We start from the raw sequence: 144179 nt of genomic DNA on the forward strand, positions 1-144179 counted from the left end.
GATAAAAGTACCCAACAAGAAGCTAAATGACTCTGAATCATAAAAATGAAATTAACATAAGGGACATAAATTAATGAGTCAATCAGAGCATGGGAGATGTAACCTACTCTTATTAGTTCTTATTCTTGTTCTGATAGTTGGAAGAGATATTTCTCAAGTGAGCAGCAATTCACCAATGTCCAGAAGGGACACTGCAAGACAAGCCATTTATATTGAACTCAGTAAATTCAGACATTCAAAAGCCACTTTTGCTAAGGATCTGGAATATTATTTTGGAGTTCACATATTGTTAGTTTAAACATGTTGAAATGTTTTAGCAAGGAAACCCACTCTATGTTGAATCAAGTGAAACTTTTCAATGGTCTGAAACTGAAATTAAGCACAAATGTCAACTGTTATACTGACAATAAAACAATGTTTATCTTGTTTAAAAAAAAAGAATGACTCTGAAACTCATGAAGGTAAAGGAGTTAAGAATATCAAAATAAATGTCTATATATAAAATGATGCTTAAACTCAAGGACATGAGTTGGGATTTTGAAAACAACCTTCAGTACAAAAATGGGATACTGAGTCTCTTTATGTACCATGGTCAGTCTGGAACTTTGGAAGATTTGTCAGTATTCTGTATTAACTGATGCAAGATTTATGATAGGAAGTTTCTGTAGCATTTCCTGCTCCACTGCCAACCAGCTGTGAAATGTAAGATCTCTATATAGTAAAAGTATTGATTACTGTTAAATATAACTCAGAGAATTTTCATTAGAATAAAACGAAGATTATGTGCATGGTAGTGCTTTGCAGCTTGAACAGAACTGTAGAAATGGGAGCTTTGGGGTTTTTTGGTTTGGTTTGGTGGTTTGGGTTTTTTCTTTATTTATAACTTACTCTTTGGCTTAGTCTACAACGCTTTGATGGCGGGAACTTAAAACAGGTACAATGGACATATGGAGCTCCTGGGGGGCTTGTGTGGAACTCAGGGAAATGTCCAGATTAAACTGCAGGGAACCATTATATTGCCATTTCAACCCATCTGCTGTGGAAATGGAGAGGCCAACAAAGAAGGAAGACAAAAATAGGCACCCAATAAAGAGATCTCTGAAAAATAGAGGGAGGAGTATAGCATTGGATGAACCCAAAGTCAGTAAGTTGGAAAGTACACTGGAAATGGCCAAAAGGTTGTTGAGGGAAGCTACTGTGACATGAGAAAGGGAGTTGCTTGACTAGAGCCTGTTGGCAGACAGAACTTAGCTGTGGTATCAGTGGAACAGTACTAGATGTGCTGATTCATCTCAGCTGTATCCTGAATCATTCACTTCAACCTGTACCAATCTGATCTCCACCCCAATTCCTAGTGTTCAACATTGATGGTTATTTAAGAACTATTCTGTTCCTCTCCAAACTACTAGCAATGTTCTGCTATGAGTTCCAGATGACTTTATTAAGTACAGTTTGAGTACTGTTTGCTTTCATTCTTATTTAGATAACTTACTAGGAATCAATCTTAGACTCTCCTCCTCACTTATACTTTGTGTCGGTGGTAGCAGGGATGAAGGCTAGTTCCACTTGTTGCAATCAGCAGCCTGGGAAATTCCTTTAGTCTTTTAGAGACCCCTACTCAGATACAGTTAGATCCTTGGCTTCCACACAGAGAATTTCAGAATGAGCTAGTACAAAGCAGAGCTGGTCTTTCTTAAAATAGAAAGATACCAAGGAAAGAACAAAGTCTACTAGAAAACATGGCTGTAAGGCTCTCTCCAAAGAGTCACAATTTATTCAAAAAAACATTTTAAATGTAGACTTTAAGCATGTTGGTTAATAGGAAGAGATTTGGTGGGAAAGAATAATACATACAAAGGTGTGGGTGTGGGCGTGGGCTTCTTTGGGGAGATTTGAAATTGTCTTAGCAGTAGACATATATACCACTTTGTTGGCTCTCAATTTATAGCTCAAAGGGCAGCTAAGAAACTATTTTGTTCCTTTTATCTCTCTTTTTAATGAATGAGATTATAGGGGATCTCGAGAGGTGCCTTTAAAGGATTATAATCTAGTAAAATAAAACCAGAAGCCACTAGGTTTATACAGGAGATTTAGGACATGTCTTTTACAATACATTAGGCTCTGGTGATAGGTCTAGAAAACTGTAGATCTGTATCGAGGAAAGGAGACTGCCTTAAACAAATGCTGTTAATTGTGCTGGAGTTCTTGATTCTAGACTGAAAAAAGGTTTCAATTCAAGCAGACTCTGAGAAGGGGGCTCCTTTCCAATGTTCCCATTATTTCCTCCTTTCCAGCCTGCCTCATTTTGGACTCTTCTCCTTTGAATAGGTTCCTTCTATTTTTACTTGACATAAACAACCCTTCTCTTGTAAATGCCCTAACCAAATTTGTTATTTATCCAACCAAATCAGTGGGTCATAGACTCGTGCCCTCTAATATCATTAATGAAAAAATATATACACAAATATATTGATGTAGAGAGATCAGTTGTTGTGGGAGGAAGTGAGTTTAATAGAACTGGAAGAGTATGCACCAATATACAGTGATTATGAACTTGGATCCTAGAGTTCAAATTCCAGTTGTGCACTTATTAGCCATGTCCTTGGTCAGGTTATTTACTCTATCTAAATCTCAACTGTCTCCTTTATTTTAACTCAGCTTCAATATATTCCAATACCAAGCATAATGATAAGTATTAGATTTTGACTAATTGAGAGACTAATATAAATGAACAAGCCTAGGCCTAGAGCAAATAAATGATGCATATCTAGCTGCTATCTAATGAAGAATAAACTTCCACGTTAAAGCAAAGTATCATGTAATTTTTAGAGACATTAGGTCCCCTTGAAATGATAGGTTTCTAATATTTAATCAGTAAGTCACAAAATGAGACATGATTTTCTATGTCTCATCATTCCTTTGAGACTAGTGTAGCTATGAGATAGCTGAGGTACAGAGAGGATACAGACATAACAGGATTCTTGAAAGACTTATGAAAGGTGATGATGACATTTTTCCAACTAATCTGTTTTAACTGGCTACCATTTCCCTTTCCCGCCATCCTTCATTGTCACAAAACTCTTCTCTGTCTAGCCACAAGCATCCTCAGCACCGGAGATGCTTTAGAATGCATTCATGTATAAAAAAGAATCTGTCACTTTTGGAAATATAAATACTATAAGTTTTTTCTCATTTATAGAACATTAATTTAAAGGTGTGTGTGTGAGAGAGAGTGGGGGGGGATATAGAAATGGGATCATGAGAGGAGAAGATATCTTGAGGGAGATGCAGACAGGTAATGGAGAAAGTAATGGGACACATGTAATAGGAAAACAGAAAGAGAAACTAACTAGGGAAAGGAAATGAAACATCTGGGGTAAGGGGAAAGGATCATAGGGAACACAGGGGAAAGGAGGAATGGATGAATACAAAGTATAATTGCACATGTAGATGATTGTGATAACCCATTACTTTGTATACTAACTAAAAACATTTAAGTCTATAATTTTGGTGTACTAAGGAACAGTAGTGTGGAAGCATCCAGCCCCCAGTTGTGGGCAATCTTCTTCCATTACACAATGCTTAATCAGAAACAAAGGATTACTGAAAATTATAATCTTACTTTTTCTTGGCATAGTAAATCAGAAAGAACTAATATTCCTGGATCTCTCACAAGGTATGTCCCTATTCAGATGCCTTGTAGAACAAAGGTAGCTTTTGAACTTAGACTTAGAACATTTCCTTTTTCTGAGAGCAACTGTGTATGGAGACTGGGTTGAAGGTAGGGGGCAACAGGAATCTTCAAAGAGAATGGGGTAAGCAAGTCATGTGGAAAGAAAACCAAGGAAGTAAAACAGCTCATCTATTAAATATGTGCTCTTTTGCCCAAGGCTTGTGTCCTTCCAAGGCCTTTATGAATTACTAGAAGGTGCCAGGTATATCCCAACGGAGGACATTGGTGAAAGCATTTCCAAGCTGGGTACTTATAAAATATTTCAGAATTGACTTTGGAAAATTCATGCAATATTTTATAAAACTGACAGAGTATCAAGCTCCCTTCTACATATGTTAAGACAAAAATCACTGAAAGCCTTGATCAGGAAAATCTCTCTTTCTAGTAAATAACGAGGATGCTGAAACTCATTACTACTATGAGAACAAGTGACAGATGAGTGCTCTTATGATGAGTGCTCAGATGAATGCTAAACAAGACATTTGTTCAACCCCCTCTAGGGCTCAGGGAACATTGGGGAAGTAAGGATGGAAGGACTAGAAAAGCCAGAAGAGAGGGGGAAGGGTCAAAAAATACCATCTACTGGGCAAGAAACAGCCATCAGAATCATGAATTTACAGAAGTTGATGCCTGCACTAGGTCTGTGGAAGAAAAAGCCTGCCAACTGTCAGGTATGAATGGAGGAGGGACTCTGGTGCCCTATCACTCACTTATGAACTGTTTGCTACTGCCAGCTTCAAAGAATGGAGAGATCATTGCCTTCAGTTGTATGCCCACTGATGACCTTGCCAAGCTCCATTGAACACTTCCAATTCAATGGTCACACAGATAGCCCCTAGTGAAACTAAATGGGCCACAAAACAAAAGCCATAGTTGTAAATCCTAGGGAAGAGTAGTAGGCATATGGGAGAAGGGGGAATTGTAAAGATGATGGGAAAAACATGAAAGAGAATGTGAAAGAGAGGATAATCAGAATACAATATATGCATGCATGAAATTGTCAAACAACAAAAATAACTCATAGAAACTTTTTTTTTTAAAGAAATGTAGTTGTCAAGCCAGCTATGGATCTTTGGAGGATTTAGTTTGTCTGTTTTCTATATTTATTTATTTATTTGTTTGTTTGTTTGTTTGTTTACATTTTGGAGTTTTGGAGCAAGGTCTCACTATAAAGCCCAAACTAGCTTCAAACTTAATGTATAGCCCAGGCTGGTCTTGAGCACACAATGAAGGGCCTGCCTCAGTCTCCCACTTGGGTATGAATGTTGAACTTTACTTAATATTCCAAGTGTAACAATTGCAAATTAGAATGCTCTGGGGCATGGTATCCCAGAGAGCTTTCAGAAATTGCCTTAGCATAGCATAAGTATCAACCTAACACAAAAGTGAGTTCCTCGGGGTTAGTTACTATACGTACTGGTTTTTTGTAGAGAGGACTCAAAAACAGCTGAATCATTTTAGAGCAAAATGTTCTTCATCTTACTTCTCTGTAAGGGTCAGATCTTTGTAAACCCTGAATAACTGTCAAGCATCATCATGGAAGTTTTTCTTTGTATTACTTTATTTTAATAAAACAATGGAAACAGCCTTGGGGGAAAACCCCTTATGATATTCAAAGCATATTAAGGACTATCTTGTCATACATAGCAAATTTTTATTTATCCAGTGTCTTTCAGATTAGACCTTTGTGCTCCCCAAACATACAGATATGAGCAATGCTGTCACATCATTCTGCAGGGCCGATGCTGTTTCCTGTGATGCCCTGAGTCAGTCTGACTCTTTCCTACTCTGTACTTTTTGAAGATGTCAGTGTGAGGAATCTTCAGTTGAAAACTCAGAACACCAAGCAGTTCTCTCCGGTGACTGCCACATCACTTTTGCCTACAGAATGAGGCTCCATCAATGACGTAGTTACTTTTTTTTTTTTTTTAATTTGGAAAATCCCCCGCCTCCATTCTAACACAAACTTTCTGCCTGAATGATTTCTAGTCAGAGAGCCATACAAGTATTTTCTTTCCTCTCATTGCAAAGTGGTTTGTTTTTCTCTGCCAACCCTGAATGCTGCTTTTTTTCAAGTCATATCCTAACTGAAAACGATTGCATACTTAAACCTATTCCTGCTAGCTTTATAATGAAAGTAAGAGCTGGAATGATAACTGAGTGAACACCACGCATATTTTCTTGTTTATCTTATAGAAATTTCAAATGTTGAATGAATAATTAAGTAAGCAAACTGCAGCAGCAATATTTCAGGAATCTGGACTTACTAAAAATCCAAACACCATAATCATCGCAAACATTAATATTTCAAAATATCCTTTGGATCGGGGTATCTTTAAGAAAAGGCGAGTTATGCTCCTCTCTGGCGCAATCCCTTTACAAGTCTTCCGCCTCCTCCCTCTGCTCTCCCTCTTCTCAACCTGCAATAGCTTACAATTAAGCGCTTTATTACTTAAAGCTTTAAAGCCAGCGAGCTATGCTGTGTGTGTGTGTGTGTGTGTGTGTGTGTGTGTGTGTGTGTGTGTGTGTGTGTGTGGTGGTGGTGGTGGTGGTGGTGGTGGTGGTGTCGAGAGGTGGGCGTTTGTGCATTGTTTTTCAGACCCAGTTTTAAATGCCTCCCCGCGCTGGGTCTATTCCCCCCACCCCCACCCACCCCCGCCCAGCCGAGAAACAAGGCTTTTCCATGGCCCAAGAGGCCATCGAGTTTTAAGATTGCAAGGCACGACTTCTAATCTCATCCTCCTCCGCGGAAAAGTACAAACAGTTCCTCAGACGAGGTCCCCCACCTCCCACGCGCTCCCCAGCTCTCCCTCCCTGCCTAGAACCCCGACAGCCTCCCCAACACCTGTGAATCATCCAGAGGCTGAACCACCGAACTATTTGCATACCGCCGCCCGCCCTCCCCAGCTCCTGACGCACACACAGCAAGAGAAGACAGGATTATGTTGTTTGGTTATTACTTCTAATCTCTCATCTAACCAGCAGAAGTAGACATTCTTGCTCATACCCGGCCCTCAGCTTCAGAGGGTCAGCCACTGTGAGTGCCTGGGTTTGCGTAATGAGTGACCCTCCAGAATTCTGTCCAGTCTTAGCCACTTTCCCTCCGGGTGTCTGGACATACATGCACCATCCCCTGGAGATGTTCTAAGAAATCCGAACATCACCCAGGCCCTGACTGCACATTCAACCGGAAACAGCGTCATCTATTAGCCCTAGGCAAACAACTCTCAACTCAAAGCCCTGCGCCCTGCAAACCCAAGCTGTAGGGTTAACTAACTCCCCTCTTCCTCTTCCCAGCTCAAGTGCTATCTCGGTGATAATTGCTCTGACGTACTTTAAAAGAAAGTGTGAGCCTTTCCCCAAATGGCCACGATTAAATGAGAACTCCAAACCTGCAATGCTGCTTTGATTCAATAATCACTCATAAAAATAGCAACCCAAGTAACCTGGTCTCCTAAGAAGCTGGTGACGGCGGAGGGGGATACCTCTTCGGACCGACCCTCCTCTTTGGAGAAAATAAATCACAACCAAAATCTACCCCAGCCACTCACATCACCACCCCTCCACTCCTCTGCCTTCCTCTCCGGTCTGACTCAACCAAAACAAGTCAGCAGGGGAACGTTTTACATATAAATTATGTTTTTGCATTATAATTGTATATACACATTACATACATTCGTATATACATACATATATTCACATATGCATGCACACACAGGCAAAAGCATAGGCCATCAGGAAAACAGTCGAAAGAGGTACGTGTTTTCCCAAGACCGTGCTAAAATGGAGTCAAAAGAATCGCTCCATTTGAATGTTTATAAAAGATTGAAATAAAAAGGGTTGCTGCAAAACGCTCGGGGAGCTGAGTCAAGCACTCCGCACCTCCCGGCTCCTCCCCTACCGCCCCCAGCCACCTTCCTCCCTGCGCCCTCCCCCAACACACTTCCTCCCCGCCCCTCGAGGAGCGGGCTATTAAAAGCTGCTGACGTCAAAGGGACGGCCATCTTTGATGAGGGCAGAGCTCACGTTGCATTGAAGACGAGACCTCGGGGAGGTCAGGAGCTGTCTTTCCTTCCCTCCCTGCCCGGTAGCTCCTTCACTCTTGTGACCCGCAGGGATCGGCGGACAGCATCCTCTGGAGAAGCTAAGGTAAAGAGCCCCCTCCCCAGACCTTGGTCCTGGCCCTGGATAGCCGCATACACAGAAGGGACCGCAGCTGACAGCCCAAGTGAGCCTGGATAAATACAAGTGTGTTGGTGCGCTTAGGGTGCGGTATTCCCTGTGTGCACTCTGCCTAGACTCTTCCTTGGGGCTACATAAAAGTATTTTCGAGGTGAGCTGTTTGGAGAAGGAATGAATGGGGACGCTGCAGATGGAGCGGCGGAAAGAAACAGCGAGGATGTGTGCAGAATAATAACTTATTCTTTTGAAACAGCCGTGGGACCCTCTTCCATCTTGGGATGCAGTTTTGGGATATGTTTAGGTTATTGGGGTTGTGGGTTTCCTTCCCTTTTCTCTGTAGAAGAAAAAGCAAAAGCAAAACACGATCTTGTCGTTCGTTCTAACTGTTGTCTTTGGGACACCGCTACCCAAGGGAGATAAGAAAAGCAGGGTGTGGGCGCTGGGGAGGCGAGAGGAGGAAGGGGGAGTTCCCGCCCTGGGCAAGCTGAGCTGCGGCGGCGACAGCAGCCTCCATGCCCCGCAGACTTGATTTATGCCGCCTGCCCCATATCAGCCGCAAGCGGGCGGGTGGTGCTGGGTGGGAGAGCTCCGCGGAGGATTGGCGCGGTGGGTTCCCCTGGAGGACTGCGGTGGCCGGAGCTCAGCACCCTGGACAGGAGTGCCCAAAGCCCGCGTCGGCGCCCTGACCTTTCAGCACCGCGGACAGCGATCAGGCTGCAGCGCCGCATTACCTGCTGCAGAGATGCCTGCCTGGCCAGGGCTGAAGGCCAAATTTTCTCTTTGAGATCCAGGTCTTACAGAAACTCTTAATAGAGCGGGCATACTAGATTAAAAGGAAGATAGAAAAATAAATCCTGTTAACAGGGATTTATTTACAGACAATTGCCTGCTCTCCTCCTCACCTCCCACGTAGCTTCAAGAAATAATAGACTACTTGTAGAAACCTTCTGTATTTTTCCCTGTGCCTTGTTCTAGACAGAAAATAAACACACTTTTTAAAACGGTCACTTATCGTCCATTATGACATGCAAATTGTTAGTTTTTTGCTTTTAAAACAGGGTAGATATGTCTGTTGATATTAGGTAGGCTGGTGTGGGCATATATGGAGATGCTAATATTATCTGTTTATAGGACAGTCCCCTCCCTATATTTTTTATTTAAAAAAATATGGATTGTCTGAACCTAGAATAAATTTTAGGAATGAATCCCTCTTCTTCCTCTATTTATCTTTAAAACTAGGTATAAGCATGCATGCACAGCCAAAAGAAATCTCAATCTCTTTGGCCATGGTTTTGGAGTTAGTATAGTTCCTATCAACACTGCTTAATGTCAGATTGATTGCTTTAGATTTTGACATTAAGAGTGGTCATCCTTGGGAGAACCCAACCATGTCCTTCAGGGTTATGCAGGTGAAAGAATCATGGTGCTAGCCTGAAACAGGAGCTGACCCCAAGATTCACTGCAATTTCCATTATGGCACTGCGGGATTTTGCTGAGGTCATGATAACTATTTTCTTCTCTGAGGCTTAGAGATTCCGCATAAGCAAAAAACATTACAAGGATAAATATCTGATTTAGATTTTCATAATTGTCATGAAAGTAGGAAGACTAAAATTATAAGCTTTCTGCAGTTGGTAAACAAGAGTAATAGTGTAAGGATCTATACATATACATATATATATTATAACATTATATAATATATGTAATGCTTTAAAGAGATCCGAGCATGAACCTTTTTAATGACCCCCTCCCAGAGGTTTTGAACTGTGCTTATTTAGTCATAACTCCAATCATCTGTGTTAAAGATACTAAAATTCCTTGTCTATGTAAAGGGTTTATTTTATCTCCAGTTGTTTGTTTCTGGGTTACTTTTCCTTTTCATGAAAAGCCATGTGTTTCCATGTATGTATATGCTGATATATTATTGTGTATAGATGTAAATTGCTTCAGTGGAAAATTATTCGAGATTATGTAGCTGCTTGGGGGTTTATAACTCGGAAATCTTCAGATATCATAAACAAGTACATTTCATTGATGGAAGGTGGAGGAAAAAACATGGACAGGAGTCTATTTAAATGCTCTAACATTATAGTGCACTCCAGACAGCTCTGCGTAGTTGCGTCAAATGAAAAGCCTAACGCTGCCTGAATTATGTGCTTGAACATTAATAATTACTGCTTGATTTATTTGGTAGTGCAAGATGAAGGAAAGGGGTACAGGACTACAGTAAAGCTATCAAAGGGTGCAGAGCTGGAAGAAAGAGGTAGTATGGACAATTATACAAATAAATATAGACCATTTAGCTGAGAAAATAAAGGAAAATGTAACTGGGACATGGATTTAATATTTATATCCCTGACAGTCTTCAGCAGGAAAATAATAAGATTTTTTTTCTTCATGTTAAGCTTGAATTTTGAAAATCCAGGACAATGTGGTGAAAGAGACAGGAGCAGAGGGGTATGAGGACAAACCAGGAGACAGTCACAAGACTCTGTGATGGTACCTGCTTGTTTGTTTATTGTTTTTTACATTGTGGCATTCCCAACACAAAATAATTCACAATTTCTATAAGCCCTTCATGGTAAAACCTCCAAGGAATTGACAATTTTACTTTTATCCTCTCAAATATGCACAGCTCCAAGGCACACTGCCCCTTAATTAGTTAGAAGCTGTTCCTAAACTCTGAATGTTAACCCCAGAGTAAAGGTTATCAGTTAACAATTGATTGCCCCTCTGGTGACACCCAGCAACTGCGTAGCAGATGGCCTTCAGGAGACCGTTTTGGCTTTGACCATTAGTAGAAACAAAAACAATTTAATCAAGAAATTGAAAGAGGAAACAAAAAATATTGTGATTTTTAAATGCTGCACTAACTATAAACAATGCTTCTTAGATTGTGAGATTGCTTTACAGTTCTAGAAAGGTAGGGAAATTCATGGTTTTGGCCTCAGCACTGGATCCATTTCTGCAATGTCATTCCTTGCCAGCAAGCACCAACCTAGTAGGAAGATATTGATCAGTCAGGAAGCACCAGATACATAAATGAACCCCAAGTGGGGTATAAAATTTCATGGTTATATGGTTTTTGACCTCAGTAAGTTTAGCATCTAGCTATCTTCATAGAAATAGTAAATAATAAAACTTATCACGTAGTACCAGAGTGAAAAAGCAGTAAAACATCAGGAAAATTTCTCAGTAAATATGACCAATAGTAAGGAATACAGTTTCGGGGTAAGGCAAAATTAAAATAGACATAGGACTTGAGCTGGCTTTGGAAGGTTAAAAAGAAATTAGAACGGTCTGCTAAGTAAACAACTTCAAGTTATGTAAGCGAAGCTATCTTTGTTCAGAGAACCCTAAAAATGTCTGTCCATTTGGACGTAGCTGAAAGCTTGTGTAGAAGAATTTTCTAGAATAGAATTAGAGGCCCTTATGGAAGGCTTTGAATGCCAAGTTTAGGATTAAATATTATACTCTAAAGTTGATTTCTGAGCAGAAACTGATATAAATAACAAAGCAACCAGGTCCTGGCTAACATCCAGGAATTGCTGCTGACAGAGTGGTTTAATCCACATAAGTAGAGGGAAATGTTAATTCATCAAGGGTGATTCATTTAAAAAAAAAATCCAGCATTTGAACATCACTTACCATCACTCTTTAGGATATATATACCTACATGGACATGTAGTCCCTGCCCATAAGCAAATTGTAGTTTCCATTTTCCATATTTAACTGGAACGAATTATTTGAGATGAGCTCATGCTAAGGAAATTAAAAAGCAGGTCAGGAACCAGGTGATCCTTGGTCCTAGAATGTACATTTGAATAATAAACGTGGTGTAGAACTCTCTCTCCCACCCTCTGAGTATTCTAAATTGGCAAATGCCCTGAGTGAGGGACAGGGAGGGGTCAATTCTGCACATGTTTCATGCTGCGTGACAAACAGAACCAGTGTCTACAAATGGGGGCCGGGGAGCTGGGATGAACTGAGGTGGAGGACAGAACACATTTCTTTTCCAGCTAAACTGGCTGATTCTTGCTGGTTTCCTATATCCCAGAGCTAGGTTGAAGTCTGAACTACATGCATTCCCCTTTTAACCTTGTAGTTACTACTCTCACGGTAGGACCTCAAAATTCCAAATACTGACAGAAAAACTAAACCAAAATAGCCAACAGTGCCATCTTTGCAGAGGAAGAAATAACAGTTACAAGTATAGATTTTGTTACTTTCCTTCTGACTATGAAATGTGAGGAGATTTCCCTCTTTTGCTATTTACCAAAACATTGGCAAGACAAGTGTGATAGGGTAATGGTTTGACCTCCAGGCTCACTGCCCAGGGGAAATTGAGGAGGTGGTGTCATCTAAGCTTTAGGAGGAGGTTGTCAAGCTGGGTCCAGAGGACCTTTCTCAGGTAAGAGGAGAGGAAGAAATGAATCACAATGTCAAGAAAGCAGGTGAGTGGAGAAACTGGTTCAAATAAATTAGTCTTATGAAAGGCAAGATACTTCCGAATTGCTATTGTTGGTATATTGTCGGTATCACTGTGTTTTCTACATAATTATCTTCATTGAGATTGCTGCATTTCTCCCCATAAAAAAGTTCAAGTGGATTCTGATTTTAAATGAAGTATGCAAACTACAGTCGGATGTGTCAGATGTAATACTAAATAGCATTTAGTAAGTCATGAATTTGATTTAAAAGGACAGAGGTACATGAGGCAGTGGCTAATCTGAAGTACTTTGGGGGGTGGGGTGCCCTGGGCCACTTCTGCTGCTAGTTCACCAAGTGTTGGTAACAACTATGTAGCCAGGTTACTCTTATCATTTTGGTTTTATAGGTGAGGTAGCTGAGGTAGAGCCAAGACAAGCTAAATGATGTATCAGAGAGCAGAACCAGGAATAAATATAGTCAGCTCAACTACAGAGCCCAGGCTATAAGCTAAATGGAATGTGTTACTTCTTGTATAATCACTTTCCCTACTGGCCAAATGAATCACAGTGAATATATATTGATTGATTGGTAGATAGAAGACAGACAGACAGATGATAGATAGATAGATAGATAGATAGATAGATAGATAGATAGATAGATTGACTGATTGATTGTGTGCTAGGGATTGAACCCAGATAACTGAGTATGCTAGACAAGCACCCAATCCCTAAACTACACTACAGGCCTCTGCACATGATTTTTTTTCCCATCTTTTCCTCCTCATTCGGGTAGCAAGGCATTCCTGTGAGGATGCTGTTTGGGAGCCAGGAGCCCCACTGCTATCCTGAAGCAAGTGTTTATAATTTCCTGTTTCTGAATCAGTCTTTTAAAAACCCTCTCGAGCACTATAAAACTTGATCTCCTCTTCCACGAGCTGTGGCGGTCAGTATTGCTGCCATGCTGATGCAGTTGAAATCCCCCAGTGACGTGTGTGGGTCTCAGAAGAAAGGCTTTCAACTCCCATTGTCCCAGCAATGCTGTGGTTACCAACCTGCCTTCACAGATCGTATGATTCATGCATCCCTGGTATCATATCCCTTTCCTAGTCCCTTTTTATCCCCCCACAGAAACATTATTTGATATCATCTTTCTAGCCAGACAAGAAATCCTGGCTTTTGCCTCAAAGCTCTGTTCTACATTGTTACTGCTTTCATTACCAGCCCTCCTTAGATTTATAGTCACCTGGTATATACTATATTCTACAGCCTTCCCAAGCATTTTTTTAATTCCTTTTTAAAATAAATCATTTTTAAAGTTTCATTTCACGATTCTGCTTTGATCAACTCCCGTGTTTTACTTAAGGCAGTTTATTGGCTGTTAATTTCTAACTTTTGCTTTTCATCCGCCACTCAGAATAGAGAAGGAATGCCTATGTAGAATTTCTGAACTGCTACGTATTTAAAAAGTAATATTTCTGTATGACCTGAATCTCATAATACTGATAATCAGTACAAAAATTGATCACAAGGGCTGAGGTTATAGTTCAGTGGTTGAGCACTTGCTTACCATTTGTGAGGCCCCGGGTTCTAGCCCCAACACACAGAATTCACATACCTCAGAAAAGACTGCTTTTCATCTTTATAATCGACTGCAGATTGCAGTGTCGTTTCATCCAGGTGAAGTGTTACAAGGCAAGAAGAGATCAGATTGTTTGCTTATTTGTTTATTGCTAACTCACAAACATTAACCTTATCATCAATTAACCTGCTGTTATAATCAAACTTGTATCCCCAACAGAGATGGGGGAGGGGAATGCTGCTTAAATATTAGTGTCTTCTTTTCAATCAATCTAGAGAATGTGAATTTTCAATGTTTGCTTGGGGTTAATGCTAAATGACTGCTCTGCTAAATTTACCAATTGTTGTTTGATCAAAGAAAAACATATCTGACCCTTTTGCTGTTGTTGTTTTGTTCTGATAATCCCAAAATGGACGGATCTGTACTGTCTGCTGACCCACTTCTTGTCTTCCAAGGTGGTCGGTCCAGTTTTGTACTTCAAGGGTAAGGTGACTTTCTTCCAAAGTGACAAGTTCTACAAACTGACCAGCTGGGCTCAGCTTCCCTTTTCACTTCTGTTATTCATATGACACTAGTTCTAGATTTTTGAACTTAAAAGATGAGATCCCGTGCCTGCAGGCTTGAATCAGTAGTTTCTGCCTTATACTGGGCAGCATGGGAAGAAATGAAAGCCTCTCCGATGCCCCCCTGAGGCCAGAGTTCAGCCCTGCACTGCTGCCTCATTGCTGTTTTAGAGAATGCTCTCATGAGCTCTGAGAGCCTGGCAAACTGGACTGGATTCCCTTTCTATGGAGAGTGTGGGGTAAGCTGTTGATTGCTTTTATTTGTATATCTCTGTTGTGCAACTTCAGAAAACATTGATTGTAAAATGCAAAAGAGTGAATTCCTTAAATTCCCCTGCAGTTAGTAGAGGTTGGTCTGGTGGCTAGCCATAGACAAATCATACTGTGACTTCTTTATTGGTAAATGGAAAGTGCAGGGAGATAAATGACAGAAAGCCTGCTGGGAAAAACATCAGTAAACTGTTTTTATATGAGGTAGTCCTGTCAAATGTTCTTTATTTTAATAAGAAAGTTCATTATTAACTTCTTGATGAGAAGAGCTTTACTAGAAATCAAAATCATATTCCTGATTTATGTTTGAAAAATTACTGAACATAACAGGCATTTCTAACATGACTGCCCATGAATTCCTCAAACATCATCAGCGGTTACTGTGACACTTTCATTCATTCATTCAGCAAATGTTTTCTGAACAAGCTGCCATTTACCCAGAAATCTCTGTTCTGATTCTGTAGATACAGCAGTAAATAAGTATGTTTCTGCTCTCAGTATGACAGGCTGAGGATACCCTATCCAGACAGTAGTATTTTAGGAGACATGTTTCAAATAGGATCTTTTTTTAACACAACTTAGAAAAGAACTTGGGAGGCTATAAAGATGGCTCAGTTAATAAAGTGCTTGCCTTGCAAACACAGAGACCTAAATTCAGTCTCCAAAACCCACATGAAAAACACGGAATGGTGACACATGCTTGCAGTCTCAGTGCTGGGAAGACAGAGACAGGAGAAATGGGGCTCACTGGCCTGCTAGTCTATCCTAATTGATGAGCTCCAGGCCAATGAGAGACCCTGTCTCAAGGAAGGCAGATGGCATTCCTGAATTTCTGGCATTCCTGAAGTTGTCCTCTGGCCTCCACACATATAAGCACCCAAATGCACGAAAAATCATGCATGCCCAGGCTCGTGGGCACACACACACACACACACACACACACACACACACACACACACACACACCACGTTAAAAAAAATTCAGCATAGCAGTTGATCTGATCAAAAGGTTTCTTGTACTAGTCAGTACCCATCTTTCAGCAAGATTACTATATCATGAATGAAGATATCGATAGGTTTTTCTGTACCCCTATAATAGGTTTCCCCACTGACGTGGTAAGTCAGATCAAGCTGAATTAAAAAGTAAAAGACCAAGTTTATTTGGGTAAAGCACTCCCAGGTGACTCTCCAGCCCCCAGAGATTGAGGGGGCGGGGAGAGGGGAGTAGGAGAAAAATCACACTGCTGATCTAAAGGAGATGGCTTAAATACCCTGTAGGCCCAGGGATGATGATGTATCCTCCACAGTGCCCAATCATAACACTTTAGGCATGGTCTTGAGCAGCTAGCAGCTTCAGGGGTTGGGAGAGCCACTGTTTCCATGGAACTGAACTTTTAGTGACTTTTTGTTATTGTTGTTGGAAATTCTCTGAGGGCGGAGTTTGGAGAGAGAAAAAAATGGGGGGCTTTTGCAGAAAGCCAGCTGGAAGTCCCAGCCAAACATATATAAAGAAACATGCTTGGTCACCTAGACTAAACAAATAAGTAAGATACGACTGCATAAATTTGTATTCATTTACAAGGGAATCACTAGATGCCTTATTTATATCCCTTAAATACAGTTTTGTATTTCAGCATCCATCTTCATAAGGATATCTCCCTGACTAAATCACTTCTTACCAAGGAAAAAGAAGGAAGAGTTAAAAAACATGACATCTCCTAGGCCAGAAAACTTACTCTCCATTCTGAAATTCATGGAACAAAGCAAAAACAAGATGGCCAAGAGAGAAGATGCAGTATTTTTGTACCTTTGTCCCTGGGAAGCTCCCCATTATGGGCCATCACTCAGAGATTCAGAATAAAGTAGTATATAGGTTAGCTCCCCAGCCCCTATTTTTAGAATTTGACTTCTGTTTATCATTTAACAGTGTTTCCACCTCCCGTGAAAGTTTATGGCATAGCTTTATAATTACCTACCTATGCATTTCTCTTCCTTAGTAGAAAATGGAAGCTCTAGAGATCAGAGACAAAAGCTCTTGATTCCTTAGTTTGCTCCATGTACCAGGTATGTAGGAATGAGTGAGTGACTGGGGATATTCCCACTTCTTTATAGAGAGATGAATTCCACCCATTTAAGTAGTTCTGCCTTTTATTGACCAAACATTTCAATCAGGAAAAGTGCAGTAATTTTTCTGTAGCCCTGCAAGTAGATTCATCCTAAATGTTGGAATAAAATTGTGTATGAAAGCAGTGCTTTGGCTCACCTCCAACTACCAAACTATAACAAATAGTTCAATATTCTACTATGCTCTTTTATCATCTATGAGCCAGGGGTTAAAAATGCTAATGAAGAACAGAGAATTCTCAAGAAAAGTAATTCTAAAGGCAGAATTATATTCAGAGATTAAAAGCCATTAACTAAAAGTGATTTAAGTCATTTTCTTATAACAAAACAAAGCTGTTTAGCATACAAAATGCATACATTTAAAGCTCTCTATCATTCTTTAGTATCAAATGATATTTTTAATCATTGCCCATATATATACTAAGGCATTGATTTATGTTTTTGGCCAGCCCTTGTCTTCAGAACCACACACTGCTTTATTAAGATCAGCATGGTATATACATGCTATCCATGTTGATTTGGCTCTCTGTAAAATGTCCTCTAACTTCCAGCAGCCAGCATCTTCTTTGTTAAAAGGGAAAAACATAGATTTCAGCATGATGTAGTATATCAGCCTCATTTATCATAGGAAACCCAATGTATATCACCAACTGAACAATGAATTGTGTACATCTTTTCCTCTATACTGTATCATGAAATAAGTTTAAAAAACTAGTAGACAGTAATTCTGTACTCTATTTTCTGCAGAATATACAGACATTGTTACTGAATGACCACAAAGACAATAACAAAAAATTGACTAAATGCCTGCTACATACTGTACTCAACTCTTGGCTTAGGTTATTTCACATAATCTCTCTGGAAACATCTAAACTGTTTGGAGCTCAGTCCATGTTTTACATTTTTCCTCTCTACCCATGAGTTTTCCACATTTACACATAATCCATTGAGACCCTCTAACACAGTAGTTCTCAACCTTCCTAACACTGTGACTTTTTAATACAGTTTTTCATGTTGTGGTGACCCCCAATCATAAAATTATTTTCATTGCTACTTCATGACTAACTTTGCTACTGTTATAAATCATATTGTAAACATCTGGTACACAGGATATCTGATATGTGTCCTCCATGAAAGTGTTGTTTGACTCCTCAAAGGGGTTGTAATTCACAGGTTGAGAACCACTGTTCTAACAGAAAGCATGCTGCCCTTGAGTCAGCAAAACACTAACAGTATGGTCTTCTGGGCTAAGTTGGGTGCATATGACAGTGTGAGTGACCAGAGAAAACTAGAAGTTCCGATGAGTTCACTGAGCTCTGGATAGAGCAGCAGAGGCTGCAGAACAGCCCAACCACTGAGCTGTATGACCTTGAACAACTCACCTGAACAGAACTGAGCTTTGGCGTTCACACATGTTAAAAGAAAGTGAGGGCTACTATGGACATCAAGTGGCCCTATGGAGCTTCTGCTGTGAGTACAGTTACCTCTAGCACTCTGAAAGGGGAAAGAAGATTTCTTGTGTTCCATTAGCCAATGTTTGCCATGGCATATTTCTCATATTCTTTATTGCAGGTCATCTGAAGAGGATATGCTTCCTTTCTTCTTTATTGTGTTGTCTTTTTAGAGAACCAACAAACAGGTCACGATATTACATTACTTTTTAGCTTTAACAGCATGCATGATAAATTGGGAAGATGTATCAGGAGTACTTGATTTTTCAATTTAGGGGAGGATTTTAAAATGCCTTTGATAGCATCTCTGCTTTGGGAACGGCCTCATGATTCTTAGAATGATGTTTAGATACCCAAAGAAGCTCAGTTTTTATTTAACAAAACACTAATCCCCCTCTTGCCTTATGCATTGGATTTTAAGGACCCTTGAGGAGGAAAAAAGAAAATACAAAAAAAAAAATTGGTTTCCTGTATAAAAGAAATGTACTGCAAGCTATTCAGTGAACAGTTACCAAAACTACATCTGTTGGTACTATTTTGTACTCACTCACCTTTCTGCTGAGGGGTGCGGGGTGGGGTTAGGTTTTTTTTATCAGATATCACATGCATGTGTATGTTTTTTTGTTATGTGCATACAATATACAAGCAAAGACATGTAAATAATTTGGTACCTGATTCTTGCATATATTCAAAACATTTAGCTTCATAAATAAATGTTAATAAGCTAATAAACATAAAATGCACATAGGCAAGGGTTTTTTTGGGGGTTTTTGCTTGTTTTTTGGTGTTTTGGTTTGTTTGTTTGAGAACACAGGCAAATCTTATGTACAGCAAAATGCCCTAAGGTTGCCTACACAGTAAGATTTCCTGCCAAACATGGAGAAGATTTCCCAAGATATTGTATGCAACAATGACTTCCAGTCTGCTTTGGGAAGAAACTCTGCAGATCTAATCCTATAAGGCAAATAATCCTGTAGGGAAAAGTTCTTAAGGCCCCTATTATGTTCACATTAGTATCTGCTGTGTGATAGTTATCATAGTCCTATCTATTGTAGTTAGCTTTAGATTTAATCTCTATAGCAACATACTGAGTGGTACATTCTATTTTCCACACTTACATAGGATAGTTTTTGGTCAAGATATTTCTAAGGGTCTTACGGTGTTAATTGCCACCCTCCTCCACATGAAGGAGCTTATACATAGATAAGGAGGAGTGACTAAAACAGCTGACATTTTGTTTGAGCTAGATTTGGAGAGAGATAGTGGTAACAGCCAAACTCAAGTTACCAGACTTCCTCCCTCTTTCTAGTATTGGAACCTGTAAGAACAGAGGGTTGCAGAAATATGTGAAGTCAGATAGAGAAGCTAGAAAACCTTGGGTCTTACTCTTTGGAGGAGCAGAACCAACCTGCCTCAGTGAGCTTACAGTTTTGAGATGCAGAAAATTTAACTTGACTGTGGACATGCAGATCTTAAAGAAAAAATCAAGTGAAAGCCTGTGTTATGATGCTCACTGCCTGTTTTTTTTTTTATCTCACAGAGCACTATAATGATGGCGCAAGGGCCAAATAAAGGGTGGAGGAGCTGTTGAAAGCTATCTCCTCAATACTAGTCATGCCAAAGAGTGGAGATCCCAATCTTGTGAGACAGGATGAGAATTGATGAGCTCTTGTTAGTGAGAAAACTATTTCCTCCAACTTCTACTTCTGACTTAGTACTAAAGATGCTGTTGTTGGGCAGAATGGATTAAAGGATAAGGAAGGTATCTGTCTACAGGATAAGGACAAGGGCCAGAGGTGTGTGTATGCGATGGGGGCAAGGAGGCAGACTCCTTCTCAAAATTGGTTTCTTGTAACACTGGCTATATTCCAGAAGCCTTCCCTTAAAGCTAGTTAAAATTTAGAATCTCAGAAGTCCTGTTCCTCCACCTATAGTCTTGCTTGCAGCTTCTGTAGGATTCAAGAAAGCAAAGATGCTCCAGATATGACAGCTAAAGCAATGCCTGCCTGTCACTGCCCCTCTTGCCTCCACAATAAATGGCCTGCCTCCGAGTAGGATCTATGAGTTTTAGTTTTCTACCTTGGTCAAAATACCAATGGCCCTTGGAAAAGGGATCCTCATAACTCATATTTCTCTCTCTTTTTGCCTTCTCTTGTCTGGAATCATAGACTTAAAGATCTGGCATAAACCTGTAAATTTGTATTTTTAGAAAGGAAGAAATCCCATAGTCCAGACATAACTGCTCACCTTGGTGGCTAGTGAGTCCTAAAGCCAGTACTCCTACTGAATCACACATCAGTGCTTCTTTACTCCTGGCAACTCTGCCTCATCTCTTCTAGATTTCCAGTCTTAGGCACGTTCATTCTTCTGAAGGGAATCTCTCTACCTATTTTTACCCCAGAAGTTTTTGGTCTCAGATAGTGAACAACCTCAAAACAAGATATAAAAATTTGCTATGGTTTAAACTGTCAAAAAAAGTTTCATGAATAGTAGTTTTCTAATTAAATGGCGATTTGAGTGTTGCATATGGTTTTAAAAAGCAAATGTAAATTGGCTTTGATAAAAGAGTTATTTATTGGTTTAAACGTTTTTAAGTAAACGTCGAACAGTCAAATCACAGGAAATAATGAGAAGGCAATTCAAACAACCAAAATGAGCATTCAAACACTCCCCAAATAAATGATCTCTCCTCCCACTCCTTCTACCTCTTTCCTGCTTTTTCTCTAATTCTCCCCTATCTGTCTCTACTACTTTATGTACATTGAATTCCCTTTCTTTTGTTGAAACCACTTCCTGCTTCCACATAGTGCAAGCATGGCATGATTAAATACTCCCTGTGGACCTACTACAGACAAGGAATTGCCTCTGTCACTTGGACTCTATGTTCCAGATTCTCTCAGAATTCCTGTAATGGGTCCAGCTTGGACCAGGTGTCCAATCAAGTGAGACAGTATGAAGCACCATGGGAATGTATTACAAGTTAGAGCTACACAGTTTAATCAAGGGATGGAGCCAGTTTCAAGTCAGACTCTATGGAGCTGGTGGGTGTGGTTGCTCAAACCTGTAACTCCAGTACCCAGAAGAATCCTGAGTTTCAGTGATAAATAATAAAATCCTATATTTTTTTAAAGCACAGACATATAAATGCCACCCCCCCAAAAAAAAATAGGTTGAATATAACATCTTCTGCTTTAGTGGAAAGAAATTGTGTTAGAAAACTTAACAGTTTCAAAGACAAACACCTTTTACATCCTCTTGAATTCATACTTTGTGGTTCAATAGGATAATCCTTCCTTATAAAAATTCATCAAATACTTGTTGTTCCCCCAGTACATTTCAGGCACTGTTCCAAGCAATGAGAATAAACAGAGGACACAGCATCGTGATAAAACCTACCTTCTAGTAGGTTGACAATAATTGACAACGTTGTGAACAAAATAATACAGGACAGGGGATAGTCTAGTAGCACCACAGGGTAGAATGACAGTCTAGAAAGGGTAAAGACAGGATTCTCTCAAAGGTGATGCTGGGCACTTAAGCAAAAACCAAATCATCTCTGGGCTCAGTGATGAAGTAGTCCCTTCGGTATCTGATTCCATCACTGACCACCAACAAGGCCAAACTAGACTGTGATCTGAACAATATAGATTCATTTTCCCATTGTTGTCTCTTTTTTCTCCCAGATTCCAAGACCAAAGATACCTATTGCTACAGGTACAGAAAGAAAATAACTATAAAATCTCTATGGCCCACAGTGGCAGGGGAAGAGATAACCTGGCCCCTGGTCCCAGTCTTTCTTCCTCAGGCTCATTTTTTTTTCTTATCATGATCATATTATGGGCCCAGATATATTGACAGATGAGTTGGGACAAGTATAGCCTCTGTAGGCTGAAGGACTCCGATTAACACCAAACCTAAAAGCTTTGCACTGAAGATTAAATTAAGTAGCAAATTTTTTGTTAAGCCTAAGCTTCACACTTACACTTCTTCCTATAGCCATTAATATATGGGCATCAGGAAGGCATATATAGCCTAGTGGGAAAAGATGCTAATATGTGCCCCAACCAGCCATAATATTCAGCTATGTCAAAATTTCCTTAGATACAAAGGGGGAAGGTAAAGAGATAACTTCCTGTGTATGCATCTACTAATTAGAACTTGTTTCTCAGTCACCAAAGGGGACCTAGGTAAAGTTGAGTCATCTCTGGCCCAGTGGGAAGGTAACCATTAAGAATTAGCATCTAATTGGGTGATGGAATGCAGGAATATACATAGACCATAAAAAGAAAAAACTGGTTCTAAATGTGCACGTAGACTACTACATGGTACCACTGCACCCACAAGCTGAACTTCTAGCTCATGTCCTAATTTCACTTGCTCTAGTCTCTTTTTGCTCTGATGTTCTAGGAGTCTAGTCTGCATTTCCTCCTTTCTTCCTTCCTTCCTTCCTTCCTTCCTTCCTTCCTCCTTCCCTCCCTCCCTCCCTCTCTCCTTCCCTTCCTTCTTTCCTTTCTCTCTCTCTCTCTCCTCTCTCTCTCTCTCTCTCTCTCTCTCTCTCTCTCTCTCTCTCTCTCTCACTTAACATTAGTCTCATTCCTATTTTTAAATTAACATTAGTTTCAACTTTGATTCTTAAAATGAGAGTTAGTTCTTCACCTCAAAGCTTGAGATTCCACATTAATAGACCTTTCATGTGCTATATCTTCCCAGTCTAAACTCTGACCCAGTAAATCAGAGCTGGCCTCTTGGTGAAGTGGATAAGGCCCCTTTTTATCACTGCTGACATACTTCTTTTGTATTTGACAGGTTAGTGATGCAAATGAACTATACCTTCTATAAGCAGACTTGCAATTTATCAGTTCACTTACCAAACAATTGTACTGGTTCAGCATGCATCCATTTAATGATAGTTGCTTCTTTTTACTAGCATGTTTTCCTACTGTGATCTAATTTTGCAACTTCTCGTAAGCTCTGTAAAGAAAGATGATACTAATAAGTACCTTGCAAGTATAAAAATTGGTGCATAAGAAAGTTGACTGGCCTGAAAAAGATTACCTATGTAATCAACACCAGAGCCTATTTGAGGATGCAGGTTGACCAGATGTCCAATTCTTGTGTCTTATTCCTATTCCATAAATAGAAAAAACTGATTCATCAGCTTGATAAATATAGACACTTGTTTTATTTGGCCAATAATAGATTTGCAAACTCTTTGATCTGAGTATCTGAGAGTAGTATATTTCCTTTCTTATTAACACTAATTCATCTAATATACTAGTATCTTAGTATCTTCTTAGTCTTAGTATCTTCTCAGTCCTGTAGATGTGAACTTGCTTCCATTGCTTACCAAAATTATTAAATTTTTTGTGCTTCCATAATGTTCTAAAATCAGGAATGACTAGGGTTTTTGCATTTCCTCTTTCTTGTGAATGTTTTCATAAGTTATATCACTATTTTGAGAAACAAGGTTGAGCAAGCAACCTGCACTAAATAAACCACCATGTTTTTATCTGAAAAGAATTGCAAAGGACTTAGCTTTTTGTTCTTTTCCACTGGCGGTGTGGTGAGGTCTATGGGTACCTTTTCAGAGATGCATGTTTTAATATATATAAAGCAAAACACATGAGGTTATTGTCTTAGTTACGGTTTTTATTGCTGTAAAGAGACACCATGATCATGGCAACTAGTAAATGAAAACATTTAATTGAGGTGGCTCGCTTACAATTTCCATTTTCATCATCATGGTGAAAAGTGTGGCAGCATTCAGGCAGACAGTGCTGGAGAAGCTGAGAATCCTACATCTTGCAGACAACAGGAATATACTGAGACACTGGGAAGTATTCTGATCATAGGAAGCCTCAAAGTCCTCTCACACAGTGACACACTTCCTCCAACAAGGACATACCCACTCCAACAAAGTCATACCTCCTAATAGTGCCACTCCCTATGAGATTCTGGGGATCAATAACATTCAAACTATCACAGTTACATACAAAATTAATTATATTGAAATATAATTATCAGAATACTCTTCAAGGCAGATTTGTGATAGTGATATGTGATCTCTTCAAAATTATAGCACCAAATAGTTATAGTAAGTTTAATTACTACAATAAGTTTAAAGTACTAGTGAGAGTGTAAGACAGTTAAAGATTCTGCACCAACTATAAAGTGATATAAAGCCATCTGAGGTGACTGGTGACAAATCATACCAAGCCCTCTGTGTGGCAGGGTAGGAGGAAGCCAGCTGTGCAGAAGGAGAAGACCCACATATTATCCAGGCATTAGTAATAACTTGGAGACCCTGAACAAATATTGTGTTGTGAAACAAACCATCCTATTATATAATGACTTGAAACCTCAACCATCTCTTATTAAGTATGTTCATTAAGTACATAGTTCTTCAGGCAGATGCTTGAGTAGCTGAAGCATGTGTTCACTTCCATGTGGGTGGTTATTGCTGGCTTTTAGCTAGGGCATCATTGGTGCCAGAATCATTTGCCTCCCATGCAAAAGGCTAGCCCTAATGTTCCATATGGACATAGTGGGTGTTGCAGAGTTCCTCAAAACAATGAGAGAAGGTAGGCAGGGAGTAGGGAGGCACCACCATGTATTAAAAAAAATTCACTGTCTGTTTAGGCTACATGGGCTATTCTATTGAACCAAAGAAGTCACATAGCTAAGCACAGAGCATATGTGAAAGAGGAATTATGGATATTGGGAAGGGAATGATCATAGTCAATTTTTACACAACACACATATGTGTATATAACGCTGTGCACCAGTCTTGAAAGCATGAGTAAGAAGAAGTTTTGTATTGGCCCCAGGCTAGGCATGGAGCTTTGCCTGTCCATCCTGAGACTAGACATCTTCTACTCAGTTACATAAACCAGGAAATTTAGCCAGGGATCATTCTTATGTTACCAACACAGGTTTTCCAATGTCTCTCCAGTCACTGTTGGAACCCTAAGTGAAAGAATTGGATGCCTTTTACCCAAAAGGACATCTGGAACATGAACCTTGTCTTTCCAAGGAAGCTGAGCCATCACAGACCCAAATACCATGTAAATTCAGGAGGCAAAAAAAAGGAGAAAGATTTTTTTCTCCCTCAGAACATTGAACATTAAAGATGAGTATGCCTCTCTGGTTTTGAACTAGAAAAATAAATGCAAACACTTTACTGCTTTGTGATATTTCTCTATCTGATGAAATTTTACTTACACCTGTCTTGGTAAAGGCAATTGTAGTTGAAGTTTTTTCTCTGTCTCTCCAGACGTGTCTCACATTCAAGCAAGAAAACCATGGTTTCTCCTCTAATTATAGGAACCACCTATAATGTTAGAAACAACTCTCAGCCAGCCCTCTTCCCAGCGAGCACCAGCAAAGGGAACCCCAAGGGAGGAGGCACCAGAAAATAACCCTGAAGGCTTTGCAACTGTGCCACTGCATCATGGAAAACAAGCCAGGCAACTGACTGGAAGCCCTCAGAGCGCTCACCTATATCAGTCCATAGGGTAGCAATGAGCAGCCAGCTCACAGGGTCACCCTGCCAGGCATATTCCAAGAGTGCTCAATCGAAGGCTGCATGCTCTTTAGACTCAGTTCTGACACCAGATGGTAGATCCCTGAAGATCAACCCCTGGGCAGATGGTCTGACTACTTTTTTCAGGTCCTGTACCAATCCAAAGTCAAAACATAAAGTCTTCTCAATTATTTAGTTAGAGTGCTGTGTTACTCTGCCTCCATCCGGAAGCAGAGCCTGCTTGAAGACTGTGGATACCTGCAATTAACCTGGGCAGTGGTTTTAGGTTTTAGTGCTGGCAGGTGAGGAAGGAATTTAGATGAGTCTTCAAAGGGAGCTGTGCAGAGGTCATTGATGAGCAGGGTGACAATTGCTGAGGCCGTTCTAGCTGGAGGCCCCTTCTGGGAGAGAGTATACAATATGTGCAAATACCTTATGTGAACGGCAGGGAAGTGAGAGTCCTGTGCAGGACTATTACAATTACTAACGGCTGCTCCCTGGGGTTAACCCTGCCCCCAGCCTTGTGAGAAGGTAGGCAACTCCTAAAACTAAGAAAACCCTAAGGCTGTTTGTGCCATTTGCAAGAGGCAAAGAGCAGCAGAAGCTCTCAGCATGTACAAGAATGGTGGATGGTGAGGGACATAGGTGACTATCAACAAGCTGCTACAATTTTGCAAATGGTTATGGCAAGATACCCCAAATATCCCAGGAGCCATCTCCAACTTTGGGATGTTGGCATCTTAGCCATTCATTGATTCAGCACACCGTCACTTGGGCTCCGAGCGTGTGTCACTTACTCAGCATCCATGCACTGAAATGCAGGGAGGTACAGTATGTTGCCATTTGTCCCTCACCTTTAGAACGGCAGAGCCGAGACTCCTTATAGGAGCTTTCTTCAGGACCTAGTTCCAGCCGCTGTAAGCCTGGTCCCAGTCCCAGTTAGGCAGGGATTCTAGTCTCCTGCTGATGTCAACCACAGCTCAACCTTGCTTATCCCTGTCACCACCACTATTTCTCCAGACTCTTTCCCCTTTCCCTTCTTTATCTCTCTTGTTATTGAGTTGGCACCAAGGAATTCACTCATGTCTCTTGGGTATGCCAAGCTCTCTCCAGCACCTTCTCCTTCTCCAGAAGCTCTTCCCCTGGGCACTGTGTCCGCTCTCTCCAAGTTGATAACATCACTGAATTTCTGAGTTCTTAAACACTCTCAAACACCCCTATTCTCCCCTCCCTCACATCTGTGTTCCCTCTGCTGGCATGTTTCAAACACAGAGGCAGGAGCTACTGTGTCTGACATTTGAATAAAGAGGCATCAGAAAACCATTTCTCTGTGGCAACTTTCACTTAGAAGGCTGATTTTCCCTGTGACTCCAAAGCTTTTTCTTTTTTTTAAAGTAGCAGGCCAATATGTAAGTCCAAGATCAATGTTGTTGATATTGTAAAATGGTGTGGGGTACAGAGAGAGGTTAATTAATTCTAGCCTGACAACAAAGAAGAGAAGCATTGTCCTCAGGGTCTTGAAGAGGATACTGCAGCTACCAGCCAAGACTGTACTGCCCAGGTGCCAAAACCCATAAAGGGGATGGGCAGGCATGGGGGATGCTGGAAGGCTCTGTGGTACATTCCATGTAGGCATGGGAGATACTGGAAGGCCCTGTTGTACATCCCATGTAGGCATGGGGGATGCTGGAAGGCCCTGTTATACATCCCATGTAGGCATGGGGGATGCTGGAAGGTTCTGTGGTCCATCCCATGTAAGCATGGGAGATGCTGGAAGGCTCTGTAGCCAGCACCAACATCAGGGAGTTGCTAATGTACTCTACCCCTCACAGGCCCCACACTGAAAATAAAGTTAGGACTCAAAGAACTGGGACATGGCTCAGTGGTAGAGCACGTTCACAGCATACACAAGACCCTGGTGTGATCCCTGGCACAACAAAATGAAGAAAAGAAAAACCTAAACAAGTGGGACAGAAGTTGCTGATGGAAAATACCCTGGTATAGGTCAAAGAGTGACAAATCTACCATTTAAATGACAAAAAAAAAGAAAAAGAAAAAAAGGAAGTCTAGAGTGTTTTAACAGAATGCAAATATTGGGGATGCCTTTAGACCTGCTTTAAAACCCCAGCTTACATCCCTCTCCAGGGAATTTTTGAACCTCTCAGAATGTCGTGACTCTTCTGTGGCCTCAGGGAATAATTGAGCGTATGTGGCTTAATGATGGGAACAAGTTCTGAAAAATACCGGGTGTTCTCTACTGTGTGAATGTCATAGACTGTGCTTGCTCAGATAGATGGAGGTTAGTCACTCTAAGTAGGTTCTTTATGAACCAAGAGACTCGATATACATGGAATGGACAAGACAACATCGGGGTTAACAGGGATTATTGTTATTACACAAGTGGTTGGTTTTGTATGGTGTTAGGGATTGACCCTCAAGGCCTCATGAATGCTCGAGAGGTACTGTACCACTGGGCCATCCCCATGCTCCAGAATATTGTTTTAGTCAATACTTTTCATAAATGGTAGCATACTCTAAGGTAATGATAGGAAGGATAACACAGTGAATAATATGAACAAATGGCATGTTTATTTATTATCATTATCAAGTAGTATTACTATACAGAAATATGTGCTTTGGCCTTTCTATTGCTGGTAGGCCACTTAGCTTTGTTTACATCATTGCTCTCACAAATATCACCAGGTGAGTACCCACATTAGTATAGATACCATCATTCCATGAATTCTTCAACTCCATTATAATGGATGTGAACCCAGGGATACATGTGGTCTGTTATTGGCCACAACATCACTACTCTGCATGACCATATGTAAAATTCACAAACCCATCAATGACATTTCAACTAATGGCAGTGTTCTGAAGAAAATCCAAACAAGAACAGAATGAATGAGGGGACACTCTAGATAAGAGCAGGATTTCACACAGGTATTCTGGCTTTGGAGCTTAACTGAATTCTTCCTAGGCCCAGATATACACACCTTTTAATTTTTTCTCACTGTTTATATTTTTATTTTTGGAAATCAAGTCTTGCTATACTACCCAGGCAGTTCTCAAACTAGTGGGCTCAGGCAGTCCTTCTGAGCCTCCTTGCCACCTGGAAGTCCAAGCAGATGCCTCCATGCCTGGCACTGTCCACTTTTGAAAATACAAAGTGGACTTAATTTGGTGGCTGCAGGCACTGGTACAAGCATTGGAGAATTACTTTAAAAGGAAATGGCAATTTTCAAATATTCCCAGACCCTAAACCAAGTGCACTAAGTATACAGTCATTCCCACACTCATCCAGATTAAGTGCAATGGAAACTCAAATTTTCATTTAGAGATAGGGAAACTGAGATTCCATGAGGAATGTATCAGAGATCTGATTTCCTTCCCTTGGTGGTCCTCTAGAGCAGGTTCCTAGACAGTGCATGCTGCTACCTTAGAGCAGCCTCGGTGCACATGGCACAGTGAGAGGCCTCCCAAAGCCTTTTCAGCTGCCAGCCTCCTCAACTGCGTGATTTGGATGTTTGCAGGCCAGCTCCACCTGACTGCCTGAGTTGGGGCCTGCGGCTATTTTTCTGACTTTGATTGCTCAATCTGCAATCATGATCCAAGGACAAGTGAAGCCTACCGAGCCCTAGAAGAGCAGGCAGGGGGGCTCTGGAGCGGTCCTCTTTCAGGGTTTGCTGTTAGCAACCTGGGGAGTGATGTAAGTGGCCTCAGTGCTCAGTGGAGCCAGCAATCTCAGCGGGGTGGTCTGGGGGCCCTGGCAGTGAGCTAGAGAAACATCTCAGTGAAACTGTTGCTGGAAAAACAGGACTGCCCAGCCACCATGCTGAGCCTTCCGGAGGGCCAAGCCTGGGGTCTAGGGATGTGGCCCTGCTCAACAGAGACCCAACCAGGTTTCTCAGTGTGGGCTTTCTGGCCAAGGCTCTTGCTGTTCTTCTCTCCTCCAGGTAGCCCAGCTTTGGGCTTGGATCGGGACAGACCTCAGTGGGGTAGGCTAGCAAGGCAGATGCAGTTGGGGGGGGGGGGAGGGCTTCAGCAGCATCTTAATTCTATGATTCATGGGTAGTCTGGCAGAGTTCCCTGAGCCTCGTTGGGTTCAGCACTCTACGTCTCCATCCTCACAGCTCAGGAATCTCCTACGGCCTCTCATTAGCCACACATTTCTCCAGCCGCCATTGCGTGCCAGCTGCTTCCCCAGGCAATGGGCAAACAGATGACCATAACAGGGAGGGCTCCTCGTGCAGTAGTATTTTAAAGATACAGGCATCCAACAGACAAAGGGACAAGGAAAATACTGGCTAGAGACAGGAACTCCGCTGGAAATTAAAGTAAGGTGAGGTGATAAGGCTGGTGATGGGGAAAATCTTTCTGCAGAGAAGTTTAAGCTGATACCAGATGCTGAGATAGGATCGGACGTGAGAAGATGGAGAGAGCGTTTCAGTTGATGTACAGCCACAGGCTAGGCCAAGCCTGGTATTGGAAGAGTATCGTTCGGCCGATACTGTTGGAGGGGAATGGAAAGAACTGTTAAGAAAGGATCAGATGAGCCAGGTGTGTGAGCCTGGTGAGGAGTCTGGTTTTGGGTGAAGACCCCAAAAGGCCTAAGAATTTTAACAATTCTTAGATTCTGATGTATCTCTGGAGCATAGTGGAGCAAGAATGAGAACAAGCCTACTGCAGTTCCAATTGTGCCTATGGGTAAGGAAACAGGCACAGAGAGGAAGGCAGCAAGACTTACTGAGAGCTTCCTGCTAGACAGAATCAGCCAGCAGAACAAGCACCAACAGTCCAGGCCACTAGAGAACCCTACCTATCCTCCCTCTGTCACACCCAGTGAAGAATGGAGGCCGAGGCCGCCTTCTAAAAATGGCAGTGTTTGTGCACAAGTGGGTTCATGTGAAACTCACAAGAACGTGAGGGACACGGGATGGACCTGAGAATCTGGGATGGATATGGTATCAGCTGGAGAATACTGTGCACCTGATCCCCGGGAAGTTCTGGAAAAGAATTGCACCTAGTCCTGCTTTGAAACAGGGGCAGTAGCTTTTGTAAGTTTATATTAGTCAATCTTTGAAGACTGTACAACCTCCCAGGCATCTTCAGGGGAGGGTGTTCCTGTCAGTCACAGGCAGGGCTCAGGAGAGACACAGGTGTAAACGCCGAGCTACAGCAAGTGCAGCATCTGGAAAACAGATGCACCTGCCGGTAAAGATTAGCAGGAACACGGTTACAACACCTGCATCATAATGGGTATAACTTTACCAAGAGCAGACAGAGGGGCTGTGTGGGCTAAGAAAATGCAAGGTAACATAAGGCCCAAGTTTTAAATAAGTGAGTTAGCACAGGTGGCCTGTGACAGGAGAAACCTCTCACTGCACACAGATTCTCTTCAAACTACCCTTAAATAGTCAACCTCCACTATACACTTGGTTTATAGGTGTCCCATTCACCCAATTGTCGTCCCCAAAGGTTTTATCTGAATATCCATTTATACAATATAAGAAATAATGAGGATTCTTTATCTGTTCCTGCAAACAAATAAATATGAGAAATAAATGTAGCTACTAGCAAGGAGTGATAAGCTGGGGACATAGCTCAGTATTAGAGAGTACATGCCTGGCATTCACAAGGCCTGGTGATGTTGGGTATGTCCCACAACTGTGTAGCTCCAATGTAGATGGCTTTTAAAATAATAATAGCAACAATAAGGTCTTACTTAATCTGACCTTGTCTATTAGCTACCTAGTCCTACAAAATGTAAGCTGTAACTTACATGGGGGTGGGGAAGGGAGATAATGTAAATATCTGTGTTTTCCAATGGTTTTAGGTGACCCCTGTTAAAGGGTCATTCAAACCTCAAAGGGGTTGTGACCCACAGGTTGAACTACTACCCTAAACCAATCAAATTATAATTTCTGGAGTGGTTTTAAACTATTTTGTTTTAACATAATTTTAGATTTACCCAAAAGTTGTAAAGATGGTGTTATCTGGTCAGGACAGCCGAACCTAATCAAAGAAAACACCTGAATCTTATGTAACTATATACAATGCAAGGGAAAGAGGCCATTGCAGCAGGAGAGGATAGGAACACCAGGAAAGATTGATAAGAAAACTCAAGGTCTAGACAGAATCCTCCTGAAAGCCAAATGATACTGATCTTTCACAGGTAAGTCTCTTGCTATCTCAATTCCTAACTGCACCCAAGAACTCAGTAGGTTTCTGATTTTAGGGAAACCAGAGGGGGTAAAACTTCCCACTTAAGAACAGAAGTGCTACATAGTGAATTCCAGATCAGCCAGGGCTATGTAGAGAGACCCTGTCTCAACAAAACAAAGACAGAAGTGGCCACCTCATGAAAAGGTCTAGGCCGCTCAAAACCTATTCTCAGGCTGGTGAAATGGTTCAGCTGGTAAAGGTGCTTGCTGCCAAGCCTGATGACCTGAGTTCAATCCCTGGAACCCACATGGTAGAAGAAAGAAAGCAGCTCCCACAAGTTGTCCTCTGACCTCTACATGTGCTCCTTACCATTAGCGCAGGTTACACGTGCATGCACTCGCATATGCGTGCACGCGCGCGCGCACACACACACACACACACACACACACACACACACACAATATAATTAAAACAAAATTTAAAACCACATTCTTGGCCTAGTATGTACAGGACTCTGGGTTCAAGCTCTACCACCACAAAAAACCTTAATAATAATAAATAATTAAATAACCACCCCCATCGCATGTTTATGCTTTGTCTTGTACCTTTAGCAAGACCAATCTATCCTTGTTCATTTTTAGTTCAGGACAGTGATGGTTACTGGAAATGCAGAAAAATTCCCGATTCTGAAAACTTAGATGAGCTGACAATTGTGTCTTGATAAATAAATGTTCACTTGAGTCTCAGGGTTTACAAAGATACTGTTTCCAGGTTTCACAGTGCTGGGTTTCTGTCCTCACCCTGGCTACAACTCCAGATCCAGAGTTTTGCATCAAATTCATCAGGTGTCGTGGTGTCAAACTATCAGTCAGCTTTCACACACTCTGGCAGTTCCCACAGAAGTATTTGCTGCTTGATGCATGTTAAAAACAAATTAGTAACTAAATAGACTTATGACTGAGTATTATGGCTTGGTTATTTACCACTGCATCCATATTTGGTACCCAGAGAGAGCACATAAATCATGCTTTTTTTCCTCATTCTTCCACCTTGTTCCCATATAAACTCATCTTTCTGCTACGTGTGTGGCACATGCCTATAATCTCAGCTTCAAGAGCGAAGGCAGAAAGATCACTCACCTGAAACTAACTTAGGCTACATAGTAAGACTGGTTTCAAAGGAAGAAATCATCTTCCTGCTTGTAGCATTGGAATGGAATAAAAATCTGTTATTTTCCTTTCTAATTAAAATTGTAAGCATGCCTTTACCAAGCCTGACACTTCATAGCTCTGTGTCCTTCAGCCCAGGTAGCTGAGTATCTGATAGCACCGGTATAAGCTCATTGGAATTCGTTCTATACCCTAATAAGATGACTCCACTCAGTCTGGAGGCTGGTGGGTAAACTTGGAATTCTAATGATGCCACCAATGACAGATGACTTTAAGCTATTTCTGAGCTGTCACATTTCAAAGGCAGAATCTCACATTGAGTTTTCCTGGTTTACAGCAATAAAGAATAGTGGGTATGTATTTTCTGTGTACATCTGTGGTGGTTTGAATAAGAATGGCTCTCACAGGCTCATATGTTTGAATACTTGGTCCCTAGTTGGTGGAACTGTTTGGGAAGGATTAGGAGGCATGGCCTTGTTGGGGAAGGTGTGTCACTTGTGGCAGGCCTTGAGGTTTCAAAAGACTCATGCCATGCCTGCACTTCTCTCTGCCTCCTGCTTATGGATCAAGATGTGAACTCTCAGCTATTCCTGCTGCCATGTCTTTGCTCTGCCATCATGGACTCTAACCATATTCCTAATTAAATGTTTTCTTTTAGAAGTTGCCTTGGTCATGGTGTTTTGTCACAGCTGTAAAAAAGTAACTGAGCCAACACCTTTCTAGGTATGTGGAGGAGGAGAGTATAAGACAAGAATCAAGGGGTAAAAGAAATGGAGAGAAAGCTGCACTTTTAAGTTTTTCCTTGTGCTTGAATGTAGGCTGAGTATCTAAGCCCAGAAAACTGTGACAGAAAAGAGAGGTGAGTATCCTGACAGTGGCAGGTGAGGGAAACTTTTGCTATATTCCATGCATGGGGACTTCATCGGTGCCCCTACCTTCATGTATAATGCACTCACAACCCAAGTAACTCAGCATGCTTACTGAGGAATCTCACCTTCCAGATGAGTCTCCTACACTACCCACCAAATTGCCACATTTTCATTCTGTGGACCCTTGAAATCCAAAAAGACTACATGAGTGTTGCACGAATTGCTAAAAGGTCTTTTAATAAAAACCCAGAGCCAGAATATTGGGGTAAATCCTGAAAGATCAGAGAGACAAAGGAACAAGCCATTGCCACATCTCACTTCACCAATTCCACGAATTCTCTGCAATCCTCTGAGTCCTCACCCTAAAGGCTCCAGCCAAAAAAGCCTCTAGCTGAAAGGGACACTTCTGCTGAAAAGCCTTTAGTTCAGGTCTCACATCTTATATACTTTTCTCTGCCCAGCCATCACTTCCTGGGATTAAAGGTGTGTGTGCTTCCCAGTACTGGGATTAAAGGTGTGTGTCACCACAGCTGGGCTCTGTTTTCTCCCCTAGACTGAGTCAATCTCATGTAGTTCAGGGTGGCTTTGAACTCACAGAAATCCAGACAGATCTCTGCCTCCCGAGTGCTAAGATTAAAGGTGTGTGTCCCACTGCCTGGCCTCTATGTTTAATCTAGTGGCTTATTCTGTTCTCTGATCTTCAAGCCAATTTTATTAGGGTACACGGTATATCATCACACATGAGCTTACCATGGGCTTCTAAATGGTAAGAAGGGGAAAAAAGGGAGACTAAATCAAGGCCTCATCACTAATATTGATTCTGTAGTCATAATTACCAGACCCTGGGGATTGCACTTTGGCTAGGGCTCATGATATTCAGTCTTAATATCTGTGAAACATCTACTATGTCCCCAACCCTATTCTGGCATCTGGTCCCATGTTAACATAAGGGTTGAGGGCGTGTGTTCTGGGCCATGACCTAGGGAGAAGTTACTTAACCTCTTGCTCCTCATCTCCTTTGCATGGTGTAAATGAGTGTGATAATAAGGACCTTCTTAGTTGCTTGACATGAAGCAAATGATGCACAGTTAACTCCACTGCTTCTGGGCTCAGAAGATGGCCTCGTGCCTCTAATTTAGACCCAGATGACCCCAACTTTAGAAACAAATAGGCAATTGCTCATGAAGCAGCAAGAATCCTATGTCCCCCCTCAAATGTTGGGGGAACTGCATGGATGTTCTTTCTACCCAGCACCCCAGATCTCTCACTAACTGGTGGCCATCAGCAGAGTAGTAAAGAGAAGCCACCAACAATCCCCAATTCCCATTGGTGGTAACATCTGGTCTAGCTCAATAGCATTTGTATGCTGGGGGTCGGGGGTAATCTGAAATGAAATGTGATGAAAAAAATTCAATTTTACCAACTCCCTTCTTTCTGCCCTAGCCCCCAACTTCAATTTTTCCCTCACAGACCATGATAGGTATTAACTGGAAATAAATTTCACCTTCGGTAGAAGGACAGGCTAAGAATAGAATCACTGGTTGTTTTTTCAGATACCATATGAAAAATTTAGATTAAGGCAAGCTTCCTTTGTTCTCCTTGTCCTATTTTCTTTTATTAAAGATCCAAAGGCAGCACCATCCATTTATGACGTGCCTTCTGAGCATGCTTTGTTTCTGCTCCACTTACTGCCTGCTGCTTACTCATAGCGATAGTCACACTATCTGTAAAACTCCTAATGTAAGAGGATGAAAAGAAATTAGACTGCTGAGTCTCAAGGGCAGAGTAACGAGAGAAGACAATGGCACCATAGCACACGGAGTTCTTCTCCATATGTCAGTTAGCTTTGGCGTGTAACAAATGACCCCAATACTTAGTGAGGTCAAGAGAGTTCCATTTATTTGGCTCATAGTTGTACAAGTCAGCAGTTTGAACTGAGTTCGTCTCAACTCATTATAAAGTTAGTTAGCAAGATCATTTGGCAGCTAGTTGGTCTAGATGATTTTTCTGTCTTCCTTGGAGTCTACCTCATGATCCACCAGACTAGCTAAGGGTGTTCACCTTCTGACTACATGGATATAGAGAGGGATGGAGAACCCCTCATTCCAGTCAAGAGTCTTTTCCACAGGTTGTTTTTCCTAATTTTCCTAGTCTACTTTCTACTGCTGTGATAAACGTTGTGACCCAAAGCAACTTGGGGAGGAGGAAAGGGTTGACTTCATCTTGCAGTTTACAGTCCATCATGAAGGAAAGTCAGAGCAGAACTGAAAGCAGGAACCTGGAGACAGGAACTGAAGCAGAGGTCAGGGAGCAGTCTCTGAACTGGCTTGCTCCTCATGGCTTGCTCAACCTGCTTTTTTATATAGCCCAGAACTACCTGCCTTAGGATGGTACTGCCCCTAGTGGGCTGGGCCCTCCAACATCAATCATTTATCAAAAAAAAAAAAAAATGTCAGTATGATGGAAGCATTTTCCCAAATGAATTTTACTCTTTCCAGGCATCTAAGCTGCTGTAAATTTGGGGAGAAAAAAAAAACTAACAAGGGTATGGCAAATCCCCTGTATGGCTCTTTAATGTACAGTTTGCTGAGGGCCAGCCCCAAACACTGTTTGGTTGGTAGGGCTGAGTCCTAAGAATTTGCATTTCTAGCCTACTCCCAGGAAATGCTGATATTGCAGGATCACGCACCTCACAATGAGGTGCTCTGCTCACAGCAGCATGGAGGAGCGCGTTAGCAATTCTGCTTCACAGAGGAGAAAATGCAAGCTCATGTTCAGTGAAGAGGTCATGGACACACAGCTGGTCAACTCTGTGTTACATCCCCTTTCTAGTGCAGTTTACTGGAGAACCATTAACACAGGCAATTTCCACCTCACACCAGAGTCCCTGTCTGCCTTATGGTGAGGCCACAGTGCTCAGAGAGGGGTACAGTACTTCAGTACAGCCTCTCAAAGAGCTAGGCATGTCTATACTGTAAATGTGAAGATTGCAGTCATTTATTTCCCCATTCATTCATTTCCTTGATGATGGGCCCTGGCTATGAAGCCCTAGGAAGAACGTGCTATGAGCCCTGCCAGCAGCCTCCACAGACTGATATTCAAGTTGTGTTTCTCACTAGAGGAATAACAGGCAGAAAGAAAGGCACAAATACATCACATTTTGCAACTACAGAAAAGAACCCTCTCCAAGGGCCTCCGTGATCTTTTTAAACAACAAAGAGCCTCATAATGCTTTTGCTGAGTGTCTTAGGAAGAATAAAGGAACCTTCCTCTAATGTCAATGCCTTCCTGGCTCTCACAAAGTGGAATATAGCTTTCCTGGTCATGCAGCTTAGCCTGGAGCTTTCCAGTTGTCTGCACTTGTTCAGAGTGTGTGGTCTGTGGACCAGCAGCATTGTGAAAAACTTAATGAGAATGCTAACCACAGACCAACTGGCCTGAGCCACTGTGGACAGAAAACAGGAATCTGTATGTTAAAAGTGCCAGCCAGCAGTGGTGGCTCACTTCCTTTAATCCCAGGACTGGGGAGGCAGAGACAGAAGGATCTCTGAGTCTGAGGTCAGCCTGGTCTACAGAGCGAGTCCCAGGACAGTCAGAGCTACACATACATAGAGAAACCCTGTCTTATAAAACCAAAAAAAGAAAAAAGAAAGAAAAGAAAAAGAGGGGGCCAAAAGAAGTATAAAGACAAAAGTGCAACCAAGTTATCCTAAAACCTTCATGGGCTTTTACTTGACAGTCTACAGCTGGGTAACATCTTGTTCTCTAAAACAGGGTGAGTGTGCTAATGATCTTAGAAGGGGAAATTGGCTGTTAGGGCAGCAAGGGGCTCAGGAAATATGGACTAGAGAGTGGAAAGCAGGTTTGGGCATTACTCTCCTTTAAACAGAACCAGCCACCTCATCATGCCAGTTAAAGCTGGCTTCTTTGAGGACATTGACATCTCTTGCCTCCCCCCTCCTCCTTTTTCTTTCAAAGTCAGATAAACAACTTAGTTTTGGCTGGAGATATGGGATTTTACCAAAAATGACTTTGTTTCAGTTTGACCCATGGGCCTATCGCAAGGCAGCTCTAACCAATAGCCTCTCACACATTTTGTCACAGAAATGTGAGGTCTCATCTCTTCTTCACAGCTGGGCTCCATACTTTTCTTGTGCCAGACACCTGGACTAACGTGCTTCCTTCTCAAGGCCAGTCACAGTGCACAGGGGGGCGCAGAGAACTCAAAGGCAAATGTAGCAAAAACATGCACACTGAATGCCTGCAAGCCACAGAACATCTCAGAAGAGACCTGGTCCCAGGCCAGCCAGCCTCCTCCAGGAGATAACTGCTTGCAGGGAAGGAGAGAGGGTAATATAATGGCAAGTGTACAGATGTTTGGAGGATTTCAGTAAAGGCAAGAAGTCAGCCATTCACATTGGGTTTGTTCCTAAAAGAACAGGATTAATAAGCAAGAGTTCTGATCCCCTGGAAATGTCAAACAAACCTGATGCTGCTTCCAAAAAGGAACACAAATCCACTTGAAGGAAGATGTGTTGCCCTTCGGATTAAAGCACCTAACCTTCCTTGCATGGGTTTTGTCTTTCTGTTGTGTTATTCATGAACTCTCATTTTCACCACATCTCCCGAGGTTTTGGCCAAATGCACTGCAGGACCAGAAAAGCCTGTTTGCCTAAAATATGTTCCTCTACAAAAGTGAACTCATGGAAATTTTAGATATTTGTGTAGCTACAAAAGAGGAAATCTTAAATATAGGGAGCTAAAAAGACCAAGAACCTTGGAGATTTGAGGTACATATTCTGTGTACACTGATGCTTGCTGGGTGCACCTACCAGAAATGACAAAGAAGGATCAATGAGATTCCTAAGTTTGCTTTCTTATAAGTCCAGCATAACCTTCTACAATTGTCCAGAACTCCACCATCTTTTAGTGAGCATCGAAAAACCTGTTGATTAAGTGTTCTCCAGAAGATTTTGAGGATATTTTCTATGTTTGGGGCACATCGAGGACAGGCACAACAATTTGGTAGTGGCAAAGAATAATTTTCTTTTTTTTAATTGTATAAAAAGAACTATACAATTCCGAGATCCTTCCCACCTCCATACCTGCCTGACTTTATGGTCTTTCTCTCAATTTCAAAAACCAAAAAAAAAAAAAAAATCATGAAAACAAGAAACAAAACAAAACAGACCCCCTCCCCCCCCCAAAACCCACAAAGATGAAAATCAAAACAAACAAAAGACCAATGACATACACAATACCAGGAAAAAAGCAAATGAAGCAAAGAGGTCACAAAAATACAACTGAGTTCCTTTTATGTTCGCAAACAACTCCTGGCCTGCCATGGAGCCTGTCCTGAAATGTGGTTGATAGACCCAGTGACACTCCACTGGAGGAAACTGATTTTCCCTTTACCAGCAAGTATCAATTACAAATAGCTTCATTATGGATGGGATCCCATGTCCACTCCCTGTCTTATTGATGGGATCCCATCTGGTTTGAGTTTGTACATGTCTCAAGTGTGATGCCTCAATCTCTGCCACAGTGAGTTCTTATGTGCATCACACTTCTTGTGTATGGAAAGTACATGTATGTTTCCTTAGAGTCAACCATCAACTCTGCTCTTAAAGTCTTTACATAGATCCCTGAGGCCTCCATTTAGGACTGTATACTCCAAGGTCTCTCACTCTCTGCATATTGTCCAGTGATAAGTTTCTGTGTTAATTCCCATCTACTGCAAGAGGAAGCTTCCCTGATATAGTTTAAGTGAGGTGCTGACCAATGGGTATAGCAACATGTCATTTTACTATTATGTTCCTTCAGCAGAATGATACTGTTAGGGTTTCCCATGGGCCCATGACTTCTCTAGTCTCAGGTTCTTGACTACTTGAGCAGTATCAGGTATGAGTACCATCTGATGAAGTGGACCTCAAATCCAAGCAGCAGGTTGTTGGTTATGCACATAAAGCATTTGCACCATCAGTATATCTTGCTGCAGGTCATTGTTATTGATTACAGCATTTGTAGAGGGGTAATATTGATGACTACATTTTTCTTCTGGTAGTGTATAGTTCCAGAACACTAGCCATAGAGTGAATGTTTAATTTAGGCACCAGCTTGACTTCTCCGTGTTTAATGACATAATTGTTGTCTCCAGCCATAGGATTTTACCATCTGGTTGTGGAATGCAACCAATAGCCTTGGCAATAGCCTGTGATGTTTGGAGGTTTCTATAGGGCCTCTTTGGCCAATGACTCAATAAGATGTAATCCATTCTTGTAAAAAAAAAAATCTGGAGATTTTACTTGGTGGCATAAAATGTCTAATGGGGGCATTGTTACTTCATTTAGATTATCTTCATATCTGTATGTATTGTATAAAGCTTCTCTGTAGGAGGTTCCCATGTGGTTTTTCAAATGGTCTTCAGTGCTAGTTGTCCCTCCCCATGTTCCCTCCCTTACCCTTTGCTCCCATTCTCTCCCTGTTTAATCCTAGTCTAGTTCCCCCTTTATCTCTCTATAACTCTATTTAATCCCCTTCCTTGAGAGATGCTCTCCCTACCCCCAATCCATAACTAGGTACTTAACCTCTGGGGGCTATTCAAATTGTGGCACACATATTGAAAGCTTAAAAACTATCATCCACATAAAAGAAAACATGCAATATTTGTCTTTTGGGGTCTGGGTTACCTCACTCTGGATAACTTTTTTTTTTTTTTTGGTCGCTCCATACATTCACCTGCAAACTTCATAATTTCATTTTTATTAACAGCTGAAAAATGAACCATTGTGTAAATAGCCCATGTTCTCATTATCTGTTCATCTATTGATGGACATCTAGGCTGTTTCCAGCCTCTCTGTAGTAAGATATAGAGCCCTTTGAGTATATGCCCAAAAGTTATCCAGCTGGATTTTGAGGTAGATCAATTCTCAGCCTCCTGAGAAAACTCTGCACTGATTTCCATAGTGGCTGTACCAGTTTGCACTCCTATGAGCAATGAGTAAGTGCTCCCCTTTCCTCACCAGCATGTGCTATCATTTGTTTTATTGATCTTGGGCATTCTTACATGTGTAAGATGAAATCTCAAAGAAGTTTTGATTTGCATTTCCCTAGTGGTTAGGGATGTTGAACATTTCTTTAAGTGTTTCTCAGTCTGTTGTGTTTCATCTTTTGAGAACTCTCTGCTTAGTTCTGTACCCATTTTTAATTGGATTATTTGTTTACAAAGAATGATTTTTAAAGAATTAGCACATGACTTACCTGAATATGTAGTGAGTGTATACCAAAGATTTTTTTTTTTTACATTCACAGAATATCTGAGGACTAATGATTTATAATCAGTTGGGAGAGGAAAACTGAAATAAGTTTGTTAAGAGGACTTTCAGACAGATTAATGTGTTATGACCTTTGAGAATATATTTTCTACTGGAAAGAAATCATCTGTATCTTTAATGGGTCAAAATCATTTGTTCAGTCCTCTGTAAACTAATATCTACCTTTATAATCCAGTCTCTAATTAAGAGTAAGGAAGAGTTCAAACTTTCTGAGAGTGATAGATACATTCATTTTCCTGTGTCAAGAGTTTCATGGCAATTTATAAGATTTTACATTAAATATGTACATTTATTGTATACCAGTTATACTACAATAAAGCTGTTAAAAGAAAGAAAATAGTAAGTCTAGGGATGAAGTCACATACCTGTAATCCCAGCACTTGGAAAGCTGAGACAGGACCTTGAATTCCAGGGCAGCCTAGGCTACATGGTGAGCCTTGACTCACAATTAAATAGAAAGTCAAAGAAAAGCATAAACCCTTAGAAAATGAGGTAATCTTTGCATAAGTCTTAAGGTATAAATGCTCCAGTGCAATGAAAAAAAATGTTCTTCTGTTTTGTATATCTAAATCTTAGATAACGTTTTTAACATTAGTCTAAGTAAGCAAACAGGATCTTTGGAGTCAGAGCCCAACTCTGCCACTTACTACCTCTGTGATCCAGAACTATGGATTTAACCGCCCTTAGCCTTGATTCCCTACATATAAAATGTGGATAAGAAAGGCATTGGGCTGATTCTCATTTAAACTAAAAAGACTAATGAGAAATAATGGCCTGCTGTTCTCCAGCATTTTCTACTTACAGTCTTTAAGTGACATAGAAGGCTCCCTCTCCCCAAAGCAGGCAGATAACCCAGAGATTAGCTTTAGTTTGGAAAAGAGAAAGACCTGGAAGTTTGCTCAGTGGCATTTGCTAAATCAGAAGTCCAAGGGGCCCTTTTGACCAGCCTGATAACCCTGACCCCCAACCTTCCAGCTTTTCAAAAGCCTGGTTGTTTTCACAGACACAGGAGAGAAGGAAAACTCTTTAAAGTCAGGTTGCTAAACGGTCTGTAACCTGCTGCCCTTGCCACACCCTTAGTTCCTGCCACACCTCATCTAACTTATTCTTCACAAGAGCAAAGACTGTGATCAAAACAAAGACTGCATGGGGAAAGTGAGTGTGTCAGAGTAAGGCCTTCCTGGCTTTTGGAATCACAGTGTAGGGACATACTCACATCTTCTCCTGGACCCTCCACCTGCTCAGAGCTATAGTATATGACTTCTCTGAGGCACATGGAGTTGTTGGGAGCATTACAATGTGTTATCACATACAAGGATCCAAACAGTGTTTTCTAAGCCCCCTGGTGCTCATTCCTCTTCTTAACAGGGCCTTCGAAAGCTGACCAGGAGATCTGTATGTGATGGAGACCCCCCTGAGTGCCAGCAACCATTCCAGAATTGTGTGAGAACACTAGTTCAAGTTACCTAACAGCTATATATGCAATCTAATGGCATAAAAAACAGTCTGATCTACATATTATGTGTACTCTGGGCCTGGAGAAAAGGTCTTGGTGCCTGTGGAGAGGTTAGTCAGGCAGTTTTCAGGGTGACCTGGCCAGGCCTTGCATCCTGAGGCCTGGCGGAGATCCCTACACAGGATGTGCCATCTTGTTCCCACAGAGCCCGCAGATGGCTTGAACCTGTTTTTAAGATGGCTCCTCCCTGCAGCCTGAGCTGTCAGTGTCCCTGGAAAGTTCCCATTCCAAGCATTGTAGGTCCCTCATGAGTTACCCTTGGATCCCCTGTCGGCCTCCCTCATGGCCTCTGTATGTTTTGCTGCTGGAGATAAGCCGAGACTTTCTCCACACAGGAAGCTGCTTCATCCAGCGGGCAGAAATGCCTGGGTGCTTGTGTGCCCTCCCCCCAAATGACTTTAGCTAGTGACTGACATGGAAATAGGGAAGCGCAGCTCCCCCATCTACTGAAGGACATGCTCTAATTGTGTGTAAGACCTCACAGGTCCTGGCAAGTTAAGACAGGTGCAGGGAATCTCCCTTGCTTGACCTCTTCCTTTCTCTGAACTTACTTCTTCCCTTGCTTTCCTGGTGTGCCCTGAGAGAATCCTTTCAGGAAGCTGTTTGCACAGAGACTCTTGGCTAAAGGTTGGCTGCTGGGAGAGGCCTACCACCTCTCAAACTCCCAGAAGAGAAGTGCCTCTCTGTAGATAGCTTGCTGAGAACTGAAGGAGGGGCTCATACTTTAAAGTTCTAGACAGGTGGGCCATGGCTTAATCAATTTGCCCATTCCAAGTCATTTGTTCATGAACACTCTGGGGACTGAGAGACAGAACAGCGCTGGGTCATAGAGTACATTAAAAAGGCGATTGTTCGGAATTCTCCAAGAAAACATCTGGTACCACAAGACAAAATGCTACAGTCAGACCTGGCTCACCTCAGGTCTAAGAGGAGCTTTGTAATGTGGCTGGGAAGTGTCACAGCTTCGGGCACTGCTTCAACATGGGTGCAGCTTTTTCCGTGCCTCAGAGACCTCAGGGAGAGCTGCCTAGCTTCCACCTCTAGTTCAGCAGGCACAAGAAGCCTAAAGCTTCAGATGGCTCCTTCATTTGAAGTAAAAGGACCAATCAGACTTAATGGCCTCCAAAGCATAAGCATCTGTGACCCAATGACCTTGAAACATAAGAGATCCCTCCCTGAAGGTACGAAGGCAGCTCAGGGACTAGCTTTAGGAAAAAGAGGGCAACCTAAAAGCTTGCCTGTTGTTGTTGTTGTTGTTGTTGTTGTTGTTGTTGTTGTTGTTGTTTGCTAAATCACAAGTGCAAGGGGGCCCTCAGTGAGTTAATGGTCATAATCCACCAGTTTTGGGAAACCAGTCAGGTTTCCCAAAGCCTCCTTGGTTTCACAGACACAGGTAGAGGAAAGCACTTGGAAGTTAGATTGACCTATCAAGTGATGCTTGTTTACCTGGCCACACCTTCAACTCTTCCATTCTCCATTATGCCTGTATCCTTCAAAAGAACAGGGATGTGGGGTGGGACTTGACCAGAGCCAACCGTTTGTAAGGCTTGTCTCTGGCCATAGGAGAAGCACAGTGAAGGGTTCTCAGACGCAAAGCAAAACCAACAGTGATGATGCTAAGGAAGAATAACTTATTATTATTTGTACTATTATTATTATTATTTGTTTTTCATGACAGCATTTCTCTGTGTAGTTCTGGCTGTCCTGGAACTCATCTGTAGGCCAGGTGGCCTTGAGCTCCCCTGTCTCTGCCTCCCAGGTGCTGTGATTAAAGGCACAAGCCACCATACCCAGCTCACTTATTTTAAGCAATGATTTAGTAAACCTTTCCTGAATTGTATCACATGACTCATGTGGGTTAGAAGGGAAAGGCTTAAGTCCTGCACTCACTGAAATTTTTTTTTTCTGTTTTCTGGAATGAAATTAAAAAGGCTCACCTCCTTTTCCATGTACTATGGTCTTGACAATTTGGGATGTGTGTGTGTGTGTGTGCGTGTGTGTGTGTGTGTGTGTGTGTGTGTGTGTGTGTGTGTGTGTGTGTGTTTGTGTGTTCAAAGCTCAGAACAGGACATGTGAAGTGGCTCAGTGAGTGAAGATTCTTGTTGTCAAGCCTGTCGGGAACCCACAAGGTAAACAAAGAAAACTGACCCCTGCAAATTGTCCTTTGACCTACACACATGCTCCCACACACAGACACACCAAATACATTTTTAAAAAAATATTTCAAGCACAGAATAATGAGATTATATATTTTTTTAATTTTATAAAAATTAAATAGATATTTAGCAACAATATATTAAAAACAGGTCCAACCAAATCCAGAATAAGTAACAATTGTTTTGGAGTTTCCTTTCCATGCAGCAAATGCTGGGATGTAAACAATGTTATGGAGGCGATACAAAGTGGAGCAGATGGATTGAGGCAGGCTGTAAAGCCACAAGCTGCTTGTGGGCAGATTAAAGGTTTCTCAGGGAGGATGAGCTTTGGGTTGTTTTCAACACCCAAGTGCTCTATAAATGAGTCTGAGTTAAAGCTAGAAGGGGGTGTTTCTAAGAAGCAGTCATTGTTACCATCTAGACAGGAATGTAACCTGATATTTTTAGTTGAATCTTTGCTGAGCAAATCTTGGTCTATTCAAGTGCAAAGTCCAGTTTCTTAACTAACGTGCTCTGTTTTATTTGTACTTATAAGAAGGGGAGGTCTTATTGACAAGGCACTGTCAGAAAAATAGCAAATCAGACTTTGGACTTTTTCCATTTATACAGAAAGATACATTTTTCAGGATTAGAAAAGTTGAACTAAAAGCACACTGGAACAGGGGACCACAGAAAACAATAAGTTTTTAATTATTCTTGTAATATGAAATGTTTTAAAAATCAAATGTAAAGAAATCACAAGTTTAAAAGAGTGCACAGATAAGGCTCCATGAAAATCAATGTTGGTGATAGTTTTTAAACACTCATTTTCCTTGTCCTGTGAGTCCACTCTAATGGTAAGGGAACAGTAGAAGATGTGCTGAAGTTTCTGTGTATATACACTTGTGGCAGTCTAGTTTATCATTACAAGAAAGAAAAGGAAGAAGGGAGACAGACAGACAGGCAGGTGGACAAAATACTAAATACCTAGTAATTGAAGATTAATCAAATATATCATTTATGTGATGGGACACAGTCAGGCTTTAAAGTGGCAGTTGATCAATATTTAGTGCCAAATTTCATAATAGGATTGGTAATTTAAGAAAAACTTGGTAATACGTGTTAGCTTGGTCCTAATTTTAAAATAAATTTATGCCCCCACCCTGACCCTGCCACCTTCCCCCCCCCCCGCCACACACACACACACACACACACACACACACACACACACACAGAGCTGTATATTGTGGCTTCCTGGTGAACAAACAAGTCACTTGGCAGCTAAGGTCCAATTTAACCATACATTGCTCAAGATAAAACTGGCTTGCTTTATCTTTAAGAAAAATTATTTAAAACCTTAGAACTAAAGCCAAATAACAGAATCATGTCTATATATCCTTCCATTTGTCATACTGATGCAGTATTGAATGGACTCACTGATTACTTAATTCCACTTCTTTAGTTTACTATACAGATAAGGAATAAATTTTAATCATTGCCATGATCTATGAAATTCATGTTTATTGATGTGGAATTAGTGTGTGATGAAAGTGTTTGTGGTGTCTTTCTAGTGAACCAAAGAACTACAGAGCTGTCACCTCGCTGCCCTACAAGATACTGCCCGAGTCCGTGTCTGTGTTGGGAATCTTATCCCAGCATTATATACAAGTCATCTTTAAACTGGCTCTGCCATCTTGTTGATTTTCCTCACTAGATAGCTAGATTAATCCTTGACATGATCCTTCTGTACTTCCTGAGAGTTCTGTATTAAACTTCTGAACCTAATGCCTTTGAAACTATCCAAGGTTAAATGTGGATTTGGAGATAGAACATAAACAGTTCACCCTGACTGGAGATTCTGGCAAAATCATCTCGCACAGAAAGCTTCCTGTCTTTGAAGGAAATATTCTCTGTGTGGCTTACAGAAATGTTCTAGCCTTTGCCCACAAGGTCTAATCTGAAGTGCTTTTCAAACCCTCTCCATGTGAAGAACAGCGAATGACAAACTGCATTAACTGTAGAAGTCAAATTTGCACACTGAAGCAGTTGCAATCACACCAGTGGCTTAGGCGATGGAGATTGGGGTAAATTTAATTTGATAAATCGGTCTTCTGTCCCCCATTGACTCACACAATCACTTCAGGGGCACTTTATCGTCATTTGGAACCCTTCTGCCATTAGCAGAGGCTCCAGACTCTATGGCTGGGACTCCTTTTATGTTCCTACTCTTTGTGTCAAACACTTAATGGTCTGAAGAAGAAAAAAAAAAAAAAACTAGAATGTGAGCTAGGAATGCTGCTTTTGAAACAAGGTGGCGAATTCACTTCCAGAGCCAATAACTTTCCAGTGAGTCTATTACCTTAACTGTAACAGTAGGGTGGTATGCAGGGGCTGTGTATGGAAGGAGCTTGTGTGCAGATGTCTTCATTTCAAGAAGAGACATTATTGCAAAGTCAAAAAAAGTGAGGGGCCTTTTCACCAAAGGTAAAAGGTATAAATTGCCATTATTGACTGAAATGATTTGTTTGAAAACTATCAATTAGGGTGCCAGTCACCAGCCTCGGATTTGCCAGCCCTGAAAAGAAAGTAAGTAGAAAGAATTCAGTGCCTCAAGCTCTAGTCTCCGTGTAGTTTTGTGAGAGAACTTGATACCAAAGAACCGAATGGAAGCATTTGTGCCAGTTATTAGGTGGCACAAAGAGCCCTGCACTTATGAAAAGATGTGGGTTTGAGGCATCAGCATCATGTGTGACATCTTGGCTTTCTTCATAGAGCCGAAATTTCCAGGTTGGAAGGGAATGTAGATACAGTATCACATACCACCCCACAAATAAATTGTGTCCACTAAAATTGGCCAGTCTTTCCTTGTATACTTCCAGGAATAAGGGACTCACTTCTTCCAAGTTCTCCAACCCACAGTTACAGGTCACTTAGGAAGGTCTTCATCTGGCCAAACGATATTGCTTCTTCCCAGTGCTGATGATTTTGTCCTTGGACCGTATGGCAAATTGTCTTTTGCCTGTTGGGTAATATTCTGTAATTATTATAGTAGATATAGCTAAAGTAGGCAAGGTTATGGTCTCCTCCTTCATGACTTTGAAACCAGATATGATTTGATCAAGAAAAGAAACCTCTGTGTGGACTCTCCTTTTTATTTAAATATTTATCAGATAGCAGATACAATCATAGTGTAAAACCCAAGGAAATCGCACCATGTTAGCCAGATTTCTGTTACTGTAGCAAACACCAGAGACAATCAACTTATAAAAAGAGAAGGTTGATTTTGGCTTACTGTTTTGAAAGTTCCATTGCAAGAGGTCTCAGCCCCTTCATTCAGGACCAGTAGCAGAAAGCCCTTCATGACAAGATCAGTGTAGCAGTAGTAAAGACACTGAGCACATCACCCTCAGTCATCCTTTTCCGTCACATCAGTCGGAGCAGACAAGTCCCTTCCTTCTGAGTTTCCTTCCATGCGCTGTCAACAATGCCTTGAAGTTGGACCCTAAACTGCGCACAGAAAGATTTATGCTTTGGATGGCCTGTAACTTCAACCAAATTATTCCACCTCTCTGAGCTTCCTTTCTTCCTGTGGGGAAGGACTGGCGTATAATCTTCATGTGTTGGCCATTCTGTGATATTCTGCATGTGGAATTTTCAAATCCAAGTAAGTCCAGCCCATATTTACCATATTTCTTAGCATGGCTAGAATGAAAATTTTCTTCTTTCCCAGTATTTCCTGATACAATGATTTATTGATATCTTTAAGTGCCTGAAATATGTAATAAAATACAGCTCATAAATAAATGCAAGTTGTCCCTAGATGGAGTTCAGGGGAAGCACTCTGCTAGACAAAGATTGATGTGCAAGTGATCTATTAAGGAAGTATTCTGGGAATACAGTGGGAGAAAGGAACAGGTGATGGACAGAAGCCAAACAAAGGAGTCATTGATGCAGCTGGGGTTCCAGCCTTAGTGCAGGCTTCAGGAATCTCTGGAATGCATGTTGCACCTTGCAGTGTTAAAGCTGGGCTTTTGTGTTATGTATTCCTCCCCAGTTGCAGGCCTGGAGGATTAAAAGGCACCAGCACTTGCAGTTCTCAGTGAATGGGATGAAACAGCCCTGGGTAGTCTTTATAAAAAGGGTCACAGGTGTAGGCAGGGTCGGGAGGGGGAAGGAAGAAGGCAGCCACAAAGACCCAGTAGGGGAGCTGAACACTTCCATAGCTGAAGCCAAAAGCTATTCCTGAGCCTGAGAACATGGAACTTCTTGCTAACTGTTGCCTAGGTCATATGGCCACAGAAACGATTTTCATTTGAAAGGTCGTGGGGGTCCTTTCTGTTCCATCTTGGATGTGCTTTGTACATGGCTCTTGAATGGAATCCTTTTATTTAAGGCTTAGCAAGACTTGTGTTTTTAAATTTTAATTATTTATTATTTATTTATTTTGTAGCAACATTCTAGCCCTTGTCCCAAGAACCAACCTAATATTTAAAAAAGGAGTTTTTTAATTGGCCCTTCACAGGCAAGGCAGAGGATAGATATTTGGACCACAATACTTCATGCTAGAGCCATCAGAGCTATCACTAAGAGGCAGTGATTTGTCTCTAGCTGCATGCTGGATGTGGCTGTCCTCATGTACTACTCGATGAGCAAACAGTAGCTCAGTGAATGAACTGTGGTGTGCTTAAGCTATGATCAGGATAAGTGAGACAGGGTTCAGTTCTGTCTGCCCCTTTCTCCTAGTCAAATTAGTCTGCCATGCTTTGACTCGCAAGTAAACAATTGGGAACCACTGCAGAATACAAATTATAGCACTAAATACTCACTTAGCCAGATTTGCAAAATAGACAAAGAAACATTGGCATTTTTGAAAAGGAGACATTTAGTCATAATCAGTACTAGTTGTGGCTGACTGCCCTGTTGCAATTAAGGAATCCCAATGCTGGTTGCATTTAAATGTAGGGCCACCCATACTCAGCACCCTTACAGAACAAACCCAAACCAAAGCTACCTATCAGATATACCCATGACAGGGCTCATTTGAGAGGCAAACTTCCCTTCTCAGAAGAAAGGAGATCAGAATTGTGTTTAGATCAGGTATATGGATAGAATCCAAATCAGGAATGGCATGTAGTAGGATAGTCTGGGAAATAACCAAGCCAGACCTGAATAGGAAGTAGGTTTCTGAGGATGCTCAGGATGAGGGAAAGGGAGCATTTTGTGAGCTGGTTGAAGTATCTGTCACATGTGTTCATGGTACCAAATTGAAAAAAAAAGTTGAAAAATAAGGAGGCCACCACCTCAGGTCACATGTAACAACATGCTGGAGAACCACAGGCTTCCTAGATAATTTTATCTCAGGGCTACCAGAATGTCCCATTGGATGCTTACAGTTACTTTCAGCTACACACAGATGCTGTCATTCGCAGGTGATGGTGATGGCAGAGGTGAATAAGAAGAACTTATTGTTGTTGAAAATGCAGATTCTAGCCCCATCTCCACATATTGATTTCACTATTTAGTCTAACTGGAAATGTACAATTCAACAAGCTACTGCAAAAGGTTTTGAGGCCAGGAGCCCTCAGACCATGCTACTAAAGGTCCTGTTGTGAGCAGTTGTGACCTATCCTTTAACCAGATCATGCACATAAAATAGATGCATAATGGTTAATAACTTATTCATGAGCCATGTATTCATCATATCTGAGATACAGTCCTTTGATTTAACTAAGAAATGGATTGATACCAGCAGGACCCACTAGGAAAAAGAAAATTGAATTTCATTCACAAGAATGTTCAAAATCTATTCACAGAAACACAAATCAAGCCACACATTAAAATTTTTAAATCTTAGTTTCAGCAGATTTAAGAAATGTCCATTTTCTTTTATATGTATTTATTTATTTTTATTTTTGAGACAAGGTCTCACTATGTGGCCTTGATGGCCTACAACTCATTATGTAGACCAGGCTGGCCTAGAACTCAGAAAGATTCACCTGCCTCTGCCTCCTGAGTTTGGGGATTAAAGGTGTGTACCACCATACTCAAGAGAAATGGCCATTAAACATGCAATTGGCTTGCCTTAGTGCTGCAAGGATACTGGCTGAGGGTGACCTTACATTTAAATGTAACCAGCACTGGCATGTAAACGGAGAGTTGCCATTTGCTATTTGTCAAAAGTACTCTTTGCTCTGATTTTTGCTTTAGAATTAAAACATAAACCTCATTTAGCCATTTTCACATGACTAAAAGGACAATCACCAGACCATCCTTTGTCTCCGACATTAGAACACACAGTACTTTTGCCTTCTATTTTTTGTGGAAATGGACAGTACCAGGTGTGCTTCTTATTATCCATCTTGCCCTAGCTCTCCCAATGAAAGTTTTTCTTGTGGAAATTGGGCAGTTTGGCCCCTCTCAAAGGGCAGTGTGCAACTGGGGACCCTAAGAATTCTTTTCTGTAGACTTTTCAGTCCACTTGAAGCAAATGATGCTGGAAGTCTAGAGGCTATGAAAGTCGGGCAGCTCAAAAGAAGAGTGGTCTGATTTAGTCATTACACATTCCCCAATATGTCAGTGAAAGTAAAAACAAAATAGTATTCAGGCTTAAGTCAAAAGGAAAAATATCCATACAACTTGCTCTGAGAATAAACATTCTTTGAGAGAATTCATATTAAAAATGATCCATACTCTTGACTACATCTCAGCTGAGGGCCAGTCTTTCCTTTGAAGCCACAATGTGCTGGTCATACATGCATCATCATAAGGTTTGGGTGAGGTTTAAATAGACACAAATGAAAGAGTAGGCCTCTGTGAGTGTTGTCATGATTAAGGTTCCTTTGTTCTTCCTTCTGCTTTCTATTCATAAACTTACTGATTTTAAAAACGTAGCACCCTTGCAAACAAGAGGTCCTTCATTCAAGTGGCTAGCAGTGGGAGACATCAAATATGTGTTTTAGCTCTCTGTGGTGTTCAGATAGTAGGCATTGATTTATATAAATTTGTTGACTTGTCTTATTAATTAAAGGAGGAGACATAGGAAGAAACCACTTGCTAGCTCCTTACCTTGTCTGCAAGATGCTCTTGCCCCATGGCACAATGTTCATAGCATGATAGCCACACACCTGTTCACTTATAAATCAAGCCACAGACTCCAATATTCACACTCCCCTCTTCCTCCCTGACCCAGGATCTCCGAGAATAGACTCAGAGGTGGAAAGCAGTTTTATGCTACTCCACTTAACCAAGTCCTTTAACAGATGGGGAAGCTCTCCACAGGAAGCTCTAACACAGGACCTCTTGTGTTAGTGTACTACCACTGTGATAAAGTTCCTGAAACAATCAATTTAGAGAGATTTGTTTTGATTTTCAGTTTTGTAGATTTCTGCCCACAATTGGTTGGTCCTGTTGTTTGGGGATATAGTGAAGCAATACCTTATGTTGGGAGCACATAGCAGAAGAAGCTGTTTACCTCATGGAAGCTAGGAATCAAAAGGAGGGAGGGAAGGAGGAGATGGAGAGAGGGGAGGGGAGGGAGGGAGGAACCAGGGTCCCAGTATTCTCTTTATGTGCACATTCCCAGTGACCTAATTTCCTTCCTCTAGGCTCTACCTATTAAATGTCCCACCACATTCCAATTGTGCCAAGCTGAAGGCCAAACCTCTAACACACAGGCCTTTGAGGAGCATTCCAGATGCAAACTGTAGCACCCTCCCTCTCTCCTGATGAGTTCCACACATGCTTGTCTGTGGTAACAAATGGAGAACTTGGCAAATTACCCCTCACACCAAAGAATAACTACAGCAGCTTGCTAGCTTTGCCCCATGTACCAAAACAGTGGTAGGCCCTCAGAAGTGTCTGTTTCTGATATAAACAGCCCAGTAGTGCTGCTGAGGCTAGGAGCCTTTGTCTGCAGCTGACCATGGAAATTAGAATCTCTATGAGGTTGTGAAAGCACCCCATCACCTCACAATTAATTGCAAGTGTTAAATCAGATTTGCAATCCTAAAACTCTGTAGGCATAGTCAATCAAAGGCAAATTTGTTTTCATATTTTGTAGTATTGCTCCATGCATCATTCTTATTTTAGAATATGTTCCAAGAAACACCATGGGAAGCTTCATTGAATGGATGATGCATGCAAAATTGAACAGAAAAATAAATACCCTACACAGTGTTCAATTGTAGTAAATACACAATGCTCTGGAGATATTAGAGCCTGATAATGAACTTTTAAGGATTTCTGGTTTTGTTTGTTTGTATGTTTATTTGCTTGGATCCACAAATTTATTTGTTTATTTGTTTTTGCAGAGCCAGCTAGCAAATATGTTCAGCTTGGTGGGCCCCTGTGGCATAGAAGAAGCCACTGACAGTGAATCTAGGAAAACACAAACATGTGCTCAAATAAAATTTTATTTACAGACCCTGAAATTTAAATATTATAATTTTCATTTCACAATTTTTTCATCTCAAAACAGTTCAACCATTTAAAAATGGAGGCAGGACTTAACCTAAGTCCCATGCAAAAACAAACAGCAAGATGGTTTTGGTCCAGATGACTGTGAAGGAATGAGAATTCCTGGAAAGAAACTGTCTACACAGGCTGATTAACTGATTAAACTGTAAGGACTGTGGAGAGGCTGGAATGTTGTAGGTCCAGAGCCTAATTAAATTTCTCTCAACTCTCTTTATCCCCCTAAATAGCTATTTCTTGTTCACCTTCCTGTCAGATGTAACATCCTGATAAACAACAGATAGAAACCTTTGGAATGTATTAACTTAAGGAAACCCTATTCTCCACCGATCAGAGTTAAGGATGCTATCAGATATCATCTGAGGCCTATGGTTGAGATTCCTCCACCGGAATGTAACCACATCTCTGCTGTTTCCACCAAGAGATCTTAGAAATGCCTTGATATATAATGTTCTTTGTTCCAGTACCGTTAAAAACTTCCTGAAACTACATCCTCATTGGAACTGTGGATCCCACAGAAACGTAAGCCTATGTTCCTGGGCCACGGTCACTCAAATTTAGATCCAGAATCAGCTGTCTCTTATTCCCTTTGAGGTGAGAGCTGTGTTGCTGCAGAATCTTTGATTGGTTTATTCAGACAGTGTCCCATTTGTGTAACTACAAAGCCATTTCTTGACCCTATCTAGTGACACTTACTGATGCTGTAGCAGTAAGTAGGCCAGATGTGGTCTGCAGATCAGCAGTGTCCACACCTCCTGGGTGTTTGTAGAGACATAAAATCTAGGACTGCTTCTCAAACCTAGCAAACTGGAATCTCTGCAGTTTTCATGACTCAACTATCGTTTAAAAAACTTCCTGTGACACTGACCCCTGCAGGAGTTACAGAAGCATCGTCTCAAACTTTAAGCTGAAAAGTGCTGATTTGGGAAAGTTAAAGGGACTACCATGATAATACATTCATTCATCCCAAAATCAATTAACAAGAAGTGAATACCTAGTAAGGGCCAGACTCTGCATTGGTAATTTGAGATCATCAGCAAGGGTCTTTAATGACTAGGGGGTGTCTTACATCAGAGCTCAGGGGAAGCCTTTTGAGAGGCAATGTCCCTGTGTCCTCCCTTACTAGGTGAGATTTGTTCCTTTGGGCTACAGTTTAGGCAGTGAATGTGCAGGAATAACGCTTGTTCCATGCTACCTGGGTAATTTCATTTCATTATTAACATCCTCTCAGCCACTGAAATGACTTCTAGTTACCATGATGCCTGTGTCCTAGAATGCAATCACGCATGGGCTTGGGGATTGGAGGGACAATTTATCAAATAGTATCAGCAAACATCCCAGCAGGTGGCCTGTTGTCTGGCTGTTCTCAGGGTTCTCATCAGGAGGGCTGTCATTGCTCTCTCTGCTTTAAAACGCTGTGTATTTAAGAATCTGTCACTCACCATCCATGCATCCATCCATCCATCCAAGACACAGATAAGCATGCCTTTGAGAGTGAGACAAAGGTATGGGAACTCCTCATGGGGGGTGGAGGGTGGGGAGAGCATGAAAGCAAGGAATACAAGTGCATCTACCACATGGCTTCTCTGCCAGCCTGCCACCTGCCCATCAGCCTGCCCCTGGCAGGTTGCTGGCAGGCTGGAGCCAGGAGCATACAGCTGTTCTTCTCCTGCTGAGAATAGCAACTTTGAGAGATCACCAAGGTAACACTATAGACGGTGTGTGTGTGTGTGTGTGCATGCCAGAGAGGAGAGAGAGAGAGAGAGAGAGAGAGAGAGAGAGAGAGAGAGAGAGAGAGAGAAGGAGAGAGAGAGAGTAAAAACTTATTCACAACTGAGCCCAGAAGAGTGGGAAATGGCAGTTTACTGTAGATTTGAAAGCACATAGACCCTGCTTTCTAATACACTGCCCAACTAAGAGCAAAAGCCAGTAGCTTGTTGAAGGAGGAGATGACCCAAGAAAGAGCGAGCAGCACATCACAAAGACAGACAGCCCAGGTCCGGTGCTCCTCTGCTTGTTCTCTGGTGGCGATCCTGAGAGAGTTGCTGCTTGGAGACCAACACCTCCAACCTCGGCTGGTTTCCTTGGTTTCTGCTTCCACCCGCGCTCAGCTCCTCCGCAGCATGCCTGATACCAGCCATTACTAAAGAAAGGAGGGGTAACAGAACCTAGATTTGTTGTACTCTTAAGAAAGGGTATGAGGATATTTTGCACAAACAGGCTGTCTGAATATTAAGGCCCAGCAACGGTCAGAATTTTCTGTAACTGACACACCTATGACATAAAAGCTCAGAAATGAGCTTTATGAAATAAAGCTCAGGAAGGGTGATGGTCTTGCCCACAGCTACCCAATTTCTAGTTCTTCCTGTTTAAGGTTCCTCAATTAGACGACTTTCTTTACAAAGCTGGCTAATTCAGGGTGCTAATAATATGAACCACTTCTTAAGGCCCCAGAGGAATTCCATCTTAGCAGCTGAGAAAGTGGTATGACAGTGTCGTACGGATACAGTCACGTAGCTCATGAGATGTGCGTTGTTAACTATGGAATCACAGATGTTTCTGGTCAGGAGCCAGCTTTCTTCTCTTAGAGGATTCAGAGGACCCCGGTTCCTGCTATCCTGTGGCTCAGCCATCCTCTGTTGTCTTGCTTTTGCTGGCAGGAGAATGATGGGAGTTCAATATCAACTTCTGAAGACCTTCTGTCTGACAGGAACACATACCATCACCATTTAGGAACCATCTCTAGCTACATGGCCATCTCCTTGCAAATACTTGAATTGTAATTCCTAGCTAAGCACCCATTCTTCAGAGACCATGTTCTACTCTGCAAGAAAAAAGACAAATTCCACTGCATGCTTGACCATCTCAAATACAAGACACAATCCAAGGCCTTCATCAGGTGTGCTGCCCAAAAATGTTGGCATAACATCAAAGACTTCCTTCAAACTCTTCCTTAGGTCCCTTCTGGGGACCTTACTCCCTTAGAGGGACCAACTGTGTCCTCACAGGCACAATGCCTGACTCCTGTGTTCAGAATTCCTTCACTTGCTGTTCCTAATTAGACTGTAGTTCTGTGGAGGTGGTGAGTTCATCTTTCTTGTTTATCCCTGACACAATGATATCAGTAAGTCTTTGAGAATGGAGAAGGATAGGAAGTAAAGAATGGAAGAATCAGGATCCTCCTGCCCATATTTGTTTCATACTAGTAGTCACAAAGTGGGCTGGTCACATTTCAAGGCTCTGGATTCATACCACTTTGGAATAAGAGTTGTTTACCTGCTTACAATCTTGACAACCTCTAATAACAATGCTGGATGATTCTAAATACAATGGAATGCTACATACAAACAAATAGAAATGGTCTAGTAATTGTGCTATCATGTGGGTAAATTTCAAAATAATTATACCAAGTGAAAAACCCAGGCATTTCATTTATACATAAACCTAAGAAATACCAACTAAAGTGACAAAAAGGAGGTCAATAGCTTCCTGAACACAGAAGGGTGTGGAGAAGAGCAAGTAACAAAGGGTATACAGAAATTTGGGGGATTAATGGGCCTGCTCATTTTCTTTTTCAGAGCAATAGGTTACTGAGTGTGTTATATGTGACAAAAATTCTCAACCTATATAATTTAAAATGTGGAGTTGACAGTATATCAACTCATATCAACTGTGTCTCAATAAAAAAAACTGTCAAAATATAACTAAATAAATGTGAAATTAAAAAATATGCCAACAATGGCCTGTATCATCCTTCCCATCATTCCCAAGCCTTGTATGGTTTGCGTCTTTAAAAATACTTTAGATCAAACTGTATATGTTCTTGTAAACCTGTAATATTGGAACACTGGGAGGCTGAAACAGAGAGATGGTACAATGCAAGACTATCACAAAACATACGCAAATGTGTCTTTTCAGTGATGGGGTTGATAAAAGACTCATCCTTGGTACTTTTTGGAGAAACAACATGATTCTATTGATTCTTATCTGAATTTGCCTTGCATTTCAAGAAGTTTTCTGAACCCTCGGGACAGTGTGGCACTTAGATTTTCTGGTATGCACACATTCCTATTAGCTCTCATATTTTCCAATCTGCTTCTTCTCAGGTTCTGTAGCCAAAGCCATCGCTGAGTTGCTGGCCCAAGTGCCCAGCCACCCCCCACCAGTACCATGGCCGAAGACGCAGATATGCGTAATGAACTGGAGGAGATGCAGAGGAGGGCTGACCAGCTGGCTGATGAGGTAAGGGACAGAGACCCAGGAGGTAGCAAAAGACTGCAAGGTGGGTGATTTGAATTCACATTCTGAGAAAACACTTCTTCTACTGTCTCAATTTAAAACAAACAAAAAAAGTGAAAAGAGAACTTCCTTCTTCTTTAAGATGTCTGCAGGCTAGAAAAGGTTGATTACAACGCCCAAATAAAATTAATGTCTTAGCCCTGACTCTTGACTCCTAGACACTTGAGAGGGCAGAGTCCTCTAGGAAAAACTTTATCTTTGGATATCTTGCAGCGTGATATAGTTAACTCAGTAAGGAGAGTTAACACTTCAGGGAACTTTCCAAGTGGATTGCTAAGCATGGCTATTATTAAAATTGAAGTACATAATTTGAAAATTAGGTGGATTGTATCTATTTTTTTTTTTTTTTTTTTTTTTTTTTTTTGGTTTTTCGAGACAGGGTTTCTCTGTGTAGCTTTGCGCCTTTTCCTGGAACTCACTTGGTAGCCCAGGCTGGCCTCGAACTCACAGAGATCCGCCTGGCTCTGCCTCCCGAGTGCTGGGATTAAAGGCGTGCGCCACCACCGCCCGGCTTGATTGTATCTATTTTTAAAAAGCAATGGTACTATGTGTTCAAAGCTCATTGCTTCTAGTTAGTTTAGCACATTTTTTCTGCTATATGCACATACTCACTGTATGTAAGAAATGGAAAGCCCATAGAGCAGTGCTGATTTGTAGATCTCAATGGCAAGTTCAGTATACCACACTGCACTCAGAAATCAAATAGAAAGCAATTATTTAGAACCAATCATTCACAAACACTATCAGTCGTGGGTTGCTTTATTATTTTGTTGATTACCTATAGTTAAGACAGAAGGGAAAATATTAATAATCTAGATAAAAATTTTAAAGTATGCATGTCTGTAGTTACTACATTAAGAAAATAGTATATGAAGTTGGGGCGTAGGGAGATAGGGTTGATTCTTGGAGGACCTGGGGTAAGAGTGAAGAAGGTGAATATGATCGAAATATATTGTATGAAATTCTCAATAATAAAAATTTTTTTAAAATATAAAAAATTTGAGTGAGTCCTCCATTATTCAGAAAATTTTTTTTCAACAAAATCATCACCTTTTTTACTATGAGTCTAATTCTAACATAAGGTCTTCATTCCTTTATTTTCTTCTTATTTATGAACATAAGTGAAGCTATCCAGTTCCAGTGACCATGTTAGAATTACACGAATTCGTCATATGATGAGCCACAGTCTACATAAGAACTGACTGGAGTTTCTGTGAGATCAACCTGCTACACTGAATTTATAACCACACATGCCGTGTTGTATTATGTGTCAACTCTGTCCTCTTTGTGTTTCATATCAGGACAATAGACATGAATATACATAAATGTACTCACATTTTTCCAGTTAGTTGTTAAACATTTGGTAGCACCTCATTGCTAATGGCCATTTTATTACAAAAAGGAGTCCACTTAAGTACTTTGCAGCAAAAATTCACATCTTTGAAGTTCCTGCAGAAATATGTCCAACATAAGTTTGCTACTTAAAGGCATGGTTTTGAGAAATCACACTGGTTGCTGGGTTGGAACTATGTTAAAGGAACTGAGAACAAAGTGGCAATGCTGTGCCTGAGGGACCAGCCGCCAAGCTCCGAGTTTTCTTCATGCTTTTTCTTATCTAAGAATGAAGGTAATTATAATTGTCTCCTACGGGCTAGTTATTTCAAAGTTGCTTGATTTTTTTTTTCACCCTAAGGCGACAGCTAAATTTGGATTGATAACAACTTCCAGTTGTGTTTCTAGGAGCTTTAAAGGAAACTTGTTACACTCATCTCTACTCATGAAAAATCATGTTTGTGTTTAAAATTCAATATCCCTAGTCCAGAGAGGCCAAAGTAGTCCTTAGAGTATGTGAGATAGTTTTCCATCCATCCAGAGAATACAAAATGATTTTTCCAGATTACTTTGTCTTTGATATCAAGATCAGCCTCATATGGTTTTGGTTTTATGACGATAAGCTTTCACCTGATTGCTGCAGGAAATCTGATCGTGTAGAAAAGCCCAATAGGGAAGAGATTGAAACTGGAAAGACATCTTGTGTTTCGGTTGCAAAGCTGAAGTCATATATGACAGGGACCTTTGCATTTCTCAAGTGAAGAAAGTGTTTCTGACTTTCCTAGTGCCCTATTACTTACTGCCCTTAACAATGTTTATGTTTTTCCGTCTTAGTCCCTGGAAAGCACCCGTCGCATGCTGCAGCTGGTTGAAGAGGTAAGGAGTGGATTCTATTAACATAAACTAGGTCCCTATGTTGACATGTTCATTCTGAGCTCCTATTGCTTTTGCCCAAGTCAAAATTCTCTTGCTTCCATTGCTAACATAACCTATCAGAAAGCCAGAAAATACTGGAAATGTTGGCATAAGTTGTTAGTTATCAAGGTGACCTCACCACCCTCCAGCCCAGGCTACCTCTACAGTCCTTACTATAGAGAAATGTACTATTTCTGAGCTCCTATTCCCAACAGTCACAAAAGGAGGTCCCAGTAAGGAGAGTAATGCTTAATCTATGCAGGATTTACCTACATAAAATCTTCATTTGTAATGATTTTGTTGCAACAAATTACAGCTAATTTAAAATTCTTTTCTGACTCCAACTATATTTATAACATTGAAAAATATGTTTTTATGCAGGCATATCATCTTTTGAAATTTTTGTATTTAGTGTTGGACACTGAAAATTATGAAAAAAATAGGAAAAATCTTGAACAAAGAGAAAAATCTAGTCCAATTAAGTAAATACAAAAGTTCTTTTATATTACTCACTCTGGATTGCACATCCATTTGTAAAGCATTTGTAATTCATGGTTTAATGAATCCCAAAGTATTTTTAAATGGGTAAAATAGGGCAGATAGCAATAATGGAATCAAAAGAGCATTTGCAATAAAACCTACTCATTCCAATTTGGTAGAACAGCAGTCAACCAGGAAGAATAAATGGATTAATTGAACTTGCCCATTGGGAGAGATGGAGTAGAAAAAGAATGGGCTGGACTATATTTATCTTAACCTAATAAAACAAGCCTAATGGTTTTTATTCAGCAAGATGCTACTTCAGCCACGGTTTGAATGTGGCTGCTTATCAATGTATAAATTCATGTGTGATTATCTTTTCTAGAGATCTTGGGCTTTCTCTGGCAGAATGATTAAATGAGCCTATTCAGCCACCCTGTGCTACTATAAATTGCTTATGCAATGACATGAAAGGGAAGGAAAAAAAGAGATAAATTTTACAAAGGCTTAGAGGAAAAGCAGCTGCCTCTTACGCTATGGGTGCAAATGCTGTCTTCCTTTATTCCTGAAGCTGCAGCTCCTCAGCTAGGAGTAAAATGTGGCTAAAGGTGAATGACCACAGCAAGAGTGGGGAGAAGTAATGATGCGTTATTTGGGGGTAAAAATCTGTTATTTCCAAAATGACACACTGAGCTTGCAATGCAGCACAAATTGGACCCCACAGAGAGGCAGCCCTCCAGGTCCTCAACAGCATAGGAGAGCAGACTTCTACTCTAAATGAAGGGAAATGTCTGTTTTGCTCTGTTCTAGGGGCACTGCTCATGCAGAGATGCCTAAATGCCAAGAAGAAGGCAGATAGCCTCAATTCTGGAGTGTTGGCCATTTGGCATTAATGTATTATTTTCCAATTTGTTGCAAGCAAAACACAAAAAGAGCAAGAGCTTGGAACATTCTTACATGAGCTGAGGTTAATAGGAAGGGGACTCAATATTTAACTGCTATAATTACTTTATTGTATACTACAGTATTATTATCACAATACACTTCATGACCTACAACCAGAGCCACTTTTCACTTGCTTGTGTAAATACATGGACATACTATGTGCATTTCTCAAGCTGTCTCCAATTTGCTCAGTTGTGCAATGTTGAAACATTGCCCAGACTGTGGAAAGTAGTAGAATAAATGCATTGGAATGCACCCCTTTAAACTGGCCCTTTGTCCTTCAGTCTTGCGAACATGAACCCTTCTCTCTTGTGTCTTCTCAAAATGAAAGTAGTATCAGCTTGTCTTGCAAAAGTCTGCCTGCTCTAATTTATTCTAAGAATAAAAGCTCCATTGATTGAAGTAGGATTCTCAAATTATATGTTTTTGTTTCTCCTAAATTGTTTCTCAATCAAGCATGAAGTTGAATCTTAGATCAAGGAATGAAAGAGATGGGTGCAATCTTTTACATCTAATAAATGAGAGGAGGCTGTTAGATATTCCATCCTTAGGAAATTGTGAGCAGGGCATTATTAAAGTAGACTGCCTTGCTCTTACTTCCTCCTGGGTCATTGTATATTTATAGTGAAACATTCCTCATGTCTAGGGCATTGGCTATTCAGATGATGTTCTGATTTTCAATCAAAAAGGAAATTCTCTTTAAAGAGAATCAATATTAAATATTCATCAAGGGCAGAAATTATTTGGAAAATATGAGCTTTGAAATACCAGGATTTTACTCACAACCCCAAAGCCCATCAGTGCTACATAATTTGAATTGAACTGAATTTTTATTGAATTCAGTTTCAAAGACAGGAAAGGTTACTAGAATTGAGAAGTCTCCCTAAGGCAAATAATCCACTTCCCATGAAAGTACAGCTTTATGCTATCCCTAATAAACTCCAGAGTATAACAACAGAGGAGGCTGGGGACCTGACTTTTAAAAGAAGTCACCATCAGCATTTCAAGGATGATCTAAAGTTACTCAGAGGTCAGTGGGGGAAGTTTCAGAAAAGTTAATTATTATAGACAGGTACAAAGGTTATAGGCTTGGTGGCACTTGATTCACAACATGGAGCTGGGGACTTAATTCAGGTGGATACATTTCAACAAATATATATGTCTAATGTTGGAAATAGGAGAGAAGATACAAATTGTTTTACTGCAGGGAAACCAAGTAAATAGCTGTCCAAATTCAAGATCATACCTGCCTTAGGAGCATAAAAGAGAGAAGAATTAAATCTAGACAGAGAATCATTAGGATGTTCTCCAGGAGAAAATATTTGAAAGGAAAAAGGTTAATTCTGCTGATGCTAAATGCAGAAATGAAGTCTGCCTATCAGTGTCTTGGGCTATGAAACTTGAGCCAGAATAGGCCAGACTGCTTTAGGCAGGCAGGTTTGACAGCACCACAGAGCCCTGCATGAAATAGTTACTGAAAGCCTAATATTTCATGAATGTCTCAGTGTCATATCTCTTTCTAGACCAGCTTATCTTTCAAAATGTTTTGGCAATAAAAAGGAAAAAATTCTGAAAAAGCCACAGTTGTAAATGTGAGACTTTCAGTTCCAAATTTTATCAAATCAAGTTGGCAGTTCTTTTTATTAAGCAGATGTGACATCCTTCAGAGTTCAAGACAGTGCCCAGTTGTTCAGGCTTTAGGGGAGATGCCTTGGAGTTCAGGGAAAGCACCCCAAAAGGACAGCAACAAAGTATTCTGTAAACACTTGCTTAGTCTATTGGCTAAATAAATTAATCAATACCTTTTAAAAATAAAAATAGAAAAATAAATTTCACAAAAGAAATAAATGAAAAGAAACATTTCCAACTCCTTTTAGATGGGCTATTTCCTCCAGCAAATTCAAACACAAATGAAGAATTGAACTCAGGTAAAACTAGAGCCATTTCCTCTCACCCTCAATCTAAGTATTAAAGCACACAACTCTTTCACAAATTGGAGAGAGTAATAATTTGCTTCCTTTGCAGTATTTTTTTCCATCCCAGCCCCTCTGTCTTCTAGATCTCATAAGAACAATCCAGTCATTTTGATAAATCCACCATCAAAATAATAGAACCAAATTTAAGGTCAAGCCTCTATTGAGAACCTACCATGTGCCAGCTATTGAGCCTAGTGACATCATTATCACCATCGTAATCAAATATATGTTAGCTAGTTTAACACTTCAAGCCACATTTTACTACTGCCTTGATTTCCCTCTGTTTTGTTTTGTTTTGTTTTGTTTTGTTTTGTTTTGTTTTTCGAGACAGGGTTTCTCTGTGTAGCTTTGCACCTTTCCTGGATCTCGCTCTGTAGACCAGGCTGGCCTCGAACTCACAAAGATCTGCCTGCCTCTGCCTCCCAAGTGCTGGGATTAAAGGTGTGGGCCACCACCGCCCGGCTTTGATTTCCCTCTTTAACTCAGAGGACTTTGAGACATTTGGTGCTTAAGTGACTTGCTTGAGACACATAGCAGGAAATGGTAAACAATGATACTCATGAGCATGAAGCCCTATTTCAGAGTATGGATTCCCATATACAGCACTTCAGTTTCACTCTGCCATAATTTTCTTTTTCTTTGAGAATTCCACATAAAGCAAAATGTTCTAAGGGTAGTAGCTTGTCCTAAAAATTCTGAGATTCCCTTCACATCAAATCCAGAATTGGAATATATTCTCACTCAGTATCCATGAACTGAATTAACTTTGAGATGGCTATGTTATGCAGAGCTCATTTTATCCTTATTATTACAATGAGAAGTGGGAGAGCTCTTAGTGCCCCCATTTGGGCATAGGGTGAGCTGATACATAGAGCACTTGAGATTGGAACAGTAAGACTTCAAGAGAGATCTAGAATTTAGAATCATCTACTGAATCCAATTCCATTGACCAAGTTGTTTCTCACACTGAGAAATACAATTGAGAGAGCTATACATTTTTCTGTCCCTTATCCTTAATGTCTGGGACAGAGTAGCTATCCTGTACACATTTACTGAAGAAGTGAGTAAAAAAACACATAAATTAAATAATAGTGGATAGAAGGAAAGAGGATAGAAAGACGTGAATGAACCAATCTGTAAACCACACCCTCTTACATTGTGTCTCTTGCTCTACCTTCAATATGGGAAATAGTGAGACTGTGGAAGTCACTCAACCTTCTAGAACAACCCAACTTTTCTGACTCCCAGGCCAATACTTTCTGCTTATGTTCTCCCCAATTGGGACAATGTCAAACACTCTTGCTCTTTCCACCTACATCAGCTCTAGTTTTGAAACATGCAGCACCTAATTGGAAAAATGTAAAATTATACTTTTAGGGCATTTTAAAAATAAGTGATACTCACTATACATCACAGAATGTTATGATGTATTAATAGACAAGAACTGGGCTGATAAAAGTCACCAACTTTTCTCCAACTTCTGTCCCCAGCAGCATGGAATAGGATCTTTGAGCAGAAAATGTTCTCCAACATGTTTCTGCACTGTCAGATCCATATGCCTGAATAAGCCACCTGCAGAATTGGGCAAAGGAATAATTAAAATGTAGACTAGGGTAGATGGAAGTCCACTCACAATATACTTAAGAAAGACTTCAAGATGCCTTTTGTGGCCTCTAATCTCTCTGGTCAATGTATGTCCCCCTGTAGTATGCAATAGAGCAGGTTAGATTCCTAGACATGGACACTCCCAAATCAAATAAGACAGTATCTTCACCTCTTCCCCCACCCACTCCTAATCCTCTCCTTCCAGTAACTTAGGTAAGTCTTGGTTTGTGTGGATAAAAAACAGCAAGATGATGTGTGTTTCTGGAGATTGCTGCACAAAAGAACTGCAGTGACCCTGGACAGGAGTGACTTTCTTACATTGCATCATTGTACAGAACTGTCAATTTCAGAGAAAAATATTTTCTGATCTCACTCCGTCTTCCAGATTTTGAAGAACTACTCACCACAGAGAAAAATCAGAGTTAATTTCCTTTCGAGTTGTGCTTCTCAGCCTCTGTAAAGCCACACTCTCCTGTGATAAACCTAAGTACCAGGACTATAAGATCCTTATGTATCTTCCATGGGGCATCCCTCCCCTGGCCATTAAGGGGCATTTTTTTGGTCAAACTTTCCAGAGAAGAAAATGCAACCTAGAAGACTGTGAAAATGTTGTTTTCTGTGTTAGGAAAACTATAGGTATTTTTACTTTCCAGGCATAAAATGATTGTATGGTATTAAGTACATGCATTCCAGTGCACACTTACTGTATTGAAGGATGCAAGTCCACCCTGTGGAGGGTGTGCACATGTCTCTGCATGGCTCTGAGAGTCACTGATAAAGTCCACCTTTTACCCAGTTCCTTTTGGTCCCTACCCAGCCCCTTAATGCTCTTGTCATGCATCTTCCCTTTGTCTCCCTTTGGTCCTTCTTCATTTTCCATACTAAGGGATAGTTGTCTCCTTACTGATTTCTCTTTCTCTTTTCTCTCTCTAACTCCTTTTCAACCTTGCTACCATAATTGGAATATAGAGTAAAGATGCTGGTATCAGGACTTTGGTTATGTTGGATGAACAAGGAGGTAAGTTCAGATTTCTTCAGTAAGAACAATCCTTCATCTGAATAAAGTTGCAGTTTTGATTTTTTTTTGTGCACCCTCAGGTGGCCATTCTGTATGTGTTGCATGTGTATGCAAGTGTAAGAGTTTTATTAAGTTCAGCTTCCTCTGTTGAAAATATTGAATGTGGGGATGTCAAGACCTTCTTCATGACTGAAATAATGATACTCTTGTCTCTACTATGTACATTGAGATAACAGATTTTAAAAGCAAAATCTATGTATGTTTCCTAAAAGACAATATTTTAGACAGTGTTGAGAATTTTCTTACTCTTCTTACCACCAAATTTTCCCAATAAATTTGGTTTTCTTCCAATAATATCCAGGTTATGGGATATAGTATATGAGGTTATGCATTTCTCCCAACCAACCAAATTTAATGTCTGAAAGTTTTAGTTTTCAAGTCACTAAGAGATTCCTCTATAAACTAAAAATTATTTTTTCATGGTATGTCTCCAAAGTAGAAATTTTAACTAATTATGATATTAAAGATATTTTAAAAGCATTTTTGTAAAGGCTAGAAGTAACAAAATTCAGAGAGTCTGGATGTTAGTATATCATCTCTACACACTAAAGTAAAAACTATAAGGGCGAGTGTATATTTTCTTTTGACTCAAAATATCTAGCAATATGGTGATAATGTACATAATTCTAGCTACAAGCTCTTTACCTGTTTCCATTTTGAGTTCTTATTATAATGAGATATTTGAATATTTTCATACTTTGTAAAGGCATTAGAAAAAAATTATGATTGTGATTTTTTTCCAGTAGCAAATATAAGAATGTAAAACTCATTCCAGCAAGGCTGTGATAAACTCCAAGCACAAATTTCAAACTGAGAGGAAAATTGCCATGATGATAGCCTGGCATAAAACACTTTTCCTAAAATATAGAGAACATATGCATATCATCAAAGGGCAATAACTAAAAGAAAAATGGGAGTAAGATATAAATCTTCACTTTGCAAGTTGACATGTAAAATATTGTCTCAACTATCAGTGATAATAGCATGCCAGTTTTTAGCAAGTTGATACAAAATTTAAAAATTGATAATAATCAATGCCATAGTATGTTGGAAAAATAGAAACCCCTAATTTGCATAGGGGAGCTGTGAGCTGATACACATGTTATAAGGAACAATTCGATAATAATATCTTCAGTTTTGAAGTGCACCTATCTTTGATCAAAACATTCCATGCCTAGGACTTTGCATTGCAGTTAAACATTTACAATTATGTGTAGACAAATGAATATGCCTTACTTGTAGTTTTATTAGACTAGGAATGATCTAAATATTTGTCAGTGGAGAGATTAACTAAGTCAGCTATGATATGGCCATGAAGAGATGTTCTGCTGTCAATACAGTGCATAAATGTTTAATGACTTCTGGAGAGTTAGAGTTGGAGTAAGAAAAGAAGAGAGAAAGCCATAGCATTTGAAGTGTTCTGAGAAGCAATTAGAAGCATTTAAGATTTATTAGGGAATGCTATGATGGATGGACATAGATAGTAAGAGCCTATGTATGGTAGCTGGGTATAGTAGTAAGAGCCTACAGACTGTAATATGACTCTAACACCTGGAAAAGGAGCTGAAAAGAAAAGGACAGAGTGAGAGGACCACCAGACTGAAGAACTGTTCTGAGAAGGTCTCAGCTAGGTTAGTGGGAAGCCTGGGAGCTAAGATCACCACATACAAGTAGAGAAGAGAAGACCATATTGGGCAGAAATGCTACAAACCTGGCAGCCCACCATGCCTAGATATTAACTTGTAGCATCTTGAGAAAGCATGACCTTAGTATGAATGCCGTGCAACTCACAGATGCAAAGCTACACCCTACTTCTCTAACAGGTTCCTCCCTTTGCTGTCATAAAGGGGCTTTTGTTTTTATAATATTTATTGGTGTTAAACTTTTAAGAAAATATACATTAAATAATTGTAAAAATAGGAGGGAAAAAAACAATTGTATACCAACTCCATCACTTTTCTCCCACCGTTCAAATTAGTTTGTTGAAATCTCTAAAATTCAGAGTCTAGTTGAGTTCTGTTCTAAAGGTATTCCAACAGGGTCCGTCTTGATATTTGTTGCAATTACTTGCTGGTTTGATCTATGTGGCAACGTCTCAACTCTGAAATGTGGGGTGCAGCAAGTCATTGCTTGGAAGGTCGTGAAACAGAAGGTGCCCCCGCAGAAGAGTGACAAAGCACTCTTTCAGTTCGTAGTCCAGTGTGGGAAGTTTTACAGCAGCGGGAAGACTTGGGATACTGGCTTCTCCCTTCTCTGTAAGGTACTGACATAAAGACATGACACGGAAAACAGTAGACAGAGACAAGGTGCCCTGAGAGAGAAAGGCTGGGGGTGTAGTTCCATTGTAGAGCTACAGTGAGGTCCTTATGTCAGGCCCCAGCATTGCAAATGAAAAGAGAAGAAGAGAGGTAGAAAATGAACAGCCTGCTTACCTGAAGTGTAAATATCTTCGTACTTTGATGAAGAAAATCTAGAGTTACAATTGCTAAAACCCCCATACATATGCAGAAATTCATAATTCTTAAATAGGATAATTCCCACAAGCATCTAGATACTATTATCTCAAAAACAGAGAACAGATTTTTTTCCCCCCACAGGATAGTGAATGTTTTCAGATGAAACATTTTGGAGTCCTCTGGTAAGCATACTTCCCATGAGAGCTTGTGTTATAGCAGATGTGTAATGAACAGCTCACACTGACAAAAAAAATAAAAACTGCAATTGTAACTCTCCAAAAGTGGGTGATCTGGGGCTTGTTTTAAGGGACACATATTCCATTTTTACTAGTAATTTAGGGCCTTTGCAAGTGATGGATGAGTGTACCCCCCACTATCCGCCTTGCCTCTTAATAAACATATTTAATTGTTTGTGCAATGTTTACTTGTTTAGATCAGTAACTGCTTTTTGATTTCTCTTCAGTTTATGCTGTACTAATTTTGTCTATGCCTGACATCCAGAGTATTAACTATTTCTACCTCGCAGCTGCTCAAGAGATCACAAGCAACAACCACCCTCTTAGAGAACCTTTGTACCTACTGTGGAGGCAGGCCAGACTTCTGCAGGTTGTCCAACTGAACAATTGAACTGCGAAGTTCCTTATAGGATTCTTGTTTTAGACCCAGGTATCAGGGGACACCAAGGAGCACCAGGAATGACAGACAGCTCTGGAGACATACAGAGCCCTGGGACTTTTGTTCCCCTAAAAGTGATGTCTCCCAGGAAAATCCTCTGAATGGTTCTGTATTAACATGGATAATCTAACCTTTCATTTCCATTTCTCTTGTTTCTTTTTTTAGTCTTTTCTGGGTTGTTTGTTTTGATGACTCAGTCCAGGCTCTCTGAAAACATACCTGTGATGAGCTCTAAATTAAATAGTAAAATCTCTAACCACTGCTGGTAGAAAGAAAAAAAACACAAAATCAAGTCCAATCTAGAGTACCATCCAAGCATCTTAAAGTTAATGGCACTACAAAGCAGTGTTTGACAAAATACCCCACCCCCTTGCTAATGTTTAGTCACCAACCTCAGTTCAGAATGGTTCAGGCTGTTCAGTGTGGTAGCCATTGTGGATATGTGGTTATTTCACTTTGTTTCAATGAATTTCATAGTGTTCACCAATGCTTAGGAAAGTGGGAATCATACAGGCAGTGTCTTTTGACTGGGTATTAGTATGAAGGCTTGCATACCAGGTAAAACATTTAATATGTTTTACTTTAGGACCAGGCCAAGTATTCTAAGGGTCTATATTCCTCTACTTAGATGATGCTGGTAGAAAAGATGTCTAAACAAATCCCTAAGAATGTGTCTTCTACTAGTGAATCTATCAGCGACAATTAGTCACTCAAATACGGCAAACAAAAAGTGTTTCAATCTCTGCTAAAAACATGCAGTGCTGTCTACTAGAAGACCGAAAGATCCCTGTGATTAAAAAAAAAAATGTTCACATCTCAATCTCCAAGAAGAAACATAAAAGCTTAAGGAGAGAAGACATAGTCAACCCTGTGCTATTATGCTGTGAGAACCTCACAGATGGAGCTCTATATGGGAATGAAATGAAGACATGGATGTCCTCATGAACTTCTTGAGAAGTGCCTCACAGAAATTATTCTAAGGCAACCAAGTGTTAATGTGTCAAACATGTCCACAAACACAACTCAGCACAGTGAAGTTGATATTGTAGCTAGAATACCCAGATGAAATAGTTCTAGGCTTTTTTTTTTAAATCAAATTCGGCATCAAATTTTTCTCTTTCAGTCAAACCTTCACCAACAAAGCTGGAAATCCATGGCAGAATGAAGCTTTCAGAAGTGTGACTATAGATGTGCTCATTTTTATCTTTCAATTACCTAACTCATAGGTCCAACACTTAGGGGTCAGTTCACATATATACATTACCCACTATTCTCTAGGGGCACCAGGAATAAGGCTTCTGAAATCTTTCAGAGAGTCATGATTTTTGCAAAAACAAAAAAGTAGTAATTGTTTTCCAACTTAAGAGAAATGCATCCGGAAGTCCAAGCACCTGCAAATGCACCCCTTCTGGATGTGCGTTGTTGCCACTGTTTGTGCCCTGCAGTGAGTTTGCCCTTTGAGCCCAGGAACCTCCTTAAATCTATCTTACTACAGCACTCATCAAGCTATCAACAATTCTCTGATTTGAACCACCATCCTTATTTCTATTTGCATGCATGATGGTTCTTTGTTTAATGACATTCTGATAAAGGCATGAACCATGTCAACCAAGACCTGTAGGAGGCCAAGAAAAAATTTTAAAGTTTTAGGGAAACACTGTGTCCTTTCCCTTACATTTGATTAAATTTGATTCACAAACTGATTTATTATGTTCTTAAAAGGAAACTGGAGTTAAGTCATTAGTTTAAAAAAAAATCGAGTTTGGCATGGGTGTGCTTACAATCACGTCCTTAGGATGCTGGGCCACATAGGAGGATCCTGTGTCAAAAAGTCCAACCAACCAGGAAGGGAAGAAGGCAAGAGAAAGGAACGTTCCCTCAAATATGAGGAAGAAGGAAGGGAAAAAATTCTCCTTGCTCATAGAGATTTCCAGGACATCCCTGTCTCTGTGCACCCGACGGAAGAACGGCACCGCTGTCTCTCCATCACAGAAGAACGGCACTGCTGTCTCTCCATCACAGAAGAACGGCACTGCTGTCTCTCCATCACAGAAGAACGGCACTGCTGTCTCTCCATCACAGAAGAACGGCACCGCTGTCTCTCCATCACAGAAGAACGGCACCGCTGTCTCCCATCCTGAATAAGCACTGCTGTGTTTTCATCAGCTTCTGAAAAACATAGCAGAGGCAGCAGAGACCTCAGCAGTGACAACTTCTTCTCTAGCCTTACTGAAGAGAGCAAGAGTGATCTTTTACTATCCAGAATCCTGCTGTCCTTTCTTGGGTCACTAGTGAGCCTCGTTTAGGTCCTACAGTGACAATTTCCACATCATATGTGTATGTGAAGTGGTTTTCAGGTGATTGTTTAGGCCTTCAGGCGCTTATCGGTTTTACCCTAGGCATGCCTTTACTTCTAGAGGCGCACTCATCAATGCATGTATGGAAATACAGACAGAAAGAGGAGTAGGGTTGTAACTGGGTGTTATAGTTAGACAGCCAAAGCATCATATTGCACTTCTCCTCCAAGACATCATATTGCACTTCTCCTTTAATGGTCTTAAAAGCTACTTGACAAATCCCCTTCATTAAACTTGCAGTCACCCTAATGCGGTGACACTTTTGAGAAATTAATCCATTTGGTTTATGTAACCCTGGCAACCTAGAACTGATTCATTTTTATGAGTATTGAGCTGTGTTTCAGATGCACTGAGGTCAGCTTTCCTTGTAGCAATGGCCCAGTGCCATTTTTGTGTGGCAATCCATTGCTCCTCCTCCAACGAGACATACATGCTTCTTGTTCTCTGACCAGGTCAGTAGCTAGCAGGTCCACATGGTAGACCCTAGGGAACCAGGGCAGGAGAACAAGATGTCTTCTCCCCCAGTTCTTGTAGTAAGTCACTCTCATATGGTAAGAAATGAATTGACCTGTTTTGGTACTTACAGTATTGCTGTGCTGATGTTGCCTTCTTTTCCAGCTTCTGGGAATTAAACAAGGAAAACCAAGAACAGACCGCTGGCCACCTTTGGCTGTGCAGCCACTGCTGGGGGAAGAACAGAAACTCATAGCCATGTCTGTTCCTGCTTACTGTTCTGTTGTTTGCCATAAAGAAGAAAATACATTCTGTTTTCTCCTTTTATCTGGTCAGGGATACTTAAAAACCAAAAGACATAGATATTTTGAAATTGGAGCAGATAATCTTTCTGGAAGCATTGAATAGGAGCCCCTTAAACATAAATTAACAACCTGTTTTTCTTTCTCTTGGGTTTCACTGGTGTCTGAGTCAATACACTGCTGTTTCCCTGGATACACAAAATCAAACAGACCTTCTGATCCCATCCCATCATGTCTGAACTGCAAACTATTTTGAGCATCGTTCTTGTTCATTTCCTTCCACCATGTCTACTTAGGGCAGCAGCAGCCGTCTACAGCAATGCATCCTCTTGGATAATGCATTGTAATCTCAATTCTCTCTCTCTCTCTCTCTCTCTCTCTCTCTCTCTGCTGTCTCTCTCCCTCTCTTTCTCTCTAATTCTGTTTCACATAGTCATTTCTCATGTTCTGTTGGAAACCCAAAAAAAATTCATTCCACACTATCATCCCTTTGTCCTAACCAGAACAACTCGATCGTGTCGAAGAAGGCATGAACCATATCAACCAAGACATGAAGGAGGCCGAGAAAAATTTAAAAGATTTAGGGAAATGCTGTGGCCTTTTCATATGTCCTTGTAACAAGTAGGTACTGGGTACCAGCTCTAATCTGTGGCGTCCAGTTTTCTTTCTTTCTTTTCTTTTCTTTTTTTGTTTTTCTTTTTTAATGTCAAAGTGAATGTCTGAAGTTTTGTCTTTTTTTTCTTTGTCCTTTTCCATCTGCTTCATTCTGTGGGGATAAAATACTTGTGTTTAATCAGAACAACTGGAACGCATTGAGGAAGGGATGGACCAAATCAATAAGGACATGAAAGAAGCAGAAAAGAATTTGACGGACCTAGGAAAATTCTGCGGGCTTTGTGTGTGTCCCTGTAACAAGTAGGTGCTGCCTGCCTGCCTGAAGCTTTGGTTTTCCCAAGGCTCATCTCCAAGCCTTGACTAGCTCATTCCTGCAGGCTCATAGGCAGGATGAGCATGTGGCATGCAGAACAGATCAATACCGTCTCCAATGCATTCATCTCATAGCATAGATAATACTAGTGGGAGTTACTGTTGATGCATTAAAAATCAGGCATACTACAGTGGAAGCCTCACTGTCAGCAATTTTTATTGATGAACATTTCAACATTTTCCAGAAAGTGTACTTTTGAGACAGAGACATTCAGGACACATTGTTTTCCTCAGTCCCAAGAAAGAAAATGGTAGATTTAGAAAAGACTTTGGATAAATGTGGAAGATTAGAAATGCATGTATCAAGGTTTGATTTTTTTTCTTTCTCAGAAGTAAAAGAGACAGGCTAATTTGGCCCAGATAAGCCTCTGCAAGTTGGAGCATGTGGCAGATTCCCTCTCGACTGCCCACAAACTCCTGCAGTTGGTCATGAGGTACTATAGCCTCACCCAGTGCAAAGGTATCCTCTTCAGTAAGAAGTAGTACCCATCCCAAATTGGACTCAACTCCTCCAACTCTTCCTCTTGGAAGATCTGCCCGTACACTGGCTGAAATGTTGAAATGTGTAGATTTTGCATGCACGACATCACAAAACATTTAACTGTTCTCAAGGTTCCGCAACGCTTTTTTTGGAATGTAGCAGAAATGTGACATGTGGTTATAAAGGTTTGCAACAGAAAGAACCCAAAAACTCGAGGGTTCTAGAAGATAGTCTCATTTGGCTAGCAGTGGGGGGAAATGCATGAGTGGATTGCCCAACATGCATTTGGAAAATTAAACGCGGTACCTGATCTCCCTCCCCCCTCCCCCTTTCCCTCTTAAAAGAAGACGTTTACCCAAAAGCTCTCCTGATCCTAGCTTTTAGAATAGAAATTGATGTCATTTTGAGTAGATTATATGACCATTCACATCCTTTAAACTTTGAGGCTGATTTGAAATATCCCACTTCCTGTTTAGGAGGGGGAGGGGCTCATTTTACCAATAAATAAAAAGCATGGTTTTTTTTTTAGAAAAAAAAAAAAAGGATGCTCTACGGTAAAGCCTGGCTAACTGGAATTCAGCTAACTGTAACCTTCAGCTGCACAATACTTTTGCCCCCTTTCTGTTTTTAGCCAAAAGAAAAGTGGGGCAGGGGTATTGGAAGGAGGCAGTCATCCAATATTTGAAATGTATTGTTTTTCAGGACATCTAGATAATTTGCCATGTCTCACATAGTCTCTATTCTACAGCCTCTGCCTATGAAGAAATAAATAAGTGATAAGTTAGAGCAGATTTTAAAAGGTCATCAGACACATAAATATAAGCCATAGCTGTGGAAGACTTGATTGTGCTCATACCCAAAGACTCGTGAACAGAAAATTAGCTCAAAAATTTGAGAAAGATATTTACTAATTACCCTTAAAACACAATTTTCCTGCAGTATCTACTGTTCATTAGTAAAACCATAGAGTTCTCCCAAATGACTCACAGACAAGCATTCCAGTTAGTCAAGATTTGACTGTAAGCCCCTTTCAGAGCTAAGCTGCCTCACATTTGGAGTGAATTCCAGCAGATACCCACCCCCACCCCCTTCATCAATTGCGTGTGAAGAAAGGGTGGAAGTAGGGCTCTTTGAGGTGGATCCTCAGGTTTCTGAAGAAACATGACCCTGACTAAATCCATAGATAAGTGGTCCCTGACTCCTTGATTCTAAAGAGACCCTAATTGAGCTTCAAAGCTTGAGTGAAGTGTTCCCCAATGTGTGTAAATAACGCTTTAAAAACCATGTGTCACAACGCAGTGGCTGGTGGTGCCCTGGACTCTCTGGGGGCTTTGCCCTGTCTCGGCATGTTTCGAAGGACTATGGTAGATGTACGGCCGTGATGTGAGTCTGTGCAGCGTTGTGGGTGCAGTGGTTTGCCTTCTCTTTGGAAACGCATATTTCCCTTTCCTTTGACTTTGCCAAAGATGGTATACCAGACATTTTACATAGCAGAAAACATCACAAAGTCCAAACAGCTTCTTACAGCCAAAAAGAGAGAGAATGGGAGGTGGGGTGGAGACACAAACTCTCTCAGCTATGAAAATTTGTTTGGTGACCTTGTACCATTCATGGAGTGAACCAATGCCCTTGGGTGCAGTAGGTTGTGAAAGTCAATTGGAGGAGCTGCTGAAATCTCACTGGTGCATTTCCCAGTTTGTCACCATGGTTTCCTGGTCCTCAATCTGCAAGGATTAAAGCCAGTTTAAGAGATGGCTTTAGCCCTCTAGTGAGAGAAAAAAGGGGGAAAGGGAATTAAATCTTGATGCCTTAGAATAAAAACTGTGAAATGGGACCAAAGGATACATGTTGTTCTTGGACTCAAAAGCATGTGGTTTCTACTATGCAAAGAACCTAGAAACATCTTTGATTGCCTTAAATTACAACATACCCACCAAAATATGCTCTATATGTTTCTATTGGGCACAACAGGTATGCCTGGATTTTAAGTTTTGTTCCAAGGCAGGTCAGTGAAATGTAGCCCATGGAGACCACACTAGTTCCAGACCACTCTCCCCTGTCATAACACAGGCTAGTTTAAAGTAGGAATCTGAATGCACACTACCCTGCCCTTTGGCCCACCCAAGAAGCTAATGAACTGCGTTTCAAATCGTCACGAAGGCTATTACTGTCCTGCTAGTGCCTTTTTCGAGAATGGTCAACTTCTGGAGTAGTTTGGCTTAAATGAGAATGCTTCACTTTCTACTCATGCCTGTAGCTGGTGCATGAAGAAGACACAGGGTGGGGTGGGGGTGGGGTTCCTCTTTGGTGCTAGATGGCTTGTTCTCTCTTCTATTTTCCTGCATTCATTTCACTATGCTTCTTTTACTTTTTGTCTCTGTGGACAAAGGTTTGTACATCAACACTGGATGTATGGTTTGTTTGGAAGTACCGATATATTATCAATTTCAAACCACTATAGAGGCAACCCAAAGACCATCACCCTTGGCCAACCACCAATCCTTTGTGTCTTTCATGAGGCAATGGAAATATAGTTTCTACATTCATTGGGGGAAATATATTAAGTGGACATCGTTGCATGATAATGTGTTAAAAACTTGGTCAAGTATGTTTTTCTTCATAATTCTGTGTTACTGTGGTGTGATGTACACCCTCTACTTGGCAGTCTTGTTTTGTGTTTGTCTGCCAGTATGTTTTTTCTGTGTTTTGTGTCTCAAAATATAACCATGTCACTGAAATAGAACTGAATCTTCTCCAGCTATCTTAAGCCTTATCTTAAATCCAATTAAACCATGAAACAAACCAAAGATTATTCTTGACCATTGCAATTGGATCAATTAAAAATAAAATGCTGAATAGCTGAGGCATGGTGGTGGCCAACTGTTTGGGTCCAGATTATGATATATCGGTATTCTCTAATGCCTCAATTTAAAACTCATTCGCTTGGTTCGGTTCTTTGCTTAAAGAATTGGTATTTCTGAGAGCTTTCTGCTCCACCCTGTGCTCTGTCACTCACCCAATTTTTTGCATAGGCTTAAATCCAGTGATGCTTACAAAAAAGCCTGGGGCAATAATCAGGATGGAGTAGTGGCCAGCCAGCCTGCTCGTGTGGTGGATGAACGGGAGCAGATGGCCATCAGTGGTGGCTTCATCCGCAGGTGAGTTCCCTGTAGTTCTTTGCTGATGGATAACCAGCACTGAACTATTTTATCTTCTTCCATTAAAAAAAATTTTTTTAGCTCCCTCAAGGGGCTAGGACTAGATTCATGATAGCCTCACTCACTTATCTGGTTTTTGGCTGGGATTTCACTAGATGCACTTCTGTCCACCTCTGTGAGGTCTTCCATCCACCTCCATGAGGTCTTCCAACAAAGAGCTTAGGTTTCTTCATGGTTATGGTAGTGTGTCAAATGGACAAGACCCAAGGCAAAATGTCTTTCCAAATTATGCTTTGGGTGCTATTTGCCAGAGCATCTCTAGGCAAATCAAATCCCATGACCACATCCAGAATCAGAGTGGTTGTGGAAAGGCATTACACGGCATGGGTTTATTTTAGCCAAGCTTATTAAAGAGAGTTACTGTAACACAAATCTTAAAAGGTCTTATTAATAATAATAAAAAAAAAATCTGGAGCCAGACATTGAGGTGAAAGCTGTAAGATTAGAGAAACCGAACAAGCCACAGCCAACCTCACCTAGCCAACACCTCGGTCAATCCTGTTTCCACGAATCCTCAGACTGAAAGCCTCTGAGTCCTCATCCAGAGAGGATCTCAGCTGAACTGCTGCTAAAAAGCCTAAAAGCTAAAAAGTCTCTAGTTCCTGGTCCTCGTGCCTTATATACTTTTCTACTTCCTACCATCATTTCCTGGGATTAAAGGCATGTGTCCTTCCCAAGCAATTGCATGAGATTTCAAGTCCTGGAATTAAAGGTCTGTGCCACTATGCCTGGATCTGTTCCCAGTGCGGCCTTGAACTTCCAGAGATTCAGACAAATCTCTGCCTCCTGAGTGATGGGATTAAAGGTGTGTGCCACCACTGTCTGGCCACTATGTCTAATCTAGTGGCTGGCTCTGTCCTCTGAGCCCCAGATGAGTTTTATTTGTTAGAACACAAATGAAATATCATCACAGGTTGCAGAGGCATGTTCAACAGCATGAGTGATGTAGCATTTATAGTCTAGTAGTAGCAGAAGGCTGTTACCACTCAGTCTTCAGGAGATAGGAGCAATAACTGTTACCAGAACCTAACAATTATGACTACAAAGGGGCATTATGGTAGTGAAATGTGGTCATAGGCAGAGTTGGCTAGCATAGAAAGGGAAGGAAATGCCCTAAACCCTGCTTCCCTTGTCCTCCAGTCTCCATCAGGCCAAAGCCCATTGGAAGTCAGAGCAAGCACTCAAGTTACGTAAGTCAGCCGATACCTTGGCTCTGAGGAAACCACCAAGCAGAAAAACAGCCAGATATTTTCAATGAAAAGGGAAAGATTATAGTCCTTATATTTTTGGACCCCTATTCCCAGCTCATTTCACATTATCATCCCTTTGTCTTAACCAAAACAGCTTAATTTTGTCAAAGCATAAACTTATATATATAAAGTCTAAATACATATACATATATTTAGACTGGATATATATAGATCAGTAGTTCTCAACCTGTGGGTAGCAACTCCTTTGGCAAACCTCTCTCTCCAAAAAATTTACATTTTGATTTATAACAGTAGCAAAATTGTGGTTATGAGGTAGCAATGAAAATGATTTTACGGTTGGGGATCACCACAACATGAGGAACTGTATTAAAGGGTCACAGCATTAGGAAGGTTGAGAACCACTGGTTTAGACTGTTATACCAGGACTCAGCATAGGAGAGAGTATACATCCTCAATATTGTCTACCTTCAAGTCACTGTAGTTGTTGGCCAACCAATACTGCTGTGATTCAACTGTGCTTCATAAGGCATAGAGTCTAGATTTGCACCTGTAGCCTTACAGATGACAATTCTAATTCTGCCTCTAAATGATTTTCAAGTCAGTGCCTGTATTAGTATCAACTAGGGGATACAGAAGAAAGAAAGGGAAGGAGGAAAGATGGAGGAACTAGTGCCTATATTCAGTACACAGCAATTGAATCCAAACCTCTTGACATTGACACAAGCATCTATGATTTGTAAAGCTCGGGTGATTCCCCTGTGTATTAGGACTGGAAATGATTACATTACAGGAATTTGTTCAGTGTTGATGATAATTTAAATGAAATGTAAATGGTAGGAGGTTTTCTCTTAATTTTTAAATTTTCTCCAGCTCAGGCTAATATGTATTTTAGCGGAGTCAGGCATAATGGTATAAGACTGCAATCCCAGCATTCAGGAGGCCTGAATGCTCAAAGCCAGCTTAGGCTATATATGGATCAAGGTTTTAAGCAAAACAAAGTGAACAAAAGAAGAAAGTCATAATGGGCCAGTGTACTTTGGGAGCTGCCATGGGAAAAGGAGTTTAACCCTCCAGTGTTTGGCTTATTACTATAACTAGTAGGAAGATTCTGTAATTAGCGCCTTCTACTTACAGTAAGATGCCTGCTGTTTGCAATAGAGTGTCTTCTTAACCTTCAAGTTGGCCTTTGGAAATGTGTCAAAGTGCTTTGTGAGCCAGCTCCTGCCCTCCCTTTCCTACCCATTCAATGGAAAGCACCAGATACACATTTTTCTGCTCTGAAAGCACCTGTTTCAATGCCCCTACCAAACCTATGACATCAACATACGCGTGTATTAAGAATCACCCTGAAAAAAGCAGTTCCCTTTGAATCTCTTTGGAGTTCTCAGGATTAAGGGGCAGACAGGTTATCACTGATGTCCATACTGATGCACAGCCCAAGTCAGCAAAGTGATAAGCACTGAGATTCTCTGCGTCATTTTTTTCTTTCATCTACAAGTTGAATCTTAGAGATTTATGTTTCAGAGAAAACAAAACACAGTCTCTGTATAATTCTGCCTCTATCCTCTGACCTGGAGTCTCTCAGAATAAATGATTTTATCTTCATAAGAATAAAATTAGAGTATAGAGTGGCTCAGAAGTGGCTCTTGCCACTCAAGTGAGTTCAGATGCCCAGGTGCTTTGTGAAAATCAGATGTAGCAGTGCACATCTATCATTCTAGTGTACCTGTTGTGACATGGGAAGTGGGCAGGAGAAATCCCAAAAACTCATACATAACATACATGGTGATGAGCAGGATGCTCTAGTAAACGTGTTAGAAAGTGAGGACCTACACCTGAGGCTATCCTCTGATGTTTACATGGATAAGACGGGACACACCAGGACTCACACATGAACACACACATACAGATCACACACATACACATATACCACAAACATACATACACACATTAAAAATAAGTAAAATAGGCTGAGTGATGGTGGTTCATGCCTTTAATCCCAGTACTCAGGAGGCAGAGTCAGGCAGATCTCTGAGTTTGAGGCCAGCCTGGTCTACAGAGTGAGCTCTGGGACAGCCAGGCATACATAGAGAGACCCTGTCTTGAAAAACAAAAAGTAAATAAATAAATAAATAAAATAATAACTAAAATACACATGTAAGAATGAGTAAATGATGTATGTAGTTTGAGAAATCATGGAAGTAAATTAAATTGATATATGCCTTCTTTAGAACTACAAAGTCAAAGCAGATGTAGTGGTATATACCTGCAAGATTAACACTGGACAGGATGAGGAGAGTGAATCGAGATCTCCACCAGCCTTGGCTTCATAGCCAAACCTTATCAGAGAAAGATACATAGAGAGAATTCAAGGCTCCCAAATACAGTTTTTGCATAAACACACAAGTACTTTACTATTAAGCTACACCTTGAGCTCAAAACACTGATTTTAAAACTACATTTGAAACAGACAGATGTTAAGGCATGTTGGTATATTGACTAAGAATAAGGTAGATCCCTAGGTGTCTGTAAACTTCCTACAAACTCTACTTCTTGATACCAACTTTCTTCTCACACTCTGTCATCCAAAATTGCTCTTTGGCTCCCAGGGTAACAAATGATGCCCGGGAAAATGAAATGGATGAGAACCTGGAGCAGGTGAGCGGCATCATTGGCAACCTCCGTCATATGGCCCTAGACATGGGCAATGAGATCGATACCCAGAATCGCCAGATCGACAGGATCATGGAGAAGGTGAGCCCACAGCTATCAGGTGGTGACCACTGGTTGCCACTAGGAAGGGGACATGGCATCCAGGCACAGTAGTTGCTGGATATTTTACTCTTAATACTTGAAGACAAAAACGTGGGATTCAGCAACAGAGCTGGAAAGAAGATTAGAATGTAGTTTGGATTTTGATTTATTGTGGGTGCTGGTGATTGAGCACAGGGCCTTGGGTGTGCTAGAAAAGTGTTCCACCAATGAACTATACCTTGAACCCCAGAGTATACAATTAAATGTAGTCAGTATTTTTTCTCAATTTCTCCCATGCCAAGCATGTGCTAGGCACTTAGAACACATGAAAATGAGACAAATTATATTTCCGCTGCCAAGAAAGTTGTATCAGGACACTAAAACCATGAAACCACTCACCATACAAATCAGACATTAGTTCTCCTTCCCTTCATTTTCCTCAGTCCTAATAGTAGCATGTTGAATATTAATTATAATATTTTAACTGTCCAAATACCAACAGAGGGAGAAAGGTGCATTAAGTGTTTAATAGTGATTTTATATATGTAATTTCTGTCTAGTTCCTCTTATGCTGTGTGTTTATTATCTATGAGACACTGAACTTCTTAATCTGAGATCTTGAACCTCTTTATAATATCTTTTTCATTGCAAGGAGCAAAGTGGGTTAATTTTTAAATCACAAAGCTAAGTAGTGGTTTCTTGGTCCCCAAGCATCCTTCAAAGCCTTGAAGGGATGAAAAGATAATATTGTGTCAAAAGTCCTCCAGATAAACAATATCTGGTCACATAATATTCTGCCTGACCAGTATACTAAGGTCTACACAAATGTCAGAGCTGGCTGACAAAATGCTTGGGCTTTGCTTTTATCTGCAAGTTACAACATGCTTGTCATAGCTAAGCAGCTTTTGAAACTATGATAAAGCTTTTAACGCTGTGAGAGCCAATGGATTTTTAGAATCGTATTGAAAGGTTTAAAAAGTGCTGGAGCCAATGCAGCCTGGCCTAAGCCATTATAGCCCTAAAGGAAAAATTGAGCAAAGAAATAATTGCTGAATTGTTTTCCAGAAGGAAAAACAATCTGAGAAAACAGGAAGTGCTTGTTTTCTATCAGTGGACCAAGCAGTTAACCTCAACAAAGCCAGGCAGGGTTCCGGAGAAGAGAGTTTTGCTCACATAACCGGGTCAACCTTTGAGTTACTGGAACTTGAAAAAAAAGAAAATATTTATTGCTCCTGAAAAGGCAGCAGAGACCACATTCTGCTACCTCTGCAAGTGTAGTTCTCTGGTATGGCAAGAACCTTCTGTACTAAGCTGCACACATAAAGGCATACACAGGGTTAAAGGTTTAAGGAAAAGCCAGGCAACTTGATGGGAAATAGCTGCCATCAACCCTAGACTGCTGAGTCACCAAGGTAAGGGGAAGGGGTATAATTGCCTTTTAATAATTAGTTTAGCCTGGTTAACATTTGAAATAGAAATTGCTCCTTTTCCCCCTCAAAATCACAATCTGGACACAGTTTAAACAGAGCCCCTTTGAATCCAGCCAATCATGTTGCCAAGCTGCACCCTTATTAGCAGACTCTCCCTTTCTCAAGGAAGCTCTGGTCTCTGTGAACTGTATTCAAAAGTCTCTGCGTGTATAGGATTGAGTTAAAACCACACAGTAGGCAAAGCAAAGCAAATTTCTTCTCTCCTGACCTCATCAGTGATCTTCATCCCACGTCCACACCATCATGATCTTTTCTTATCAGCATTTAGGTTGATAGTGAAGTCTGGGAAATTCAAAACAATGAGAGTTTTCATATATTCGTGTGGATTTTTAAGAAATTACTTCATGTTTTTGCTTATGGGTGTTTTTATGTACAGTCTTCCAAAGCTACAATCACCCAGTTCTTCCAGAAAACTGGAAATTGGAAGTAAGTTTCCATCCCAAGCTTTATACAAACTGGCAGTAAGGAAACAATGGAGATGTTTAAACTTCAAGGTGAAGCCAGTGGAAGTAGATGTGTGATATGCAAGCTGGGCAGTCCTTGAGGTCTTCTGTCAGTGGGAAACACACAGCCCGAGAACTAAGGCGATTACTGCTAAAAGGGATTTGCTGTTCAGCAGCTCTGCAACCTGAAAGATTGGAGAACAGTTTAAGCCTGGAATCTGAAAAGGCTGGTGTACGGCATAGTAAGCACACCGTTCTAGATGTCTGATCTGGGCCAGTACACCATCTGCCATGAAGTTGAGGGCTCAGACACATGGGTTCAGTAGCTCCTTCTAACAATGTCTGGGCTCCCTGATGGATACTGTAGCCTATCATAAAAGGAAGTCATGTAGCACATATTGGAAACGTCAGCAAGCTTAGGATCCTCTAAAATCAAACATGAAAAATGGAGTGGGGTAGCTGCCTTTATTAAAACAAAACAAAAAAATTCTCAACACATAAATATGATGAGCATAGAAGCATTTTCCAAGGGACATACCTGAAGGGAGATTCTGTTTTGTTGTTGTTGTTGTTGTTTGTTTGGTTTGGTTTGGTTTGGGTTTCTAAAAGGTGCTATTTATTTTGTATAACATAGAAAGTACTTTTATGTCATGTATTATGGGTCCGGAATTTGAGTGTGCTTCTGAGAGAACTTGAGGCAAAATGACAGGCACCCATTGAACGAAGGTGTTCCAGGTCCACCCTGTCCTTTGAGACTATCCCAAGAATAGCTTCTGTTCTACTTAGAAATCCCTGGAACCGCCTTGGGAAGGCCAGCAGTGCATTCATCAACAAGATGGTCTCTATTTGCCTTTAGAAATGACATTTATTTTAAAGTGGATTATTTTCTCACTCAGCTTTTCTGCGCTCAGTCTAGAAACAGTATGATTCAATCCATAGGAACATTTCAAATTGGTCTGAGCTAGAAATTTTCCTTTGTACCAAAGTATGATTATGCCTGATACAGTTTGTAGGTACAGAAGAATTTGGGAACTAAACAAAATTAGGGGGTGGGGATTATCCATTTTACAAATGAGAATCCTGGGAGTCTAATATATGTGTCTATAGTTCAGGACAATCAGGACAAATCAATGTTCTCTCTTATGATGTAAATATTCATTTTGAAGCCAATTTCTGATTAACCAAACAGATGGTAGAGAACCATGGCCAGATAATTCAGTTGTGAATAATCTAGAAATATGTTCAACTTTGCAACTCTGAATATGGATGACTCCAGTGTCCTAGGAATTCACAAATTCAAACTGAATATAGAACACCCTACCCAGTGGAGATTGGAAATGGGGAAGTAGGTGCAGCACCTGTGATCAGTGAGTGATAATGGCTCAGCAGAGAACTAACTGGGCTCTTCTGGACCACCTAGTGGCTCTCTCCTCTGCGAGGCTATGGAGTTGTAAACACCATTATGACATGTGACAGGAAAGAGCAACTGCCTCTACTTGCTGACTTACCTTTCTCCATGGTCATGGGAACAGTTAATTCCCTGGTGGATAAAGGTCTAACCTTGTGGCATTCCTGGGTTTCATGCTGTGTATACAGCAAGATGTGACTCAAAGAGTGAATAAGTCAACATGAGGCTGAGGGAAACGAGGCACAAAATTATAGCAATTGTGCTTTTGTTAAAGATAAGCTGGTTACCAGACTCATGGAAGTGAGTCTTCAAAATGGGCACTTAAACATTGCTGTCTTTAATGACAGCATGCTCCTATGTAGGGATGCCCCAACAAGAACACCAAGGAAATATTGAATCCATTTGCTTGAATTAGAAAAAAAAAAAAAAAAAAAGGAAAATAGGGTTTAAAGGCCAGTAAATAACCTGAAGCATACCAAACTTCAACTCAGTAACAATAACTATAAGATAAGACACAATAAGCACTTACTCAGGACAGACATTTTTAATGTCCATTATATATGTATGCTCAATTAATGCATCACAGGAAACCTCTATAGCAGAGTGAGTAATAGTGTGTTTTCTGAATCCAGGCTGCTTGCAAATTGACTTTCCCTCAATTACTAAGACTCTAGAGAATTGCCTGTATTCCTATCTGCTTTGTTTCTCTCCTTGGAAAAAGTAGCAAATAACTATGTACACCCAATGATTAATGTCATCCAGGTTTAATGAGTAGAACACTGTTGATGTCATACACATTAGCACTATTCTTTACCTGCCCTTCTTATAAACAAGAAAGTTGAGATCTAAGATGTAATTGGTCCAAACAGACACTGCTGAATAAGTGAGCCAAGAAGGATCTAACAAGTGGTGACAGTTCAGTTCAGCTGAACAGATAGCCTTGCTTCCACAGAAGTCATTGAGTACTGAGTACTTTTCCAGCATAGAAAGATAAATGATATAACCCTGTCCTCAAAAAACAGATGCTATCCAGTGAGGGAAGTAGTTAAAAATCCAAGTCAAGTTTCTGTGACCTTGTCCGCTTAAGGCCATAGCAATGGTCCTAGGGAGAAAAAGAAAAAGTGGTGGTTCTGAATGGGGAAGTTTCAAGGTTGAGTGGACCCAGAGGGTGAATGGGACTTTAAGGAGTAATCTAAGACCTCTCTTGTGGTCTCTTTTCTAGGCTGATTCCAACAAAACCAGAATCGATGAAGCCAACCAACGCGCGACAAAGATGCTCGGAAGTGGTTAAATTTGCCCTTCTGCTTTGCTCTCCTCCAAATATTGTTGGACAAGAGAGCTCCTTCATGCTTTTCTCATGGTATTACCTAGTAGGTCTTGCACACACACACACACACACACACACACACACACACACACACACACACAGTCGCCCCCCATTGTAAGTGTCCTGTGTGGTCTGTCAGATTCCCAGTGATACTATGTGTCTTTTGTTCTCTCTGGCTCTCTTTCTTTCCAAAGGTTGTACATAGTAGTCATCTGGTGGCTCCAATTCCTAACCTAAGATGTCTTGGGTCTCATTTTTTTCTTTTCTCAGTGGCGTTTGCTGAATGACAACAATTTAGGAATGCTCAATGTGCTGTTGATTCTCTCAATACACAGTATTGTTCTCGTAAAACTGTGACATTCCACAGAGCTACTGCCACAGTCCTTTCTTCGGGTGTCAGGCTCTGACTCTCTCCAAATGTGCTGTCTTTGGTTCCTCATGGCTATTATCTGTCTTTATGATTTCATGATTAGACAATGTGAAATTACATAACAGGCATTGCACTAAAAAGTGATGTGATTGATGCATTTATGCATGAGAACTAAATAGATTTTTAGATTATTCCTACTTAAACAAAAACCTTCCATGACAGTAGCATCCTGACAAGAAAACACACACAACAGCAACAATAACAAAACAACAACGCATGCTCAGTATTGGGACACTGTCGAGATTAAGTCATACCAGCAAAACCTGCAGCTGTGTCTCTTGTTTTCTGTCAACATACAGACTTACTGGTCATAGCCATCCCTTCTTTTTTTTTTCTTTTTATTTTTAAACAACAACAACAAAAAATGGAGTTGACACACCATTTAATCATTTCTAGCAAAATATGTTTGGCTGAAACTATGTGAGATGGATGTAATATAGGGTCTGTTTGCTGCTTTTGAAAGCTATGTTTTGGAGACAACTCTTGCTGTGGAAGATGCGAAGATGTAGATCTTTGAAGTCTGACTCTTGTTGATCACTATTTCCCTGTGGTTTGTCATCAGTACAATTCCTTGTTGCTTAATCTAGAGCTATGCACACCAAATTGCTGAGATGTTTAGTAGCTGATAAAGAAACCTTTAAAAAATTATATAAATGAATGAAATATAGATAAATTGTGAGATAAATATCATTACAGCATGTATATTAAATCCCTCCTGTCTCCTCTGTTGGTTTGTGAAGTGATTGACATTTTGTAGCTAGTTTAAAATTATTAAAAATTATAGACCCCGGCTACCGGCTCTTGTCTGATGTTATACTTATACCGGAAGACAAAGCCTACATACGTTACTCAGTTGGTTCTAAGAAGCTGGTTGTATTTAACAAGGACCCTGGGTATGAAATCAAAGATGTTCCATTTCAACACAATCCCAATGAGAAGAGACAACTTGTCTTCGTTCTGATAACCTGTTCTAGATATATTTACATGTTCTTCAGTTAGAGAACACCTAGGTTATATCTCCTTTGGTCTATTATGGCCAATCGTGCTTTGAACATTTGTAGACAAGTTCTTATAAGAAGCTGTCCTTAATTCTCACATAACCACTCACTTGTGACTATTGTGGCTTCTGACACCACCACCTCCCCTAACACTACTTGTCCTACTGCCTGTATCACTTCATTATCTGAACTGGCATTTCTATCCTCTCCATCTTCATCATCACTTTATTACACACACACACACACACACACACACACACACACACACACACACATACACACACACTATAATCACCTCCACTGCCAACACCTCTGTCACCATAAAGCAGCCACCACCTGCATCACTGTACCATCTCTCCACCATCTCCTATCATTTCCTCTACATCACTTCTTCTCTCCATAACCCATAGTAGTAATGCAAGTGCATTTATCTTGGTTGGTGGTGGTGGGTGGATCATTTTACTCAGGAATCTCTCCAGGGGTTTGACAAGGGCAGTGGAGAAGCAGGAAGACCACTGATAAGTCCTTGTCAGAAAGCAATTGCAGGATTTTTTACCCTCTTACAAAGGAGCAACAGCAAGAACACATCTATTTCATAAAATCATGGTAATATAGAGGGTGCTAAAAAACAGAAGAGGTGATTATGTACTGCATATGTCAGAACTGATGGGGGGGGGGTCAATATTCAGGCTGTGCAGAATGTACCAAACTCCATCTGTTCTCAGCCAAAGTGAGTGGGTTTTCACAGGAAAGATGAGTGCAGGCAGTTTGCTTTCAGATGCTCTGGGCAGCATATTTGCTTTGACAATTACATTTGTCCAGGCTTAGCTTTCATGCATTCATCTACTTCTGGCTAATTGAAGGTGGATGTCCCAGAAATGACGCTTTGCAGATAATATAGCAACCCAAGAAATGCATTAGTAATGTAACAACAGAACACTGGAAAGGCTAAATCTCCTTTCTCCATTCAGGCACTGGCAAAAGACCCTCCTACACAAAATCAAAGGTTGCCCCATGTCTTCTTGGAAGGAGGCTTTCTTCTTGATCTCCTGTGCATTTCTATCTTTCATCCCTCTTTTAAAATTATTTTAGTGTATGTGTGTTTTGCCTCCACAAATGTCTATACATTATGTGTATGACTGTTGTCCACAGAAAAGGGTGTTGCATCCCCTAAGACTAGAGTTATAGATGGTTGTGAGTTACAATGTGGGAGTGAGGGATAGAACACACATTCTCTGGGAGAACAGACAGTGCTCTTAACTGTAACACAAATTGCTAAACGGTCTTATTACTAATAAAAAAAAAACCAGGAGCCAGATATTGGGGTGAAAGCTGAAAGATCAGAGAAACAGAACAACCTATAGCCACGTTCTTACCTCTACAAAATCCTCAGCCTCAAGAGAAAGACCTCCTGTATACTCACACCTTATATACCTTTCTTGGCCCTGTCATCTTCCTTCCTTCTTAGTGCTGGGATTAAAGGCATGTGTGCTTCACAAGCAAACACATGAGATCTCAAGTGTTGGCATGTGCCACAACACCTGCCTCTGTTCCCAGTGTGGCCTTGAACTCATGGACATCCAGAACCATCTGTCTCTCCCAAGTGATAGGATTAAGGGTGTGTGCCAACACTATCTAGCCTCTATGTCTAATCTAGTGGCTGGATCACTCTGCTGATCCACAGATAAGTATTATTGGGATGCACAATATATCGCCACAGTGTCCCATGATTAATCAAATGTGATTTATTTCTCATTCTATTGATGATGAGCACAGAAGTTTTACTTTGGCTATTGTGATGAACACTTTATTTGTATGTATGATAGAAATGTGCATGGGCATATTGTGTTTGGGTGAGACCAGAGAGGGATGTCAGATGTCCTGCTCTATTACACACTAGGTTATTCCCTTGATAAAGGATCTATCACTGAACCTGAAACTCCATTTTAGCTAGGTGCCTAACCAGCATGATCCCAGCATACGCTTGTATCCAACCTTCAATGCTGGGGTAAAAGGCATGAGAGGCCTTGCCTGGCTTTTATATGTGTGCTGAGGATTGGAACTCAGATCTTTGTGTTTGCTCAGCAAAAGCTATTACTCACTGAACCATCTCGCCAGGCTCTGCTATGAAGATTGTTTCCTACAACTATGCTAATACATGTCTCTTGGTGAATAAAAAGTATAGATTTCTAGCATGCAGATACCTACAAATGATATTACTGAGTCATTGGGTATGGACATGTTTAGCTTTATTAGATCTTCCTAGTTTACTAAAGTGATTGTGCCAATTTGTACTGCTTCTGCTGAACATCAGAGTTTTAATGTGTTTCATTCTTATGAGAAAGGTATAACCCATGCTGCCCTTGAATTTCCCACTTTCTTTCCCAGTCTCTTGAATACTAGAATGACAGCTGTGTACTACCACACTCAGTAGTCCATATATTTTTAATGTCAATAGTCCACGATTTTCCTGGTGTCCTCCAGAACATGTAACACAAATTGTAAATGGTCTTACTAATAAAAAAAAAAGAAAAAAAAAAAAAAAAAACAAGAGCCAGATATTGGGGTGAAAGCTGAAAGATCAGAGAAACAGAACAAGCCATAGCCAACTCCTGAGCCAATCCTGTTTCTGTGAATCCTCACACTGAAAGCCTCTGAGTCCTCACCCCTGAGGGTCTCAGTTGAACTGCTCTTTAGTTCCTGTCTCCTCATGCCTCAGGTACTGTTTCTATCCCCTGCCATCTTCCTTCCTTTCTCTGCCCAGCTCTATCACTTCCTGTCTGTCTGTATAGACCTGTAGACCTCTATGGTTAACTAGTGCTGGGATGAAAGGTGTGTGACACCACACCTGGCTCTGTTCCCAGTGTGGCCTTGAACTCACAGAGATCTGGATGAATCTCTGCCTCCCCAATGGTAGGATTAAAGGCATGTGCTACCACTGCCTGATTTCTATGTTTCATATAGTGGATGGCTTTTTTTCCTTTGAACCTCAGGCAAGCTTTATTTATCAGAGCACAAATAAAACACCGCCATACGAACCTGGGCACAAAAGGGACCAGACAGAGAACTACTGATCTAGAGTTCAGGTTTTTCACTTCAGGGCTGAAGACAGAAAATTGAAGATACTCTTTATTTTTCATTTAATAATATTTTAATATTTAATAACAATAAATGAGGTAACATTACATTAAGAAATACTTAAAAACACTGAAGTACTTGGATTACATCTTCCAAGGATCACATGGGGCCAGTGGAGAAAAAAGGCCTGACAGAGGGATTGAAGGTGCCAGGAGGATACTTGTATATAAGGGAACTCTTGGCAACATTCAGGAAACTTAAACATACCTCTCCACAATCGAGGAACACATCAGTCTGGCCCAGTGGCTTCTCTATATAGTTCAGGAATATTGGGCAAGTGGTGAGGAGACTGTAATGATCACCCTCCTTCACACACACAAGAAGAAATGCACCCTCAGATTCATTGAGCTGGTTTCTGTTGCTTAACCAGGAATCCTTACAGACCTCCACAGCCCAGTCCAAAGAATTGTTCAAATCCAGCTCCTAGTAATATTTCCCTGAGATGAAGCTCCATGATCCCCAGGAAGCCAAATAGGATCTACCAGAATCCACAGATCTATCCTCACCATGAGGTCTGAAGCTGCATCTCCTCATGACGTTAAAGAGCTTCACGTTGTCATGGCATATGCTTGTAAATTCAAAGACAATGTTCACTTGGAAGTGGCTGTACCTTTCAGTTAGTCCACTGATGGGTAGAGAACTAAGCTCTAGATCCAGAGTCTGGGGCATGCTCAGCTCCTGCATTGACTCACTCCTCCTGAACATGTCATCCAAACCCTGGAGCAGTAGCTCATGTGGCTCCTGGGACATTGCCATCAGCTCCTGATACATTCCTCTTAGCTGTTGGCTCTTTTGGACCATCATGGCTTCCCTTCTCCTGAGCTTCTCTAAAACACGTTGGCCTTCGTTTTGCATACACTCAATATGTTGCTCTTCCTCTTGACCCCGCACCGGACACAGTCTCCTATACTCTGCTCTGACCATTTGCTTCCACAGTGTCAAGTAGTCCGTCCACAGAGTTGTCGTTCTGTTCTCTGCCTCTATATTCCATTTATTTTCTTGGATCTTCTCCCTCAAAGATGACATTTGCTGTAAAAGTCTTTCCATTTGCCCCTCAGCAGCTACTTCGATGGGACTGTGTTGGTGACCTCTGTGCTCATAGAAGTCAGAGCAGAGCTGACAGAGGTAGATCCTGTTCTCAACACAGAAGATCCTCTTTGTCTCCTTGTGGGTCACACATTTATGCTCCTCAGAGCTCAGGTACTTCATGAGGCTGGCTTGTCTGGCAATGGACACCAGCTTCTTCAGAACAGTGTTGGTTCTGAAGTCCTTCTCCTCGGATGGTTCCCTACACATAGGGCAATGGACAGGAAGCTGGATGTCTTCCCAAGAAAGGTGGAGGCAGGCTCGACAGAAGCTGTGGCCACAGCTTATGGTGACTGTGTCTGTAAGGTAGTTCAGGCAGATGAAGCAGGTGAGTACTTCCTGGAAGGCTTGTGAGATGTCTGACTCCATTTCTCCACAGACTTGTGTCTGGCCTCAGCAATATTGAGTCAGGACAGAATAATATCAGTTCAGCTCTAGGGTCCAATCCTCAAAGTGTGGATAGATCTAGCAGACTCTGGAGCCAGAATGTTTGGAAACACACTCTGTCTGGTCTGGTGAGGAATGAACCTGGCTGGCTCTTGGAGTGTCCTGTTATAGTCTCCAAAGACCACGCCCACTTCTTCCCAAGTTGCTTTCCGTTGGTGACTTCCTGTAGATATATTCTAAATGGATGGAAGACTGAATTAACTCTCAGGCCAAGTTCCACAAGCAAATCTCCACAAGATTTCTGGAGTCACTGCTTAGCTGGATGTGGTAGCTCACACCTTTAATCCAAGAATCCTAGGGAATGGCCTGCTGAATTGGGAGGAGTTTTAGTTCGAGGCCTGCCTAGCCTAGACAGTGAGAACTTGTCTAAACAAAAATAATGAGTAATTTTGCTACAATATTTTACTGTTTCTAAATATTTTATGATGTGATTAGCCTCTATGTGTAAACTAGTGGCTGGCTCTGTCCTCTGATCTCCAAATAAGCTTTAATGAGGTGCAAAATATATCACCTCACCTTTCTTTATTGACTGCTGTTTTTTTGTCTCTTTCCCACAACCCTGCTCATATGAACTGCCTGCCATAATCCTCTGTCTGGGCATCCCTGTCTAAGAAGGTTCCAACTAAGACAACCCCTTCCTGAAATTTGTACCATTCCCCAAGCTTCTTCCCTAAACCCTGCCCTGGAGAAATGTGCTACCTGTAACCTACTTCATGTTCTTTCAGTCCATCCTTCTTCTGTGACATGTACCCTTAGCACTAAAACCCTGGCTTTCCTCAAGGAAGAGCAAGATAACACATGTCAAGTTGTAAGACTGCTGAAGTGTATTGCTTTCCTGAGGGAACTCCAGTCTTACCTACCTTCACCCTCATCCACAACTATATTTTCCCACAAACAAAATTTTTTTTTTTGCAGAAGACATTATATTTCCTACTACCCAGTAGTAAGTTGTGAATGAACAATTAAGCAACATAAGACTTCTCTGAACTCTAGTTTCATGTGTTAAAGCAATATAGCTACAATAAATAATACTCTTGCTTCCTATTTCATAAGGTAGGTAGGAAAATATAAAGGGATAAGAACCATTAAAATGCCTTGTAAAGCTATGTGCCACCAGGTAGACACAGATACAGGAAACACAATTAGTAACACTGGGCATAGAACAGGTCTTTCTGCTCACTTTTAATCAGAGAACGTACTCATCATTTATATGGGCACATGATATTTGCACAAGATTTCATTTAGCTGTAGTAAGTTAGTTTTGTATCTAAGATATTCTATGCCCTTATCAGCTCTACCAGAACAGCCCACTGATTTCCTAATTGGTAGTCAATGTGCTACATTTTCACCAGGAAAGTTTAGTCAGTCTCACCAGGCGGTGGTGGCACACGCCTTTAATCCCAGCAATCGGGAGGCAGAGGCAGACAGATCTCTGTGAGTTCAAAGCCAGCCTGGTCTACAAAGCGAGTTCCAGGAAAGGCACAAAGCTACACAGAGAAACCCTGTCTCGAAAAACAAACAAACAAACAAACAAAAAGTTTAGTCAGTCTCTTATAGTCACCCAAATGTCATTAAAGTCAAGTACTGCTTTTTCCATCATTTGTGTTCCCAAACCAGGAGCAACATGTTATGTGCTACTGTGAGAAACAAATGGTGCTATCCTATAATTGTTTCCAAACACAGACTAGAATCCTTACTTTTGCCAATACTATTAATGATACAAGAAACCTGATCTGAGGCAATGTGATCTGAGGAATATAGTGAAGGCTAAGAATTCTTAGCAATTGCTATATAACATATTGTACCTTAAAATAGGAAATAATTTACTTAACTCACAATTCTTTGGTGTGGCATTTGAGTTAAGCCTGGCAGAGTTCTAATCTTGGCTGGTCTATGATTGTGTCAACTGTGGACCCACTGGGTAGCAACTGACCATCTATTGCTGAGGCTTCCTCTGGTTCCATATGGCCTTCCCTTCTACAGCAAGCTGTTTAGAGTTTGTTGACATCCTCTTGAGACCCAGACTTCTCACTTCCACCACATGATATTGGCCAACATAACTCTCATATCAGTCCAGTCCATAGCCAAGAGATAAGGAAATAGATTCAATCTCTTGGGAAAGCTTCCAGGTCCTTTAAAAAAGATTGTACATGCTGTGTGCTGAATGGGAAGGCTAACTTCACAATCATTCTGACATTCTTAGAGTGATATAGAGTTCTTTCTCTCTTCTATGTCGTTAGAGTCTAGTAGAAAGAAAGGCTAAGGGTGAGTCGTCTTTGTCTTAGAGCAGATCTCTGAGGATATTCCACAGAAGCCCAAAGAGGTTTTGAAGATCAGAAGTAGGGTGCTAGTAGATCGGGGAGTGGTGTAGACAGAATGTGGCAGCCTGTTGATAAAACTGACCTTAATCTTGAAATATCAAAATTAATCCCACTTCTCCCAAGCAGGAGGATTGCAGCCACTACCCTTAACCCTTAACTGCCCAGAACTTGGAAGAAAGCATCTTCAAATACCCAATGGGATTGGATCCTCAGCCAGCACTTGATAAATACCCCTTGTCTGAAACTCCTGGGCTTTCCTTCCCCATCTTCTATTTGTTGCTATTTGTACAGATTTACACTAGATTTTACTTTTTTGTGGGAGTCTTTATTTTGCTTTTCTTACCAATCTTTTATGTTCAAAAATACACTGTTCTCTTTGCTAAAGGGGCAAACAAGACTGATTAGTCAAGAATGAAAAAGTAATTATGTATGTCAGAGACAGCTTAAGTACACACAAGATGTTTCCTGGGCGTGTGGAGGCGTAGGGCGTAGGAGGTGACTGCTGTCTTCCATGGTATCGGCTTGCTTCTTAAAGGAACCACGACAATTACCAGTTTAGAAAGGATGAGGCAAGTACCCATGGTGTGTGTTCTTAAACTGCCTGAGGCTGTGGAGATAGAAAGCCCTAGCCACCTAAATCTGATCATTCATTTGTTGTTAAAGGCAAAACTCCAAACTAGGACAAATACATTCTCTAAGAAGTTTCATATTTTATACCTTTACCAAAAAAATCTTTGTTTTTCATGTCCATACCCTACTTGAAGTTCTATACTTTGAAATTTTATTTAAGCACCTTAAGTGCAAGTAGTCTGCTCGGCCCTTAGACTAATTAGCAGTTCTTAGGTAGATATACCTCAGCCAGCTGTCTTAGCCTCATTTTATTCCAGAGCAATGATTGAAAACCAAGAAAAATCTTTGGAGTGCCTTAGAAAAGCTTTTCCTAAGTTAGAGGATATCATAGACTCCTTCCTCAAAAATAAATACATAAATAAAGCCTCAATGAAGCACATCTGGGAGTGTGAGTCCAGAAGGCAGGGAAGAGGGAGGGGAGAGTGAGAAGATGCTTTGGAAAGTGATACATTATGCAGTTGAGTCAGTGTCATTAGGTACCTGGGTATTTGAGCCTAAGGGAAAGCAGAGAACCCGGTAGAATACAGATTGAGGCCATTTTCCTAGGGAAAGATATAGAGGTGCATGTCCTTTGGCCATGGATTGTCATGAGTGGCATTGACACCTTCTGCTTGGGTGTCACATTTGAAAGCCCAAAGGGGTTCTGTACCAACAGGACCAACATGACAGGTGAAGTTAAGGTGTAAAGGGTCAACTCATCCTTCTGCAAGGCTGTTGACGGCTGTATGAAACTGATTGTCAGCCCTGTGGCTGGTATAGAAATCAGAGCAAGAGAGTTTGAAGGTGCATATAAGAAACATTGGCTGTAAGAGAAACATGAAGGAGCAATCAAGCCAACAAGGTCCCACTTTATACCATAACATTCAGATATTAAGGTTGCTTATGGCTCAACCTTAGAGGGACCAACCATACTAAAAATAGTTGCACAATTACCTGTTCCACTGACAGGGTTTTAACTGAGATTTTATTTAAAAGAGCTTCTACTAATAAAACAGAAAATGCAAAAAGAAGGGGAGAACTTTTTATTGTTATTTTGGGAGTATTTGTCTGTTTTGAGGCAGAATCTTTATTTTCCAGGCTATACAGAAACTCATTGTATGATCCAGGCTGGCCTCCTAATAATAACCCTGCCTCCTGCCAATGCTGGGATTATATCCCCTACTCCAGGGCAATCTGGAAGACAGATGTCATTAGTGGATTAAGCGACGGATGACCACAGAAAAGCAAGAGGAGAGGCATTTGATTGTGTTTTACTTGAATTCTGAAAGCTCAAGAGGCTAGAGAACGTATGTACAATGGAAGACAAGGAAGGGATAGACAGAGGCCAACATTAAACAATCATGGTAGAAGATAGCGCAGGATGACTGGACACACGCAGTAAAATGCAAAATCAAAGCAAGGGTGGTCAAGAAATAACGGTGGTGATAGACTCACTACCTGACACAGGTAGGCAGGATAGGCAGCTATTTATAAAGCAGACATGTGGGGCTTTTATTTACTTAACAAGCATGCACATACATCATTAAGAAATACTTTCCTGAGCATGCTCAGTTTATGTTCGTAACTCATAATAAAAAATGGAAGGCACATTTGGGAGCCTGTGTAGGTCAAAGGATGGAGCATATGTTTGAAAGGTTAGAATAATTGACCTGCTTGGCTTGAGTCATAAAGTTTTGCCTGAAAAAGAAGATGAAAAAGGAAAGGATATTTAGAAGTTGTTGTTTGGCATACGACATAGGTAAAACTGACCTAACTAGTTGAGAAAGCCCAAGAAAGAAGGCTGGGAGTAGAGCTCAGTGGTAGAGAGTTTGCCTAACCATGTATAGGGTTCTAGGTTCATCCTTAACACTATCAGAATGTTTTTAAGCAGGGATAGAATTAGATCAAAGGGACATATGAAATAACAATAGAGAAGGATTGCAAGACAAAGACTGCTTTTCAACTCAGCTTCTTGTTATGACTACTAGGCTATTTCTAGTTTGTCTTCCCAAAATAAACTGTTTCTTTGTCCATTCTATTCCTTCATTTTTCCCCAGTCATCACCAAGGTGACCTTGACTATAGTCCTGTGACACATTGCTCTCATCTTGAGTCTCTATATCATAACACTTCTTCAAAATAAATAGCTCTCAATTACATATGCATTATCCTCTAATTGAAATATCTCACTCTTTCATTTTCTTATAACTCTACACTTGCCCTCCAAATGTACATAGTAGTCCAGTACTTCCTTGTACATTTGTTCTCAATAAGTCTAATTTCCCAACCCACCAAGAGCCCCAGAGCAAGACACTAGCCCCTCTTATAAAAACATCCAAATAAAAAAATGGGGTACAGATCTAAACAGAATTCTCAACAGAAGAATCTCAAAAGATTGAAAGACATTTAAAGAATTGCTCAACATCCTTGCCATCAGGGAAATGCAAATCAAAATGACCCTGAGATAGCATCTTATACCTGTTAGAATGGCTAAGATCAAAAACACTTATGACAGCTTATGTTGGAAACGATGTGGAGTAAGGAGAACACCCCTCCACTGCAGGTGGGAGTGCAAACTTGTACAGCCAATTTGGATATCAGTACGGCAGCTTCTCAGGTAATTGGGAATCAATCTACCTCAAGACTCAGCAATATCATTCTTGAGCATTTACCCAAAAGATGTTCAATCACACCATTAAGATATTTGCTCAACTATGTTCACAGCAGCTTTATTTGTAATAGCCAGAACCTGAAAAACAACCTAGATGCCACTCAACCAAAGAATGGATAGTGAAAATGTGGTAATTTACACAATGAAGTATTACTCAGTGGTTAAAAACAAAATGACATCATAAAATCTGCAGACAAGTGAATGGAACTAGAAAAAAAAAACCTGTGTGAGGTAACACAGAAACAGAAAGGCAAACATGGTGTGTACTTACTCATAGTAGATATTACATGTAAAGCAAAGGATAATCAGGCCATAATCCACAATCCCAGAGAAGCTAGGTAACAAGGAGGACCCTAAAAGGAACATGCATGGATCACCTTACAAAGGAAAAATAGATAAAATTCCCTGAGTAAATTGAGAGGGGGAAGAGAAAGAGGAAGGAGAACGTGAGGGAACGGGATTGTCAAGTTGGGGGAGAAACAGAGAGGGAGAGCAAGGAAAGAGATATCTTGAGAGAGAGAGAGTGAGAGAGAGAGAGAGAGAGAGAGAGAGAGAGAGAGAGCCATTATGGGGTTAGGGAGAACCTGATGCGAGGGAAATTACCAGGAATCCACAAAGAGGACCCCAGATAAGACTCCAAGCAATAGTGAAGAGGGTCCCTGAACTGGCCTTCCCCTGTAATCAGATTGGTGACTACCCTAATTGTCATAAGAGAGCCTTCATCCAGTAACTGATGGAAGCAGGTGCAGAGATCTACAGCCAAGCACTAGGCCAAGCTCCTGGAGTTCAGTTGAAGTGAGGGGGAAGGATTATATGAGCAAGGGGGATGAAGATCATGAATGGGAAAACCACAGAGACAGCTGAACAGAACCAGTGGGAGCCTCTGGACTGACAGCTGTGGAACCTGCATGGGACCAAACTAGGCCCTCTGAATGTGAGTGACAGTTATGTGGCTTGATCTGTTTGTGGGGCCCTTGGCAGTGGTACCAAGATTTATTCCTGGTGCATGAACTGGATGTTTTTAGAGCCCTATGGTGGGACACCTTGCTCAGCCCAAATGCAGGGAGGAGGGATAGGTCCTGCCTCAACATGCTGTGTCAGACTTTGTTGACTCCACAAGATAGGCCTTTTGCTCTCTGAGGACTAGATGGGAATTGGGGGGAGGTGGTAGGAAGAGAGAGAAGGGGAGAGAGGGGAAACTGATTGGTTTGTAAAATGAAAACAATTTTAAATTAAAAAAAAAACAAGAAATGAAAAAAGGAAAAAGAAGCAATAAGCCATATAAGCAGATACTCACACAATATCACAATGAAGAATGCAAAAATCAAGAGATTCTAGGGATCTGAAATCCATCAGATGTATCTGTATCCTAGCTCCAGCATCACTGGCAGCAGATATATTGTGGAAGAGGAGTTAGAAAGATAGCAAGAGCCAGAATACTAGGAAATCTGCTGAGAAACAGTCTCTCCTAGGAATGGTTACATAAACAAGACTAGAAAAATGAATGTTGATATGGATGTGAAACAGTTTGAAAGAGTCCCACCCCTAGACAAAGAATTAGCCTCTATTAGAAATGACCTTCCTAACTGATCATTCAACACAAGGTGGTCATCCTTTGTAATGGCTATTCCTGGTTGTAAATGTAACTACATATGGAATTAACTAATACCCAAGAGATAAGTGTGGTAACTACTCTGAATCTAGAAGAACAAAACTAAATGACTACTCAGGCACAAACATAGAGAGGTGTGTGTGTGAGAGAGACAGAGAGAGACAGCGAGAGAGAGACAGAGAGACAGAGAGACAGAGACAGACAGACACAGAGAGACACAGACAGAGAGACAGAAAGAGAGAGAGACAGAAAGAGAGAGACAGAGAGAGTGACAAAGAGACATAGAGAGAGAGAGAGAGAAAGAGAGAGAGACAGAGACAGAGATAGAGAGACAGAGAGTGAGAAAGAGAGAGTGAGACAGAGAGAGAGCGAGACAGAAAGAGAAAGACATAGAGAGAGACAATTTGTTTAGTGTACAAGGCTGGATGTCTCAGGCAGTCTTCAGTGTACTTTGGAATCCCCACCACCAAAAAAGGCTCTTATACCAGTGAAGGGATGAACTGGCCAGTGAGAGCGAGGGCAAGTTAACAAAAAGCAAACCCTTTATAGAGGCTGACACCAGAAGATGCAGCTAAGATGTAAGGTGTATTCTCACACCTCAAAACATCTGAGTTTAGGTGGGGCTTCCTACTTCAAATGATTCTATCAAGAAAATTCCCTCACGAGAAAAATCTCAGCATCTTGGGTTTTAGTTAATTCTACATTTCTTTTGTTTGTTTTTTGAAACAGGGTTTCTCTGTGTAGCTTTGGAGCTTGTCTTGGAACTAACTCTGTATACTAGGCTAGCCTTGACCTCACAGACATCAGTATGCCTCTGCCTCCAGAGTGCTGGGGATAAAGGCATGAGCCACAGCCACCTGCATCCCCTTGTATTCTTTAAAAACAGAAAAAAAGAAAACAGAAAGTTGAGTGGGTAGAGAAAGGGGATGAATCTCAAAGACGTTGCAGTTGAAGTGACTATGATAAAAATAAGTGAAACAAAATTATCAAAGAAATAATAAGGATCTTCAAATGTTGATATTTGCTAAAAATCACAGAATGATATAATTACCTGTTAAATTGTAAAAAAAAAAATCAAAAATATAAGCACACCACAAAATATCTAGAAACAGTAAAATATTGTAGCAAAATTACTCATTTTTTTAGACAAGTTTTCACTGTCTAGGCTAGGCAGGCCTTGAACCAGAACTCCTCCCAATTCAGAAGGCCGTTCCCTAGGATTCTTGGATTAAAGGTGTGAGTGACCACACCCAGCTAAGCAGTGACTAGGGAAACCTTGTTGTGACTTGCTTGTGGAGACTGGCCTCAGAGTTAATTCAATCTTCCAATGGAAAGCAACTTGGGAAGAAGTGGGTGTGGTCTTTAGAGACTATAAAAGGACACTCCTAAGCAGCTCTTTGGCAGCCTGGCTCCATCTCTCCATCCTGGGGTGGCATCCTTCCAGGGACAGGAGTTGGAATTCCAGTATGGCCGAAGAAAAGAAGCTGAAACTCAGCAATACTGTGTTGCCCTCTGAGTCCATGAAGGTGGTAGCAGAGTCCATGGGCATTGCTCAGATTCAGGAGGAGACTTGCCAACTCCTGACAGATGAGGTCAGCTACTGCATCAAGGAGATTGCCCAGGATACTTTGAAGTTCATGCACATGGGAAAGCAGAAGAAACTCACTACCAGTGACATTGACTAAGCATTGAAGCTAAAGAACGTGGAGCCACTGTATGGCTTCCATGCTCAGGAATTCATCCCTTTCCGGTCAGCCTCTGGTGGGGGCCGGGAGCTTTACTTCTATGAGGAGAAGGAAGTGGACCTGAGCGATATCATCAACACCCCTCTGCCTCAGGTGCCTCTGGATGTCTGCCTCAAAGCACATTGGCTGAGCATTGAAGGCTGCCAGCCAGCTATACCAGAGAATCCACCCCCAGTACACAAAGAGCAGCAGAAGGATGAGGCCACGGGACCCCTGAAGTCAGCAAAGCCAGGCCAAGAAGAAGATGGACCCCTGAAAGGCAAAGGTCAAGGGGCAGCTGCAGCTGATGGCAAAGGAGAAGAGAAGAAAGCACCTCTTTTCCTGGAGGGAGCCCCTTTGCGCCTGAAGCCCCGCAGCATCCATAAGCTGTCAGCGGAACAGCAGCTGTATTACAAAGCAATCACAGAAGCCTGTGTAGGATCCTGTGAGGCCAAGAGAGCTGAAGCTCTGCAAAGCATTGCCACTGACCCCGGGGCTCTATGACATGCTACCATGGTTCAGTATCTTCATCTCTGAGGGGGTCCGTGTAAACGTGGTTCAGAATAACCTGGCCTTGCTCATCTATCTGATGCGCATGGTGAAGGCCCTGATGGACAATCCCACGCTCTATCTAGAGAAATACGTCCATGAGCTGATTCCAGCAGTCATGACCTGCATTGTGTGCAGACAGCTGTGCCTGCGGCCGGATGTGGACAATCACTGGGCCCTCCGGGATTTTGCTGCCCGTCTAGTGGCTCAGATCTGTAAGCATTTCAGCACAACCACCAACAACATCCAGTCCCGGATCACCAAGACCTTTACTAAGTGCTGGGTAGATGAGAAGACTCCGTGGACAACTCGATATGGCTCCATTGCAGGCCTGGCAGAGCTGGGACACAATGTGATTAAGACGCTGATTCTGCCAAGGCTGCAGCAGGAAGGGGAACGGATCCGCTGTGTCCTGGATGGGCCTGTGCTGAGCAACATTGACCGTATAGCAGCAGACCATGTGCAGAGCCTTCTCCTGAAACACTGTGCCCCGGTACTGGCGAAGCTGCGCCCTCCACCTGACGATCAGGATGCCTACCTGTTGGTGAAATTATTAAGGCCACTCCACCTAGTTAAAAGGAGAATTATTTAATGGCGTAACTTACAAATTAAGGGATAGGTAGGTTGCGGGGTCTGGGAAAGGTGAATCGCAGTCCAGCCGTGTTCTCTGGAGCTCTGCTTGGCCCACCTCCACAGTCCAGGGTTCCAGAACAGAGAGAGAGCGCTGGCCCATCCAGATCATGGGTCTCCAGGCGCCTCCCTTGGCCCGCCTTGTAGGCGTGACAGTTGCCAAAGTCTCAGTGGGGGTTGGAACTTCCAGATCAAAGCTGGAATGGCTACCCACTACATCTCCCCCTTTTTGTCTAAATAAGAAAGTTCTAACCTAATACCAGACTATATACAAAGGAATGGTTATCAAATATTGTCCAGGAATAATGAGGAATAATGACCCAGATAAGATGGAACTACAACCAATGCAAACAATATCAAGCAAGAAACACATACTAAAATCCAGAGAAGTATAGAGCATAGGTAAATGGCATGTTACAAAGATCATTCCAAAAGGTGTCCTATCCTAAAGAACCTGAATCTAATACTTAATATGTTCTATCTACTAAGTTGTAACTATAACTGCTAGTCTTCAATGCCATCAAAGACCTGAGAAGGAATATAATGGTACCTGAGAAATGGTAGATGGATGCAAGCAACTTTCGAAAATCTTGCAAGAGTAGACCGAGACAGCTGGCAGCCTGGACAGTCACTTAATGTTTCTCAGCATTGTTGGTGCATTCAAATTGGCTACAGGCCTAAAGTATCTGACAGACCATTTTCAGAAGCAGGAATTCTAAAAGACCATCTTACCCTGTCTTGGCAGAGTACAGTGGTTGCTTTCCTTGTGTCCCGCTTGTCTAGAAAGGACAGCATTGCATTTGTACTGTCAGCCGTCAAGGCAAGGGCAGTTCTTTGCCCAGTAGGCCATTTTGTGCCAAGAAGACAAACTTCCAAAGGAAATGTCTTAGAAGTCCAACATTCTCTTGGGATCAAATTGGTGCAGGCAGGAGCAATTTTGTTTCATGTCAGTCGGTAGAGCATGGGACTCTTAATCCCAGGGTCGTAGAATTGTGCCCCACGTTGGGTGCCAGGTGTTGGTGAAATTATTAAGGTCACTCCACGTAGTTAAAAGGAGATTTATTTAATGGCGTAACATACAAATTAAGGGATAGGTAGGTCGCGGGGTGTGGGGAAGGTGTATCACAGTCCAACGGTGTTCTCTGGAGCTCTGCTTCGCCCACCTCCACCGTCCAGCATCCCAGAACAGAAAGAGCCTCATCCATCCAGGTCTCCAGTCTCCAGGCGCCTCCCTTGGCCCCGCCTTGTAGACGTGACAGTTGCCGAAGTCTCAATGGGGATTGGAACTTCCAGATCAAAGCTGGAATGGCTACCCACTACACCTACCGGGGAGAATTTGGGTCCCTTGGGCCCCTTCTCTGCTCCCATGTCATGAAGGCCAGGGCCCAGGCTGCTCTACAAACTCAGCAGGTCAACAGGACCACACTCACCATCACACAGCCTCGGCTCACACTGACCCTCTCACAGGCCCCTCAGCCAAGCCCTTGGACCCCTGGCTTAGTGAAGGTTCCTGGTTCCACTGCCTTGCCTGTCCAGACACTGGTGTCTGCTAGAGCTGCTGCCCCTCCTCAGCCTTCTCCTCCTCCAACCAAGTTTATCGTAATGTCCTCATCTTCCTGTGCCTCATCGACCCAGCGGGGCTTGTCCCTGGGCACCTCAGCTCCTGGCTCAGGCTCTACCACTACCTCTCCTGTCACCATCACGGTTCCCAGGGTGCAGCCCATCATCAGAGTGGTCCTTAAGGCCACCACCGGATCCCCAAGCACAGCCCCTGCTGGCTCTGGCTGTGTTCAGAAATACATTGTGGTCTCCCTTTCCCAACAGGGGAAGGCAAAGGAGGCCCTCCTTCTCATCCTTCTCCAGTTCTCACCCATCATCTTCGCCATCCCCACTTGGGGGCAGTGCCCTCTGTGGGGCAGAAGCAGGAAGCTGGGGACAGTCCAACTCCAGCTCCAGGTACTCCTAAGGCTAATGGCTCCCAGCGAATTGAACCTGGCTCCCCTCAGCCTGCTCTGTGGTAGCATCACATCTGCTGACCTCCTCTTGTGCAGATTCCTCCACACACATAGAAAGCGGGAGGTAGGAGGTTGTTTCACCAGTGACTTTCTCTTTTGATACTGTACAATTGAGTTTCAGAATAAAAAAAAAAAAAAAGCACACTCCAAGTGCCAGCCAAGTTCACTCTTCACCAGACCATACAGAGTGTGTTTCTAAACATTCTGGCTCCAGACACTGTTAGATCTATCCACACTTTCAGGATTGGACCCCAGAGTTGAACTGATATTATTCTGTCTTGACTCAATATTGCTGAGGCCAGAGACAAGTCTGTGGAGAAATGGAGTCAGACATCTCACAAGCCTTCCAGGAAGAACTCACCTGCTTCATCTGCCTGAACTGCCTTACAGACACAGTCACCATAAGTTGTGGCCACAGCCTCTGTCAAGCCTGCCTCCACCTTTCTTGGGAAGACATCCAGCTTCCTGTCCATTGCCCTACATGTAGGGAACCATCCGAGCAGAAGGACTTCAGAACCAACACTGTTCTGAAGAAGCTGGTGTCCATTGCCAGATAAGCCAGCCTCATGAAGTACCTAAGCTCTGAGGAGCATAAATGTGTGACCCACAAGGAGACAAAGAGGATCTTCTGTGTTGAGAACAGGATCTATCTCTGTCAGCTCTGCTCTGATTCCCATGAGCACAGAGGTCACCAACACAGTCCCATTGAAGTGGCTGCTGAGGGGCAAATGGAAAGACTTTTACAGCAAATGGCGTCTTTGAGGGAGAAGATCCAAGAAAATAAAGGGAATATAGAGGCAGAGAACAGAATGACAACTCTGTGGATGGACTACTGGACACTGCAAAAGCAAATGGTCAGGGCAGATTATAGGACACTGTATCTGGTCTGGGGTCAAAAGGAACAGCAGCATATTGAGTGTATGAAAAATGAAAGCCAATGTGTTTTAGAGAGGCTTGCCTAGCCTATACAGTGAGAACTTGTCTAAAAAAAAATGAGTAATTTTGTTACAATATTTTAGTGCTTCTAAATATTTTGTGGTGAGCTTATAATTTTGCTTTTCTTTTTACAATGTAACAGATAATGATATCAATCTGTGATTTTAGCAAATATTGACATTAAAAGATTATCAGTTCTTTGATAATTTTGTTCAAAGTATTTTTATCATATTCGCTTCAACTGCAATTTCTTTGAGATTCACCCCCTTTCTCTACCCACTCAACTTTCTGTTCTTTTCTTTTTTTCTTTTTTTAAAAATACATGTTTGGGGTGCCAGGTGGTCCCAGACTCTGGAGGCAGAGGCAGGCTGATGTCTGTGAGGCCTTGGCCAACCTGCTCTACAGAGTGAGTTCCAAGACAGGCTCCAAAGCTACACAGAGAAACCCTGTCTCAAAAACAAAAACCAAAAACTAAAAAACACCATGTAGAATTAACTAAACCCAAGAGGCTGAGATGTTTCTCTCATGAGGGAATTTTCTTGATTGAATATCATTTGAAGTAAGAAAGTTCCACATAAACTCACACATTTTGAGGTGTGTGAATACACCTGAAATCTTAGCTGCATCTTCTGGTGAAAGCCTCTATAAAGGACATGGAAGAAGGAAACTCTTTCATCTTTTCTATTTGTTATCTTACCTTTGCTCTCACTAGCAAGTTCATCCCTTAACTGCTATAAGAGCCGTTTTTCGGGGTGTGGATTCCAAAGTACCCTGAAGACCAGCCTAGACAGCCTAGACATAGACATCCAGCCTTGCAGACTGAACAAATGCTCGCTCTCTCTCTCTCTCTCTCTCTCTCTCTCTCTCTCTCTCTCTCTCTCTCTCTCTCTCTCTCCACCAACTCTCTGTATGTGTGTGCCTGAGTAATCATTTACTTTTTTTCCTCTAGGTTCAGGGTAGTACCCACACATATCTCTTGAGTTTTACTTAATTCCACATGTGGTCAATTTGACAACCAGGAACAGCCATCACTATTCCTCAAACTTTCCCACATCCATATCAACATATTGATTGTTCTAGTCTTGTCTATGTAACCATTTCTTGCAGAGACTGCTTCACAGCAGACTTCCTAGTATTCTGACTCTTACTATCTTCTGACACCTCTTCCACATTATTTCTAGAGCCATAGCAAATATTGTGAACAGTACAGCAAAAGAATCATAAAATTAGGATAAATGATTTATTCATTGAAGTAGTTTTATGCCTTCAGATAGAGACTGTCAGAAAGAATGGGTGGGGATGGGTGAATAGACAGCTCCACTCTCTTGTTTGGATTCTATGTTGTCTTCCAGAATTCTTCAGCTGGATCAATCTCTAGTTGTTCATATGGTGGTTGATATGATACTGATCCCTTTATGTAACATAAACCTTAAAAAGTCTTATTAACAAAAAACCCAGAGCTGGACATTGGGGTGAAAACTGAAAGCTCAGAGAAGCAGAGCAAGCCAACTACAAATTCTATCCTCTTTGAAATCTTCAGTCTCAAGATAGTGAGTTCCTGTTTCCTGATGCCTTACATAACTTTTTCTGCCCTGCCATCTTACTTCCTGGGATTAAAGGTGTGTGTGCTTCCCAAGCAAAGGCATGCAATCTCAAGTGTTGGGATTAAAGGTGTGTGCCATCTTGCCTGGCTCTGTTCTCAATTTGGCCTTGAACTTACAGATATCTCTGTTTTCAGAATGATAGGATTAAGGGTTTGTGCCATCACTATCTAGCCTGATGTCTAATCTACTGACTGGCTAGGTCCTCTAATACCCAGATAAGTTTCATTGGAGTGCCAAATATATCACCACAGTGTCCCATGTTTAGTCAACTGTAATTTATTTCCCATTCTATTAATGATGAGCACTGAAGTTGTACTTTGGCTATTGTGATGAACACTTTAGGTGTATGTATGGTACAAATGTTCATGGGTAAATGTGTGTTTGGGTGAGGCCAGAGAAGGATGTCAGATGTCCTGCTCTATTACACACCAGGTTTTTCCCTTAATAAAGAGACTCTCATGGAACCTGAAACTCCATTTTAGCTAGGTGCCTAACCAGCATGATCCAAGGACATGCTTGTATCCAACCCTCAAAGCTGGGGTAAAAGGCATGAGAGGAATTGCCTGGCTTTTATATGGGTGCTGAGGATTTGAACTCAGATCTTTGTGTTTGATCAGCAAATGCTCTTACTCACTGAGCCATCTCCCCAGGTACTGCTATGAACAATTTTTCCTCCGACTAAGCTAATACATGTCTCTTGGTGAATAAAAGTACATATTTCTAGCATGCAGATACCTACAAATGGCACTACTGAGTCATCTTGTGTGGACATGTTTCGATTTATTAGATCATGCTAGTTTACTAAAGTGATTGTGCCAATTTGTACTGCTTCTGCTGAACATCAGAGTTTTAATGAGCTTCATTCTTATGAGAAAGGTATAACCCATGCTGCCCTTGAATTTCTCACTTTTTTTCCCAGTCTCTGGAGTACTAGGATGACAGCAGTGTACTATAACACTCAAGTAGTCCATATATTTTTTATGTCAATAGTCCATGATTTTCCTGGTGTTCTCCAGAACATGTAACACAAATATTAAATGGTCTTATTAACAGAAGAAAAAAAAAAACCCAAGAACCAGATATTGAGGTGAAAGCTGAAAGATCTGAAAAACAGAACAAGCCATAGGCAACTCCTGAGCCAATCCTGTTTCCATGAAATTCAGACCGAAAGCCTCTGAGTCCTCACTGCTGAGGGTCTCAGTTGAATTGCTCTTTAGTTCCTGTCTCCTCATGCCTCAAATACCATTTCTGTGCCCTGACATTTTTCTTCCTCTCTCTGCCCAGCTACATCACTTCCTGTCTGTCTGTATAGACCTGCAGACCTCTATGGTTCACTAGTGCTGGGATTAAAGGATACCTGCCACCACACCAGGCTCAGTGCCCAGTGTGGCCTTGAACTCACAGAGATATGGATGATCTCTCCTGAATTGCTAAGATTAAAGGCATGTGCTACCACTGCCTGACTTCTATGTTTAAAAAAGTGGCTGACTTTTTTCCTTTGATGGATCCCCAGGCAAGTTTTCTTTATCATAGCACAAATAAAACACTGCCCAAAGAACACTGGAACAAAAGGGAACAGACAGAGAACTACTGATCTAGAGTTCAGGTTCTTCACTCCAGGGCTGAGGACAGAAAATTGAAGATGCTCTTTATTTTTCATTTAATAATATTTTAATATTTAATAACAATAAATGAGGTAACATTACATTAAGAAATACTTAAAAACACTGATATACCGGGATTACATCTTCCGAGGATCACATGGGGCCAGTGGAGAAGAATGGTCTGACAGAGGGATTGAAGGTGCCAGAAGGATACTTGTATATGAGAGAACTCTATGCAACATTCAGGAAACTTAAACATCCCTCCCCACAATCGAGGAACACACCAATCTGGCCCAGTGGTCTCTCTATATAGTGCTGGAATACTGGGCATGTGGTGAGGAGACTGTAATGATCACCCTCCTTGACACACACAAGAAGAAGTGCACCCTCAGATTCAATGAGCTGGTTTCTGTTGCTTAACCAGGAATCCTTACAGACCCCCACAGCCCAGTCCTAGGAACTGTTCAAATCCAGCTCCCAGTAATATTTTCCTGAGATGAAGCACTCTGCTTTCCAGGAAGCCAAATAGGTTCCAGCAGAATCCAAAGGTGTATTCTCACCGTGAGGTCTGAAGCTGCATCTCCTCATGACGTTAAAGAGCTTCACGTTGTCATGGCATATGCTTGTAAATTCGAAGACAATGTTCACTTGGAAGTGGCTGTACCTTTCAGTCAGTCCACTGATGGGTAGAGAGCTGAGCTCTAGATCCAGAGTCTGGGGCATGCTCAGCTGCTGCTGCATTGACTCACTCCTCCTGAACATGTCATCCAAACCCTGGAGCAGTAGCTCATTTGGCTGCTGGGACATTGCCATCAGCTCCTCATACATTCCTCTTAGCTGTTGGCTCTTTTGAACCATCATGGCTTCCCTTCTCCTGAGCTTCTTTAAAACACGTTGGCCTTCATTTTGCATACACTCAATATGTTGCTCTTCCTCTTGACCCCGCACCGGACACAGTCTCCTATACTCTGCTCTGATCATTTGCTCCCGCAGTGTCAGGTAGTCCGTCCACAGAGTTGTCATTCTGTTCTCTGCCTCTATATTCCCTTTATTTTCTTGGATCTTCTCCTTCAAAGACGCCATTTGCTGTAAAAGTCTTTCCATTTGCCCCTCAGCAGCCACTTCGATGGGACCGTGTTGGTGACTTCTGTGCTCATGGGAGTCAGAGCAGAGCTGACAGAGATAGATCCTGTTCTCAACACAGAAGATCTTCTTTGTCTCCTTGTGGGTCACACATTTATGTTCCTCAGAGCTCAGGTACTTCATGAGCCTGGCTTGTCTGGCAATGGACACCAGCTTCTTCAGAACAGTGTTGGTTCTGAAGTCCTTCTGCTCCGATGGTTCCCTACACGTAGGGCAATGGACAGGAAGCTGGATGTCTTCCCAAGAAAGGTGGAGGCAGGCTTGACAGAAGCTGTGGCCACAGCTTATGGTGACTATGTCTGTAAGGCAGTTCAGGCAGATGAAGCAGGTGAGTTCTTCCTGGAAGGCTTGTGAGATGTCTGACTCCATTTCTCCACAGACTTGTCTCTGGCCTCAGCAATACTGAGTCAGGACAGAACAATATTAGTTCAACTCCGGGGTCCAATCCTCCATGTTTGCATAGAACTAGCAGTCTCTGGAGCCAGAATGGTTAGAAACATGCTCTGTCTTGTCTGGTGAAGAATGAACTTGGCTGGCTCTCGGAGTGTCCTTTTTTCTTTTTTTTTTTTTTTTTTTTTTTTTTTTTTTACAAATCCAACTTTTTTATTCTGAAACTTAACTGTACAGTCTCTAAAAGAAAGTCACCCGGGAAACAACCTCCTACCTCCTGCTTTCTATGTGCGTGGAGGAATCTGCACAAGAGGAGGTCAGCAGATGTGATGCTACCACAGAGCAGGCTGAGGGGAGCCAGGTTCAATTCGCTGGGAGCCATTAGCCTTAGGAGTACCTGGAGCTGGAGTTGGGCTGTCCTCAGCTTCCTGCTTCTGCCCCACAGAGGGCACTGCCCCCAAGTGGGGATGGCGAAGATGATGGGGGAGGGACTGGAGAAGGATGAGAAGGAGGGCCTCCTTTGCCTTCCCCTGTTGGGGGAAGGGAGACCACAATGTATTTCTGAACATGGCCAGGGCCAGCAGGGGCTGTGCTTGGCTGTCCGGTGTTGGCCTTAGAGACCAGCTTGATGATGGGCTGCACCCTGGGAACCGTGGTGGTGACAGGAGAGGTCGTGGTAGAGCCTGAGCCAGGAGCTGAGGTGCCCAGGGACAAGCCCCGCTGGGTTGATGAGGCACTGGAAGATGAGGACTTTACGATAAACTTGGTTGGAGGAGGAGAAGGCTGAGGAGGGGCAGCAGCTCTAGCAGACACCAGTGTCTGGACAGGCAAGGCAGTGGAACCAGGAACCTTCACTAAGCCAGGGGCCCGAGGGCCTGGCTGAGGGGCCTGCGAGAGGGTCAGTGTGGGCCGAGGCTGTGTGATGGTGAGTGTGGTCCTGTTGACCTGCTGAGTTTGTAGAGCAGCCTGGGCCCTGGCCTTCACGACATGGGAGCAGAGAAGAGGCCCAAGGGACCCAAATTCTCCCCGGTAGGCATCCTGATCGTCAGGTGGAGGGCGCAGCTTCGCCAGTACCGGGGCACAGTGTTTCAGGAGAAGGCTCTGCACACGGTCTGCTGCTATACGGTCAATGTTGCTCAGCACAGGCCCATCCAGGACACAGCGGATCCGTTCCCCTTCCTGCTGCAGCCTTGGCAGAATCAGCGTCTTAATCACATTGTGTCCCAGCTCTGCCAGGCCTGCAATGGAGCCATATCGAGTTGTCCACGGAGTCTTCTCATCTACCCAGCACTTAGTAAAGGTCTTGGTGATCCGGGACTGGATGTTGTTGGTGGTTGTGCTGAAATGTTTACAGATCTGGGCCACTAGACGGGCAGCAAAATCCCGGAGGGCCCAGTGATTGTCCACATCCGGCCGCAGGCACAGCTGTCTGCACACAATGCAGGTCATGACTGCAGGAATCAGCTCGTGCACATATTTCTCTAGATAGAGCGTGGGATTGTCCATCAGGGCCTTCACCATGCGCATCAGATAGATGAGCAAGGCCAGGTTATTCTGAACCACGTTTACACGGACCCCCTCAGAGATGAAGATACTGAACCATGGTAGCACGTCATAGAGCCCCGGGTCGGTGGCAATGCTTTGCAGAGCTTCAGCTCTCTTGGCCTCACAGGATCCTACACAGGCTTCTGTGATCGCTTTGTAATACAGCTGCTGTTCCGCTGACAGCTTATGGATGCAGCGGGGCTTCAGGCGCAAAGGGGCTCCCTCCAGGAAAAGAGGTGCTTTCTTCTCTTCTCCTTTGCCATCAGCTGCAGCTGCCCCTTGACCTTTGCCTTTCAGGGGTCCATCTTCTTCTTGGCCTGGCTTTGCTGACTTCAGGGGTCCCGTGGCCTCATCCTTCTGCTGCTCTTTGTGTACTGGGGGTGGATTCTCTGGTATAGCTGGCTGGCAGCCTTCAATGCTCAGCCAATGTGCTTTGAGGCAGACATCCAGAGGCACCTGAGGCAGAGGGGTGTTGATGATATCGCTCAGGTCCACTTCCTTCTCCTCACAGAAGTAAAGCTCCCGGCCCCCACCAGAGGCTGACCGGAAAGGGATGAATTCCTGAGCATGGAAGCCATACAGTGGCTCCACGTTCTTTAGCTTCAATGCATAGTCAATGTCACTGGTAGTGAGTTTCCTCTGCTTTCCCATGTGCATGAACTTCAAAGCATCCTGGGCAATCTCCTTGATGCGGTAGCTGACCTCATCTGTCAGGAGTTGGCAAGTCTCCTCCTGAATCTGAGCAATGCCCATGGACTCTGCTACCACCTTCATGGACTCAGGGGGCAACACAGTATTGCTGAGTTTCAGCTTCTTTTCTTCGGCCATACTGGAATTCCAACTCCTGTCCCTGGAAGGATGCCACCCCAGGGTGGAGAGATGGAGCCAGGCTGCCAAAGAGCTGCTTAGGAGTGTCCTTTTATAGTCTCTACAGACCACGCCCACTTCTTCCCAAGTCGCTTTCCATTGGAAGATTGAATTAATTCTGAGGCCAGTCTCCACAAGCAAATCTCCACAAGATTTCCAAAGTCACTGCTTAGCTGGGTGTGGTCGCTCACACCTTTAATCCAAGAATCCTAGGGAACGGCCTTCTGAATTGGGAGGAGTTCTGGTTCAAGGCCTGCCTAGCCTAGACAGTGAAAACTTGTCTAAAAAAAATGAGTAATTTTGCTACAATATTTTACTGTTTCTAGGTATTTTGTGGTATGCTTATATTTTTGATTTTCTTTTTACAATGTAACAGATAATGATATCAATCTGTGATTTTTAGGAAATATCAACATTAAAAGATCCCTATCAGTTCTTTGATAATTATGTTCCACTTATTTTTATCATATTCACTTCAACTGCAACTTCTTTGAGATTCATCCCCTCTGTCTACCCACTCAACTCTCTGTTCTTTTCTTTTTTCTTTTTTCTTTTTTTTTTTTAAATACACAGGGAAGCCGGGTGGTGGTGGCTCATGCCTTTAATCCCAGCACTCTGGAGGCAGAGGCAGGCTGATGTCTGTGAGGTCCAGGCCAGCCTGCTCTACAGAGTGAGTTCCAACACAGGCTCCATGCTACACAGAGAAACCCTGTCTCAAAATCAAAAAACAAAAATACTAAACAAACAAATAACAACAACAAAAATCATCATGTAGATTTAACTAAAACTCAAGAAGCTGAGATGTTTGTCTCGTGAGGGAAATTTCTTGATTGAATATCATTTGAAGTAGGAAAGCTCCACCTAAATCACATATTTTGAGGCGTGAGAATATACCTTACATCTTAGTTGCATCTATGGTGGAAGCCTCTACAAAGGACATGGAGGAAGGAAACTCATCTTTTCTATTTGTTATCTTGCTTTTGCTTTCATTGGTAAATTCATCCCATCACTGGTATAAGAGCCTTTTTTGGGGGTGGGGATTTCAAAGTACACTGAAGACCAGCTGAGACATCCAGCCTTGTAGACTGAACATATCTGCTTGCTCTCTCTTTGTCTCTCTCTCTCTCTCTCTCTCTCTCTCTCTCTCTCTCTCTCTCTCTCTCTCTCTCTGTCTCTCTCTCTCTCTCCCTCTCCCACCCCCAGTCTGTCTCTGTGTGTGTGCCTGAGTATTCATTTAGTTTTGTTCCCCTAGATTCAGAGTGGTTCCCACACATATCTCTTGAATTTTAGTTAATTCCACATGTGGTCAATTTAACAACCACATATAGCCATCATTATTCCTTCAAATTTTCCCACATCCATATCAATATATACATTGCTCTAGTCTTGTCTGTGTAACTTTTTCTAGGAGAGACTGCTTCACAGCACATTTCCTAGTATTCTGACTCTTACTATCTTTTCTGACACCTCTTCAACACTATTTCTAGAGCCATTGCAAATATTGTGAATAGAACAGCAAGGGAAACATAAAATTAGGAAAAATTATTTATTCATTGAAGTAGTTTCATGCCTTCAGATAGAGACTGTAAGAAAGAATGGGTGGGGATGGGTGAATAGACAGCTCCACTCTCTTGTTTGGATTCTATGTTGTCTTCCAGAATTCTTCAGCTGGATCAATCTCTAGTTGTTCATATGGTGGTTTATATGATACTGATCCCTTTATGTAACACACATCTTAAAAAGTCTTATTAACAAAAAAACCAGAGGCAGACATTGGGGTGAAAACTGAAAGCTCAAAGAAGCAGAGCAAGCCAACTACAAATTCTAACCTCTATGAAATATTCACTCTCAAGACATCGAGATCCTCTTTCCTCATGCCTTATAGAACTTTTTTGCCCTACTATCTTATTCCTGGGATTAAAGGTATGTGTACTTCCCAAGCAAAGGCATGCATTCTCAAGTGTTGGGATTAAAGGTGTGTGCCATCTCACCCAGCTCTGTTCTCAATGTGGCCTTGAACTCACAGGGATCTGTTTCCCAAATGATAGGATTAAGGGTGTGTACCAACACTATCTAGCCTCTATGTCTAATAAAGTGGCTGGCTCTGTCCTCTAATCCCCAGATAAGTTTTATTGGGGTGCAAAATGTATCACCACTTTGTCCCATGTTTAATCAACTGTAATTTATTTCTCTTTCTATTGATGATGAGCACTGAAGTTGTACTTTGGCTGTTGTGATGAATACTTTATTTGTAGGTATGGTACAAATGTTTTTGGGTATATGTGTGTTTGGGTGAGGCCAGAGAAGCATGTCAGATGTCCTGCTGTATTACACACCAGGTTATTCCCTTGATTCAGGGTCTCTGACTGAACCTGAAACTCCATTTTAGCTAGGTGCCTAACCAGCATGATCCAAGGACATGCTTGCATCCAACCCTCAATGCTGAGGACAATTTCAACAACCATGCCGTATTGCCTGCCTGAGTTAAGTTTCTGTTGTCCAGTATTGAGCCACTAACCAGAAACTTTTGACATGCCTGAACAAGTCCTGAGTTACTAGAAAATAACTTAACATTTCCTTATCTTTCTGCTACAGTGACCATTAGTAGCAATGTTTTGTGGTTAGGTTGCTTGATTGGGTTGCTTGGCAACTCAACACTCCCCTGATCTGTTCCCAAAGAAAGTTTCCTGGTCTGCTTACTATAAAACCCACCTGAGAAAAATAAAATTTTGCAGCTTGATCAGAATACCGTCTTGCTGTCAATTCTGTGTGTCTCTTGTACCTTCATTTGCCATGCCCCCTTCTAGAGTCTCTGCTGAAGATCCCGCTGGCTGGGACAACTGGCGCCCAATGTGAGGCTCTAGGACACAGAGGAGTGGTGAACGTCATCACACACCAAGGCAGGCCTGCCTAAGATTTGGACCACCATGGAAGACGGCTCCACGATTGAAGGTCTGGTCAGTGATTGCCACGGAAACCCTTGGGCCGTGAGTCAGATCCGGAGGAGTTTTAATGTGATGACGCAAGGTAAGTTTACCATGTGACATGCATTTAATAAACAGGATTTGTTTATTTTGGGACTGAAACAGTCTCTCAAGACACGAGAAATTACGGTTCAAAAGAAAGACTTAAAAAAATTTCTTGACTATATTGGAGATGTCTGTCCTTGGCTTCCCCAAGAAGGAACCATAGATGAAAAACGCTGGAGATGGGTTGGTGATTGTTTAAATGGTTTTTACCAGACCTTTGGTCCTGAAAAGATGCCCGTCCAAACCTTTTCCTACTAGAATTTAATTAATGATGTCTTAAAAACTTATAATCATTCTCCTAATGTTCAAAAATTAATTAAGGAGGGAGAAAAAGCCCTGAAAGAGTACTCCCATCCACTCTCTGTCATTCTGTCAGCATTAATATTCCTCAACCCCCTACGTCTAGTCCTCTGGCAACAAATAACTATCAGAGAAGAAAAAAGAGGGAATCCCTTACTCTGGGTCCACCTACCCACCTCTCCCTCAAAGGTGCTGGCCATTTATCCATCTTTAATGGCCAAGCTAATTATTAAGGGCAGAGAAACAAGTCGCCAATACTTTGGAAAAGATCCTGACTCCATAGTTGTCCCCTATAGGCAAGAACAATTAGATCGGCTGCTTCAAACAAATGATGAATGGCCCATTGCCTGCTCCTCCTTCCTTGGTACTATCGATAACCATTATCCTAGTGATCCCTTGTTACAGTTTTCCAGAATTCATTCCTTTGTTTTCCCTAAATTAACTGCCTCACAACCTATAAGGGAGGCTCCCCTGGTATTTACAGATGGCTCAGCCAATGGAGTTGCTGCCTATGTTATGGATGGAAAGGCTACCTCCTGCCTCTCCCCATATTCCTCAGCACAGCTTGTTGAACTTTATGCAGTCATTCAAGTTTTTCCAATTATTTCATTCTCAACCCTTTAATTTGTATACTGATAGTGCTTATGTTGCCCATTCTGTTCCCTTATTGGAAACTGTTCCCTTTATTAAACCCTCTACCAATGCAGCTCCAATCTTTCTTCAGCTGAACCCCTTGATTATGGCTACACAGTGCTCCTTTTTTATTGGCCATCTACGGGCCCATTTAAAATTGCCTGGTCCTCTATCTGAAGGAAATGCCTTGGCTGATGCCGCCACACAATTAGTTTTTCATGTTCTTACAGGATCCCTTTCTCAGGCTGCTCAAGCACACTCTCTTCACCATTTAAACCCTCATTCCCTTCGTTTGTTGTTTAAGCTTACCTGAGAACAGGCAGGAGAAATTGTTAAAAATTGCACTGACTGTGCTGTCTCCCTCCCGGTTCAACATCTGGGAGTTAACTGCTGGGGCTTGGTTCCCAGTGAAATTTGGTAAATGGATGTTACTCATTTAATTGAATTTGGCAAACTTAAATACATACATGTTACAGTTGATACCTTTAGTGGTTTTATATTTGCCTTTCTCCTGGCTGGAGAGGCCTCCAAAAATGTTATTTCCCATAATTTACAATGCTTTTCTGTCCTAGGAAAGCCTAAAATTATAAAAACTGATAATGGCCCAGGCTATACTGGAAAAAATTTTCAATCTTTTTGCCAACAACATCAGATTAAGCATGTCACTGACATTCCTTATAACCCCCAGGCCAGGGCATCGTTGAACGTGCTCATCAGACTCATCAAAATCCATACTTCATAAATTAAAGAAGGGAAGCCTGTATGATACGTGAGGCAACCCCAAAATCTTTTACATCATGCTCTTTTTGTCCTTAATTTTCTTACCTTGGACAAGAATGAAAAGTCTGCAGCGAATCACATTTGGCATCCAGAAACTCAAAGCCACCAAGCATTGGTCATGTGGCGAGACCCCTTAACTGCCCAGTGGAAAGGGCCCAACCCAGTCCTGATTTGGGGTCAAGGGTCAGCATGCATCTATGACCAAACAGAGGGAGGTCCTCGTTGGCTCCCTGAGAGATTAGTTAAACAAATCAACTCTAACCAATCACCCAGGGAAAAGGATAGCCCCTGAGGTCGTTTTCCCTTTCCTTCTCCTTCTTTACAGATGCTGATGAAGAAAAAACTGGGAGAATTCCCCTGGATATTCTGGATCTTGCTGCTGCCTGTACCTTCTTATCAAGACCAGAGACCGGTCAACACATCCCCATTTGCATGGCGTTTTTATTTGACTGAAAATTATACTAATTATGCTAAAATACAGACCTTTGGTCACCTATTGGCTACCACTGATTGCCCCTTGCAAGGATGTCAGAATCCCATTTTACTCAACTTTACTGATTTCCATAATTCCCCTGGCAAGGTGGCTCCTGCTATCTGTTTTTTGTATAATCAGACTGTTCACAATTGCAAAACTTATTTGAAAGAGAAAAGCGTAGGATGCCCCTATTCTTACTGCAAAATTCATGATGCCATTCCTCCTGCTAAGGGACAGGTAATTGGGAGAGAATGGAATGGCCCTAAATTTTATAAGACATCTACAGGATATTCCCTAGTGGTTTGGGACCCGTGGGACTCACGATGGACTAGTCCAGTAGAAAGAGCCATGTATACGGCCCGAATTGCCACATGGCCTAGCTCCAGACTTTACATTTGGCACTCTTATGTACAAGTACAATCTACGGTCCATCATAATATCCTTATACAAGAAAAAAATTTAATGACACAACTGTGATCCCCCTCCTCTCCATTTTTTTGGCTTTCCCTTCTCCGAGAAGGTCTTATATTTGCCAATGTTACTGGCATTGAGAATCTCTCATCATGCTTCCTATGTGCAGCCTTGGGAAATCCTCCCCTGATAGCAGTACCCCTGCCTCAGGTCCTTAATTGCACCAACACTGATAATTCCCATGGCTTCTGCCCCATCCCTGAAGTACCCTTGTTTCATGACCCAGGCCACTCCAAGTTTGATTTTTGCTTTTCTCGTGTTTCCCTTCCCTTTTGCAACCAGACTGTATTACCCAATCATCCTTTTGCCCCCCCCCCCACCGGATTTTTCTTTTGGTACAATGGCACTCTATCAAAAAATTTGACCATCCCTATCCCACAGGACTTGCTCTGCCTACCTGTCACTATGGTCCCACAACTTATGCTCAGGACCCCTGCGGAGTTCTTGGGATGGGACTCCCCCCACCCCAAGCAAAAAAGAGCTGTCTTCTTGTCCCTTGTGGCTGGAATTTCCCTTGCCACCTCTCTGGTCTCTACAGGCTTGGCAGGAGGAGTTCTGGGTCATTTCCTCATAACAACCGCTCACCTATCCAAGCAACTTCAAGTAGTAGCAATTGAGGCTTCTGCAACATCCTTATCCTCCCTCCAGAGGCAGTGAACCTCTCTTGCACAGGTTGCCCTACAAAAATGACAGGCCTTGGACCTACTGACAGCAGAAAAGGGTGGTACATGCCTTTTTCTGAGGGAAGAATGTTGTTATTATATTGATGAGTCTGGAATGGTAGAAACCCAGATACACAAGCTACATAAACTTAGCCTAGAGCTACATAAGCAGCAATTCTCTGCCACAGCAGATGACTGGTGGAAATTATCCGTGTTCTCCCTTTTAATGCCTCTCACATGACCATTAGTCAGCCTTTTGTTATTTGTAACTTTGGGTCCCTTTATAATTGGCAGGCTACTCTGACTCATCAAAAAACAAATAGACTCCCTGGCATCAAAAGCTATACAGGTTCATTACCATCGGCTCGAAAGGCTGGATCGAGGATGTGGTCCCTGTGATATTTCTCAGTCCTCTTCTCCTTTAGGAGCAGCATAAAGTCTGAACCTATGCTTATTGGCATCAGCCAGTATGGACACCACAAGGGTGCAAGGCCAAGCACTGCACGGGAAGGCTAATTTAATAGTCCGTGGTTCGGATTCCCTGAGAGACAAACCTGACTTGCATAGAAGTTGGTATCTAGAGGCACCAAAATGCCTAAGCCCTCTCCTCCCCAAAAGGTATCCTTTTTCTCAAGCCTGCAGTGGCTCTAGGAGGAGTCAGATCAATGTCTCCCCAAGCTGGTTAAGGTCCACCACCTTTCAGGTGGGCACACTCCCTCATAAAACAAGATGAAGGGAGGAGATGGCGAGGACAATTTCAAGAGCCATGCCATATTGCCTGCCTGAGTTAAGTTTCTGTTGTCCAGTATTGAGCCACTAACCAGAAACTTTTGACATGCCTGAACAAGTCCTGAGTTACTAGAAAATAACTTAACATTTCCTTATCTTTCTGCTACAGTGACCATTAGTAGCAATGTTTTGTGGTTAGGTTGCTTGATTGGGTTGCTTGGCAACTCAACACTCCCCTGATCTGTTCCCAAAGAAAGTTTCCTGGTCTGCTTACTATAAAACCCACCTGAGAAAATAAAATTTTGCAGCTTGATCAGAATACTGTCTTGCTGTCAATTCTTTGTGTCTCTTGTCCCTTCATTCACCAATCAAGCAACCTAACCACAAAACATTGCTACTAATGGTCACTGTAGCAGAAAGATAAGGAAATGTTAAGTTATTTTCTAGTAACTCAGGACTTGTCCAGGCATGTCAAAAGTTTCTGGTTAGTGGCTCAATACTGGACAACAGAAACTTAACTCAGGCAGGCAATATGGCATGGCTGTTGAAATTGTCCTCAGCATTGAGGGTTGGATGCAAGAATGTCCTTGGATCATGCTGGTTAAGCACCTAGCTAAAATGGAGTTTCAGGTTCAGTCAGAGACCCTGAATCAAGGGAATAACCTGGTGTGTAATACAGCAGGACATCTGACATGCTTCTCTGGCCTCACCCAAACACACATATACCCAAAAACATTTGTACCATACCTACAAATAAAGTATTCATCACAACAGCCAAAGTACAACTTCAGTGCTCATCATCAATAGAAAGAGAAGTAAATTACAGTTGATTAAACATGGGATAAAGTGGTGATACATTTTGCACCCCAATAAAACTTATCTGGGGATTAGAGGACAGAGCCAGCCACTTTATTAGACATAGAGGCTAGATAGTGTTGGTACACACCCTTAATACTATCATTTGGAAAATAGATCCCTGTGAGTTCAAGGCCACATTGAGAACAGAGCTGGGGGAGGTGGCACACACCTTTAATCCCAACACTTGAGAATGCATGCCTTTGCTTGGGAAGTACACACAACTTTAATCCCAGGAATAAGATAGCAGGGCAGAAAAAGTTCTATAAGGCATGAGGAAACAGGATCTCACTGTCTTGAGAGTGAATAATTCATAGAGGTTAGAATTTGTAGTTGGTTTGCTCTGCTTCTCTGAGCTTTCAGTTTTCACCCCAATGTCTGCCTCTGGGTTTTTTGTTAATAAGATTTTTTAAGATGTGTGTTACATAAAGGGATCAGTATCATATAAACCACCATATGAACAACTAGAGATTGATCCAGCTGAAGAATTCTGGAAGACAACATAGAATCCAAACAAGAGAGTGGAGCTGTCTATTCACCCATCGCCACCCATTCTTTCTTACAGTCTCTATCTGAAGGCATGAAACTACTTCAATAAATAAATTTTTTTTATGTTTCCCTTGCTGTTCTATTCACAATATTTGCAATGGCTCTAGAAATATTGTTGAAGAGGTGTCAGAAAAGATGTAAGAGTCAGAATACTAGGAAATGTGCTGTGAAGCAGTCTCTCCTAGAAATGGTTACATAGACAAGACTAGAACTATGAATATGTTGATATGGATGTGGGAAAGTTTGAAGGAATAGTGATGGCTATCCCTGGTTGTCAACTTGACCACATGTGGAATTAAGTAAAACCCAAGAGATAAGTGTGGTAACCCCTCTGAATCTAGAGGAACAAAACTAAATGAATACTCAGGCACACACATACAGAGAAATGGGGGGGGGGAGAAAGAGAGAGAGACAGAGAGACAGAAAGAGCATTTGTTCAGTCTGCAAGGCTGGATGTCTCAACTGGTCTTCAGTATACTTTGGAATCCCCAACCCCCAAAAAGGCTCTTATACCAGTGAAGGGATGAACTGGCCAGTGAGAGTGAGGGCAAGTTAACAAAAAGCAAACCCTTTATAGGCTGCCAACAGAAGATGCAGCTAAGATGTAAGGTGTATTCTCACACCTCAAAATGTGTGAGTTTAGGTGGAGCTTTCCTACTTGAAATGATATTCAATCAAGAAACTTCCCTCACGAGACAAATATCTCAGCCTCTTGGGTTTTAGTTAATTCTAATTAGTGTTTTTTGTTGTTGTTTGTTTGTTTTCATTTTGTTTTTGTTTTTGAGACAGGGTTTCTCTATGTAGCTTTGGAGCTTGTCTTGGAACTCATTCTGTAGAGCAGGCTGGCCTCGACCTCACAGACATCCACCTGCCTCTACCTCCAGAGTGCTGGGATTAAAGGCATGAGCCACCACCACCCGGCTTCCCAAACATGTATTTTTAAAAAAAGACAAAAGAAAAGAACAGGGCCGGGCGGTGGTGGCGCACACCTTTAATCCCAGCACTTATGAGGCAGAGCCAGGTGGATCTCTGTGAGTTCGAGGCCAGCCTGGACTACCAAGTGAGTTCCAGGAAAGGTGCAAAGCTACACAGAGAAACCCTGTCTCAAAAAAACGAAAACAAAAAAAAAAGAAAGAAAAGAACAGAAAGTTGAGTGGGTAGAGAAAGGAGATGAATCTCAAAGAAGTTTCAGTTGAAGTAAATATGATAAAAATAAGTTGACCAAAACTATCAAAGAACTAATAAGAATCTTTTAATGTCGATATTTGCTAAAATCACAGGTTGATATCATTATCTGTTAAATTGTAAAAGGAAAAGTAAAAATATAAGCACACCACAAATTTTTAGAAAGAGTAAATATTGTAGGAAAATTACTCATTATTTTTGTTTAGACAAGTTCTCACTGTCTAGGCTTGGCAGGCCTTGAACTAAACCTCCTCCCAATTCAGCAGGCCATTCCCTAGGATACTTGGATTAAAGGTGTGAGTGACCACACCCAGCGAAGCAAGCAGTGACTCTGGAAATCTTGTGGAGATTTGCTTGTGGAGATTTGTTTGTGGAGCTTGGCCTCAGAGTTAAATCAATCTTCCATCCATTTAATATATATCTACAGGAACTCACCAATGGAAAGCGAATTGGGAAGAAGTGGGCGTGGTCTTTGGAGACTATAAGAGGACACTCCAAGAGCCAGCCAGGTTCACTCTTCACCAGACCACACAGAGTGTGTTTCCAAACATTCTGGCTCCAGAGACTGCTAGATCTATCTACACATTGAGGATTGGACCCCAGAGCTGAACTGATATTATTCTGTCTTGACTCAATATTGCTGAGGCCAGAGACAAGTCTGTGGAGAAATGGAGTCAGACATCTCACAAGCCTTCCAGGAAGAACTCACCTGCTTCATCTGCCTGAACTGCCTTACAGACCCAGTCACCATAAGCTGTGGCCACAGCTTCTGTCAAGCCTGCCTCCACCTTTCTTGGGAAGACATCCAGCTTCCTGTCCATTGCCCTATGTGTAGGGAACCATCCGAGGAAAAGGACTTCAGAACCAACAGTGTTCTGAAGAAGCTGGTGTCCATTGCCAGACAAGCCAGCCTCATGAAGTACCTGAGCTCTGAGGAGCATAAATGTGTGACCCACAAGGAGACAAAGAAGATCTTCTGTGTTGAGAACAGGATCTACCTCTGTCAGCACTGCTCTGACTCCCATGAGCACAGAGGTCACCAACACGGTCCCATCGAAGTGGCTGCTGAGGGGCAAATGGAAAGACTTTTACAGCAAATGGCGTCTTTGTGGGAGAAGATCCAAGAAAATAAAGGGAATATAGAGGCAGAGAACAGAATGACAACTCTGTGGACGGACTCCTTGACACTGCGGGAGCAAATGGTCAGAGCAGAGTACAGGAGACTGTGTCCGGTGCGGGGTCAAGAGGAAAAGCAACATATTGAGTGTATGCAAAACGAAGGCCAACGTGTTTTAGAGAAGCTCAGGAGAAGGGAAGCCATGATGGTCCAAAAGAGCCAACAGCTAAGAGAAATGTATGAGGAGCTGATGGCAATGTCCCAGGAGCCACATGAGCTACTGCTCCAGGGTTTGGATGACATGTTCAGGAGGAGTGAGTCAATGCAGCAGCAGCTGAGCATGCCCCAGACTCTGGATCTAGAGCTCAGCTCTCTACCCATCAGTGGACTGACTGAAAGGTACAGCCACTTCCAAGTGAACATTGTCTTCGAATTTACAAGCATATGCCCTAACAATGTGAAACTCTTTAACATCATGAAAAGATGCAGCTTCAGACCTCAAGGTGAGAATACACCTTTGGATTCTGCTGGAACCTATTCGGCTTCCTGGAAAGCAGAGTGCTTCATCTCAGGAAAATATTACTGGGAGCTGGATTTGAACAATTCCTCAGACTGGGCTGTAGGGGTCTGTAAGGATTCCTGGTTAAGCAACAGAAACCAGCTCATTGAATCTGAGGGTGCATTTCTTCTTGTGTGTGTCAAGGAGGGTGATCATTACAGTCTCCTCACCACATGCCCAGTATTCCAGCACTATATAGAGAGACCACTGGGCCAGATTGGTGTGTTCCTCGATTGTGAGGAGGGATGTTTAAGTTTCCTGAATGTTGCCAAGAGTTCTCTCATATACAAGTATCCTTCTGGCACCTTTAATACCTCTGTCAGGCCTTTCTTCTCCACTGGCCCCATGTGATCCTCGGAAGATGTAATCCCAGTACTTTAGTGTTTTTATGTATTCCTTACTGTATTGTAACCTCATTTATGTTTATTACATATTATAATACTATTAAATGACAAAAAGTGTTCTCAGTGTTTGTGCTACTGATGTGATATTTAGGAAGTGGTCTTCTGTGCCAGTGCATCAAGACCACTTCCTACTTTCTCATCTAACAAGTTCAGTGTAACTGGATTTATGTTGAGGTCTCTGAACTACTTGGACTTGAGTTTTATGCATGGTGACAAATCATGGATCTATTTGCAATCTTCTGCATATTGAGATCCAGTCATGCTAGCACCACTTTTCTGACTGGTCTACTCTGTCACTGTCTAGTGAATACTCTAGTTCTCATCACAGAGCCTTCATACAGTGACTGATGGAAGCAGGTGCAGAGATCGACGGCCAGGCGCCAGGCTGAACTCTGGGCATCTAATCAATGAGAGAGAGGAGGGGTTCTGTGGGCAGCGGATGTCAAGGGGAAAACGTGCAGAGAAGACCAGCCACACTAGTGGAAACCCATGATCTGTGGACTAATAGCTGTGCCACCCACATAGAATTAGACTAGGCCTTCTGGATATGGGAGGCAGTTGTTTAGTGTGAACTGTTTGGGGGGCCCCCAGGTAGGGGGATCGAGATCTGTCCCTGGTGCATGGGTGGACTTTTTGGAGCCCAGCGCCTAGGGTGTGACACCTTTCACAGCCTTGGTGCAGCGGGGAGTGTCTTGGCCCTGCCTCAGCTGAGTGTGCCAGGCTCTGCTGAGTCCCCATGGGATACCTTGATTGGGAAAATGTGGGGATGGGGGTGGGTTGTGGCGGAAGGCTTTGGGCTGTGAAGAGGGCATAGGAGGAATCTGTGATTGGTATGTAAAGTGAATAGATTTTTCATAATTAAAAAAAAGTGTATGGCAAAACTTAAAAGAACAACAACAAGCAAACAAACAAACAAAACAACAACCTTCCATTTTCTGTCCTTAGTCCCGGAGTACAAAACCTAAACCTGATCAGTAGTTTTCTGTCTGGTCCCTTTTGTGCCAGGGTTCTTGTGGTGATATTTTATTGGTGCTCTAACAAATAAAACTTGCCTGGGGATCCATCAAAGGAAAACAGACAGCCACTATATTAAACATAGAAGTCAGGCAGTGGTAGCACATGCCTTTAATCATAGCGTTCGGGAAGCAAAGATTCATCCAGTTCTCTGTGAGTTCCAGGCCCCACTGGGAACAGAGCAAGGTGTGGTGGCACACGCCTTTAATCCCAATACTAGTTAACCATACAGGTCTGGAGGTCAATACAGACAGACAGGAAGTAATAGTGATAGAGCTGGGCAGAAAGAGGAAGTGATGTAGCTGGGCAGAGAGAGGAAGAAAGATGGCAGGGCACAGAACGGTATAAAGGGCAGGAGGGGACAGGAACTAAAGAGCAGTTCAACTGAGACCCTCAGGGGCTTTCAGTCTGAGGATTCATGGAAACAGGATTGCCTCAGGAGTTGGCTATGGCTTGTTCTGTTTCTCTGATCTTTCAGCTTTCACCCCAATATCTGTCTCTGTGTTTTTTCTATTTATAAGACCATTTAAGATTTGTGTTACATGTTCTGGAGAACACCAGGAAAATCATGGACGTTTGACATTAAAAATAAATAGACTGCTTGAGTGTGGTAGTGCACAGCTGTCATCCTACTACTCCAGAGACTGGGGAAAAAATAGGGAAATTCCAGGGCAGCATGGGTTATACCTTTCTCATAAGAATGAAACACATTAAAACTCTGATGTTTAGCAGAAGCAGTACAAACTGGCACAATCACTTTAGTAAACTAGCAAGATCTAAGAGAGCTAAACATGTCTACCCCCGATGACTCAGTAATGTCATTTGTAGGTATCTGCATGCAAGAAATCTATACTTTTATTCACCAAGAGACATGTATTAGAATAGTCATAGGAAAGAATGTCCATAGCAGTACCTGGGGAGATGGCTCAGTGAGTAAGAGCATTTGCTGATCAAACACAAAGATCTGAGTTCAAATCCTCAGCACCCATATAAAAGCCAGGCAAGGCCTCTCATGTCTTTTACCCTAGCTTTGAGGGTTGGATACAAGCATATCCTTGGATCATGCTGGTTAGGCACCTAGCTAAAATGGAGTTTCAGGTTCCGTGAGTCTCTTTATCAAGGGAATAACCTGGTGTGTAATAGAGCAGGACATCTGACATCCGTCTCTGGCCTCACCCAAACACACATTTACCCATGGGCATATGTTCCATACATACAAATAAAGTGTTCATCACAATAGCCAAAGTACAACTTCAGTGCTCATCATCAATAGAATGAGAACTAAATGACAGCTGATTAAACATGGGACACTGTGGTGGAATATTTTGCACCCCAACAAAACTCATCTGGGAATTAGAGAACAGAGCCAGCCGCTTTATTAGACATAGAGGCTAGATAGTGTTGGCACACACCCTTAATCCTGTCATTCTGAAAACAGAGATCCCTGTGAGTTCAAGGCCACATTGAGAACAGAGCTGGGCGAGATGGCACACACCTTTAATCCCATCAATTGAGAATGCATGCTTTGCTTGAGAAGCACACACATCTTTAATCCCAGGAAGTAAGATGGCAGGGCAGAAAAAGTTCTATAAGGCATGAGGAAACAGGAACTCACTGTCTTGAGACTGAACATTTCAAAGAGGTTAGAATTTTAGTTGGCTTGCTCTGCTTCTCTGAGCTTTACTTTTGACCCCAATGTCCGGCTCTGGGTTTTTTGCTAATAAGACTTTTTAAGGTTTATGTTACATAAAGGGATCAGTATTATATCAACCACCATATGAACAACTAGAGATTGATCCAGCTGAAGAATTCTGGAAGACCACATAGAATCCAAACAAGAGAGTGGAGCTGTCTATTCACCCATCGCCACCCATTCTTTCTTACAGTCTCTATCTGAAGGCATGAAACTACTTCAATAAACAAATAATTTTTCCCAATTTTATGTTTCCCTTGCTGTTCTATTCACAATATTTGCAATGGCTCTAGAAATATTGTTGAAGAGGTGTCAGAAAAGATGTAAGAGTCAGAATACTAGGAAATGTGCTGTGAAGCAGTCTCTCCTAGAAATGGTTACATAGACAAGACTAGAACTATGAATATGTTGATATGGATGTGGGAAAGTTTGAAGGAATAGTGATGGCTATTCCTGGTTGTCAAACTGACCACATGTGGAATTAAGTAAAACCCAAGAGATTTGTGTGGGAACCACTCTGAATCTAGAAGAACAAAAATAAATGAATACTCAGGCATACACATACAGAGAGATGGTGGAGGGAGAGAGACAGAGAGAGAGAGAGAGAGAGAGAGAGAGAGAGAGAGAGAGAGAGAGAGAGAGAGAATATTTGTTCAGTCTGCAAGGATGGATGTCTCAGCTGGTCTTCAGTTTACTTTGGAATCCCCACCCCCAAAAAAGGCTCTTATACCAGTGATGGGATGAATTTACCAATGAAAGCAAAGGCAAGATAACAAATAGAAAAGATGAGTTTCCTTCTTCCATGTCCTTTATAGAGGCTTCCACCAGAAGATGCAGCTAAGATGTAAGTTGTATTCTCACACCTCAAAATATGTGATTTTATTTGGAGCTTTTCTACTTCAAATGATATTCAATCAAGAAAATTCCCTCACGAGACAAACATCTCAGCTTCTTGAGTTTTAGTTAATTCTACATGATGTTTTTTTTTTGTTGTTGTTTGTTTGTTTGATATTTTTGTTTTTTGATTTTGAGACAGGGTTTCTCTGTGTAGCTTTGGAGCCTGTGTTGGAACTTACTCTATAGAGCAGGCTGGCCTCGACCTCACCGACATCAGCCTGCCTCTGCCTCCAGAGTGCTGGGATTAAAGGCATGAGCCACCACCACTGGCGTTCCCTGTGTATTTAAAAAAAAAAAAAAAGAAAAAAGAAAAGAACAGAGAGTTGAGTGGGTAGAGAAAGGGGTTGAATTTCAAAGAAGTTGTAGTTGAAGTGAATATGATTAAACTAAGTTGAACAAAATTATCAATGAACTGATAAGGATCTTTTAATTTTGATATTTGCTAAAAATCACAGGTTGATATCATTATCTGTTAAATTGTAAAAAGAAACTCAAAAATATAAGCAAACCACAAAATATCTAGAAACAGTAAAATATTGTAGCAAAATTACTCATTTTTTTTAGACAAGTTTTCACTGTCTAGGCTAGGCAGGCCTTGAACCAGAACTCCTCCCAATTCAGAAGGCCGTTCCCTAGGATTCTTGGATTAAAGGTGTGAGCGACCACACCCAGCTAAGCAGTGACTTTGGAAATCTTGTGGAGATTTGCTTGTGGAGACTGGCCTCAGAGTTAATTCAATCTTCCAATGGAAAGCAACTTGGGAAGAAGTGGGTGTGGTCTTTAGAGACTATAAAAGGACACTCCTAAGCAGCTCTTTGGCAGCCTGGCTCCATCTCTCCACCCTGGGGTGGCATCCTTCCAGGGACAGGAGTTGGAATTCCAGTATGGCCGAAGAAAAGAAGCTGAAACTCAGCAATACTGTGTTGCCCTCTGAGTCAATGAAGGTGGTGGCAGAGTCCATTGGCATTGCTCAGATTCAGGAGGAGTCTTGCCAACTCCTGACAGATGAGATCAGCTACCACATCAAGGAGATTTCCCAGGATGCTTTGAAGTTCATGCACATGGGAAAGTGGAAGAAACTCACTACCAGTGACATTGACTCTGCATTGAAGCTAAGGAATGTGAAGCCACTATATGGCTTCCATGCTCAGGAATTCATCCCTTTCCGGTCAGCCTCTGGTGGGGGCCGGGAGCTTTACTTCTATGAGGAGAAGGAAGTGGACCTGAGCGATATCATCAACACCCCTCTGCCTCAGGTGCCTCTGGATGTCTGCCTCAAAGCACATTGGCTGAGCATTGAAGGCTGCCAGCCAGCTATACCAGAGAATCCACCCCCAGCACACAAAGAGCAGCAGAAGGATGAGGCCACGGGACTCCTGAAGTCAGCAAAGCCAGGCCAAGAAGAAGATGGACCCCTGAAAGGCAAAGGTCAAGGGGCAGCTGCAGCTGATGGCAAAGGAGAAGAGAAGAAAGCACCTCTTTTCCTGGAGGGAGCCCCTTTGTGCCTGAAGCCCCGCTGCATCCATAAGCTGTCAGCGGAACAGCAGCTGTATTACAAAGCGATCACAGAAGCCTGTGTAGGATCCTGTGAGGCCAAGAGAGCTGAAGCTCTGCAAAGCATTGCCACCGACCCGGGGCTCTATGACATGCTACCATGGTTCAGTATCTTCATCTCTGAGGGGGTCCGTGTAAACGTGGTTCAGAATAACCTGGCCTTGCTCATCTATCTGATGCGCATGGTGAAGGCCCTGATGGACAATCCCACGCTCTATCTAGAGAAATATGTGCACGAGCTGATTCCTGCAGTCATGACCTGCATTGTGTGCAGACAGCTGTGCCTGCGGCCGGATGTGGACAATCACTGGGCCCTCTGGGATTTTGTTGCCCGTCTAGTGGCCCAGATCTGTAAACATTTCAGCACAACCACCAATAACATCCAGTCCCGGATCACCAAGACATTGCTGGGTAGATGAGAAGACTCCGTGGACAACTCGATATGGCTCCATTGCAGGCCTGGCAGAGCTGGGACACAATGTGATTAAGACGCTGATTCTGCCAAGGCTGCAGCAGGAAGGGGAACGGATCCGCTGTGTCCTGGATGGGCCTGTGCTGAGCAACATTGACCGTATCGCAGCAGACTGTGTGCGGAGCCTTCTCCTGAAACACTGTGCCCCGGTACTGGCGAAGCTGCGCCCTCCACCTGACGATCAGGATGCCTACCGGGGAGAATTTGGGTCCCTTGGGCCTCTTCTCTGCTCCCATGTCGTGAAGGCCAGGGCCCAGGCTGCTCTACAAGCTCAGCAGGTCAACAGGACCACACCCACCATCACACAGCTTGGGCCCACACTGACCCTCTCGCAGGCCCCTCAGCCAGGCCCTCGGACCCCTGGCTTAGTGAAGGTTCCTGGTTCCACTGCCTTGCCTGTCCAGACACTGGTGTCTGCTAGAGCTGCTGCCCCTCCTCAGCCTTCTCCTCCTCCAACCAAGTTTATTGTAATGTCCTCATCTTCCAGTGCCTCATCGACCCAGCAGGGCTTGTCCCTTGGCACCTCAGCTCCTGGCTCAGGCTCTACCACGACCTCTCCTGTCACCACCACGGTTCCCAGCGTGCAGCCCATCATCAAGCTGGTCTCTAAGGCCACCACCGGACAGCCAAGCACAGCCCCTGCTGGCCCTGGTCGTGTTCAGAAATACATTGTGGTCTCCCTTCCCTAACAGGGGAAGGCAAAGGAGGCCCTCCTTCTCATCCTTCTCCAGTCCCTCCCCCATCATCTTCGCCATCCCCACTTGGGGGCAGTGCCCTCTGTGGGGCAGAAGCAGGAAGCTGAGGACAGCCCACCTCCAGCTCCAGATACTCCTAAGGCTAATGGCTCCCAGCGAATTGAACCTGGCTCCCCTCAGCCTGCTCTGTGGTAGCATCACATCTGCTGACCTCCTCTTGTGCAGATTCCTCCACGCACAAACATCGCGGGAGGGAGGAGGTTGTTCCCCCAGTGACTTTTTTTTTAGATACAGTAAAGTAAATTCCTCAGAATAAAATTTGGATTTGTTAAAAAAAAAAAAAATCACTCTCCAAGTGCCAGCCAGGTTCACTCTTCACCAGACCAGACAGAGTGTGATTTCAAACATTCTGGCTCCAGAGACTGCTAGATCTATCCACATGTTGAGGATTGGACCCCAGAGATTAACTAATATTTTTCTGTCCTGACTCAATATTGCTGAGGCCAGAGACAAGTCTGTGGAGAAATGGAGTCAGACATCTCACAAGCCTTCCAGGAAGAACTCACCTGCTTCATCTGCCTGAACTGCCTTACAGACCCAGTCACCATAAGCTGTGGCCACAGCTTTTGTGGAGCCTGCCTCCACCTTTCTTGGGAAGACATCCAGCTTCCTGTCCATTGCCCTACGTGTAGGGAACCATCCGAGGAAAAGGACTTCAGAACCAACACTGTTCTGAAGAAGCTGGTGTCCATTGCCAGACAAGCCAGCCTCATGAAGTACCTGAGCTCTGAGGAGCATAAATGTGTGACCCACAAGGAGACAAAGAGGATCTTCTGTGTTGAGAACAGGATCTACCTCTGTCAGCTCTGCTCTGACTCCCATGAGCACAGAGGTTGTAGTTGGTAGCCATTCCAGGTTTGATCTGGAAGTTCCAACCCCCATTGAGACTTTGGCAACTGTCATGCTTACAAGATGGGGCCAAGGGAGGTGCCTGGAGACCCGAGATCTGGATGGGCCAGTGCTCTCTCTCTGTTCCAGGACCCTGGATGGTGGAGGTGGGCCAAGCAGAGCTCCAGAGAACACCTCTGGACTGTGATACACCTTCCCCATACCCCGCGACCTACCTATCCCTTAATTTGTAAGTTACTCCATTAAATACATCTCCTTTTAACTACGTGGAGTGGCCTTAATAATTTCACCAATATCTGGTGTTCAAGTGGGGCAAATTCCAAAGGCCTGGGTGGTTCCCACCCTCAGCCTCCTCCCAGGCTAGCGGGTAAGTAAACCTGCCTGCAAAGTTCCATATAACCAAGGAATGCCTACAGGGTTCTTAGCCCTAGACCAGTGAAAGAGGCACTCCCCTGCTTCCTGTGTGTCGGCTCTGGCTCCCGCCATCTCGACTCCAGGGAGTTGCAGTCAGCCAAGATCACCAGCAGGCCCTGCTTTGGAGCTGTACCAATGCCACCTGCTGACTGAAAAGTGCTACTACAACCCCCCCCCAAAAAAAAAACCACGAAAAGGTAAGCATATTGTTTCAAGTAAAAGTACTTGATAATTTTCCACCTTAAAATTGACTAACAAATTTTGAGTAATTCTTGTAATATGGCCGACAACATTACCTCACAAGAATTTGAAAACCTTTTTGCCTGTATGATGAATGACATCTTCCTGGAAATATATGACCTTCCTAAGGCATATCCGGCCTGTACCATTTTGGCATTCATCGTAATAATTCACACAGTGTTCAAACACTGGTTTAATAACAAGAACAAAGATGAGTCATTATTGGGACTGATACAGGCTTTAAAAAATAGCAATGAAGGCTTACAGAAAAAGATTCTTTCTCTGGAATCTGCTGATCAGGATTTACAAAACAGGCTTGTACCGAAAATTGATCTTATTGATAATAAATGTGAATATTTAATGGACAGAACACTAACTCTCCAGACACTATATAAGGAAGAAAAATTATCATTAATTGGTAAGATAAGGGCCATGGAATCATGTGTTTCTGAGGAACATAAAAACTTCTATGATTCCATGAGAAATCTGGAGTCCCTTGCCAGAGAGGAGGTTCACTCCCTAGAAGAGACCCTAGGTGCTCATTTGCAAGCCTTAGAAGAAACTCTCAGTAAACATGACAAGGGACCTAATAAGCAGAAGGGCAAGACCATAGAGGTTGTAACATCTCAAAATGGCTCTCATACAATGGCTTATCCTGTTATCATCCATGAGAAGCCAGCAGATGACACACCCCGAGCCATATAATACATATACATTACAACCAATTTCAACAAGGGACTTTAAAAATATAAAGGAAGCAATAGTTATGTATGGGATACACTTCACACAAGTAAGACACATGTTAAATTCGTGGTCTACCTTACATAGAATCATCCCAGATGACTGGCATCAGTTAATTTCAGCTGTTCTAGAATATAGCCAGCAGCTACAGTGGAAAAGCTGGTTGAGAGAATAGGCAAAAAATTTAGAACAACAAGGTAAACTCAGAGGTTTTGTGATCTCCCAAGGTCAAATACTTGGTGAGGGATGTTTCACTGACAGGAATGTACAAGCCACTTATGATGAGCATACAATATCCCTATGCTGTACAGCAGCTCTAAATGCTTGGGGAAAAATTCCACAACCTGGAAAACCAACTGAGGTATACACAAAAATATATCAGGGACCACACAAACCCTTCACTGATTTTTTAAAAAGGCTGAACACAGCTATAACAAAAGCTGTATCAGATAAAGAATTAAGAAAAGTACTAATTGAGTCCTTGGTGTTCGACAATGCTAATGCAGAATGCAGAAGAATATTTACACCATTAAAGATCAGATCAGCTCCTTTGGAAGAATGGATTCAGTATACTAATGGTGTTGAGTCTCATAACTACAGTAATGGGGCTTGGATAGGAGAGACAAATCCCAGAGGTGAAAGAAGACCCCGTGTTACCAAATGTTTTAAATGTGGTACACCAGGTCATATAAGTAAAAACTGTACGTAGGGTACTTCTAGAAGTAATACTCCTTTTAGGAATAGCCTAAACAGGAGATCCAAACCACCTCCCAGATTATGTAGAAGGTGTGGCAAAGGCTGAAATTGGACCAGTGAGTGCAGATCAAAAATAGATATATGAGGCAACCCTTTACTGGTGGGAAACACCTCAGGGGGCCTCTTGCAGGCCCCCAAATCAAATGTAGTATGAACATTCCCAGCCACTGTAGAAAAATTCCTCTCCAGGACAACTGAATAAACCAATGCCTAATGTAAAAACCAATACTGCAATGGATGATAAAACAGCTCTGATAGGTGAATCACAGTTTACAAAGAACACTATAAAACAAATATTTTGGCAGACTTCCATAAATGAACAAAGACCAAAGCTTAGAATTTGAATTAATGGCCTGGTTATGGAGGGCCTAGTAGCACAGGTGCAGATGTGACTATAATTACACCAAAATCATGGCATTCGAATTGGCCTCTTCAAGAGGTAGATGTCCAACTTTTAGGGATTGGCACCCTATCTCAGATAAAACAGAGTTTGAGATGGGTTGAATGCATAGGGCCAGAAGGACAGAGAGGAAGGCTGAAGCCATATGTAGCAAATGCAGCAGTAAATCTTTGGGGCCGAGATCTGTTACAACAATGGAATACCCAGATTAAAATTCCTACACTTTCAGAAAAGGAATACAGACCAATGCATGTTTCTAGGAATAATATCATGACATGTTATAAAAATCAGCCACCAACCATTCAGGCTGTTCACAAACAGAGCACGACTGCTGTTGAACTCTCAGAAGTACCAACTGCCTTACCTTTAAAATGGCTAACTAATAAACCTGTCTGGGTTGGACAATGGCCTTTGACAAAAGAGAAGCTACAAGCTTTAGAACAGCTGGTTCAAGAGCAGTTGAATGCTCAACACATTGAAGAATCTACCAATCCTTGGAATTCTCCTGTATTTGTTATTTAAAAAAAGTCTGGCAATCGGAGAATGCTGACAGATCTGAGAGCTATTAGTAAAGTAATTCAGCCAATGGGCTCCCTACAGACTGGGATGCCCTTGCCCTCTCTGCTACCAAAGAAGGGCCTATAATAGTTATTGACTTAAAAGACTGTTTCTTTACCATACCCTTACAAGAAAATGATAGAGAAAAATTTGCCTTCACAGTACCTAATTATAACAATTCTCAGCCAGTCAAGAGATATCAATGGAAGGTCCTCCCATAGGGAATGTTAAACAGCCTTACTTTGTGCCAATACTTTGTGCAGAAACCATTGGAGATAATTCGTGTAGTTTCCACAATCCATAATTTATCACTATATGGATGATATCCTATTAGCTGATCCAAAGTTAGATACATTAGAAAGCATGTTTGAAGAAGTAAAAAAAGGTTTGCCTCACTGGGCACTGCAAATTGCTCCTGAAAAAATACAAAGAGGAGATTCTATTAATTACTTAGGATATAAGATATAGCTACAAAAAATTAGACCCCAAAAGGTACAACTAAGGAGAAATCGATTGAAGACTCTTAATGATTTTCACAATTTATTAGGAAGCATTTCCAACTTACTGGGTATCATGGGAATACCCAAAGATGGACTACAAAATTTGGCTAATACTCTAGAAGGGGACAAAGAATTAAATAGTCCAAGAGAATTATCAGCCAAAGCTGAGAAGGAATTGGCTCTAGTAGAAAAGACAATTCGAGAAGCACATGTGGATCATGTGGATCCAGAACTTAAATGCATTCTTGTCATATTCCCCTCCAGACATTCCCCAACAGGTATTTTGATGCAGAGGGAAAATATTATATTGGAATGGATATTCCTACCATATAAACCAAATAAGAAATTAAAGACTTATATAGAAAAGATCTCTGATTTGATTCAAAAAGGTAAACTAAGACTTTGCCAGTTGACAGGAATGGACCCAGCAGAAATTGTAGTACCTTGAACTAATGAGGAAATTTCATCACTATGGAAAGATAATGAATACTGGCAGAGAGCCTGTAGTAACTTTTTGGGAGAGATTAACAACCACTATCCCAAAAGCAAGAGAATAGAATAGAATTCATAAAGAAGACTGAATGGGTCCTTCCTCACATTGTATGACAAAAGCCAATTTCTGGAGTCCTCACATTCTATACTGATGCAAATAAATCAGGGAAAGCAGGATATGAATCAGGAGACTTAAGTAAAGTGGTACAAAGTCCATACAGCTCTGTACAAAAGGCAGAACTGTATGCCATTCTTATGGTACTGATGGACTTCATAGAACCCCTTAATATAGTCACTGACTCTCAATATGTAGAGAGAGTTGTTTTACGTATTGAAACTGCTGACTTTATTCCTGATAATACAGAATTAACTTCATTATTCATACAATTGCAGGAAATCACCAGAAAAAGGGAACATCATATATATATATATATATAACACATATCAGATCCCATACAGGTTTGCCAGGACCTCTAGCACAAGGTAATGATGAGATTGATCAGTTACTAATAGGTAATGTGCTAGAAGCTTCAGAATTTCATAAGAAATACCATGTAAATAGCAAAGGTTTGAAGAAGGATTTCTCCATCACTTGGCAACAGGCTACAGATATTGTGAAAAAATGTCCTACTTGTTCCATCTATAACCAAATTCCATTACCTGCAGGGAGCAATCCAAAAGGTATACAAAGAAATGAAATTTGGCAGATGGATGTGTTTTATTTTGCAGACTTTGGAAGATTAAAGTATGTACATCATACCATTGACACCTATTCAGGATTTCAATGGGCAACTCCTATGAGTTCTGAAAAGGCTGATTCTGTGATTACACACCTATTAGAAGTTATGGCCATCATGGAAATACCTGTACAAATTAAGACAGACAATGCCCCAGCATATGTCTCCAATAAAATGAGACAATTCTTTGCTTATTACAATATAAAGCATGTTACAGGTATACCACATAATCCCACAGGCCAAGCAGTCACAGAAAGATCCAATCAAACTTTAAAGGATATGCTAAATGAACAGCAACAGGTAACAATGACTCCTAGAAATAGATTGCATAGTGCTTTATTAACCTTGAATTTTCTCAATGCTGATGAGAAAAGAACAACAGCTGCAGAGAGACATTGGATGACAGACAAAACTCCTGAGCTAAACCAACTGGTTTATTTCAAGGATGTGCTGACCTCAGAATGGAAACCTGGATATGTTCTACGTTGGGGAAGGGGTTTTGCCTTTGTTTCTGCAGGAGAAGAAAAGCTATGGATACCAACAAAATTAATAAAAATTCGATTCGAACAGGAAAAACCCCTTGATGAGGAGAAGTAAAAGATCATCCACCAATGTGACATCTCTACAAGTTGTAAGAAAAATTTAACAAGCAAAGGTTGGGGTAGGGTTCTGTTTTTGTCTTCCCAGGATAATGGAAATACCCATCTTCCAAAAATCATAAGGCCTTGGATATCTGGATGTTTACAGCAGAAAGAAAGAATCTATTGGTACCAATCTACACATGGTAAAATCTCACTGTCTAACATCTATCTCTCTATCAATCTAGAAAAGTTGTGGTTTCAATTTAATTATAAGCCAAGCTGGCTTTGGAGATGGAATTGGCTCACTCCTTCTCTAAACCCAAGCATATTGCTAAAAGAAAAGTTTGAGAGATTCTTCAGTCCCATATCAGAAGAGCCCTCTGCTGTGGGACAGAAGGAAACCAATAAAAAGGGACCATTGTCTTCTAGATTCTAATTCTCTCCATGCTTACTCTTGATTTCTCAGAATCCTTTCTTACATGCTATGTCCTCTTTAAATCCAAACCTTCCATTTTGATAACAAGTAAGTTTTTCCAATAGCAATCTCAGAAGTCTCCAAAAGGAAGATGGAGCCCCAACAACAACAACTCTACCCAATCCAGAATGATGCCATGGTAATCATCATCATAATACACTTCTTGCCAGAATTTCAGACAATCTTACCCATTACTCTAAGACTTGCTGCAGAACCTACAGTTAGTCTGAGATTTAACTATCTGAGCTTTCTCACAGTACCCAACAGAGATAATATTACCCCCTAAGCAGCAGGAAGCAATTCTAAGAAAACGACACCCCTTCTCCCTTAGGTTTCATAATTCTCAGGGTTATGGATGATGGTTATAGGGTTGGGGGGTAGGAGAAAATATTAGACTCAGTATTCTCAAAAAAAGAGAAAAAAGGAAAAAGAAGAAATGGAATGGATAGGTATAAGATATTATGGTAGATTATTATATGTACTAGTAAACAAATTTAGTAAAATACCAGCCTTAGATAATTTGCACTGTAATTTGCACTGTTATGGATTCTTATATGTTGATACAAATGTAAACTATTTTTATATTCCTATTTAAGATAATTTATATATTGATACAAATACAGAACTATATTTGTTATAATGTACATATATTTCTACTCTTATTTGGAATATTTGTATATTGATACAAATGTAAATTTATATCTGTCATACTTTATGTTCTACTTCTGTTTAGGATATTTGGTATATTGATATATATTTAAGATTATTGTCATATTGCATATCGCACTATATATTCCTGCCTCTATTATAAATATCTTGTGTATTGTCACAATTTTGAAGTCATCATTCTTTACCACACATTTGCTTATAGACTGTTTACTTTGTTTACATGAAGCCTTAGTTCTTAGCTTATTTCGGTACATAAGACTTATAGATTTATAGTCACCTATGCTTGTCAATTCTATAGTTACGTTAGTTAGGTTATCCAGATTTACAGATAATCAGATGGACAGGTAATCTTCAAACACTTCATAGACCTAGAGAATATGGCATTTAAATAACTTAGAATTCTGTTGATGTGAGACACAATTGCTCCTGGCTGCAAAAATTTGATCCCGAGAGAATGTTGGGCTTCTAAGACATTTCCATTTAGAAATTTGTCTTCTTGGCACAAAATGGCCTACTGGGCAAAGAACTGCCCTTGCCTCGACAGCTGACAGTACAAATGCAATGCTGTCCTTTCTGGACAAGCAGGACACAAGGAAAGCGACCACTGTACTCTGCTAAGACAGGGTAAGATGGTCTTTCAGAATTCCTGCTTCTGGCCGGGCGGTGGTGGCGCACGCCTTTAATCCCAGCACTCGGGAGGCAGAGCCGGGTGGATCTCTGTGAGTTCGAGGCCAGCCTGGGCTACCAAGTGAGTTCCAGGAGAGGCACAAAGCTACACAGAGAAACCCTGTCTTGAAAAACCAAAAAAAAAAAAAAAGAATTCCTGCTTCTGAAAATGGTCTGTCAGATACTTTAGGCCTAGAGACAATTTGAATGCACCAACAATGCTGAGAAACATTAGGTGACTGTCCAGGCTGCCAGCTGTCTAGGTCTACTCTTGTAAGATTCCCGAAAGTTGCTTGCATCCATCTACCATTTCTAAGGTACCATTATATTCCTTCTCAGGTCTTTGATGGGATTGAAGACCAGCAGTTATAGTTACAACTTAGTAGATAGAACCTATTAAGTATTAGATTCAGGTTCTTTAGGATAGGACACCTTTTGGAATGATCTTTGTAACATGCCATTTACCTATGCTCTATACTTCTCTGGATTTTAGTATGTGTTTCTTGCTTGATATTGTTTGCATTGGTTGTAGTTCCATCTTATCTGGGTCATTATCCCTCATTATTCTTGGACAATATTTGATAACCATTCCTTTGCATATAGTCTTGTATTAGGTTAGAACCTTCTTATTTAGACAAAAAGAGGAAGATGTAGTGGGTAGCTATTCCAGCTTTGATCTGGAAGTTCCAAACCCCATTGAGACTTTGGCAACTGTCATGCCTACAAGGCAGGGCCAAAGGAGGCACCTGGAGACCCGAGATCTGGATGGGCCAGTGCTCTCTCTCTGTTCCGGGATCCTGCACTGTAGAGGTGGGCCAAGCAGAGCTCCAGAGAACACCGCTGGACTGCGGATACACCTTCCCCAGATCCCGCAACCTACCAATCCCTTAATTTGTATGTTATGGCATTAAATAAATCTCCTTTTAACTACGTGGAGTGGCCTTAATAATTTCACCAATAGAGGTCACCAACACAGTTCCATTGAAGTAGCTGCTGAGGGGCAAATGAAAAGAATTTATGGCAAATGGCATCATTGAGGGAGAAGATCCAAGAAAATAAAGGGAATATAGAGGCAGAGAACAGAATGACAACTCTGTGGACGGACTACTTGACACTGCGGGAGCAAATGGTCAGGGCAGAGTATAGGAGACTGTGTCCGGTGCGGGATCAAGAAGAAGAGCAACATGTTGAGTGTATGAAAAATGAAGGCCAAAGCGTTTTAGAGAGGCCTGTGTAGCCTATATAGTGAAAACTTGTCTAAACAAAAATAATGAGTAATTTTGCTACAATATTTTACTGTTTCTAAATATTTTGTGGTTTGCTTACATTTTTGCTTTTCTTTTTACAATGTAACAGATAATGATATCAATCTGATTTTAGCAAATATCGACATTAAAAGATTCTTATTAGTTCTTAGATAATTTTGGTCAAATTATTTAATCATATTCACTTCAACTGCAACTTCTTTGAGATTCATCCCCTTTCTCTACCCACTCAACTTTTTGTTCTTTTCTTTTGTCTTTTAAACAAATACATGTTTGGGAAGCCAGGTGGCGGTGGCTCATGCCTTTAATCCCAGCATTCTGGAGGTAGAGGCAGGCTGATGTCTCCTGCGAAGTCGAGGCCAGCCTGCTCTACAGAGTGAGTTCCAAGACAAGCTCTAAAGCTACACAGAGAAAACCTGTCTCAAAAACTAAAAACAAAAACTAAAAACATGTAGAATTAACTAAAACCCAAGAGGATGAGATGTTTGTCTCGTGAGGGAAATTTCTTGATTGAATATCGTTTGAAGTAGGAAAGCTCCACCTAATCTCACACATTTTGAGGTGTGAGAATACACCTCACATCTTAGCTGCATCTTCTGGTGGCAGCCTCTATAAAGGACATGGAAGAAGGAAAGTCTTTCATCTTATCTGTTATCTTGCCCTCGCTCTCACTGGCCAGTTCATCCCTTCCCTGGTATAAGAGCTTTCTTTGAGGGTGGGGATTCCAAAGTATACTGAAGACCAGTTGAGACATCCAGCCCTGCAGACTGAACAAATGCTCTCCCTTTCTGTCTCTGTCTCTCTGTCTCCGTCCCTCTGTCTCTGTCTCTGTCTCTCTCTCAGTCTCTATCTCTGTCACCGTTTCTCCCTCTCTCCCTTTCTCTGTCTTTCTCCCACCCTCATCTCTCTGTATGTGTGTGTTTGAGTATTCATTTAGTTTTGTTCTAGATTCAGAGGGGTTACCACACTTATTTCTTGAGTTTTACTTAATTCCACATGTGGTCAAATTGACAACCAGGAATAGCCATCACTATTCCTTCAAACTTTCCCACATCCATATCAACATATTCATTGTTCTAGTCTTGTCTATGTAACCATTTCTAGGAGAGACTGCTTCACAGCACATTTCCTAGTATTCTGACTCTTGCTATCTTTTCTGACACCTCTTCAACAATATTTCTAGAGCCATTGCAAATATTGTGAATAGAACAGCAAGGGAAACATAAAATTAGGAAAAATTATTTATTTATTGAAGTAGTTTCATGCCTTCAGATAGAGACTGTAAGAAAGAATGGGTGGCGATGGGTGAATAGACAGCTCCACTCTCTTGTTTGGATTCTATGTGGTCTTCCAGAATTCTTCAGCTGGATCAATCTCTAGTTGTTCATATGGTGGTTGATATGATACTGATCCCTTTATGTAACATAAACCTTAAAAAGTCTTATTAGCAAAAAACCCAGAGCCGGACTTTGGGGTCAAAACTGAAAGCTCAGAGAAGCAGAGCAAGCCAACTAAAATTCTAACCTCTTTGAAATGTTCAGTCTCAAGACAGTGAGTTCCTGTTTCCTCATGCCTTATAGAACTTTTTCTGCCCTGCCATCTTACTTCCTGGGATTAAAGTTGTGTGTGCTTCCCAAGCAAAGGCATGCAATCTCAAGTGTTGGGATTAAAGGTGTGTGCCATCTCCCCCAGCTCTGTTCTCAATGTGGCCTTGAACTCACAGGGATCTCTGTTTCCCGAATGATAGGATTAAGGGTGTGTGCCAACACTATCTAGCCTCTATGTCTAATAAAGTGGCTGGCTCTGTTCTCTAATCCCCAGATAAGTTTTGTTGGAGTGCACAATATTCCACCACAGTGTCCCATGTTTAATCAGCTGTCATTTAGTTCTCATTCTATTGATGATGAGCACTGAAGTTGTACTTTGGCTATTGTGATGAACACTTTATTTATATGTATGGTACATATGCCCATGAGTAAATGTGTGTTTGGGTGAGGCCAGAGAAGGATGTCAGATGTCCTGCTCTATTACACACCAGGTTATTCCCTTGATAAAGAGACTCTCACAGAACCTGAAACTCCATTTTAGCTAGGTGCCTAACCAGCATGATCCAAGGATATGCTTGTATCCAACCCTCAAAGCTGGGGTAAAAGGCATGAGAGGCCTTGCCTGGCTTTTATATGGGTGCTGAGGATTAGAACTCAGATCTTTGTGTTTGCTCAGCAAATGCTCTTACTCACTGAGCCATCTCCCCAGGTACTGCTATGAACATTTTTCCTATGACTATTCTAATACATGTCTCTTGGTGAATAAAAGTATAGATTTCTAGCATGCAGATACCTACAAATGACATTACTGAGTCATCTGGGGTGGACATGTTTAGCTCTCTTAGATCTTGCTAGTTTACTAAAGTGATTGTGCCAGTTTGTACTGCTTCTGCTAAACATCAGAGTTTTAATGTGCTTCATTCTTATGAGAAAGGTATAACCCATGCTACCCCTGGAATTTCCCTATTTTTTCCCCAGTCTCTGGAGTAGTAGGATGACAGCTGTGCACTACCACACTCAAGCAGTCTATTTATTTTTAATGTCAAACGTCCATGATTTTCCTGGTGTTCTCCAGAACATGTAACACAAATCTTAAATGGTCTTATTAATAGAAAAAACAGAGACAGATATTGGGGTGAAAGCTGAAAGATCAGAGAAACAGAACAAGCCATAGTCAACTCCTGAGGCAATCCTGTTTCCATGAATCCTCAGACTGAAAGCCCCTGAGGGTCTCAGTTGAACTGCTCTTTAGTTCCTGTCCCCTCCTGCCCTTTATACCGTTCTGTGCCCTGCCATCTTTCTTCCTCTCTCTGCCCAGCTACATCACTTCCTCTTTCTGCCCAGCTCTATCACTATTACTTCCTGTCTGTATTGACCTCCAGACCTCTATGGTTAACTAGTATTGGGATTAAAGGCATGTGCCACCACACCTGGCTCTGTTCCCAGTGGGGCCTGGAACTCAAAGATCTGGATGAATCTCTGCCTCCCGAACGCTATGATTAAAGGCATGTGCTACCACTGCCTGACTTCTATGTTTAATATAGTGGCTGGCTTTTTTCCTTTGATGGGTCCCCAGGCAAGTATTATTTGTTAGAGCACCAATAAAATATCACCACAAGAACCCTGGCACAAAAGGGACCAGACAGAGAACTACTGATCAGGTACAGGTTTTGCACTCCGGGACTAAGGACAGAAAATGGAAGGTTGTTTTGTTTGTTTGTTTGCTTCTTGTTGTTCTTTTAAGTTTTGCCATACACTTTTTTTTAATTAAGAAATTTTCTATTCACTTTACATACCAGTCACAGATTCCTCCTATTCCCTCTTCACAGCCCAAAGCCTTCCACCACAACCCACCCCCGTCCCCACATTTTCCCAATCAAGGTATCCCATGGGGACTCAGCAGAGACTGGCACACTCAGCTGAGGCAGGTCCAAGACTCTCCCCCCTGCACCAAGGCTGTGCAAGGTGTCACATCCTAGGCGCTGGGCTCCAAAAAGTCCACCCATGCACCAGGGACAGATCTCGATCCCCCTACCTGGGGGCCCCCCAAACAGTTCACACTAAACAACTGCCTCCCATATCCAGAAGGCCTAGTCTAATTCTATGTGGGTGGCACAGCTATTAGTCCACAGATCATGGGTTTCCACTAGTGTGGCTGGTCTTCTCTGCACGTTTTCCCCTTGACATCCGCTGCCCACAGAACCCCTCCTCTCTCTCATTGATTAGATGCCCAGAGTTCAGCCTGGCGCCTGGCCGTCGATCTCTGCATCTGCTTCCATCAGTCACTGTATGAAGGCTCTGTGATGAGAGCTAGAGTATTCACTAGACAGTGACAGAGTAGACCAGTCAGAAAAGTGGTGCTAGCATGACTGGATCTCAATATGCAGAAGATTGCAAATAGATCCATGATTTGTCACCATGCATAAAACTCAAGTCCAAGTAGTTGAGAGACCTCAACATAAATCCAGTTACACTGAACTTGTTAGATGAGAAAGTAGGAAGTGGTCTTGAACGCACTGGCACAGAAGACCACTTCCTAAATATCACATCAGTAGCACAAACACTGAGAACACTTTTTGTCATTTAATAGTATTATAATATGTAATAAACATAAATGAGGTTACAATACAGTAAGGAATACATAAAAACACTAAAGTACTGGGATTACATCTTCCAAGGATCACATGGGGCCAGTGGAGAAGAAAGGCCTGACAGAGGGATTGAAGGTGCCAGGAGGATACTTGTATATGAGGGAACTCTTGGCAACATTCAGGAAACTTAAACATCCCTCCCCACAATCGAGGAACACACCAATCTGGCCCAGTGGTCTCTCTATATAGTGCTGGAATACTGGGCATGTGGTGAGGAGACTGTAATGATCACCCTCCTTGACACACACAAGAAGAAATACACCCTCAGATTCAATGAGTTGGTTTCTGTTGCTTAACCAGGAATCCTTACAGACCCCTACAGCCCAGTCTGAGAAATTGTTCAAATCCAGCTCCCAGTAATATTTTCCTGAGATGAAGCACTCTGCATTCCAGGAAGCCAAATAGGATCTACCAGAATCCACAGATATATCCTCACCGTGAGGTCTGAAGCTGCATCTTCTCATGACGTTAAAGAGCTT

At 41.8% G+C, this 144179-nt stretch overlaps 4 protein-coding genes and 3 pseudogenes across 6 annotated transcripts; 4 read left to right on the plus strand and 3 right to left on the minus strand.

The window, feature by feature from the left end:
* The first annotated feature begins 7763 nt into the window (after nucleotides 1-7763).
* Nucleotides 7764-86417, plus strand: Snap25 (synaptosome associated protein 25). 2 transcript variants are annotated; one of them, XM_059259604.1, is made up of 8 exons: nucleotides 7764-7882; nucleotides 57623-57758; nucleotides 59982-60023; nucleotides 66038-66086; nucleotides 72893-73010; nucleotides 76890-77015; nucleotides 80896-81040; nucleotides 85604-86417. In XM_059259604.1, the coding sequence occupies exons 2-8, from the start codon at nucleotides 57687-57689 to the stop codon at nucleotides 85670-85672; spliced, it is 621 nt and encodes a 206-aa protein (XP_059115587.1). In that variant the 5' UTR covers nucleotides 7764-7882; nucleotides 57623-57686; the 3' UTR covers nucleotides 85673-86417. The 2 variants fall into 2 exon arrangements, with proteins under 2 accessions (XP_059115587.1, XP_059115588.1); XM_059259605.1 differs by lacking the exons at nucleotides 7764-7882; nucleotides 72893-73010; nucleotides 76890-77015 and having other exon boundaries at nucleotides 57712-57758; nucleotides 66038-66083; nucleotides 80921-81040.
* Nucleotides 86418-100470: 14053 nt separating this feature from the next.
* On the plus strand, nucleotides 100471-103943 carry LOC131907875 (transcription initiation factor TFIID subunit 6-like; annotated as a pseudogene).
* Nucleotides 103944-108234: 4291 nt separating this feature from the next.
* On the minus strand, nucleotides 108235-109593 carry LOC131907877 (tripartite motif-containing protein 43-like; annotated as a pseudogene).
* A 441-nt stretch (nucleotides 109594-110034) lies between these two features.
* Nucleotides 110035-111987, minus strand: LOC131908567 (transcription initiation factor TFIID subunit 6-like). Of its 2 annotated transcripts, XM_059259607.1 has the most exons (2): nucleotides 111862-111987; nucleotides 110035-111831 (listed from the first exon to the last, which is right to left on the minus strand). In XM_059259607.1, exons 1-2 carry the CDS (start codon nucleotides 111985-111987, stop codon nucleotides 110035-110037), a joined length of 1923 nt encoding a protein of 640 aa, XP_059115590.1. The 2 variants fall into 2 exon arrangements, with proteins under 2 accessions (XP_059115590.1, XP_059115589.1); XM_059259606.1 differs by having other exon boundaries at nucleotides 110035-111987.
* A 10375-nt stretch (nucleotides 111988-122362) lies between these two features.
* LOC131907878 (tripartite motif-containing protein 43-like) lies at nucleotides 122363-123721 on the plus strand. The gene has a single exon (XM_059258949.1). The coding sequence runs from the start codon at nucleotides 122363-122365 to the stop codon at nucleotides 123719-123721; it is 1359 nt and encodes a 452-aa protein (XP_059114932.1).
* A 4541-nt stretch (nucleotides 123722-128262) lies between these two features.
* On the plus strand, nucleotides 128263-130294 carry LOC131907879 (transcription initiation factor TFIID subunit 6-like). Its single transcript, XM_059258950.1, is given in 4 exon segments — nucleotides 128263-129338; nucleotides 129340-130088; nucleotides 130091-130191; nucleotides 130193-130294. Coding segments are annotated over 4 exon segments (2028 nt in total).
* Nucleotides 130295-143729: 13435 nt separating this feature from the next.
* LOC131907880 (tripartite motif-containing protein 43-like) overlaps nucleotides 143730-144179 on the minus strand; it is a 1359-nt pseudogene continuing 909 nt past the window's right edge.

This window comes from Peromyscus eremicus, chromosome 4, assembly GCF_949786415.1.
Source record: "Peromyscus eremicus chromosome 4, PerEre_H2_v1, whole genome shotgun sequence".
NCBI lineage: Eukaryota > Metazoa > Chordata > Mammalia > Rodentia > Cricetidae > Peromyscus > Peromyscus eremicus.

Bases quoted from the DNA above. Each gene is read 5' to 3' on its own strand.
- Snap25 (XM_059259604.1), top strand. From the start codon at position 57,687: ATGGCCGAAGACGCAGATATGCGTAATGAACTGGAGGAGATGCAGAGG. The intron at 60,024-66,037 runs GTAAGGAGTGGA...ATTGGAATATAG, and splicing joins TGCTGCAGCTGGTTGAAGAG to AGTAAAGATGCTGGTATCAG. The intron at 81,041-85,603 runs GTGAGCCCACAG...TCTCTTTTCTAG, and splicing joins TCGACAGGATCATGGAGAAG to GCTGATTCCAACAAAACCAG.
- LOC131908567 (XM_059259606.1), bottom strand. From the start codon at position 111,987: ATGGCCGAAGAAAAGAAGCTGAAACTCAGCAATACTGTGTTGCCCCCT.
- LOC131907878 (XM_059258949.1), top strand. From the start codon at position 122,363: ATGGAGTCAGACATCTCACAAGCCTTCCAGGAAGAACTCACCTGCTTC.